This window comes from Borostomias antarcticus (assembly GCF_949987555.1).
Source record: "Borostomias antarcticus genome assembly, chromosome: 21".
In the NCBI taxonomy this organism is placed as follows: Eukaryota; Metazoa; Chordata; class Actinopteri; order Stomiiformes; family Stomiidae; genus Borostomias; species Borostomias antarcticus.
In genome coordinates this window covers 9882680-10011844 of record NC_140254.1, presented here as the reverse complement: position 1 = coordinate 10011844, position 129165 = coordinate 9882680, and the positions used below count along the sequence as shown (strand labels likewise).

The window sequence follows — 129165 nt, the reverse complement described above, 5'->3', positions numbered from 1 at the left end:
ATATTTGTCTAACGGCTAAGAACATTTATAGAGCAATCAATTACATTAAATTACATTTTCAGCGCAAGAAAGGCTAAGAGCATCAGGTCCAGGCCTAAGCCGGATGTGGACTGATGTGTGTCTGTGTGTGTGTGTTAACTAAATACTACAACATCCACAGCTGTCACGGGGGTATCTATCGAACTCAGGGTGGTCTGTGGGCGACAGTGGAGCATCCGCAAATGAGGGGATGTGACACCCGAACACCCTGGTGTCTATTAGGCCTATCAATTGAACATTTTGTTGGTTTTATCTCCCAGCAGATTCCTTATTGTGGGAGACATTGGGATATCTTTATTGCACTTAATGAGATTAAATCCAGAGGGATGCGATTGCAAATTGGCCAATTTAACTAAAGAACTTAGATCATACAAATTGTCAATGTCTATTATGTTACTCCATCGCCAGATTTATTTGAGGAACGAAGACAGTTTTCGAACGATGAAAGCCTTTCTCCGAGGTGGCGTTCGGAAGCTGTCTTTACTTCGATGAGTAATAAAAACAAATCTGTTGATACAAACCGAGTGGAAAAAAATGTGAATGAGAAATGAATGGTTCCTGACATTGCGTGAGCAAGAGATCTGTATCACACCGGGGGCGGCTGTAGCTCAGTTGGTAGAGCGGGTCGTTCAATGATCGAAGGGTCAGTGGTTCGAATCCCAGCTCTGACTGTCCACATGTCGAAATGTCCTTGAGCAAGACACCTAACCCCAAATTGCTCCCAATGAGCAGGTTAGCACCTTGCATGGCAGCTACTGTGAATGTGTGTGTGAATGAGAGGCCATTGTAAGCGCTTTGAGTGCCGCTAAGGTGGAAAAGCGCTATATAAGTGTAGTCCATTTACCATTTACATCCTGGCCACCCACCACACATCCGTGTAGCCCACTGTAACATGTGCCCATAATAATTATCCACTATAATAAAGCGTAACTGAACTATTATAACAATATACATTGTTCAAATAGTTCAGTTAGCCTACGCTTTATAGTGGATAATAATTTTTGACATCAGTGTACAAATATCTTGTCGCTTGCCGATGATATCCAGACTTTTGAGAACGAGTCTTGAATTGACATATGTGACCTAAAGGGAAGTGCATAGGGCAGGCAATGAAATTTGTTCAAAACTATCAGAAGGACATCTGTATGCTCATCAGCCATAAAGCCAGGCTGGACCTGGCCTGGTTTTTGCCAGGCTGTCACTGTCAGGTTAAGCCCCTCCCCTGTTAGCATAGCGGTGGTGCTAGGCTAGCAGTAGCAGACGACTCTGTAGCTCTGTTTCCATAAACCGTGGACTAGCTAGCGTGCTAGCTGGTGACTGGCGTTTAGAAAGAATGGCAACGGACTGGCAAGCACTAGCTTCGGAGCAAGCTGAATTGATATCCAGCCGTCTCCGAGAGCTACTATCCTCCGGACAGGGGTATATGAGATCGCAGTTCGGGGTTGAATTGGGTCTGAGGCCTGAGCTCTACCCGTCCTGGGCTGTCCTCTCCCTGGGGGTGCTGGTCCTGCTGGTCCTGCTGGGGGTGCTGGTCCTGGCCTGGGCCGCGGTCTGTGGCGGTGGGAGAAAACGGAGCTCGTCTGCCACTCCAGACAGCGGTGGTGGTGAACCTCTGAGGGCTCCGGTGACCAAGGCTTTTAAACCCGAGGAACAGAAGAAGAAGAACAAAAAGAAATCGGTTAAGGTACTGTTATCTAGTTTGCTAGCAACCTTAGCCTGGAGCCGCTAGATGACTATCGCTAGCTGTTGACAAATGAAGTCGTGGCATCTAACGTTAGCTAGGCTAGCTAGCTTTTGTGTAGGCAGCTGGCTATATACAGTAGGTAGCCATGCCTAGCTAATTAGCTAGCCAGGCTAACTATTCAACAAACTAGCTAAGCTAACGAGCTAGCTATCTCTACTACTTTAATTCCTAGCCACCAGATCTGTTTGCCATTGACGTTGTGATTCAAATCATGATTTTAGCATTAGCTAGCTGGGTTAAGTAGCTAATGTTCCACCTCCATGTAATCAACTTCAGATTGTCGGCATACATATGGAGAAGGGGTTGAATACAAAATATGAGTCGTTTTAAGTTAGCTAACTTAGCCAAACTTGGTGTCAACCATAATGTATGCAATACACTTGCACAGCCCTGACAGCAATTTCCTTGTCTCTCTGGCCATAGAAGACTCAATCCAATGGACACACTTTACCAGAGCCGCAAGAGGAAGTGAGAGCTAGTGAAGAAATCCCCAAACCGTCCCCACCACAGGCCCCAGAGATCAAAAACGAGAAGGTATGTAAAGTTAGCTGGTACCTTTAGAAAGAAAGAACAGGAAGCAATCGAGTGTGATTACTTTTTGTGGATTTAATCCAAAATGATCGAAATTATCCATGGCTAAAACGTTGAGCTCCAGCTCAGTCCTCCACATAAAGTAATAATCACACCAGAGAGCTATCACCCATCACAATCTGGCACAATGGATACAGTTTGAAGACCTTATTTTACTCAGTTTAAGTGACCTAGCTGCCTTGCAACTCTTGGATGTGGATGGGGTTTTAGTCAGGCTTTTTTTTATGTAAGCAAACTGAGTATTTTAATTTGTTGAAATGTTGTATCCTGCACTTACATAGGTGAAGAAAACCAAGAAAAAACTCAAACCAGAAGTGAAGTCAGGCCAGAGTGTTTCTGCAGCTGATGGAAAGGAGCCTGATGATGGTAGGTGCTGCTCAACATATTCATGCAGTAACTTCACAGGAAAAAGCAATACACTTTTAAACAATGTCTAAAACATATTGATTTGTTGACATGTAGAAAGAAACCGCTGGTGTCTTCATTGTATGGTGTTAAACGTCTTATAAAGCCCGTAGCTTTGGCACATTGTTCGTGGTTCTCAGTAATTTATTAGAATGAATGTATTTCAAAATGCATTGGACATTTTGGTCACCTGTTAGACTGTATGATTTGTCTGTGCTTCTAAGTCGCATTCATGTTTCAGCAACCTGAGTTTTTTATTAACCATTATTTACACAGGTAAATCAATTAAGAACAACCTCGTATTCACAATGACGACATGTGCAAAAGAGTACAGGAGAAAAACAAAATACTTCAAATGCAGTCAAAATCTTTGCAGTCTGGCAGGGGAGAAACAATGTGCAATCTTCAGTTAGAATCTCACAAAGTCTGTGTTCAGAGGCATCCATGGATATAAAGGCTTCCAGTTTCAGCGTCTTGTAGGGTGTTCCACTGGGAATGGCCAGATGTATAGGCATTTGATCTCGGGTGTTTTTTGCTATCGGTTGGGAATCTTAACAAAGAGCTGAGGTAAAGGGTTTTTGTATGAACATGTGATTGGTTTGGTCATTGAGCGGTCAGGGAGGGCCAGTCGAGAGATGAATATAGGTTGCCTAACATGGGTGTTGAAAGGAGAATTTGTGATCAGGCGTATAGCGGAGTGTGGTGAATTTACTTAGTTGGCATTATAATATTTACACGTTTAAGGCCCTTGCATAAGGCTACAATGGCATTCTTGAGGGAATTAATGTAGTCTGTCTGTCACTCAAACTGGCCTGCAGCTATAGCAAGCACGCCTATTCCTGAGGGAACTGGGAGAGAGGCTGTAGGACATGGCACATGGCCTGGTTCACCTAGATCCAATGGAATGTAGGTTTTGTTAGCCAACATGGTTGAGGGAGTGGCACCAATTGTTGATCCAAGTCTTTTTTAGTTGTATAAAAAAGTATTTATTTGAACTTGATGGCATTAGACAGTCTTACAAGAGCACAGAATGCTGCCTAACCACAGTGTCTAAATGTACATAATTGTCATTTTAGCCTTTTACAAACTGAACTAAACTTAACACTTGAATAATATAATACACTGTTTTAGGGCTGCATGATTATGACCAAAAAATAATTGTGATTATTTGCTTCAAAATGGTAATTGCAATTAATAATTGTGATTAATATTTAATATATAATATTAATATATAATAACCAAAATGCTCCCAAATCACGGACGTTGATCCCTTTCTTGCTACTAACTCACTGACCTTGTTTTCGCAAATTTTTTCACTACTCACGGCTGCGGGTACTCTTGTGACACTTGTCTTGACCTACTGCTATCTAAATTGCTGTGCAGTGCACTCAGCGGAAACGCATGTGATTGGTCAGACAGCATAAGAGCCTGTGATTTGACCGTGTAGTCCTAGCACACTCAATTAAAAATTATTAATCACATTAATTGCGGCCTTTTGCGATTAGTTAATCGCGGAGGTCATAATCGCGATTTCGATTAATTCACGATTAATTGTGCAGCCCTACACTGTTTTAAACATATCAGCCCATTAAAGACTCGTCTTATCCGGTCCTTTCCCTCAGGAGCCTGGGAGACCAAGGTGAGTAACCGGGAGAAGAGGCAGCAGCGCAGGAAGGACAAGGCTCCAGATGGCTCTGGAAGCCCAGGGGGGGCGGAGCCTCCCAGCTACCAGGGAAACCCACCCGCCGTCTCCGCCCCCGTCCCCCCCAGGAAGACCAGAGGTATGACATCATCAGAGAAGTCGATTCTCGAAAGCATTCCTCCCTCTCCTCCCTCTCAAAGCACACCGGAGGACGGCGTTTTGAAGTTCAGAGTTAACGCTCAAACACTATCTTCACTTCAGCATCTTATGTAGAGCCCCTGCATGCAAGGACCGCTGGGAAGGGAGATGCTGTCGTTGCACCAGGTAAAGACATCCATCCATGTTACAGTAGGGTCTGAAGAAGAGAGTGGTTGTCATTTGATATCATTCTAGAAACTACCCACCATTATCGCCTCTGGGCATTACACAGTGTCTGTCCTTCTCGCAACTGACTGGCGTAGCAGCACCGTGTCCTGTTGAGCTGATGACCAACAGAGATCTCCCTCTCCGTCTCCTTAGTGGCCTCCAGCTGGAGAGACGAGCCCTCTGTGAACGGCGGAGGGTGGGCCAACGTACCCATGAAACTCCCCGCCCAGATGAGCGCTCTGGAGGGGGACAAGTGGCCGGCCATGCCCACGGCCCCCCGTCACAGGAACCCGGAGCCCCAGACCTGGGGCCCGGAGACGGAAGGTACCGGGGCTGATCCAAAGACATCTTCAGATAGTTTCACATACTTGAGGCGTGTTTCATTGAACTTGTTTGAAGAATGAAGTTGGCAGGGTTTGTATGTTTGAGAATCTATTGAATCCATTGCCGCCGGATAAGGTAAACCATGCATCTACTGTACGAACACTGGCCGTTAGACAGATGTTTAACATTACAGCAGAATCCTCACTACAGCCTGCAGCCCAAAAAACACTTTGATTTGCGTTTGTTTTACATCAATGTACGAAAACCTTCGATGTACGAGAAGCCTTCATTGTGTGATCTATGCAGGTCACACAATATAGGATACAGATTATCTCACTCAAAAAAGGAGTGGAGTACTTCCTCTATATCCACATTTCTGCTGTTTTATCTCATACCCTTCTAAAGAAAGGGTCTGTGTTCTGAGGCTAGGTCCTGTCTCACAACAACATGAAAGGAACTGTGCTACAATTCTGAGGAGCAGTCTGGGTTAACCATAGAAATGGAATTCCAATTGTATGGGTTTATACAATTGCTTTGCCTTTATAAAGTCTTTGCTATTAAATGTTACCTCAAATATCAAAGGTGATCATCGGATTACACAACATATTAATGGTATATAACTTGTATTTCAGGGACATGGAGTGGCATTGATGGCAGGATCAAAACTGAAATCAACTCTGTGACCTTCTCTCTTCTTGGAATGAATACAACAGGTGAACAAAATCACTGATAAGTGATGTGTAAGGCCCAATTCCACCAACCCTCATGCCCTGCTCCTTGTTTGAACTGTTGATCTGAGTAGGCTGGTACAGTATGATCAAGATAAGGGTTTTTCCAGCATAGAGGATTTTTTGGCGCCCCCCCCCCCCCCCCCCCCCCCCCCCCCGCCAAAGAGATGTTAGCCAGAGCCAAAGGAAAATCACCAGTGCCAAAATGCTAAAAATTTAGAATAAAAATATAAATTCAAATCCTCTCCAAATGTTGTTTGATAGCTTGTTTCAAGTGCAGCCCATCCCTCTTTCTTGCTTTGTCCATAGTTTGGACCACTAGTAATCATATCCATTTTGTGTCATGTCGGGAGATTTCCCATGATTGTGAGAAGTGAGCTCAGTCAGAACGACAGTGAGGAATATAGGCCTATACCGGTAGGCTACTTGGCATAAAACTGAGGTTTCCCCCAAATAAATTGTGTGCGCATCACCCCCCCAAAGACCCATCCTGAGCCAGGAAAAATCCTGAAGATGGCAAAGACTTGACCGTCTCCCTGTCTGTCTCTGTCGTTCCAGCTGGGGAGCCCCGGTCACGTCCTTCCACTGACCTGCCCACCCCCCCCGTGGAGGACGACGTGTGGTCTGGATTCAGTACGCATGCCCATTTCTTTGTTCTTTTTACACCAAAGGGGGCTGTAGAGTTGTATTTCAGTCTTGTGTACATATATTTTACAGCGCATGTTTTAGTAGGGGTCTGACATGGGCTACTTCCCGTCAAAGTCATGAAGATGGTCACACTCCAAATGTCTTTTCAGTCCCAGAGTACTGTCTCACGTACCCTACAGGTATGCCAGACCGTACTCTGCTTGGTTCGGGGTCATGAATGTTTTGTAATTAATATCCAACATTGGTATTGAGATGAAAGCAGCTGTGGGGGCCTCTGTGGCTCAGGAGGTTGAGCGGGTCGTCAAATGGCCGCAGGGTCGTCGGTTCGATCCCCGGCTCCTCCTGTCCACATGTCCCCGTGTCCTTGAGCAAGACACTGAACCCAAGACGCCTTGCGTGGCAGCTGGCCGCCATTGTATGTGAATGAGAGGTCATTGTAAAGCGCTTTGGATAGAAGCGCTATATAAGTGCAGACTATTTACCAGTTGCCAATACCGTGACATGATTGTGTTAGTATTGATCTGTAACTGGTGTGTGGTGACATGCTGTTGTGTTGTGGTCAGATGGGATCAGTGTAGCGGACCCCAGCTCTGACTGGAACGCCCCTACGGAGCTGTGGGGGAACTATGAGGAGCCCCCTGTGGTCGAGGCCCCGGCCCCCCCCTCCCAGGAGACACCCGCCCCCCATACCACCAAGGTCTGTCCTCCTACAGCTGGACGAACAAGACGTGCTCCACCTGTGTCCTTGTGATCATTTGACTATCCTGTCCAACCATCCATCCATCCGTCCCATGGATTTATCTACTGTCATCCACCCACACAATGGGACAGCTGAATGAAAGGGTGGACAGATTATAAAGTGAATACATGGGTTGTTCATTTTCAAGAGCTGTCGGGGCCGAACTTTGCTAGTTAGTTTAGTTGGGCTCTGTTCTGCCCCGGACCCGTGAGAACCGTTACCATCTGTCTTTCCACCGTCGGGCCACTAACAGTATGGAGGAGGGTTTGGTTTATTTTGGATGATTTCTGGGTTTTCTTTTTATGCGCCTACATGAGCGCACAAACCGGTTTCTCTACATAACCAAACAGACGTTAGCTTGTTTAAGTTAGCTTACTGGTGCTCGAGCCAAGAGACTGACGTGTATTGCAACCTATCAGTGAATAGTATAGGTCTATTAAGCCTGCCTAATCAAACGGTTCTGCTTCACTGAGTACGGTTGTCTAACCGGGCCTTGGGAATCGTGCTGGGAACGGTTTATAAACGTTCCGGATCCAACCGTTTCCAGGTGGAAAGACCCTCGGAACCGTTACCTTGCGTGCTCAGAACCGTTCAGCCCGACAGTGGAAAGACAGCTAAGGATATGGAAACATGGATTGTCTGTTTCCCAGTGGGCATTGAAGAGGTGTTAAATCAGGTTCTTGGTCCTGTTGTGGTTGTCTCCCAGGTGTCAGACGAGGAGAAGGAGGATGCCTCCGGCGGGGGAGCGGCCAAATCAAAGAAGAAGAAGAAAAAGAAGAAGAAAACGGAGGATGAGGGCACTCCGGCCCAGGTAGGAACCAACCAAACCAGAGGGAGAGTGGAAGATCTCTGTGATCATCATACCGCCATTTTACATCCCTCCATTCATTCTAAAGCCATGCATTACCAAAACAACTATGTACAAAAAATAAATGGACAAATCTATTTTAAGGTCTTTCCTTTATTTGACCCCTGCTTGTGTAGCCAACCCCCGAGAGCTCAGTCCCTCCTGTGGCCAACACATTGCCCAAGGCCCAGCCAAGAGAAGAGCGCCCCCCAGTGGTGACCGCCTCAAAGCAGATGACCGCCACACCATCCTCTGAGAGTAAGACACAAGGGCGGAGTTCAAACCACTGGCTGAGCTCTTTCCTCTACACTGCATTCATTAAGTATTCAGACCCCTTCACTTGTTACATTACAGCTTCTAAAATGGATTCAGGGTCCAACAATAAGGACTGGCCGGCAGACCGCCCAGGGCATGTAAAACGCCATGTCAGGCGAATAAATCAGGCAACTCACTTGCCCCGTTGGACAAGTAGTAAAAATAAATGTCATTTTTATCAGTTTTCCCAATTTTTATAATTTCTATTCGATCATTGTTGTATCATAGCTAATGTTCTCTCTGGCACATATTAGCCCCCTCCCCTAGCACTCGTCGTTGGCCAGTCAAGAGCTGAGTAGGCTAGTAGTGGGACGCGTGGCTGTCAGTCGGACGCTTTTCAAATGGCAGAGGGTAAAGACCAGACGCATGAGCTCAAGTGCAAGTGAGCGCTTCAATCGTCTTGGACGAAGGAGTTTAGCTGGGTGTCGTTAGAGGATGTGGGCAAAACTCCGACTACGTTTTGCGCAGTTTGCCGAATAAAGTTTGAGAGCAAAGAGAATAAAACGGTCGTTTTTCAAAGGCACTTCAATTTTATCGTTGGACCCTGGGATTCAGTTGTTTAATTTCTCTTCAGTCTACAGTCAATACCCCAAAAGGACAAAACCGACACAGGCCTTTTGAATTTTTGGCAAATTTATTTAAAGAAAATACAACAAAGTGAAATATTATATTTACATAAGTATCAGACAGTATTTGGGGAATTTCTCCCATTGTTCTCTGCAGATCCTCTCAAGCACTGATCTTAAATGGGATATTTAAGTTTTTGTTTTTTTTATTAATTTGCAAAAATGTCTAAACCTGTTTCCTTATGGTGTATTGTCTAGATTGATGAGAAAATGAATTTAATCCATTTTAGAATAAGCCTGTAATGTAACAAAGTGTGGAAAAGGTGAAGGGGTCTGAATATTTTCTGAATGCGCTGTACACACACACACACACCCACACACATCTAAGAACTGGACATTTATAATAGTGAATAACTGATCAGAAGCATGTCAACTCCCCACTTTTCAAAAACATACACTACACATTTTAAGCACTACCGTATGTTTTTGTAATGTAATAAGAGGTAGGTAGGTTCCATCTTCAGCTTCAATAGTTTTGATGGACATACAATGTATATGTCAAAAAGATGACAATTCAATTCTAATCTTTTCTGATTTCTCAGTAGAAAAGTCTGACCAGACCTCTCCTCTAATGTCTCTGTAGAAAAGTCTGACCAGACCTCTCCTCTAATGTCTCTGTAGAAAAGTCTGACCAGACCTCGGAGGCTCCAAAACCAGCCCAGAAGAAGAAGGTCCGGAGAGAGACATGAAGTCAGAACCACAGCTCAAATTAATCATATGCAAAAGGATTGTTCAGTGTGTTAAATGCAATAATTACCGGGTACAGATTTTTTTAAGGATAAGTTTATTGTACTTTTCCTATATCCAAAAAGAAACAGAATTGAAAACTTAACAGTGACTGGCTTGGCACACAAGAGAACAGGTGTGATCCTATGAACTGAGTTAACTGAAGTGCACTATACGCTACGCTGCAACCAAACGGTGTTTCAGGCCAGGTTGACTTGCAGTAAGGGGTACATGTTTATATGTGATTATTTTCCAGTTGCATCAAAAGTACTTTTTGAAGGTATACGTTTATGAAATAACCCAAATGTAGAAATGCGTTTTTACGAAATATCAATGGTTTCGAGATTACGTTTACTTTTTTTTTTTTGTCTCTGTTGTGGCACTTTGGCATCGGTGGATTGTACACAACTACCGGTATGTTGCGGTTACTGATAGAGTGGTTCATGTTTGCATGTCAGCGCTGATCCTGGGTCAGTGTTACTCACTCCGCTCCAATGACAAGGCTCAGGATTTTGGGATGATAAAACTGATCCTAGATGTACAATGTGAGGCAACTAAACCTTTTTTTTTTACTAAAATGTGGCAGTAACTCTTATCAGCCACAGGGAGGCACTGTAATTGATGAGTTGTGAAGTACTCTAATGACACCACTAGGGGCATTAGTTGGGTCTACTAGTATTCTCTCAGTGCGTTGTATCATTCTGAGCATATTTTCCTCACTGATGTTTGTGTCCATTGACCCTCAAAGTAGAGATATTCTGGTCCTATTGCACTCTGCTGTTAAGATAATTTCTTAAAATGTTTCTTCCAACCTCGGTGGTAGGAAAAGCCATGCCATATGTACAGATTCAAAGGGCTTTTTCTAATGTTGAATTCTCTGTGATTGCACTGTGCAAAGCTGTGTCGAGTCCCTTGATGTTTTCATTCGTTTTTAAGACCATATTGCGGATTGTGAACGTTTAATTCCTGGTTTGTGACTTTAGTGATGGAAGTCGATGTGATTTAAAGTGGAGGTACTGAGGAGGAGTCCAGAGCAGCTTTAATTCCATGTCGGTCATTTTAACAGTATATCAGGAATTGAATTATATTGCCTTAACCTGTAGTAAATTTACATTTTTTTATAGTAACTGCAAGTTTGATCCATGTCCGAAATGAATTTAACTCTTGCATGACTTTGATAACCATACTCCTATACGCTGATTTAAAAAAAGGAAAAAAAGGGGGGATGGGGGGCGACGTCTTGTTGGAGCTCCTGTAGGACCTCTCAGTGTGTATACAGACTTTACTGAGGGGTGGCAAAGTGAGCTTGAGCATATTGGCTTAAATCAGACCTGGGCCCAAATACTATTTGAAATCCTTTCCATTACTTTAGCGCTTTCTTGAGTGCCTGTATTGTCAAGTGGGCGCAGTTTGCATTTTTGGGAACAGCCAATTGGTTGTATTGTACCAGGCAAGAACAGTCAAGCACATGTGAGCACGAATAGTATTTGGACCCATGTCTACCCATGTCTGAAGCATATGCTTCAGCAGAAATAGAAAGGACTGCATCTTTACGGTAGACCTTGAGAGTGTAAAGAGCCTTAGTGCATCAAGATGTTGGTCTGTGGTGGTGCAGTATTTTTGCCCATAGATCTTGGTAGACTAGATAAGTCGTTATGGAGATGTTCTGGTGTAGCTGCAGAAATACATGTCTTTGTAATTAATGGTTATTAAGATGACTCAATCAATGTATTTATACTTGTCCTTAGAATATGATTTTGAGAATGATTTTGTTTATTGAAGAATTGAAATGATATTTCTGTTCATTGAAATTTGATGAAAAATAAATAAATAAAAAAGAAATGTATTATGATTGTAGCTAGTTCACATATACTTATTATAGTGATAGCTATGCATAGTATGCTTGCAGTTTTGTTATAACATGTGCATGACATATTAATGCATATCTGCACTTAAATCTTATCCTGTACATATGTAGCATTTATGGTCTTCACAGCAGTAACAATGTCATGTCTTTCTATTCCCAGTAGAAGATAATCCCAGTCTAGGGACGGAGCCAGTCCAGTCCCAGTAGAAGCTAATCCCAGTCCAGTCCCCCAGACCCGTCCTTCCTGGCCCTCAGTGTGGCGTTTTCCTTTAGGATGTGTAGAAGATTTTTAACTGATCTAGTCAAAAAGGATTTGCCAAGATTCGCTCAAACAGGTTAAGTCTGGTTTATTGAGAAAACATACGAGCGCAAGGACTTCAGAGGAAACGCACGTGAGTGGTTCATCCAACAGAAGTGCCCCAGTCTGGTCTTGCGCGGCCTTATATTCAAGCAATACACAGATATGACGCTTCCAGGGATGTGATTGGCTAACCCATTGTGCACGTCATATTAAATGGCAGGCATCATCAACAGTGGTCGAGAATACAGACATGTGACATGAGAAAAGGCGGTAATTCTTGCAAGGGCCAATGGGACAAAGGATGGTTATTCTGGAGCAGACAACGTCTAGGTGTGTTGACCTCCTGGAGGTCATCCTGTCATAAATTAGACTAGCACAGCTATGTGAAAGGTTGAGGGAGGTGGTGAGGTGGTGAAACTACAATTTCTATGACAGATGTCACTTCAACCCTCTACTCGTGCATTCACGCTGCAGCACACTTCAGAGGGAGAACATGCTTCGCCCTACTCACTAGTCTATTTTTCACTCTGGCCGCAGTGGGCTTTTGTGAATGGGTGACAGACATCATGACAGCGTTTTATGGACGGGGCTTGGTTAAACTGCTCATCACTGCCGATCAACATGATTTAAAACGGTTAGAAAGGCATTGCAGCTGGACTGTGTTTATGATCGAGGCCAGCTCAAATGTAATGCCTTGATCATTGGGTTATGAGGACAAGCAGCCTTCACCAATCTTGTCCGATCTCATTGAGGATGGATGAGTGAGGGACTATGGTCTTGTATTCCAACCAAACAGGCAATAAGTAGGCCTACTACCCCATGAGCCACACTGACCCTGAGGGCACATGTAGCGGAAGTGGTAAGTGGAGTAGCTGGTGAAAATCACTCCTCAAAGCAGCGCTGACAGCTCCTCCAAGGGGGACGTCCCTATTGGCGCAACTGTCAGCGCTCCTGGGTTCTAATCCCACCCTGGGCATGCCAAAACAGACAGTTACATTGGTGCCGTGACCCAGATATCCAGTGGTGTGGGGTGAGAGTAGCTGGTGAAACTCACTTCTCATAGGAGCGCTGACATGAGTGCGCACGACTCTGCTACATTGATTTGTGTGAATGGTGCTATAGAAATAAAATTACATTGAATTGAAGGCTACAATAATGATAATAAATCCAATTTGTTAAGCGCATTTGTACAACCCAAAGAGAGAAAAGAGGATCTTAAAAAAAAAAAAAAAATCAACACAAGGTCTTTAAATGCCACCAGTCTGAACAGTTGTGTTTTAAACCTTTTATTACCCGAAGTGTGGGGTAAAATGTCAATGATGTTCTTCACTCTCGGGGGAGCGTTTGGTCTTTTATGGTAGAGAGTTGGAAGCCTTGTTATGGGCGATCTTGCACTTGCAATGACGGGAATGACGAATGACTGGGTTTGGTCACGTGTTCCCGGGATTAACGTTTAGCTGTTCGAACGGTGGACAACGGGAAGCCTACGGTGCAAATCCGAATTAACAGTCAACGAATGTGGCGGTCCTGATAACGACGAGGACTCCACCGATTCACCGAATCCATTTAGGAAAGTAGCCTATATCATTTATTTCAGAGGCATACATGAACTAGTCTCACTGAATGGACAATGATTTCCCCGTGGGATCGGTGGTACTCGATCAGCTGCTGCCTTTGCTGCCATGTTCGGACAGGCACCATTATCCTGGGCATATGGTACATGGTAAGAGACATTATAGCCTATATGGTAGGCCTACATGGCAGACATTACATCTATTCAGATAACTTTTTAGAAGGAAGGCATTTTATTATGCATGTTTATTAAACGGCGCTCTGAAACACTCGGTTCTGATTGGACAATCGACACATTCTAGGGTCAATTATTTCTCACTACCGGAACAGCTGATCGCTGCTATAGGCCGATAACGCTGTTCCACTGTCGAAAGAAAGTTTAACGTTGCTACCATAAAACCAGGAACACAGAGGAGATCAATTCGGCTGTCAGCTTCACAGTTCCCAACGTCTCATATAGCCTGTCAAGTTTCACAATTAATGGAAACGTACTGTTAGGCTATAATAAAATTGCACATCTAGCTAGGCCTAGGATTTATTAGGATGGATTAAATCATATTTAGCAAATGCCTATTAGGCTAATAGCCTTTTTGTTTTCATTCTTGATTGGCCATTTTGGGATGTCCTGGCTATAAAATATGTCACAATGTAGGCCTATCTGCGGCTGTCCGGTTTGATTTAAAGGCTATTTGAAACAGTAACGAGCAGTCATATTTTTTAATGTAAATTGAAAACAAATCAGTCAATTGCATGACATCGACCTGCTGTTACTTGTCAAAATATCTTGTGCTATATTTTGCTGGCGTCTGTTTCTAGACACGGGAAGCCTCGTAGATCTTAAAAATAGGGCTATTTAGTTAGGTAAATCCTTGACCTTTGGATTGCCCGAGTTCCCATCTATTTTTGACTACCTGATGTGACGTCGGGGCAGCGACAAAAACCTCAAATCCAACGACCGATTACAATAAAAACGGACTATGCCTCAGATTAAATGCAAATAACGTCTAAACGGGAATGGCGATATGTATTTTTCTATTGCCACTGGTACTAAGACTAATTTATGGACTTTCAGCAGTCTATGAAGGAGATGTCCAACAATTCAGCGGTCAAGACGATCCTGTCACATTTTTGTGCATGGCTGTAAGCCTTCGCACCTAGGGTTATCACTCCCTCCCTCCCTCCGTTGAATGTTGACCTGCATTTCTCTGTTGGCACCACAAGAGGCAGTAGTCCCGGCACATCAAAATCAAGAAGGACACCAAAATCAATCTGCTGATCTCCACTGCACAAGTAGAGTAGCGGTGAAAGCATTGGACTCCCACTCAAGGCCCTGGTGGGGATAACTTTATGGGAGTATACCCCAAACCTCCACATGTTCATCCTTTTACTCTGACCTTTACCCTTGCCTTATAGATCTGATCCTGTCCCAACCCCAACCCTTATTCTAACCTAAACCCACACTAGGGACTGGAAGAAGGACACCAAAACCAACCTGCTGATATCAGCTACACAAGTAGAGTAGTGGTGAGAGCATAGGACTCCCACCCAGGAGACCGGGGTTCAAGGCCCCGGTGGGGATGATTTTATGGGACTATACCCCAAACCTCCACACCTTCATCCTTTCACTCCAATGTTTTTATCCCTTACCTTTGTCCAGAAACAGAAGTTGAAGCAATTGCAGCAAAATAGCTAACGTTACAGGAATCATCAGTGTAACTTCTTTAGCCACTGACCGCTACCATTAATGTTATGGAAGCTGCTGCTAGTTGTTGTGAGCTCATGAGCTTACTGGTTATCTCGCTCTCATTGTGCTGGATTAGCATTGGAAGCATTGGAACTGATGTGTCCAGGCAACAAGACCTATCTTAAGTTATCAGACATTATTTCATGTCATTTCAATTCACAGCTATTTCAGTGGCATGACTAGCTTCCGTCCTACCAGTCCTGAACAGAAACAAGCCAGCCACGCACATAAGCCAGTCTGGACCTGGCCTGGTTGTGTATTGAGCCCAACTCCTCTTTATTTCTCTCAACTGAAATAACATAACATTTCAAGCGCTACTGCCCCAGTCATCTTGATCTCTGCCAAGATATTTAGTTTTTTGTTTAGTTGATCATATTGTTGTCTCTTTGAACATAGCCAGGTGAGTTTCTGAATAACTCCCTATGATTGATATTATGGTATGTTTTTTGTTTTCGACAGCTCATCAATGCAGTGGTTCTACTCATACTCCTGTCTGCTCTCAATGACCCAGTGCAGTACCACTACCGCCTCACTAGCGCTGAGCTGGGCACAGACTTTGATGTCATGGATGATGCAAGTAAGGATGGTTGTCTCACTCTATTGTAAGACCTTTTATTTAGTCTTTTAATATGTGTATCATTTTATATTAGCTACTTTTGTAAATTCTGCAATCTTTTTCAGTGTAGACTGCGATTGTGAATTAAATAAACTCAAACTTCAAACATCTACGACATTGGAATGGATCTGCAAAACTGTATTATAATTCATCTTTCTATGCAACAGTTCAGCCTCTGCAGGCAGACTGAGCAGATATCCATACATGGAAATGAGTTGTTGAAAATGTGCAAACTCTCATTTGGGATTACAACCTGTGTGACTGGGGCAGTTGACATTAACATTTACTCAGTGTTCATTTACCCTTCATGTTCTTCAGGAGTCAGTTTTGGGGAAACCCCCTCAAGTCTAATTTCCCTTAGAGGATCAATAAAGTGTTAGCTTCCTAAATACCTACCCAATCCCCTTTGACTAGGAATAGGTCAACCAGTCCTCCTACTGTATACCCGATCACTTTACATTCCCAACTACGACTCCCAGAATGCCCCATTCATCAGACATAATGTATTGTAACTCGTTGTCCATACATAATCGAGCTGGACAGTGTATATATTTCCAGCACCTCCCTCTGGAAACTGCTCATCCTCATCATCACCTCCTCCTCACCACAGGCGCTGACACTGCTGATTAAAACGGACTGTTCTAATTCCAGGGGATTAAAAAAATGCCATCTTGGCTGCCCTGCTATTGGCCAACCCCTACACTGCCGCTGACGCAGTGCCAGGGGCCCGGGGATGAGTGGGTGGATGACGGGGAGGAGGAGGGTGTAGGAATGCTTATGAGACATAATGCCTCGGTTTTAAAATAGGTACAGGCGTCTGAGTACAGAGTTCAGGGTAGTCCCACAGTGGTGTGGGAGGAGAGGAGGAGAGTGAAGTGCTGTAGTACTTGTATACTGCCTCATGTATTGTCAAAGCCGCTCTGTGAACGCGTATCGGTGAAAAGCGCTTTTCAGACAGCTCTATCTCAAGAAGTATAAATGTCACACCGTAGGAATCATGGGAACCAGATTAACATTTTGAGATATAATATGTCCATGTAGCTTAAAAACTGTAGCAGTGGCGACAAGTTAGAAAACGGGTATTCGAAATTAGCAACCAGAGTGGAGCAGCATTCGTTTCAATGGTGAACATGGTTGTGAATGGTGACCCCGGGGTGAATAGACAGGGTTGAGATTTTTATGGTTGAAATGCTCGGTTGAAAATGGCAGTGAGAAATGACAAGGGTTTCTCACCCTGGGGCGAGCGCATTCTGAAATGACTATGTCTAAATTCTCAACCTGTGTTGAAAATATGCAGTGAGAAATGGTCACTCTAACCCCGGGGTAAGTCAGCCCAGAACATTTAGAGCGTTGTATTTCACAGTGCAAGTGTGAAAACACGCAGGGTTGAACTCAAGGCTGAGCCAACTCCAAGTTTGCCCTGGCTTGACTCTCCAGGGTTGAAATCACCAGTGTGAATGAACCTTAAAACCTAGAACATTCTATCATTTGAATCGGGCAAAAACTGAATAAAACCGCTCCTCCTACAGTTTTTGAGCTACAGTACACCATCGCAGCACAGATGCATCTTACGTTGGTCAAGATATCCCACAATCCCATGTGCCCGCTCCAATTTTCCAACAAGTATAATAACAATGGAGAGCAATTTTGTCTGCATGACTGTTAATATGTCACTTTAAATTAAGTTTTAAGTTTGAATGCTTTTTCAGGCGAGAAAGTAACCATATAGATTACCCAAATTTGGCCACTTTATCAAAATACCCCGTTTAAATAGGCGCTATCTAGGCCTGCGTCTGTTTTCTACTTCTGTAGCTAGGCTAATGTTAGCTAGCTGGTTGGCGACCTTTTTAACTGCAGGGTTCAACAAAAATAACGGAACAAATCAACAAGTTGTAAAATGGGTGATTTGGGGGGCAATATCTTTAGCTAGCTACGTAGTTAAAGTAACTAGTTAACTATATTGTTGTCTTAGCAGTTGGTAAAAAACAGGATTAAAAAAACGAACGTGTTCCATCTGCCGCCAAGTTACTGGGACAGTCATGACTGGATGGCGACAGGCATTGAAATAGACGTATCAAACATTTACAAAAACATTTTTAAACATTTATTTGGGAACACATTAGCTGGCCAGCATAAATACCAGTTTGATGGCTTTTTTGTTTTGACAACTTATAAGTTGATGTTGCAAAGCAAACTAGCCTAGCCTCCAGAATGATTTTTTTTAGTGATCCCCCAACAGGTATTTTGGCGACATATGACATCATGACGTTGTTAAGCATTGCTGTCTTGGAAGTCCATTTCAATCTAGACAGGCAAGTTCATACAAAAACACTGTTCAACCCAGACTCCTTTACATATAACTTCAGACAAAAACACTTCAATCCAGACTCCTTTACATATAACTTCAGACAAAAACACTGCTCAATCCAGACTCCAGCTGCGGCATTTATACTTCTTGAGATAGAGCTGTCTCCAGCCGGCCATGCTTTCCTCATATAGAATGAATGGTACTTAGGAGAGAAGGAAATCCATGCTCCACAGTACACACATGGTGGAATGTTCAGAACACTCTCAGCAGTTGGTCATTTAAAATGCATACACATTTTATGTTTCATTTAAATCTTGACTGCTTTTGACTCCCAGAGAAAATCAGCGAGGATCCTCACTTGCTCATAAATGTGGATGTCTGTGGATGGGGATGTCTGTGGATGACTACAGACAAATATGAATGAAATTCAGGATGAAAGAACCATCAATACCTGATTCAGAAGAGGTTGTTCATAAAACGGCACCACTTCACCACCTGGGTGTGATTTTTTTATAACATTGTAACATTCAGGATGTTTGGTGTGATGTTTTATGGTGTTATGTGAATAATTAATAAAAGCCAGCTTGTGAAATAGTACATTTGATTATAATTGTTTTTTGTAGTAGTGACAATATAGCTGGAAAGTAAGGCAGATAGGAGTCCTTTTTAACCATTTCTCTTTTTTACACGTACATTCTTGTCGTTTTCTGTCTCTTTTTTTCCTCAGATATGTGTATAGCCACAGCAATATCCCTGCTCATGATCCTCATATGTGGTATGGCAACGTATGGTGCTTACAAGGTAAGGAAACACAAAAACACACAAACAATGAATATAAAATGCACTTAATGTTGACCTTCGTTGAACTGTACCAATTTTACATTTTCAAAACACTTAGAAGTATTTACATGTATCTTTTATTCTCTCTTCAGCAACATGCAGCCTGGATCATTCCATTTTTCTGCTACCAAATTTTCGACTTTGCCCTTAACACCTTGGTAGCCATTAGTGTGATGGTTTACCCCAACACTGTCCAGGACTACGTCCAGCAGCTGGTGAGAGGACACTCAACATTCATAGAGCTAGAATTATATATGTTCCATATTTTACCCCTTGCCTATGCTAGCTATAGACTTAGCCACTTCACACCACACTCTCGTCTCAGTCTGAGAGGATGGGATAGGTGTCAGCTAAACCAGGCAGGTTGGGGCTCTAACGTGTTGCTTATCCCAACCATAATCTCCTTTCATTCACATAAGCTACAGCTACATACTACAAACTACAGCAGATTATAGTCAACTCCATCCATTTACTGTACTGAAAAGTACTGAAACAAATATTTGTGATGCCTAATCTCTCTCTCTCTCTCTCTCTCTCTCTCTCTCTCTCACACACACACACACACATGCACACACAGCCAGGGACGTTCCCTTACAAAGAGGACCTCATGTCCACCAACAGCATGTGCCTAGTCTTTGCAGTGCTGCTTTTCGTGGGCTGCATCCTCTCCTTCAAGGTAAGGCTGGCTCACTGGAAGCATCCATCCTCCCCTGGTAACCTGCTATTCTAACAGGGTTCGCTGCGTTGCTGGTTTCCACCCTCACTTGTTCCACGCTGGGTTTGATCTCCGGTCCTCTGACTTACAAACACACGTGACCATGAACACCGATTTAGCCAGCTACGCCACCAAAAAGCAAGCTAGCAATTTGGTGGCGCGAGTGGGCAGTATTTATATTGAGGAGAGAGTTTAACCAGTTCAACTTGGTTAGACAATCCAGAGCCATATATTTAGCCTTAGCACTGAGCCGTACTGTAGTTAGCCTTGACATTGAGCACAGGAATTAGACTGGTCTGCAACCCAGAACCAAATCTTGTGTACGAGGTCTGTCAAGGAGAGAGGGGGGTAGAGGGGCACTAGTTCAGTGTCCATGTCTCTTGGATGGGTTCTAAGTTGGCTTATGCTACAGCTCCATTGAGTTTCATGAAAATCGCTCGTGTAGTTTTTGTGTAATCCTGCTATGTGACGAACGAACAAACGCACAAACAAACAAAATAACACATGACTGAAAATATACCCTCCGCCAGCAGTCCCTGGGCAGAACCACAGATAAACCGGCTCGACAATTTGTACCATTCTATTACATGGAGCACAAACTGCCTGAATGTGCTCTCTCTCTCTCTACAAACAAAATGGCTGTTTGCAGAGACTTAATCCTGTGTGTTTATACTGAAAAGCACAATAAACAATTTAAAATAATACACTAGCGTTCAACTGAATGGATAAATAGATGCTAAATTGTCCTCTACACGATATAACTATAGCTAAGATATAGCTAAATGGAGTACACGTTGTCCATGAAATAAATAAATAACCACTGGTTCAACTACTAGTATTTAGAGGAACTAACAGGAGCTGTTAATGGTTAGCTAATGGCTAATACTGGAAGAAGGCCATGTCAAAATGTTACCTACTGTACATAATGTAGTACCGGTGTTTACAGTCCTGTAGTAAAGTTTCGCTCCGCCGCCCTATTTCACAGAGGAAATAGGTCCCCGCAAACCAAAGGATTCAACGACAGTTTGACTCTTTTTTTTTTTTAATGATGGCATAAATACTCAAATGAACTTTGGGTGCACTGTGTAGTGTTTAAGTGAGTTTGGTAGCACACACATACTATTGCATCGTCCTAGCGTTGGCGAGATGTGAACGTCCAAACAAGCGACAGCATGGAATCAGTTGAAAATGATATCAATCAACAACATAATGGGCAAGTCGGAAATAAGGCCGTATGTCCAAAATTCCAGACTATCCCTTTAACTCTGAGTCCCTTTTCATGAGGCAGGCTCACCAGATGGTGAAGGGATTGGCAGGCTAGGTGGCCACTGCCAACTCACAGACAATGAACTGCCTGTTCCACTGCCAAACCTGACCCAACTAACCTAGCTTAACATGCTACAAGAGGAAGGCATTACAGCCACATAGGCTAGCATACTATTAAACCAGTAACGGAGAAAGCACCAGAGGTACAGTAGCTGATGGCCTCATGACACTTCAAATACTCTGTGTGAAGAATATAATATGACATATATAAATATATATAATATATTTCTGTAACTGTACTTTGCAATTGAATCCCATTCACTGTTGGGCTGTACAATGTACGATTTTGGGAACACGAGGAGTCGTGCTCTGAGATTTCTGATCACTTTCCTGTTGTTCTATTTCTTGACTTTGCTGTTAAGCCTCCACTCGCACGTCGCAAAATAAAAACAAAGATACTAAATGAAGTAACCATTCGACGTCTGAATGAAGACTTGCAGGCCATAGCATGGAACAAAATATATGCCTGTATCTATGCTGATGCTGCATTTGTCACTCTAACTAAAGAAATCACTAAGTCCATTCAACGGACCATTCCTGAGAAGAATGTCATATGCAGCACAAACACTCAAATCCCATGGCTCACTAAGGGCATATTAAAATCGATTAAGCACAAAAATCAACTATATAAATGCTACATAAAAAAAACAAATTCCAATAATAAAAAATAAATACTCTAATTACAGAAATAAACTCACACACATTATTAGGAAAAGTAAGAGTAATTACTATGCAGAACTTATAAAAGCATCACAGGGAGATTGTAAGAAATCTTGGAGAGTATTAAATAAGGTTTTGAATAGGGACCAAAAACCACCTGTGCTCCCTGACAACCATAACACAAGTAATGCCACCAGTAACGTCAGTCTTGCTGATAAATTTAATAATTATTTTGTCTCCTGTTGAATATGGTTGATTTTCAGAGAAGTGCCTTTTAATATGATCCTGTTCTATCCTGTCCTGTCCTAATTATGATGATTGACCTCTGAGTATGGCTGTCGGCTTGAGTTTTCGGTAAGAAACGGTGTCCCTCTTCCATAGACTTATGAGATAAAGACATTCCATGGCTGGTACACTCTGTGCCAAACACCATTGTTGTGGTTAGAGATAAAGGCCTGGGCGCCGAGGCGGCGTAGGTTAACGTGACAAAACAAGGCCACAGAAGAGACCAGAGAGACAGTCTTATCAGAGAAGAGGCGAGGGAGGGGGGACACTCAAACCACATAAGACCAATAATTTGATTTGGGTCCAGACAGCATACAGAGAGGTCAACTGTACATTAGGCCATGCCATCGTCTTTTGTATGTCAAACCTTCTATATATTTGGAGATTGGGGGTCCGTCTTTTATTGAAATCAAAACACAACGCAGAGCTAATCAAGGACAATAATAAAAGACAACGAGAATCATCACTCCATTGGAGAAAACTTGGCTAACAAAATCTCCCAACCTCAGGATGCTTCTTTTAAACAGTACCTAATAAGTAACTATCTGAACTCTTTCTTTATGAAGCCGACTGATCAAGATGAAGTTTGCAAAATCATCATGAATATGAACAGCTCGAATTCAGCCGGAGCTGATGAAATCTCCAGTAAAATTCTCAAAAGCATCATTAATGTAATAGCTGAACCTCTTACATACTGTATTAATTTATCTCTACTTTCTGGAACAGTACCCCAAACAGCAAAAGTAGCACGAGTTACACCAATCTTCAAATCAGATGATAAAATTGATTTGAACAACTATCGTCCAATCTCCATCCTGCCTACTCTCTCCAAGGTTCTTGAAAGAGTAGTTTACAATAGACTTATTAGTTATCTGGACAAGCTAAACATCCTAGTCCCATCCCAGTATGGCTTCAGGAAAAACAATACTACTGATATGGCAATATTGGATCTAACTGAACAAATCAATGATGCAATAAAAAAGGTGACTATGGTATTGGCTTTTTTTTTACTTATCTAAGGCATTTGACACCATTGAGCTTGACATTCTTGTTAATACGTTGCAACACTATGGCATCAGAGGCCTAGCGTTAGACTGGTTCAGAAGCTATCTATCTGGAAGATATCAATATGTCTATGTAAATGACCATAAATCATCCTATAAATCCATCAATCATGGGGTCCCCCAGGGTTCCATTTTAGGGCCGGTTCTCTTCATCTTATATATAAATTATATTGTTGACTCCACATCTGTACTACATCAAGTATTATTTGCTGATGATGCACATCTGTTTTTTTCCCCCATATGGATCTACAGTAACAACACTTGAACAAATCACAAACAATGAGCTAGTGAAAATAGATATCTGGTTCAGGTGCAACAATCTCTCTCTTAACGTCAGCAAAACAAATTACATAGTCTTTTGTTTAAATCAAAAAATCAAAAAAAAAAAATCTGTCTCACCATAAATGGACAGAGTATCAAGAGTCAGCTCTACAGAGTCAGGGATCATCATTGATGAATTTCTGAACTTTAAATGTCATATCGATGCCTTAACAAAAAAAACAAATATACTGCTGTTTTTTAGTTGTTGTTTTTTTTTTTAAGTTGAGACACTTCCTTCCACTCTCTGCACTTCTCACTTTATATAAAACTTTATTTGAGCCTCACTTACATTACTGTAATATCATATGGTGTAACACATTTCCAACCTATTTACAAAAACTAAAGACTCTCCAAAAGAAAGTCATACGTGCCATATCATGGTCTGAATAGGGTTAGGGTTATAACTCTCCAACCAAAACACTTCTACCGCTACAATCTGCTGAGGCTTGCTGAGTACAACCATTATCAAAATGCTTGCATAATGTACCAGATTGCTCATAAACTAAACCATAAATTATGTGACCTCATTCCAGTCTTCTTTCTTCACCATACCTATAGCACTAGAAATAAGACCCTAATCACAGGGAAAAAAGGAAATTAAAATGTACCTGTTTCAGTATTGTATACAGAGAGAGAGTCTAAAAATGTCACATTATATCTCAATCTTTAAGAAAAAACTGAAAACACAACTTCTATCAACTTATATCCACTGATTATATCAAGAATCTTGTTCATATCGTCCTGTATTGTCTGTTATATGTCTGTTATGTGTCTGTTATATATGTTGTTGAACACTGCTGTTGACTATTGCCACTGTGTTTGTGGGAGACTGGGCCACCTACTAAAAGCTTTAAATCGCTTCCTTGGGGTGACCCTTTCATACGTCCATGTACTGTACAAATTCATAGAGTATGCTCCATGATGATGTATGAATAAACCAAACCAAACCAAACACGAAGCATGACTCTTGAAAATGGAACCAATGGATGATGCGATAATTAATTGATGTCATGAAAGGTAATTGGTGGGTTTCCCCCACAGGCCTACCTGATTGGCTGCGTGTGGAACTGCTACAGATATGTGAGTGGACGAGGCACCACGGAGATCCTGGTTTACGTCACAACAAACGACACCGCGGTAAGTCACTTCCTACAGGGCAAACGCACACGCACATGCGTGAGTGCACGCACGCACACACACACACACACACACACACACACATGACGGATAGCTTAGAACAGTTTTGTTATAATGGTATTGTAAACAAGTACAAAGTAGTCATCATATTCATCATCCAGTTGGTCCCAGTAGATTGACTCACCGTCCGTGGATTGTCATTGGTGCACTGGGCTTGTGTGTCTGACCTGTGATTGGATCAGCATGGTTGGCTCAGTGTACCCAGCTGGTCCTCTTTACCATCGAGTCAGCGTTTCCTCGAAGGCATTATCCCAGGACACTATCCGTTTGTCCCCCTGTCACTCTGTCTTTGTCCTACCTACGGTACGGTCTGTACCTTAATCCACGGCGGTGTGCCTACTACAGTAAACCCCATCTCTTTCTCACGTTGTACAGTCATGTCTGTCTACCTGTCTGTCTGTCTACCTGTCTGTCTGTACAGATACAGTCACTCATACTGCCTGTCTTGAACTGAGGAAGACAAGTCATGATTAATGCAATGTTAAATGCCATATTGACTTCAAACAAATTGTCATATTGAGTGGAAGTAAGCTTACTATAAGGTTTTATATTGATAAACAATTGGATGAATACTATAGTATTCATATCTAATCAATTACAATAAATATATTTGTTCCTAATAGCTTATCTGGCTAAAAAGGATAAAATGGTTTGTGAATATGAAAGTTAAAATCTAAATTCAATGATTGGTGAAGTGACCATTAGTAGTTCATTATGTTCATGTAAAGATCTCTGGCTCTTGGTCCAGACAGCACATGTGTAATAGCTAGGTACAATATGTGACGTGTACCAGTAGTTATATCAAAGACAGACTTGCACATCATCCCATTCCATCTGAGCCCATATGAATAGAGCATGTTATCTTGTTATACAGTTTGGCCGGCCGTCTGGTTAAATGGGTTTCAGCGAAGACCTCTGAACATTAAGTACCGAGCTGCTTATCTGTCGGGTTTTTTATATTAATGATATCAAAGCAGAGCCCCCGCCCCCATTTTTTTCTCCCAGCGCGTTACGCAACAGTTCGTGCTTCTCCACCTCATTTCAAATCTTTTCAGTGATGCGTTCAGGCCTCCTAGACTCAACTAGGGAATTCTACCCCCCTGGAGGTCATTCTCTCTCTCGCTCTCTCTCTCTTTCTCCCTCCCTCCCGAAATAGCAGTGGTTTTCTAACAGCTTTTCAGAGCATGCACCTTTGACTTGAATTAGCCTCTCTTTAAGAGCACCAGGAATTGGCAGATGCTCACATGCAGCAGCTAGCCACACCTAATGAGGGCAATGATGGAGAGAGGGAGAGAGAGAGAGAGAGGGAGAGAGGGAGGGCGAAAGAGACTGATAAAGCCCTAAGCAGTGGATATATTTGACCATACTGTCACAAACACACACACACACACACACACACACACACACACCGTGACTAAGTACACAGTAACCCGACATGCAATCTTGTGTTGTGTTGCAGGTCCTGCTGCCCCCCTATGAAGAGGTGGTCGCCATTCCACCCAAACAGCCCCCTCCCCAGTATGTGGAAGCATGAGACACTCCTCCTACAGAAGTGCCCCTCCCCCCTTCTACCTAATCTCGCCACCCATAACCCCGCCCACTGGCACCCAGTATTGTTGACAGGATGGAGGTTTCCCTGAGTAACTGGTTTCAGGTTAGTTGTAGCATTGTCCCCCAACAATAGATAAAGTTAGCGTTGAGGGGATGGCAAACTGACCCGAGATCAGTAATCTCGGACAACTCCAGGGGGCAAGAAACATGGTAATTTATCGAAGGGCACTTTTTAAACATGACCAATTCCCTGGTACTCATTGAATGTGATGTCGGGGGTATTTTTGTATGAGTTTTTGTATAACCAAGTACAGTGAGGGAGTAGTCTTGGTGATATAGGCCACTGTAAACACTCTCATCTCTGTCACTTTGGACTATGTCCCATAAGAAAACTGAGGGTCTTAAAAAGAGTGTCTTGGCCAGTAACAGCAACTATATGTCTTCTATGAATTCCTTTTGTATCCATGTACCACTACATCAAAAACCAACCAACCATCACCCAATCTGTCTCTACTATCCATTCCATTCTGCCCTGTTTTCTTTCCATTCTGTACAAGGTCTCAAGTGACTTCAGTTACACCTGTTATTTTATGCAATCAAGCACGTATCACAAATGTAAACATGCACACACAGTCAGTCACACACACACACACAGACATACACCACTAGGCTATACAGATATACTACATTTGTAATTTGTGTGTGAGAATGTCTTCATTTAATAATTTATCCATCTTGTGTTATGTTGATTTGAGTAGTAGTTGCAAACCATCAGAATTTACAATATTATGGGTCTGTTTTTTTTACATCAAGTACTGTATAAACTATCTTTTTAGCGGAGCTAACTTAGCTGGTCTGAGGGCATTATCACCTAGGAAGACATGAGGTTTTGTGTGTGTAGGGTTGCAAAATTCCGGGAATATTCAATGTTGGAAACTTTCCATGCGAATTAATGGGAATTTATGGGAATTAACTGGGAATTTTGGGGTTATTTATACCAACTGTATTTACCTTGTCATAAACATACATAAATATAAACATTTTGCTTTGTAGCAGACATGCAGGCAAACATTTCTAGTTTAAAAATGTGTTTTGCTTAATCTATTTGTGAGTATAACTTTAATGGATTCTGCAGCCCTCTTAGTGTGCAGGATGCTGGGAATTAGCTGTGCATGTGATGGAAGAATGCACTGCACATGTGATGGAGGAATGCACAAAACAGGGTTGAAATTCAACTGAATTTGTTTTAAATCAGGTTGTTTTAACCAATATCATGCTGCAAGATCTAGAATTGCATTTTATGTTTTTTTCCTGACTAGGCTACATTTAAGTTCCCTGCTATTGGGGTCTGTGGTGGTGTAGCGGTCTAATGCATTGTGTTCCAGTGCAGCTGCCCACCGGGAACCGCTGGTCTCGCCAGATCCGAGTATGGCCGGATCCTAGAGGGAGGGGCCTATTGGGCGACCGCTCCCCAAGGATGGTTAGTTTAATCTCAGCTTGAGAGTTCGTCACACAACAGCAACCCTGTCCGGTGTTGGGATTACGGTTGCGAGCAGAGATAGTCAAGAAGTTGTCTCTCCCTTTCGCATTTCTGACCGGCCGGGTTGTGTGACAAATCCTCGTCACCCAACCCCCTACAGTTAGTAGGGGGTAATTGAACACTAGGTCAGGGTAAATTGGTTACCAAATTGGATGAAAATGGGATAAAATCCTAAAATAAGTATATAAAATAAAATAAAATAAAATGTGGAAAAAAAGCTGTTACAAAAAAGATCAAAATTTCCAAAATTCCCAAGCTTTACTTCACATGGTAAATTTCAGGGAAGTTTCTGGAAATTTACTGGAAATTTACCACCCCTTTGCAACCCTGTGTGTGATCTTACTGTTTCCCCTACGTTCATTGTATGCAGATACATGTTTTGCACATGCACTAATATCATTTTGATATAGTTTCTGTCACCGTTTTTCACAATGGGACAATAATGTTAAATCCTTAAAGTAGTACAGAAATACAACACTGATTTACAGCTTGTTTCAGTAAGGCACTATTCTGCCTACACTAATTGTGCATTATGGCAAGACTAGAATAACTTGATAATAGAATAGAGTAATTTGTCAAGTAAGATGTATACAATCCCATGCTATCCCTCCATACTTCGTGTATCAATAGATCTAAATACATATATTTTCCTTTTTATCAGTCACAAGCTATGCAAGGCTCCATTCAACAATTCATGATACACACAAACGTGATTAAATAATAGCTTTGGTTTGGTGTGGCATCTGTTTTATTATAGAATTGCATTATGCTCATTGTGCTGGAATTATGACCACTACAACTGAAAATGTCAAACTGTAGACAAACTGCACTTTAAAAACCATGAGATCATTATAACAGCTGTTGGGCGACTATTCTGGTTTAGTTTAAATCTACTGTATACTGTAATAGTAAATAAGAAATGGAAAGGATAAGAAATGTATTTTTTGAACAAATTCTTATTGTATGGCTGTGACTGAAAAATACACTATGGGCTTCCCTTTACTGTAGTTGATTGGGAGCCTGTTTCCAGTCTAGTGAGAGTTGATTGGGAGCCTGTTACCAGTCTAGTGAGAGTTGATTGGGAGCCTGTTTCCAGTCTAGTGAGAGTTGATTGGGAGCCTGTTTCCAGTCTAGTGAGAGTTGATTGGGAGCCTGTTTCCAGTCTAGTGAGAGTTGATTGGGAGCCTGTTTCCAGTCTAGTGAGAGTTGATTGGGAGCCTGTTTCCAGTCTAGTGAGAGTTGATTGGGAGCCTGTTTCCAGTCTAGTGAGAGTTGATTGGGAGCCTGTTTCCAGTCTAGTGAGAGTTGATTGGGAGCCTGTTTCCAGTCTAGTGAGAAGTGAATGGGTTGTTAATCAGCATCATCTCACCCTTTCCCTCACACATCTTGTTGGATCTGTATTGGCTCCCATCTTCAATTCTGAATAATAAAATAGCCTACTACATATGATATGGGGACCATTGGTCATTTTTTTGTTCATAATACCATTAATTTTCATGAATCACACTCTTAAATATAGCCCTGGCCAGGACAACACATCAGCCATTATACGGTAGCATCATACAATCATGTAGCCTAAACATCACAATATATTCAAATCATCATTTGAATATAACATTACGATCACACACGTACAATATAACCATCACAACCAGCTTCCTGTGCAATCAATGAAGCTCATTCTCAATATCAGGACTGTGCCAGGATGTCATGGAAGGGACTGACTGCACATTGGATCTTATGGGCTGTAACTTTCCATGCGCCCTACTTGTGTGGATGGTGATTTGAGCGGAGGGGAGGGTAAAGCTGCGTTGCACGTCACGTGCCAAGCTACCCTCTGTGGACCGACAATCCCTCGCCCGGGCAGGACAGGCGGATCAGAGAGGATTTATTCAGCTATAGCGCCTCTGCAAATGTCTGTATTACCTTGGTCTGAAAGAACGGCACACATTCACCTACTTTCAACCACGCCTGACAGGACATATCTAGGTCATCCGTGTCGCGGTCCTGTCTCTGCTACACACATGGATGTATTTAGGTTACACATCACTGACATGCATCAGGCTTGCCGTCGGTGGAGTGAAAAGGTGCTTCGGTAAAAAAAAAAACTTTGTCTTGATGATTAATGTTCAAAATCTAGTCTCAGATAATACATCAATATTGTTGAAAGGGTATTAAAGGGTAGCCTACCATTTAGGCCGGCACAATGTGAAGATGGTAATCGGGGTAGGCTAAAAATGAACAAGTGAGTTTTTCCCATGTGGAACATTTATCTCTGTTCCCATAAGCCTTTGCTTGTAAATATGTTGCCCTGAGAGTTCAAAACATTTGAGATCAATAATGTCACTGTATACGTGCGCAACAGAGCCTGTAGCTTATAGTAAAATGCTGGGCTAGTAAAAAATCAATACCAAACATACAACAACCAACATTGCTCAGGCCTAATAATAGGCCCTTATGCTGTTTTCATGGAAAATGGGTTCAGAGTGGATAGCAGCATATTCTATCAACACCGAAACCAACACTGCATTCCCCAGTCCTGGTAAAAGTGAGATGACATTCCCCACATGTACGAATTGGATGATTTCAACTGATTTAATTTGAAAGTTATGGGTAAAGTAGGGAAAATGACACTAAGAGTTTGCATCTTTCTCCCACGGTTGGTTTGCAGAAAGCATTTAATACTGTTTAAGTGGCAAAACCTCAGTTCCTTCCCTTGTGGGACCAATGAGGTGTTAAATAAATAACACATCATTAAACATTAAATAGAACCTCATTGAGTCCCACAGAGGAAGAAACAGAGGTTTTGCCATTTTAACAGGATTAAATGTGGATGATTTCTGCAAACCACGTGTCCCATTTTCAGAGAATAGTGAATAACATTATTCACTATTCTCACTGTTGAATGGCACGACGTTGACATAGAAAGTATGGGACCAATCGGACCAGAAGATCAATGTTTTGAGGCGACTTCACGACTTGTCCCTTTATGTGACGTCATGCTCTGTGGCTGTCTGGTACATTCATTGGGTCACAGTAGTAGGACATCCGGGTTCCAGTGGAGCCAAAGTACTGCCTACAATCTAGTAGCCTACCGTAATCTTGAGGGTGAAATCCCAATTCACATCCATCTAGGGCCTAGATGGAGGTGAATTGGGATTTCACCCTCAAGATTACAGTCTCACTTCTAACCATGTTGAATTTACAAGTTGAGCTTCTATTGTGCCCTTAAGCAAGGCGTTTAATCCCTTCACCTCTCGTCTAGGCAGTAGGCCTACTGTAGCTTCATTGGCATTGTCCAACAGCCACAAAGCATTAATATTATTGCTTACTTTGTGACATGTTTCTATCCTTCTTTTAAATGCTAATAAAACCACCCATATACTATTATTTGAATGCTGTTCGACTCAACACATCAGTCACTTGCTGTTCTAGTGTGCAATTCATGCCATTCCATTCTTATTTCTTAACTCGATGGTTCTGAATCCTCGTTCACACTGCCAGGTTGAAGCGACTGAAATCCGATTTAGGACTGAAATCTGATTTCCTCTGTATCTGAGGTCAGATAGAATGTGATATTTGAAGCCACATTCCAAAACACATTCAGATATGGTTGAGGTTTGATTCAAATCTCATTCCTGGGGAACTTGAGGCTGAATGGTCAAATTCAATTCATGGGCCTGAAACGCTTTTTCTGTCCCAGCGATGACATCACTTGCCCCGCCGAATCTGTCGGCAAAAGCTAAACCATAGAACCACATGACTCGCTCTAGTCGAGGTAGAAGATGAGTAAATAACCGAGCGCATACCAGAATAGGCCTTTTTCACAGCAGCCATTTTGACATGCCAAAAGGTCCACACAGGTGATTAATAACATGACATCCATTTAGGCCAGGGCCCTGATGTTGTAGCCTCATGAGACAATGTGAGATCACTAGACCAGGATAGTCTCTCAAGACTAGAGTCTCACGAGACCAGGGGCCTCATTTATCAAAGAGCGTGTAAATTCAGGTGTAAAAGAGGGCGTACGACGAAAACGCGGAAAATGCGAAATGTAGCGTACGACGAGAATATTTACACGCTTTTCGGATCTATCAAAAAAGTCGTACGCCATTTCCTGCACGAGAAATCCGAGACTGGCGGGGAAGAGAGCGTACGCGCACGCGCCCCGTGTTCCGCCCTCTCCACGCCCAAATCCAACCATATATGGTCAAAACTATGACAGCGCACAACGTGGATACCCCGGAAGGAACCGACATAATATAGCGTGGAGCATTAGGACAGACAAAGACGTTTATGGAAAAACGCGGAAAGAAGAGAAACTTTTCGGAGACGGAGGTGCATGTGCTTGTTGGTGAGGTCCACGCGAGGAAAGAAAATCATCTTCGGAAGGTAAGCTATTTGTACGAGCCTACATTTGTCTGATTGCTCCTAGTTTAGGTAGCCTACTGTACGTTTCGTGCATCCTGTATGTGGCGTAGGCTACACGGACATGCTGTATTATGTGGCTGTGAGGAAAGCAAACATTCCACACATTCTGTGGTAGGCTATGATTGATTTAGGACCAAAAACAGGGAACGATAACACAGATGACCACTTCATAATGTTAGACCACATGAAACATTTTCCCCTCTGGGAAATTTAGACTCTCATCTAAATCACCCGGTAAATCACACTTAAGCATTTATTTGGCTGCCAACAGAAAAACATATCAATCGAATATGGCTACACAATAAAATGTTTAATGCATAATCAAGTTAACAGACAAACTCAAAGAAAATGACTGAAATTGTTTCTCCAGACTCTGACGTGGGGTGGGACTCAGAGGAGGGGGAGTCTGCAGTGGTCCTTGACCTGACGGTCGTGCCCCCGCCGGTTGCAGCCTCTACATCCAGCGCCACGACCTCCAGTGCCTCCACCTCCAGCGCACCGGCCTCCACCTCCAGTGCCATCTCCAGCGCCTCCGTCTCCACCGCCCACGCCTCCACCTCCGGCTGGCAGCGTCCCTGCCTCAAGGGTCCCTGAGGGCTGGGCTTCCTATCAGACGCTGTGCTGGAGGCTCATGACCCTAGAGGCCCAGAGGGAAATGGCAGAAGGGATTGGGGCAGTTGTGGGGCAGTTGTGCAGCAGTTGGTGGAGGTCACCACACTACACCACCAGAGCCAACAGGACATCCTCACTGCACTTCATTCCCTCACACATGCTGTCACGGACCTCACACTGTCACTCACTACCACACTCACGGACCTCACACAGTCACTCACTACCACACTCACGGACCTCACACATTCACTCACAAACGCACTCACACACCTCACACAGTCACCCACCAACAGACAATAAAATGGTAGAAATGTGAACCTTACTTGTTTGTGTCTTCATAGCTGGCGCATGACCTCAGTGTGGGCCCTTTGGCCCCGCTGGTAAACCTCATGACGGGGAGGGGGCTGAGGGCTTGGGTCCTCATTTTGTGATGGGGTCTTGACTGGTTCTCATTCTTATCAGCTTTGAATATACATCTTGGCAAACATAACAGAATGATGTACAAGGAGGGGACAGATACCTAGTGAAAGTACTATTGGTTGCTAGTAAAAAGACAATAATGAGGGCTTGGTATAAGGTGGAACCCCCAACCAAGGAGCAGTGGTGGGTGTTGTGGAGGAGATTTATGAGATTTATTTATGCATTGAGGATGCAGGAAGGAAAGTTTGAAGGGAGATGGGAAAATGGATGGATTATAGAAGGAAGTGTGATGATACCACTAATATTAAAATTGTCATATTTGAGTAAGAAAAAAAAAGCTGCATGGATGGAAGTACCCATAAGCTGTTATTGTAAGTTTTTATGTTTTATTGTATTGTCGTTGTATGGATGGAAAATGCTAATAAAGATTAAAGTAAATAAGACAAAGAATATGTATCTTGGCTATGCACACACCAACAAGCCAGCCGTCACGTGCAGCGCCTGCCTCCAGTCTAGCCCCTACCCTGCTGTGCGCCAGGATGAATGAGTCATGCGTGGAGCCAGGCCACCGTGCCACTACACTTGTGATGAGCATGTCGGCGTCACATATGATTTGGGTATTTATAGTGTGCACATTTTAGCGATTCACATAGACGTATTCATTCACTGATGGTGCCCTTATGTGGGTGCAGTCGCCATCGCCGTCACCTCTTTGGAGTTCTATCTCGGCCAGTAGGCCGAGTAGCGCCGGATTCATTTAGGCTCGCATTACGCACAGGAGGACTGTCATTTATATGCTTACCAAACAGCAAACAGGTCCACATGATCACATATTACTGACAATCTAATTGGTCAATTATTGCCGTTTGATGGCATTAGGTGTGTGACATATAGCGCGGAAAGGTTTGGGACAGCGCATAGGTTCAGTTTGGGGAACAAATCCATATCGGACCATGAATGAGCCGGTTAGAGGACACGTCTAATCTTGCATTGCGATATATGTTGGTGCTGAATTGGGCTATTAGCCTACATGATTGTGCGTTCATGAACTGTCGCTCTTATTCTCTCCGTCAAACATAGTAATTCACCGACGCACCACCTGCGTCGCCAGTTCCCCGTGTTCAAAAAGGGCGTAGAACACCGTGTAAATCGGTAGGACAAGTTGAGAGGTGTCCTACAAAAGCGCGTAGAAAGGCGACTAAATTTTCGCCCTTTCGGCTTGATAAATCGCAATGTGGGGGGGGGGGGGCAAATGGCGTACGCCTGAAATCGCGGAAAAGACCGTGTAAAAGAAGGCGTACCTCAATGATAAATGAGGCCCCAGGAGTCTCACAAGGCTATTGTTGTGCATCTGGGCTCACTGGAATGGCCAATACAAATACAACGGCATGCTGATATTTGGTGAGGTCAACCTTTTCTGCTCCCCTTTGAAGGCTAGATTGAGATGTGAGAGACGACAGGGCTACAACTAACATAGCCATTGCAGTCTAAATGCTCAGAAATCCCATTTAATCACTTGTAAGTGCTCATGCTGTTTGAAGTCAGAATTACAAAGCCGATTTGAACAATAAGGCCTGCAATAGTAGCCATGGCCTTCCACAGAGCATAGTACACCTAAGGATGCGTGTCGGGGATAACCTTCACATCGCAAAGATCCTAATACCATCGCATTTGCTCCTAATACAAATCATACAGGCTGGTCTTTGCATGTGGCACTAAAAGTAGTCAAGAGCAAGGTGCATCGATGTACTAATAACATTACAAAAGATCTGTGTTTACATAATTTTGATATATGAGGTTAAGACATATAAAATGTTGTAATCCAACTATATAAGAAATGTCTCTGAATTCCATTTCAAACCGTTAGAACTCGATGAGGCCTAAATTAATATACATTCAGCTACTGAACAAGATGAAGCACAAAGTAATGCATTCTGATATTTGACCCGAATTCCAATAATTTAATCCAACTTCCAGAGGCTACATGAAAAGATACATCAGCACAGCGCCAGAATCTGTAGCACTCAAACCACTGAACAGACCAGAGCATTGGGATAACTTCCACCAACTTTATTTATAACAATGTGAGGAACAATGTCTCTACTTCTCCCCCTGCTGTTGATCTGGCATACTCCTGATGATGTCTGAATCACCTGTGGAGAGAGACGACAAGGTTGAGCACTTCTAATGAGCACTAAAAGCAAGGAGAGACTAAAATTTAGCTCCCAGTATTCAGTTGAGGTTTCAGGCCATGTCACCAACCGACCAATCAGAACTGGCCACACCCTGATCAACTCAGTTTAGTGCTTTTGATTGCCTTTTTATACTCTAGTGAATCAGTAGTCCTGAAATAATCCCATTTATTTATCCTACAAGTGCAAAACTAACACGCAGTTTAAGTGGACATGGGTAATTTTCAGCCACTAATACCGATTGTTTCTCAAGAGTTGCATGCATTCTATACATCAGTTGCAACAGAACTAGTGGATACATCACAAATTTCTGTACTTAAACTGTAAAAATGTTGAGGTATTCTGATTGCTGCGTTTACTCAATTTGTTAACATGGAAACTATATTGACAGGGAGCCAAGAATGACAGGACTCTTTTTCCCAGACAATAGAATGCTTGTCTAATGAGACAACATGTTTACATTCTAGGAAGTGATGCATCCACTTGTGTATGCTGTTACAGGGATTTCCAAAACATGCGTTCCCATGTTGGTTACGTCCACAAACTACCACACCCGAGCCAACTTGACAAATCAGGGGCTCCATCATCTATGTAAATCAGGTGCGTTACAGCTGGAATAGAACTTTCATATGGAAAAATGGGAGTGCTGCTGGAACAGTTTAGGGGACACTATCAAAGGAAATGACACTCTCAACCACACTAACCAGGGTCAATGATGGCCAGTGTGCACACCCGGAAGTATTTCCCACAGGCGGTGCCCAGCTCAATGTTGTTGCCACTGTAGTGGTGGACGCCTGTCTTGGCCAACATGGCATAGTACTCAATCTCAGATTTCCTAGGAGAAAAGGAAGTGGCAGTTTTGGTCAAATGTACAACATGAAAATCAAGTAGGTATCAAAATGGCAAGCTTTCAGTTTCTCCTTTACATTTAACTTATTTGTCCAATAAGTCAATTAAGAAAAGAGGTGTGGACCTGATCAGTTGCTGATGTGTGTGGGGTGAATCCCCTGAATGCAATATGTATGCTAAAGGCCAACAGTATGAATGCTGAGGCTTTGAAAGCCATCTTCATAGCCATGTTACCTGAGCGCGGGGCAGTTGTTGGCCAGGATGACCAGCTTTGCTTTGCCTTGGCGGATCATCTTCTGGGACTGCTTGTATCCCAGCACGTATTTACCACTCTTCATCACCAGCTGGAGACGGGAGTTGATGGACTCCAGAGACTTTTTCTGAAACACACACAAGTAATAACAGTCCACAATCAAACTGATTCTAACGTTCCCAACCGTAGTCCAGTCCACATATAGCATGCAGTCTACCAACAGTAGCGGCATATCCATCCATCCAACCAACCACACGACATGCCATCAGACATTGGACTAACAGTTAGTGACAGATGCTGATGTATAGCAGGTTTGAAAGTCTCTCTCTCAGTTCCTGCGTTAACTAACGCTGCCGCACCTGGGTTTGATGCACGTCTTAAGTGTCCCCAGAAAGACAAGTAGGTAGAAAAGAAGTCTGATCACATCGACATAAAGGTAGATAGCTAACGTTAGCTGGTAACGTTAGTTGTGGTTAGAACACTCTCGTTAAACCAGCTAGCTATCTTAGCAAGCCGACGGCGCATTAAGTTATACAAGTTTGCGATGCAACAAACTAACTCGACCTAAAAAGACAGAAAGTAACCCGATTACATTTATACAAGCAAATGGAAGTCCAGTCAATCGTTGACATTATCCCGTGGAAAATGTCTTAATATGCTGTGGATGCAACTAGCTAGCTAGCAGGCCCGATTAGCAACACGAATCCACGTGAAGCAGAGCCCACCAGGCGTGTTTCGAAGGAGCAACACTCACCGTCTTTTTTGCGGCCACCATTGTTGCGGTTTAGTCCGAATTGGCCAACCTGAACACGAAAGGAGAGAAGGGAAGATCTATATTTAATGCCAATATGACACAAATGCGACAACTAATAGAATCGTGGATATTTTAATAATACAACACGGAGCACATCTTACAGTGAGTTTACTCCAATATGGCCTCGGAGAGAAAGGAAGTCCCATCGTGCATTGCGTCCTGATTGCTGGCTCTAGTGTGGAATTGTGGGCCTGTTGCGACGTGAGCTGCGCAAATGTGTTGATCTGTATAACATACAGTCCTATCAATGCCTGTTCATAGGCTAGTTGACATAATTTGGAGGTTAGATCATTTGCGCAGGTAGCGATTTCAGAACAATTTCTCAAAATACGTCATGTTATCGCGAGAGGAAAAACTGTGCAGATGAAAAAAAATCAACAGATCTGGGAATAGCCTACAGGTACTGTACAAATAAAACATATTCAGGTCAAATGACAAATCACATCTATATGCTGATTTGCAATATATTACAGCTCAGATTTAAACACATGTAGGTAATCTAGGCTATGTAATGCAACAAATCGTAGTTTAAAGGTGCAATTGTCAAGATTTCAATGTAGATTAATGCTAAAAATAAAAAATACATCCATAAGGCTTTCAGAACGGTGAGGAATAAAAGTATTGCCCCCCCCCATTTTTTAACTATGAATTTGTCATTTAAAAATAATTGACGGGTCCGACAAACATTTTGTTTCACCTCTGTAATGTCTGAGGTTTGGTTCCCACTTCTAGTGAGGCTTGTGAGCTAGCCTCGCGTCACCAGGCTCTCCTCTTCTATAGAGTGCTTAAGCAGAAGCAGGAATAGAAAACTGCCATGGGACCTTAAATCAGCAAAAACATGAATGGTAGGCCTAGTGAATGGTGTACGAAAAAAAGAAAAAAGTGATCCGATTGAATTCTGTCATGATCATCACATATGATGTTTGTCAATTTAAAACATACATTTTACTAATCTCAGTTAAATTGCAAGTGAGCTAATATTAGCTAGCTGACATTACATGGTTTACATTGTTTAACACTCACCAAAACCTTGTAAAGCCGATCTCGGATGCCAGCTCTTGCAGAACTGACTAAGTCTCCTTTCGCATTCCTTCAGCTCTCAACATGGACTGACTAATAGTGATTTTCACCTCTTTAAAGGAATAGTAAAGGGAAAATGCATGTTTAGCCCTGTTTTAGGGTTACTTGTGATCATATACAATGATTCAGATCAAAACGTTGACAAAACTAGCACTTTTTTGTCTGATAATTGCTCTACCAACGTTTTGGTCATACAACGGATGTGGATGGGCATCTTGAAAAATCTTTCAAAAACATGTTAAACTCTTGATTTCAAAGACAAGAAACTCACCTAGGTGTTAGTTGGTGTTCTGGCATATAATTCGCCATAAAGTAGCTCATCTGGAAAGGCTTTTAAAAAATATTTAGCATCGAACTATTTAGTCGCAGCACATACGTGTGTAAACTTCCGCTTTAACTGATTCCGATATTGCGCAATGCCTTGATCTTGTGGTAGGCGACGTCCGTGGATTCCGACGTCCGTGGATTCCGGCTCAGCTTCCTTATTTGAAAAGCTAGCCGCAACAACAAGACAGGCTCGTGCAAAGCATTTGTTTGGGATCTCTACAATGACACACTATTCGCCTTATTCACCTCAGCTGCCATATTGGTCAGTCTGACGTAATGAGGGGTGCGGATGCGGAAGTGCCCGTTGCCTTCAATGTTAAAAGTTTGCTGTAAAAACACCACTTCAAGAACCAAAATAGTCAAAATAACAGGCTAAATACACTATCGGGGTTAGAAACTCATCATTACCAGACTCTGATTGTTTTTCACTGCCGTTGCCGGTGCCGGTACAACACAAACTTTCCTCTTTGGTGGGCATCTGTCAGCAATGTTTGCAAGCACACCACCAAACACCCGTGGTTCGTGGTATAGCGACAGCTTCATCAACCGTCTCTGGCTCTGCGGTTCGGCGAGCCTCCATCTCTTCCATTTGCTGTAGTTCCTCCTCACTATATTCAGGCTCGAAACGATAAGCGCTGCCGTCAAAGTCTAATTCCTCGCGATCAAATTCATACTCTTCAAGATCAGCCATTTTGATAAGCGTATTCTGAACTGTAGCCTAGGGCTTCCTTGTCTGTGAGCGAAAGAGTAGCGTGAGCAGTGAGCAAACTAGCTAGCCTAGCTAACATAAACTTGATCTACACATCTACAACAGTCGCGTCAATACAAGTCAATGGATTTCATAAAATGATCAATAAAACCCTACAGGATTCATACTTTGCGGCGAATTTGATGTCAGAACACCAACGGACACCAATTATACCCTCGGTGAGCTTCTTGTCTTTGAAATCGAGGGTTTAACATGTTTTTGAATTATTTTTCAAGATGCCCATCCACATCCATTGTATGAACAAAATGGTGGTAGATCAATTATCAACTTTCTCGAATATGCTAGTTTTGTCAAAGTTTTGATCTGATTCATTGTATATGATCATAAGTAACCTTAAAACAGGGCTAAACATGCATTTTCCCTTTACTATTCCTTTAAATAATTTATAACACGTTCTGGAATAACTGCTTTACAGTTTTATGACAAACTGTGACTTTCTTGGCTTGCAAAATTATGTTTTAAATGGACAAACATCATATGTGTATGGTCATGGCACAATTCAAAAAAGATCAAGAAATTATTTGTTTATTGCCATTGATTACCGTACATATATATTTTTTGAATTAAGGTCCCAGGGGACAGCTCTTCATGCTCCCGCTTAGCCACTCTTAGCTTGGTTTACGGTCGAGAGCCCGCTGGTATCCTGTCACACAAATGCCGAATCGAGGAGCATAGTCTCGCCAGTCGCTACAATTAGAATAAAACATGGACATACCAAATGAAGTAGCCTATTCCAGAAGAGGTTCTTAACGCATTGCATCGTAGGTTTATGGGTAGGCCTGTTTTTGGACAGGGGGATCCGCCAGAAACAACAACTGCAAAGCAAATAGGCCACAGGCTACTCGTGAGCTAATAGTATTACAACAGTCAGGAAGCAGAGTGATCAGGAATCCAAATACTATTGGCTCACAAGTGTTGGTAGAGTTTGTTTTTTGGAAGACTGATAGGCGGAACCTATAATTTTTCGACATTTGTGCCTCTGTACTGGTACCCAAATTACACTGCACATGCTGACGACATGCATCATGGGTCTTTGCTCTAGGGACTACCCCTCTAGTAATGTTCTCTTGCTTGTGTGTGTGCGTGTTTGAATGAAATACGTATTATTCATGTTCTGACTTGGTGTGTGTGTGCGTGTGTCTGATATATAGTAGTCTATATGGAGTGGGGAGGGGGGGGGGTAACCCAATTGAATTGTATAACCTCACTCCACGAGTAGCCTATAATAAATAAGGTCCATCTGTACAGCGAATATATCGCTTTTTGGTGGTGTGGCTGGTTAGAACGGTGTGTCTCGCGGGAGGCCTGTGTTCAGGAGTGCACTAAAAATACACAACGCAGGCGAGTTGAAAGCGGTCACAAGTGCATGATAAAGGGTTTATTAACCTTTAAGGCACTGTTCTCACTTTAGATCCAGTTCCCGCAAAATGCATAGCGACGTGCATAAAACTACTAGAACTAGTGTTCCTAAGCAGTTTATAAACTTAACAAGTTTCTAATAAATATCAATAAATGTATAGGCTAATTAACGGCAAATCATATATATAAGAAACTAATAAACGTTGTTAAGCAGTTTATAAACTGTTAACAAGTTTCTTATAAATGTCGTATAATCTAACAATAAACACATTTATATATTCTATTGTAATTACTTCGGTATGGTGGTACTCGGGGAGCCAATAGGCCTATTTTCCGAGGTAGGCTACAGAGCGCATCGGTGAGTGGGCAAACCCCGCGCGAGGTTGCAGAGCGCACACACTGAATAATGTAGTTTAGTTCTCTGACAACCTGGAACCCGCTCTGGTGCAGCATCGCCACCAGACAACCTGCTGCAGTGAACCGCCGCCCGGTGGATTTAAAACAAGAGCCATGCGCGAATGATTATATCACTGGCAATAGTAGGCTACACGCACTATACAGCCAGGACCAACTTTTTTAATTTTCAGAGACGGTGTCTATATGCACGTCATCAGTGCAACGGACGCCTTCATTTCGCTCTAGATTTCCACCTTTCACTTCTCTATGTGCGAAAGACAGAATGGGATGTTCCACGAGTACCCAAACTACGGCGCAGGACACTTCCAGACCAAGCCTAAAACCAGAGGAAAGTAATGGCGCGAGCACTACAGGTAAGTTCAAGTAGCCTATGGCCAGGCTATAGCTTACACATTAAGTAGAATTATTGTGACAGAGAGGAAGTTATTGCATTGTTTTGGGACTCTTGCTGTAGACACGGCACGTGCAGTGACGGCGTAAGACATGGTCATGCAGATGAAATTGAATGAACTAATATTTTACTGTCAATCTCCTTTCACTCACACCCTGTAGGACAATTCATTTGGGACTCCATGCGTGGAAAAGATATAATAACACAAATCACAAGGTGACATAAAATAGAGGATATTCTGTCTAGTGAGACAGAGGTAGGCCTACACATTTATGGAAGCATGCAGTGGTGTCCTTGTTCTCGATACATTGCCCCTGTTCCTGTCCTGGCCTGGGAGGCCCAGTGACATGACACTAACAGGGGATACGATGACATCTTTGGTTTCAAAATGGAAATTGAGAACCTGAGGTGGTTGCTTACCTTCCTTGTCCCAGGTCAGAAATGCTCATGGTACCATGCAAATGCTGTGTATAGTTTAGTTCGGACCAGGGCGACAGGTTCTAGCGGGGAAGGACTGCACTTGACTGTGTATCTGCTGTGTGCTGCTGAAAAGATGCTTGGAAATGTAGGCTATGCTGTACTGCAACAATGTCATACAGTTAGCTACTGGTCAGAGGGGCATATTTGAATGGGACTGCTACTGTAAGTAATTAGGCTACCGTTAGTGGATCATGATGCTGCATTTTGGAGACCTGGCAACTTCAAAAACCACTTTGAAGCACCCAGATGTGCTATATTTTTTCAGGCATTTGCATTATCTGCCTTCAGGCATTTGCATTATCTGCCTTTTATCCATGACCAGTTAGTATCCTTGACCTGGATTAGCATACTCTGAACAGTCATGTCTCCTTGACAGGTCACGGGTGTTGCTACATCTTATCAGCTTGTTCTGTGTCAGATGAAAATGTGGCAGGGACTTTTCCTTAATTTTGCATTTGTTCCAAGTTCCAACACTCAAAGGGCCATTTAGGTATTTAGCATTATAAGCCTTAGGATATTTACGATCATACAACGGTTCATATCAACATTTTGACGAATTTGGCTAATTTTCACAGCTAAGTACACAAAGATACCCACTACGCCATAAAAAAAAAACTCGAGATTCGCTGGTGCAAGTGGGTAGATTTTATACTGAGCAGTGATCACTAATGTTTTCTAGCATCACTCTGGATGGTGTGGTAATAGCTTCTACCTCTCACTTGGATGGTGTGGTAATAGCTTCTACCTCTCACTCTGGATGGTGTGGTAATAGCTTCTACCTCTCACTTTGGTAAATGCCTCCATTGCATTTTCTCTCAGTCTTATTCTATCAACCAAGAATGGTTGCATTTTGAAAGAAAGACAAATATGGTATTGATGGTTCCAGCTACAGTACAGGCTGTGTGTTCCGTTCCCTCGCTAAACATGCTAGTGTGACAGGTGTCACTGCGCCGCTCATCGGTATAGCATCCACCCTCACTTTGCCTACACTTTTCCCACACTGGGTTCGAACTCAGATCCTCTGACTTATGAATACATGTGACCATCAACACCTCTACCACCTATGCCACCAAAAAGATAGCGATTTGATGGTGCGTCATTTCAACTTGGTTACACTATAGCAACCTCCTACCTTTTATGATTGTGGTGTGGGAATTAAACTGTCTCTGATATGGACCATTGTATATGGCCGTACAGAGCCTAACCTTATCACAGGGCTTATGATGCTAAATACCAAACGAGGAACAGGAACATATCAATGGTCATATCCCGGTGCATGCCTTCTTGTTCTGGAAACTAGCTTGGAAGTTAATGTGTTCTGTGAAAGAGATCTGTTTTTCTATGATCATTAACTGTGTCCGTTGTTTCTTCAGTTCAGTGTTAACTGAGGTCAAGTGCTATGTTGCTCACAACCTTCACCTAATATTCCCACCTCAGGGCTCCAGAATAACCTTTTTCACTGGAGGCACAACATGCATGGCGCCACATTTTTCAGCTAGTGGCACCAGCATAATACTTTTGTGGCTACAAATTTTGTTGCGGTGTTTCCAATTAACTTTTTTCATACTGGTGTGGCCAGATATTTCTATAGATTTGCTTTGATATCAAAGTAGCCTATGTCAACTGTTTATGAGCAGAGATACGGTGCAAAAGTCACTTTCAATAACTAAATACACACAGCTAGATCAATCGGAGCACATTCCTTAATAACCTAACAGAACCAAAATTATTGGCCCAAACAGTTAAACCACTCTCCCAAATTGTATCAGAGAAATTGTATCATACAACAGGCCTTTGTTTAGCATTGTATTACCACTGCTCCAGGGTTCTGTTTTCAGTGGTGTGTTGGTTAGTTGGTTGGGTGGTTGGTTAGTTAATTATTTTGCAGGATTACGCAAAACGACCAGACCGATTTTCATGAAATTCAGTGGAGGGGTGTAGCATGGGCCAACCTAGAACCCAGTAAATTGTGGAGCGGATCTGAATCATGGGGCGGGTCCACGAGTCACCCAAACACGGACAGTCTTTCACCTACATTCATTTTTTGGATTTAGGCTCAGGATTGAAAAAATCCCCCCATTCATTGTCAATGGGGAAGCTGATGGGGGCTGAAACAGCCATATCTCGACATGAGGTCACAGAAACATGGGGTTTAGACCAATACCAAACATGTCCTGCTCGCGCACACAGAGCCATGAAATGCATTCATGGGCGGATGTCTGTGCTCTCTGAGCACCATTTCTAGTTTTCTTATACTTCTATTTCATATTCTAAGACTAGTGCAGGGGCTGTTGGGGGCCTAGGCATGTTCCACAGAAGACAGGTTGTCTTATACTAATAAGCTAACCCATAGCAATGGAATGAGGTGCAAGTATAAAAATGAGTACATGAAAATGCATTTTTAATGACATGGCCCCTTTAAGACAGTTGAGACAGAATAAAGAGGCAAGAATAACATCCCCCGATACACAGCATACACACAAACAAACAAGAATAACAACCCCCCATACACAGACATACACACAAACAAACAAGAATAACACCCCCCCATACACAGACATACACACAAACAAACAAGAATAACCCCCCCCCCCCCCCCATACACAGGCATACACACAAACAAACAAACAAACAAACAAACAAACAGACAACAAATACACAGATGGGTTACTTTTAGCAAATAAAACTGTTGACTTTTGTTTCCAGGTGAAACAGGTTACCAACAAAACTATGACAGGGTAAAATAAATGCATGGTAGTCTTAATAAATAAATTGTAGTTATAGCTGGATAAAAACACAATGCACCCAATACTGCTATTTGAGTCACAGTTTTCAAAATAGTCGCTCTCTGGAGCCCAGCCCGAACCTTTCCTTCAATCACAAAGTCAAACCATGCAGCAGACAGAGGTGCATTCAGAGGTGGTCACTGTTGCTACTACTGTACTTCAGCCAGGGTGACTACGGAGAAATGTAATACTAGCAAGCCTGCCACCACTCTAAGGCCACAGCTCTCTCACAGTTAAATAATGAAGTCGTCAGAGTGTGAACTCTGTCGGTGCAGCCATCCCCCCTCTGCTCCCTTGTACGCTGGTGTTTGACTTTAGTCACCATTCAGAACCATCCCTGTCACCTGAGAGCACTCGTCATTGTTTGGTGTCGTCAAGCGGCAAAGCGTGGGCTTGTTTGGTCATTTCTAGCCTACTTAAACTTGACTCAATACAACCCTGTCTAGTCACGTGTAAAAAAAAAACTACGACGTAGAAACCGTACAAAGTTATAATAACAATGGATGCTTTTGCTGCTGTTAAGACTAACTTTGGTCCTCTATCTTATAAATGTGGCCCGTGTGTTCAGTGGTGAGGTACACCTTCAGGCGCTTGTATCAGATGTGTGTCAAGGTACAAGCGCTTAGACAATATAGCAGTGTAGCAGTATCTTTTATCAATCAATCAATCAAAGCTTTATTTGTATAGCACATTTCATACCCAGAGGCAACACAATGCGCTTTACAGAGAACAAGGGAGGTGGGCATACGACCCACTCTCTACATATTCCAGTATTATCAATCTGTTTCACACAAAGTATCTGTCACGACGTGTGTGTATTTGTGGCAGGTGCAGCTAAAGCTGAAGACAGTGAGACCATTCCAGACCAGACCAAACCAGAGGCCGGGGAAGCGAAGGCCACCCCAGCAGCTGCTGCTGCTGCCGTAAAGGAGGAGGCGAAACCAGCAGAAGCGCCCGCCGACCCTGCCGCCCCGTCGCTGAGCCCCGCCCCTGCAGCAGACGCCTCCGGTGAGGCAAAGTCTGAGGTTGACACCCCTGCAGCTGCATCCTCTCCAGAGCCGGCACCTGTAGCTGAGGTCCCAGGTAGGTTGCAGTGAAGACAAGAAAGGGTTCAACCCTATAATATGATACCTCCATGAGTTCAAATAAGGTAAAATGCTGTAACCTTCAGATAATTATTGGAAAATGTTGTTTCTCTTAGAAATGACTGGATTAACCTCAACCCTAGAGGCCATAACAAACGGTCTATTGTCCTTCTGCACTATTTCCATTGCAAATGAGTGACACACCCGTCTCATATGTACAGTACCATGGTTGTCCGGAGAACTCTGTGACACACACCACTTGTGAATGTGTCATAACATTGATAAGCACAGAAAACCTGCTAGCCTTCACAATAGGATTTAGTTGTAGAAATGACAGGCATGGCTGATGATAATAATTAAATGGCCTTGTCAGAACACAATGTTCATGTGGGCTTCACTGGCCAACAGTAACCTGAGAAGCATCCCACTTAGTATAGCCCAGGTGAGTTCCTGTCTCTCTCCGGTCTCTCCCGGGCCTCCTAGTCTAATTACCCCTCCTGTTACCAGGGGTATCCAACACACAGACAACTTTCTAATGAACACTCCTGGGCAGATGTTGACTTGTGACTAAAAACAGATTTAACGCACTGATCAGTCAGCCGGACAATAGAACGCTACTGTATTCAGTAGGTAGGTCACGTTGGCTAGTGTTCTCCTTGGTAGCAGGAGCTCTCAAGACGATTTTGTTGGCTTGTATTGTGAATGTCAGTCATGGTAGCTTTGACCAACACATTTATTTATCCTTTATTTAGACAGGGAAAAATGTTTAGACCTGGGTGCCTTTTAAATACCTGCAAATTTACAGAAATAAATTGCAAAATGAAATACATTTAAAAATAAAAAAAACACACGAAAGTAAAAACAACAATAAGGTGGTAACATTACAATGGGGAAGTTGAAAACAGCGACATTATTCAGAAAGTAGTCCAGACATCATCCTCTGCAAATGGCCCACAGGGACTAGGTACTCTAGCCTCAGGTTGACCTGAAGACCATGCCAAGAGGAAGCCTCTCCCTCTAAAACAAAGGTTGCTGGGGTAACATAACATCAACTAATCCAGGGGGATAGTCCAGAAAGGCTTAGTGAAAACTCTTGAGTTTGCTAACCCTGAGATGAGGGAAACTCTGGGTTTTCCGTTCCAGAAAGAGGGGTAGGCTAACTCAAACTAGAGAAAGACAGGTAACGCAAACTCATGGGGGCTGGTGGGTAGCCCGGAGAGGAGTACACTGCACCTGACTGGCTATGACCAAAAGGGGCGGAGCCTCGCCACCACGCCACTATTCACGCCACGGACACCACAAGCCAGACCTTGAGTGGACTAGAGACACATGGTCTTCACCGGTGGGTGCATAGAGATTGCCCAGAGGTCATTGCACTGCCCCCGACCAGCTCTGACCTGAGGGGGCGGAGTCTCGCCACCACGCCACTATCCACGCCACGGAACCCACAACTCAGCCCCTGAGTGGGCTAAAGGTCTTCACCAGTGGGGCGGCCCAGAGAGGCATACACTGTCCCCGACCGGCTCTGACGTGAGGGGGCGGAGTCTCGCCACCACACCGCCTCCACACCACTGTCCACGCCACGGAACTCCACAATTCTATATAAATAAAGTTGACCTTGACCTTGTCCACGTGTGGAAGGTTGTTTCTACATAGGTCATACAAAAAGACGCCCGAGGGATCGCCCCGCTGAGCATAATTAGAACGAGGAATCACCAGTACCCTGTGGTCAGACCCAGCAAAGGCCACAATGCTGACCATGAAATAATACATCCTTCCTTCACGCTTTCATCCACACCCAGCCTGTGTGATATCACTCATCTTTTAAGTCCAAACATACTGCCATAGAACACTGAACAGCATAATCATTATGAAGTTGATTTACGTAAGAACACCTGATGCAAATATCTGGCCGTTCAATCTGTTTGCCGGATGCAAAGAGCCTGAGCCTGTTACAGTATATGACTGTGACGTCATAAAGGAAAACTAAGCCAAGCCTTGAACACTAGTGTCAACAAACACATTCCTAATACCCGCTCCAGCTCACCATCCAGGCAGCATGGCCACTATACCATACATCCACAGCAGAGGATGTACTTCCTGAGGCACCTGAAGAAATTCGGTCTACTCATGTACTCTTCTACACCTCCATCATCGAGTCCATCCTCACCTCCTCCATCACTATCTGGTACTCCGCCGCTACAGCCAAGGACAGGGCCAGACTGCAACCTGCCCTCCCTCCTGGTCCAACCTGCCCTTCCTCCTGGTCCAACCTGCCCTCCCTCCTGGTCCAACCTGCCCTCCCTCCTGGTCCAACCTGCCCTCCCTCCTGGTCCAACCTGCCCTCCCTCCTGGTCCAACCTGCCCTCCCTCCTGGCCCAACCTGCCCTCCCTCCTGGCCCAACCTGCCCTCCCTCCTGGCCCAACCTGCCCTCCCTCCTGGCCCAACCTGCCCTCCCTCCTAGTCCTGCACAACTCCAGGACCCTGAAGCGGGCCAGGCAGATGGTGGCTGACCCCTCCCACCCCGGCCATATTCTCTTTGTGCCGCTCCCCTCAGGCCTGCCCCTACCTCACTCTCTTTCTGATGCTGATTCATTTGTCTATGACACTATTGTAGACATTGGGTCACATAGGTATTGTATCTCCCTGGTTTTGTTGCACGCTACAGAGACAGGTTCTTCCCCACGGCCATCAGCCTCTTCAACAAGGCTTGTGTCCCCCTCTGACCCCCCCCCCAACCCCCACCCGACCCCCCGGCCCACCAGAGACTCCACCGTTGAGAGACACTCACACATGACCTGAATGCATGTATAGGACGCACCGCACTCACACATCACGCCACAAACACACACACACACCCACTCACCTACACATTACGCTCTGTATACTCACTGTATATACACTGACTGCACTACTTTTCGTACGTTGTTCTTGTCTTTCGCTTTTTTTTTTTGCACCAGCTTTTTGTACTCGCCCTTTACACTGTCCTGTCTTTGCCCTGTCCTGTCCAGTTCCTGCACCCTGTCCAATGTTGTCTAAATGTCATGCTCCTTGCCAGAAAGCAAATTCCTTGCACGTTGTAAAACTACATGCCAATAAATGGTTTCTGTTGCTGATTAAATTGTGTATGACACTATTGTAGACATTGGGTCAAATAGGTATTGTAGCTACCTGGTTTTGTTGACACATGATGGGGTCTCACATTCTTGTTGTGATGTACTGGGGTTTATATGTTGGTAGCAGTGTCAGTGTGAAGCCTCAGAGATAGTAGAACAGAACCCTAAAGTCGCCTGTTTCGGGGGAGCTGTATGATGTCATGCCTGTCAAGCCCACTGCTATTTGACAGCCAGTGATGACTGGGCTGCCAGACATACCTTGTTTTAGCAGCAGGTAAAGAAACAGATCAAGTGACCAGTGGTATTAGGGCTGTGAACATAAGACAAGTTCTGTAGTCCATTGATTTCAACAATGGATACTCTAAAGATACGTTCAACGACAAAAGATGTTGTCTACCTGTGGCGGTGAGGGGCGCTGTGAGATACGATGCAAACCGATGCGTCTCCCTAATTCTTTCTCTTCTACTTTTCTGTCTGTTCCTCTCATTCCTGAAAAGCAGCAAGTCCTGAGACCACAGCCACCCAATCAGAGCCCAGGACAGAGGAGACCACAGCCACCCAATCAGAGCCCAAGACAGAGGAGACCCCAGGTGAGTCATAAGACCTTCCTAGTAGCCTTGTGTCACACACAGTTCCCCTAGAAGCGCTAATGCAGTATTTCATTTCAATAACATTTAAAATAAATAAAAGTCTGCTAAATGACTGTAATGTAAATGTAATGTAATGTAATGTAAAATGCAATGTAATATTTGTTGATACTAATGTTGTTTTCCCCATCAAACTTTTCAGCCTCCCAGTGAGTGAAACTAAATTGATTCATACCAACTATTATGGATGAAGAGTTGTGACGGTGTGTGGAAGGTTGGGAGATAAAGAGAGAGAATGCACACCCAACATTTCCCTGTTGCCATGATGCAGACCTGCCGGTCACTCAGACCGGGGTCAGGCAGTCCTCCCTGTGCCTTGTGTTTGTTGGAGGGACGCTGTGGGCAGATTTCTATTTACAGTTCAGGTGTTTCAAAAGTTACATATTCATAGAGATGGAATTTCAACCACTTATTTTGCACTCGCATTTCTGGTTTTGGATAGGCAAGGGCAGGAGGTGCTAGGGGCAGAGGGCTAGGGTTAGGCTAGAGGTGTGTGTGGAGGTGCTAGGGGCAGAGGGCTAGGGTTAGGCTAGAGGTGTGTGTGGAGGTGCTAGGGGCAGAGGGCTAGGGTTAGGCTAGAGGTGTGTGTGGAGGTGCTAGGGGCAGAGGGCTAGGGTTAGGCTAGAGGTGTGTGTGGAGGTGCTAGGGGCAGAGGGCTTGGGTTAGGCTAGAGGTGTGTGTGGAGGTGCTAGGGGCAGAGGGCTAGGGTTAGGCTAGAGGTGTGTGTGGAAGTGCAGTTGGTGTGTGAGTCCATTCTGCACACGCACATACTGTAGCGCAGAGGTCATGGCCACTCTAGCAGCCATCCGTGTGGAGAGTTACTTTAACACGCCTGATACCCTACAGCTTTCATGTAATCACTGTATCTTGGTAGTTCTCTAAACTGCCAAGGGACATTATTATGTACCAAATTATTTTGCCTTCTTCAATGTACAACCTATGCAATTGAATGCATTTCAGTAAATAAAAAATCCCCATGATGAGTAGTTAAGTATAATAAAACAATTCCAGATTTTTGCAGCACCAGAGCACTTGTTATGCAGGAAGAGTGTAACTTTTCAAACACCCAAGCTGTGGCAGCCTACTGCATATAGATGTTTTCTCTGCATGTAGATTTGTTTATGATAATTATATATTTACTTGAGATCAATCTAAAGGCTTGACATTTACATAAAATCTCAGTTCCTGGTGTATGTATATTCTGCAGCCTTTGTAACAGCGGTGGGACTAACACTGATTTTTCTTCTGATACATTGGGAATCAAGCTTACATTCCCAAACTCAGTCTATCTCTATTATGTGAGAACCGTGAAGCAGTAAAATGTAAGAAAGTTGCACGCTCAAATGTTCTGCTCTGTGATTTTAATAGAGCAGCGTTTGGACAGAGTACTGTCAGGGGGTAGATACCGTAGGCGTGGCCCTATCTAGGCGTGGCCCTATCTAGGCGTGGCCCTATCTAGGAGTGGCCCTATCTAGGCGTGGCCCTATCTAGGAGTGGCCCTATCTAGGCGTGGCCCCGTTTCTCAGGAAACATCCTGACCAAGGCTCGGGCCGAAACGTTGCTCTATTAAAATCCCAGCAGAAGAGAACATTTGAGCGTGCGACTTTCTTATTTTTTACTGTTGATGTTCCATTAGTCGGCACCTCTGAGAAGTTTAGGATGTGCTCCACTCTGTATGTACAGAGAACCGAGAAGCCAAAGAAATATTGGATCTGATCTTCTATATGTCACTGGCTTTGACACCATGTTAAAAAGGTGATGAATGAGAGAGTTGAATTTGGACTGAACACACAGATGATTACTCAAGGTTGCAAGTAAAGTGTGACTTGTTTAATCTAGTCAATGTATTTCCACGGAACATTTACTATGATTAAAAAGTTATCAACACTTGTGTAGAAAATAGGGTAGATGGCAACTAGTAAACCTGTTAATCCCCTTGTGTTGCAAACATTACATCTGAAGGAGGAAAATGTACTTGAACTTTAAAAACTTTAATGTTCATACAATGTTTTGGATGTATATTGTCTGGGCTCGTAATAAATGTAAATGAACATCACACACTCTCAGAGAATTCTCTAGTGTTTTCATTGGTGTGTAAGTTAGCACTTTCTCCAAGGATTATCTGGATACATGAGTTTTACCTGAAGGTTAGTCTACAGTTTATTGGTGCTGGAAGTGGAGTCAGAGAGGGGTCCCAACACTGCGACAGCCTCTATCTCAACCAGACCGCCCTTATAGAGAGGGAGGGGACATAATCAGCATGGATGAGGGTTATTAAGCACTATTATAAGACTGTGAATACAGGGGCGGGGATCTTGGGTGGGTCAGGGGAGACATGTCCCCCCCAATATTTGAGATCATTAAAATTGTCTCGCCCCAATATTTAGATTGGGGTAGTGGCATTCAAATGACCATACAGCCATACAGGGGAAGATGTACCCCCCAAAAAATACTCTTGAAAAATTTCAATGTAAATGTCCCCCCCAAAGTTGGATACAGATCCCCGCCACTGTGTGAATATGTATAAACTGTATGAGTGTGTTTGATTGTTTGTTTGTTTAAATGCTTACTCTTGGCAGGGCAGCGACCTGGTAGGCAGCTCTTGCAGGGAAATTTTTGCAGAAAACTAAAAGGGAAAAACAAGTTGATTAACAACAGGATCTCAAAATCCATCTGACACAGCCAAAGCGCCCAATATTCAAATGGGAGCCAAGTCTATCGTCTAAAGTCGATACTGCCAGGTACCCGACAGCAATGAGAGACAGTATGCTTGAGTGAACACTGACATTGTATCTTTAATTTCAATAATGTGGGATCATCATAATATATTTATCAGTGCTTCAAAATTAGGCTTGCTGTACATCTTGTCCATCCTGGTATAGTAGCTGGTTCATGGACAGTGTCCCAGACTATACCTGTGTGTGTGTGTGTGTGTGTGTGTGTGTATGTGTGTGTGTGTGTGTGTGTGTGTGTGTCAGAGAGAGTTGGTTTGGATGGAGGGGCGAGACTTGTTAGACATGCAGGCGGTTGAGGGAGAGGGCTGGGTTGAGTTTCAGCATACCTGCCGTGTCCATTTACACAATCACTGAGGGTTCAATTACAGCTGGGGCATTGTGCGATAAAGGAGGAAATACCTATATACCTCCAAGCCTGGGAGAGTGTGTGTTCTGACTAAGAACTATGGGAAACATACAAACAAAACACAACAGACACATGACCTCCATAGACTGATGAAACTGGACCTAATTTCACACGGATGCCTTTGAGGACAGGATGACTTTGAGGACAGACTTTCTTCGACTAATTTGATTCACTTTTTAATGTTCTGTTTGATAATTTTGTATAGTAGCCTAAGTAACCTAAATTAACTTTGAAGAGAGTTGTTGAAACAATATTGTCTTTGCAGGCATGTTTCCTAAATTTATGTTGTCCAAATTACTCTCAGGAAAATGGTAATAGGTTTAAGTGACAAAGAGTTGTGGCAGGTGGTGCTGACGGGTTGTATGGCGCCCTCGTGTGGAGAGTGTGAGACATCAACAGCAGGATTAAGCATAGACCATTCAAAGCGTACACTGCTTGTAGATATCATTGACGCTGGTGAAGTCATTCATGTCCGCTAGCAACACAGTTGTCTTGACGACTGAAAAAGACAAGCACAGTCCGTTACAAGAATACTGTTGTGTGTCTAATAGCAAATACGAAACACAATTCACTAGAGCAGATTCAACTTGGCACTCAGGTGAGAACAAGGTAATAGGAGTCTTTCAGTTGCTCTTGGGGTTTGGGAGGGAAACTTCAATGCAAAAACAGCAGCTCCCCAGGCAATCAAAAACAGAAGGCGAGGAAGGTAGGAGAAAAAAACTTTATTTAATCATCTTGGGCTAAAAATATTAAAAACCAACATGTTTCGACCGCACTGGTCTTCTTCAGGGCAGAAAAGAAGTTCTCTGCCCTGAAGAAGACCAGTGCGGTCAAAACATGTTGGTTTTTAGATTTTTAGATGATTAAATAAAGGTTTTTTCTCCTACCTTCCTCGCCTTCTGTTTTTGAGTGCCTGGGGAGCTGCTGTTTTTGCACAAAACACAATTCATTCATTTTGTGATATCAACATCCATCTCACCGTTGTCATAGCTGCAGCCTGTAGTTTTCAATATCTCTCCCATGTTGATGAGGGCCTGTTGAAGAGGGAGATGAGAAAGAGAGGGAAATATGAAGACTATAAAAACACGTACTGGATGCCCCTGGATGGGAGTGGATTGCAGTGCTGTGAGGGTGTGGGGAACATGACCTAGCCTGGCTGCATGGCCTGGCCCGGCCCGGCTGGCACGTTGCTCACTTGTTTGGTCTGGGCCTGTACTCCTCCCTCCACCAGCTGACCAGAGGCAGTGTCCAATCCCAGCTGACCAGAAATGTACATGGTACGATCCACCACCACGGCCTGACTGAATCACAGAGACACATACACACACGCGCACGCACACGCACACACACACACACACACACACACACACACACACACACACACACACAGGCTGCACATGTTTTATCCGTTACACACACAATGTAACCAAATGTGAACAAGTGAATGGACACTGGATAACAATCAAAACAGATATTGAATAAAAAAAATTATCAGTGACTTGAATTAGATCTTAATGTAGGTCTATACAAATAGACTATAGATCCCAAATAGTTTTCTATTATTCAAAGTTTAGCTCTTCCAATATCAGGCTGATTTTAATGTAAACATGTTTTATTTCACACAGTGAAACCCCTATGGGAACCTTAGAGGTGGACTGTGTGGTGTGTGTGCACATTGAACCACTTTACTATCTCTACTAGCCTCGTGAGACTACCCTGATTTTGTGAGCTCACATTCTGTTTCTCTCTCAAATCAGTCTGGTTACTCTCCATAGAGATCCATTTGTGCCAGATCAGAAAAAGATCTAGCCAATCAGTGTTCTATGAGGAAATACTAATAGTTACTCTGGGTATAGGTGTGACGACAGCAAGGAGTGGTTTAAGTTGCGTGTGATAGATGGTGATAGACAATCACCTGCCAATTTTTGAAAGTGCCTGCCCTTTTCCAAACAGTTTCCAATGGAGAGTTCCCACCTGGCACATCAGGTTAACATCTCTACACATACCAGAGTAACTCCACCTCCTACAGCCTATTGGCTAAAATGGTAACACCCCTCATATGCATTAGGACAACCAACCTTCATCAATGATGGCAGCCATCTCAAGTGTGCATGCCAAGAATTAATGAATGAACTAAAAACAATGTTTCTCAAATTCGTTTCTCAACGAATGACTATAAATCAAGTGTTTTGTAGTTGTTTATATGGGCCGTGTTAATGGTCTAAGAACAGTTTAATCGCAGTAAGGCCAACATTCAAAGTTCAGAGTCCCAATAGTCTGTCGGCCATGCAAACGTACAGAGTTCAAATGCAACATTTGACAGTACTCAAAGTAATATTGTAACTTGAAAACAATCTGGAGTATTGTGCCTACCTGTAGATGCCTTGCCTGACCGGGGCGTTTGGTGTGTAGGGGATGTGTCGGTGAATGGAGGCCATCTCGACTACTCAGTCAGTGATCGGTAACTCAAAGACTCACCGTCCCACCAGGAAAACCCTTGACCCAACAAACACTAGCCTGCTGTAAACTTTTGAGTTCATGCACCTGTGTTAAGTCCACTGACTGGCACGCCCCCTCAACAAATATCTGCGTTATATATCTATATTCTTTCACCTGTCCCTGCACCTGCACAATATCACTATATATGACAGTCACAAATAACCAATTAGCCTACTGTACTTTAATTTGTTTGTTGCAATAAAATATGAAGTGCTCCCTTCTCCATATTTTCGGGTTTTCACCAAGGTCCAACTGTTGTGGAAGCTGAAGATGTGTTGATGATTTACAAGACTTGTTTCTGGTACATTTTTAAGCGGTATGTGAAGTGTCTGTCCGCGAGTGTGTGTCATGGGTGTATCCGTTCATAGCATGAGATTTAGACCAATCGGGAGTAGCCAATGCCGTTGCACACCCGTAGAGGGCAGTAGAGATTGCTCATAAACCAGCGCTTACTTCACCACCTGGGTGATGTGTTCCTCAGCGGACCGGTGCTGCATGGAGAAGCGGAGAAGGAGCAATCAGCACCCGTCCACTGAATAGACATTCACCGTCAAGACCCACATTTAATTACAACAGCCTATGGGATTTTCACAGGTTGAACAACACTGTAGGCTATAGTTTCCAGAAGAATAGACTTGTTAGCATCCAAGACAAACATACGAAGATGACAAGCCAGATTGGGCCAATCGATTTTTTTTGTCCATGGTGAAAATAGGGATGCGTATACTACGGAAGAGCATTAGGGCCAACAACTGAGTTTATTATTTTTTTAAGCTTCTGAGTTTAAAGTCAGAATTTCTGAGAAAAAAGTCAGAAATAGCTGTATCTGGTGGCTGTGTGCCTTTTGATGGGCTTCACACATGATATAGATTTATGGCACATTCTGTCGTGTAAATGCAAAATACTTCATAAGACCTGCACGAGACCCCTGGCCACGCAGAATCAAGCACTTGAATCAAGGTCACTGAAGAAAGCACACATTTCCTTCAGAACACGTATCTTTTCTAGTTAAAACTTTATTTCTTACACCTTCCAAAATCTTATAAAACAGTGGCAACAATCGTACATAATAAGTTAGTTATCATCATAAGGTTACATTCCACTCACCTGTGTCATTATAAGCTGAGTACATACTAGTGTAAATACATGGGATAAATGAAACACTGTAAAAACAGGATCGTTTTTTCTGTAAGTGGAACAAGAAATCTATGTAATATGCTTCACAAGAGTAGTGCTGTTGTACAAAGTGAATAGTTAAAATTGAGAAACAGTGTCCAAAATGACAAATATTACATTTTGTCATTCCCACAACAAAGAAATAAACATTTTAAATGAACATGCATAGTCAAATATAAATTGACACAATAGAAGCCTAAAAAATAGAGATACTTTATCTCAAATAGGTAGGTGGAGAATTTTCTTCTGTATTCATTCTTAAGTAGTGTTGTGTCCTGGGCTGTAATATCCACAGCCAAATTCATTCTCTTGCTCAGCCATGACATCACGAATTACCTCCTGTTGTAAATGCAAATGTACTACAGTAGCCTATATTATACTTTTGTGACTGAATGAATAAAACGTAAATTGTTTCTGTTGGCTTGAATGTGTCAGAAAGAACAGAAGATCCTACTGGGTCAATCAAACAATACATATTGTATAACACCAGCCAGCAGGGGGAGACAGAGAGCATGATGTAAAACTGACTATTTTAGGATAGATATCCTGAAGGTCTCCAGTCACTTTCATTTGGTAACCTTTTACTAGTTATAATCATGACTGTTACAGTGACGTCAAATAATTAATATTGACACAATCACAACTTGGTGTACACGCTTATTTGAGCCCTCGTGTGTGAAGTTCAACACCACAGCATAAATGATCAACATCATAAAACATGAAGGCGTTAACAGTGTCGCACCCATTTGAAGTTACGTTCAAGAGCTTCTGGTGCTAGCTCTGGTGCTAGCTCTGGTGTTAGCTCTGGTGTTAGCTCTGGTGCTAGCTCTAGCACTAGCTCTGGTGTTAGCTCTGGCGCTAGCACCATATGATAATGGAGGCTTCATAATCAGCTTCATAATCAGAAGCTTCCTGTCTAGCATGGTCCCAGACTGACTACCATGGGAGCGCCTCAGTTCTGTCATACCCCTCAGACACACTGCTGATGAAGCATGAAGACCACATGATGGTTGACGTGCTAAATCATGTCATGACGAGGCACTAAAAGTACATGGAGAATAAAACCTGAATTTGGGGAAATGTAGAGTAACACAGAAGACGACAAAAGAAAAGCCAACAGTAGCTACACAAGGAAAAAGATACTCAAAATGAACTGACTTTAACTTCACGGTCCAACTGGAGTCGGGCAGTATCCATCCATCCATGGTTTCAGTCAGTTAGAACTCGCTCACCTCAGATACTCACGTTGCTTTTTGAACATTCCGTTTCCGTGGCGTTAAGGCATCCACGTCACGGCGTCTTTGGTCGTGGACGATTCTCCACAGCTTTTGTGAAACATTTCCATCGCGATTAAGTCTTAGAAAGACCACAGGCTAGACACTGACAACTCTCCTGTATCCTTGTTGCTAGTTTGGTGGAATGTAGGCTACAAAACATTTCTTATTGGTTGATGGGGACTTCCGAAGAGGTGGGGGTCAGAATGGCAGAGTAAGAGACAAAATGGAGGAACATTATTGAACTATGACCTGTGGCCGCCGGCCCTCGGTCAGATCTTAGCGATCGGCAGCAGGGCGGAGACAGAGCAGGACGCCTGCCGGTGGGATGGGAGCTCAGAAGTTCTGCTGTCGTCGTTTCTTGGCGTCCATGGCGTCCAGGATGGGCTGTCTCTTGGCGGTGTAGCGCTGCCTCAGTTCCTCAATCTCCCGCTCCATCATGGGGTCCAGAGCGGTCAGACGCATCTGGAGCTCCTCCAAGTCCAGGTTCTTCAGCTGCTTACGCACACAACACGCACGCACGCACGCACACACACATGCACACACACACGCACACACACACAGACGTGGGGACGCACGTTAGCTTACACATGCAAAGACATGGGGATGCATGTTAGGGTGTTCATGTTAGGGTCACAGGTGTTCATGTTAGGGTCATAGGTGCTCATGTTAGGGTCATAGGTGCTCATGTTAGGGTCAGAGGTGTTCATGTTAGGGTCAGAGGTGTTCATGTTAGGGTCAGAGGTGTTCATGTTAGGGTCATAGGTGTTCATGTTAGGGTCAGAAGTGTTCATGTTAGGGTCAGAGGTGTTCATGTTAGGGTCAGAGCTGTTCATGTTAGGGTCATAGGTGTTCATGTTAGGGTCATAGGTGTTCATGTTAGGGTCATAGGTGTTCATGTTAGGGTCAGAGGTGTTCATGTTAGGGTCATAGGTGTTCATGTGCACACAGACTCAGCCATGCTGGAGAGACGCGCGCAGACAGGTTGCAACAGCCAACGCTCAACGCAGAGTATCTCCAGTCAGAGAAGGAGAAGAGAGAGTAACAGTGTTCAGTCAGAGAAGGAGAAGAGAGAGTAACAGTGTTCAGTCAGAGAAGGAGAAGAGAGAGTAACAGAGTATCTCCAGTCAGAGAAGGAGGAGAGAGAGTAACAGTGTTCAGTCAGAGAATGAGAAGAGAGAGTAACAGTGTTCAGTCAGAGAAGGAGAAGAGAGAGTAACAGTGTTCAGTCAGAGGAGGAGAGAGAGTAACAGTGTTCAGTCAGAGAAGGAGGAGAGAGAGTAACAGTGTTCAGTCAGAGAAGGAGAAGAGAGAGTAACAGTGTTCAGTCAGAGGAGGAGAGAGTAACAGTGTTCAGTCAGAGAAGGAGGAGAGAGAGTAACAGTGTTCAGTCAGAGAAGGAGGAGAGAGAGTAACAGAGTATCTCCAGTCAGAGAAGGAGGAGAGAGAGTAACAGTGTTCAGTCAGAGAAGGAGGAGAGAGAGTAACAGTGTTCAGTCAGAGAAGGAGGAGAGAGAGTAACAGAGTATCTCCAGTCAGAGAAGGAGGAGAGAGAGTAACAGTGTTCAGTCAGAGAAGGAGGAGAGAGTAACAGTGTTCAGTCAGAGAAGGAGGAGAGAGAGTAACAGAGTATCTCCAGTCAGAGAAGGAGGAGAGAGAGTAATGGTAACTCACAAAGTCGAAGTCTCCGTCCTGCGGAACCTTCCAGTTGTCGGGGAAGACGTTCTTGGCGATGTGGTAGGGTTCCTGGGGCCGGTTGTGGTTGTAGCTCTCCCGCTCCTGGGCCTTGTTGGAGTCCTGCTTGTCGAAGTAGTCCATGAAGGACGGACGCAGGGGCTGCTGGGGCGTGGCGTGTCCTGGAACAACCAAAACACCGGTCACTCTACGATCTGGAGAGGCATGCCGACGGACACGGAGCCACATGACGGTGGGGGAAGATTAGCCTGGCTTCGCCCGACCCAACTCCAAAAAATGCGAGGGGTCTGGAAATCCTAAGTTTTCGATTTCCAACAGGGGCGTTATCAACAGTCAGACCAAAACGCCTCTAGAGGCAACTGGATAGACATTCGACCAATCAGAACAAAGAAATGTGGGTGGGTCATGGTATCATCATACGGTACAAATGGGTAGTCGTATAAAACCCACCCTGTATGGCGTGACGTGATCAGGCTGGCGATGCCAGGTGAGGGGAAGATGAGTTGACGTGTTTCAGGAAGAGACCATTAAGATGGTTATTAGACCCCATCATATAGACTCCTATGGGGGATGTTATTGGCTTGGACTGGTGTTACACAAGACTAATAATATGGATATTTAAATCCATATTATAAATGATAAATAAATACATTTATTAAAAATAATAAATATGTCAGGGTTACGGGGTCTCTCTAAATTGGATATATTGTGGAGAGGGATCTGGGTCCAGTTGGGATTGAAACTATGACGCAAGGTCATACTGTACGTTATGTGGATAACAGGCCATGTGTGTCGTGACAGTGAGCCTGTAATACAGCTCCAGATAGCGCCAGGCACCAAAGCAAATCCCTAGTATGTGTAAAAACCACCATGCTTAATAAAACTGATTTGGATAAAGGGCTGGGATTTGATTTGGGCGGAGAGAGTGGAGGGTCAAGACGTTTGGAACCCAGCGGGCCCAGTCACTCACTCCTCATGGAGCCGATGTCCTCGTCGTCGTCCTCGTCGTCGCTGTTGATGACCATGGTGCCCAGGTGGGACTCCAGCATGGTGCTGCCGTGCTCGATCATGGTCTGGGCGCCGTCGCTCATGGTGCTGGTGGCGCGCATGGTGCCCGCGCCTTCCGACGCAGACTTCACCATGGTGTGGGAGTCCACCTCCACCTCGTCCTCCTGGAGGTCAGCAGTTACAGGGGACACTTCATCGAGGGAGTATTGCTTATAGCCGTTTATACTAGTACTAATACACTATACTAATACCCACTAACTAACCATAATCCTAATCCTAATCAACGAAAGCCCTCTAAACTCAGTTGAGATTTAATCTAGCAGGAAGGCATTCAATCTAACAGAAAGTGAGGTACACATGCAGACACGGTGCGCGTGTCCCAGTGTGTATGGAAGCTGTGGGACATGCAGACACGGTGCGCGTGTCCCCGTGCGTATGGAAGCCGTGGGACATGGCCGACCACACGTACAGAGTTGTCGTCCGTCTCGTCCAGCTCTCTCTGCTGCTCCAGCTGTCTCTTGGCCTTCATCTCCATGGCCTCGGTGATCAGGTCCCTCAGGATGGTCACCAGCTTGGCGTTGGTGATGAACGGATGCTGGGAGGGAACAGGGAGGTATTGTTATACCTGTTTAATATAACAAAATTGATGAATGAGCTCCCCTCGGGGGTCAGACATAATAACGGGCGACCCTGATATAAGTGTATAAGGTGGTGGGTGGTGTTAGAATATTATGTACTGTAGATCTTTGGTTTTGTTTACTGTATTGTACTGGGTTGTGTATTTATAGTATTGCACTGGACTGCACTTGCACTGCGTTGTTGCACTGAGACGAATGTCTGTAACTACCTGTAACTACCTCAATCAGTTAGTGTGTGTGTTATATGTACTGTTTTTTGTATCTTGTGTGTTGTCTTTTGTATTCTTGTACTGCAGCTTTTAGCCTTTTTGACTCCAAGACAAATTTCTCCTTCGGGAGACAAAGCCGAACCTTGAACCTTATTGTGTGTGTGTGTGTGTGTGTGTGTGTGTGTGTGTGTGTGTGTGTGTGTGTGTGTGTGTGTGTGTGAAAATCGGTGAGAGAGAAAGAGAGAGAGAGAGAGGCTGAAGTCACACCTGTAGGAGCTGAGTGGCCGTGGCTCTCTGTTCTGGGTTCTTCACCAGACATTTCTTCACAAAGTCTGTGAAGTGGTCGGTCCAGAGCTCGGGCTTCCTGAACGTGGGAGGGGGGTTGGTAGGGATCATGAAGATGGCCTGAAGGGAGGGGAGGATACAGAAGAGGGAGAGAAATGAGTGGGTGAGGTCGACATTCAACCACTAGAGAGAGAGAGAGAGAGAGAGAGAGAGAGAGAGAGAGAGAGAAACGGAGAGGAGACAGAGCTTTGAAGAGGAGCTCTATTCTTAGCCTGGCTTCACCAGACCCAATTCGCAAAACTGCGAAGGGTCTGGAAATTCATACTGTAGCTGCTTTCCGATTCCCAAGGGGCGTTACCAACAGGCGTAGATCAAAAAGCCTCTGGACGCAATTGGATAGACCTGCAACCAATCAGCGAAAATGCCTCTACGGCGCTCCTCTGTTCCGTCATCTTATTAAACCCACCCCATATTAGATAAACGGTTGTGATTGTCACGAACAAATTTCTGTTCGAACGGTTGGAATGTGAGCTTGTGAGATCAAGCTGGCGACGCCAGGCTACTTTATTCTCTCTAAAAAATAAATTTACTCCCAACAGTCCAGACTCAGCATAGGTTCTAAAAATAATGACTTAATTACTGGACCTTGAAGGGTCTCTTTAGAACCTATGCTTAGTCTGTGGACTGTTGGGAGTAAATTCTTGTGTGCATGCATATCATGTCACATATATGTATATTTGTGGAGAGCCACAACAGAGCTACAGTATCCTGGTAAGAGGCCTGTGTTTCACTTCCTGCAAAAGTCTCATGATTATTTGACTAAAAAACCCATCCATGTGAAACATGAGCCCTGCCCAGCCTGGCACTCCCTCTCACGGGTGGATTTTAAAGGGATAGTTAGTAATTTTGGACATAGAGCTTCATTTAGGGCGTGTGTTTTTGACTGATTGAGATTAGTCATTATGTTGTTGATTGATTGAGATCATTTTCAGCTGCTTCTGTGATGTCCTTCATGTGGGCGTACACGTTGCTAATGCTAGCGCAACACTTAGGGCGTATTCACATCAAAAGCAAAAGTGATACATCGTTTCATTTCTCAGCTACTGCGGTTCGCTTTCACACAGCACTTTCTTTACTCTGGTCCAAATGCAGCACCACAAGTCACATGAAAAGGCTCAGTGCTGTCATTGGTAAATATCTTTCTGGGGGCGGGTGCAAGAGCGTCATGAAAAACTCCCAGGAAGAACGAATTTATAATGTGCACAATGGAGACAACAAATACGTGTGTTGTTCCTTACGCTGGTAATTGCTTTCTATATCGTTTGCATATATCACTCTCTGTTATGGTCATCCTCAACCCCCAATGCACAGCTCGGCTGACTACGGGAGCCTTTTTAGGTCAAACGTGGCGTGCACAAGGTAGCTTTCACACCATAACTGGTGCGCACAAGAATTCGGTTGAAGCCGCTCCGAGACCACCCCTTCTGGAGGGTCTCGGTGCGGCTGTTTTGGTGCGCACCTGAGTGCGATTGCTGTGTTCACACAGGCCTAAACGAAGCGCTCTCGGGCCCAAAGCTGGTTTTGTGCGCACTAACTAGTGTCTGTGTGAATATACCCTTAAACACTCCACAGTTCACCCACAGCAAACAAAAAACGAGGACAGTCTGTCAGGGTTCGTCTGAGAGTTTATACCATCATTTTGAAGTCAAACTATCGGTGAATCGTTCACTTTTTCTCTGTGGAAGTATGGCGTGACCTTTAAGTTGTAATTAAGTCCAAAATTCTGAGCTATAGGTACCCCTTTAAGGTGGTATGGTTGTACAACTGTAATGGCACCCACACTAGGGATGTTAATAGTTAATCGACTATCGATTTATTGCCGATAAGAATTTACTCAAGTGAGATTTGGTTACTCGATTAATTGCTTGTTAATGGAACAGAATTTTTTTTAGGGGAACGAACGTCATCAACGGGAGTTGCGTGAAATGTAATCATGATTTAGGGTCTGACTGCACATGAGGGGGCCCCGCCATGTAGTGAAGGCTAACTGGGATGCCGGGAAATCTCAACGACACAGAGGAAGACGACAAAAAAATGAAACGAGCAAAGCGCAGTCCAGCGCGGGACGTTCTTATCAATTAATCGACTATCGTTTGTTAAGGTTAACAGTTATCGATTAATGAAATTGCTTGAAATGTGCAACCCTAACCCACACCAAACCACCTGTTATTTGTTCAGCATAGCTCTGACCCAGAGCTAACAGAAACCACCCAACCGCTAATCAGGCCCGTATCTATGGAGACGATGCCCCGCCCCTCCCCAGACCTCCCGTCCCTGAGGACACCAGCCCAGACTCACCCTCATGGGGTGGATGTCGGCGTAGGGCGGCTTGCCCTCGGCCATCTCTATGGACGTGATGCCCAGGGACCAGATGTCAGCCACACAGTTGTAACCGATCTCCTGGATCACCTCGGGGGCCATCCAGAAGGGCGTACCGATCACCGTGTTCCTCTTGGCCATGGTGTCCTTCACAGCGGGGAAGACAAAACACTCACAATCAGCCCCATGTGCCACTCAGTCTGATCCAGCTATTATTCTGTCTACCCTCAGTAGACATCTGGCAACATCCCTGCACAGTACATCTGACTGAAGTCAGTATAGTTAAACAGATAACAGACTTGTAACTCATAACAATTGATTGATTGCTCTTCAACTTACCCAACACTGTTCAACACTGACACCAAAGTACAGCTTTTAGTAACAAAAAACCCCCAAGCATATTCGCCTGATGAGAGTTAATATGTTGAGTGAATGTGAGCGGGAGAGTACACACCGTTAGCTGTCCAGCCACCCCAAAGTCGGCCAGTTTCGCGTGTCCCTCCGTGTTGAGCAGGATGTTGCCTGCCTTGATGTCCCGGTGGATCTTCCTCATGAAGTGGAGGTACTCCAGACCCTTCAGGGTCGACTTGAGGATGGTGGCGATCTCGTCCTCCGTCAGCTTCACAACAAAGGATCAGAGCAGAAGAGGGCGCTTGTGATCGGTGAGAATAAATGATCGGATGCACGCATTTTACTACTGGTGAGATAAAGTGGTAGGATTGGCTTGGCTCTGCCCGATTTAGATACCTACTGTCTTATTGCGCAGTCTGATGATGTCAGAGACCGAGCCAGCTCCGCAGTACTCCATGACGATCCACAGGTCTGTGTTCTTAAAGTAGCTGCCGTAATACTTCACCACGTAGGGGCTGGACGAGCAGAGTGGGAAATACACATCAACATGGCACATATTTAATGTAGGACTTTCTACAGTGCAAACATCTGTTGACAGACAAACTTTAAAGAAAATCTCTCCTCTTCCCTCCCTCCTCTCCCATCTTTGCTGGACCCTCCCCGTGCCCTCTTCCCTCGTACCCCCCCCCCCCCCCCCCCGTCTTCTTCTCTCCCCTCCATACCTGTCACACTGTTGCATGATGGAGATCTCTTTGATGATCTCCTGCAGGTCAGATTCCACGGGAACCTGCTTGATGGCCACCACCTGCCCCGACTCCTTGTGGATGGCTTTGAACACACTGCCATAGGAGCTAGAAGCAGAATGAGGAATTGGTGGAACGCTATAGACATGGCTGAAATAGTGTAATGCTTGTGAAACCTTCGTATACATTGGTGTGTATCCTGTTATGCACTGTGTGTATATATAGATGTATATACAGATGCTGGTTGCCCTATGACCGGCACGGTCTGTTTTAATATCTGTGTTGCTTATGTGGCTCTGCGTGCTTCTAGCCCTTTTCTGCCTCCCCTCTCCCTACTGCCTCTCCCTCCTTTTTCCTACCCAGGTCCAGTAGAGGCCCCACTGTCACCTGCAGACCACCCGGAGTCCGACAGAAACACCTGCGTCTGCTGTAGATGTCCAGTACAGCCACTAACCCTGCCTTCCTCCCTCCTCCTAGTGTCTCTCCCTCTTATACTCCTCACAGGTCCTGAGGACACCTCCCTGTCTCCTCCCTAGTGTCTCTCCCTCTTATACTCCTCACAGGTCCTGTGGACACCTCCCTGTCTCCTCCCTAGTGTCTCTCCCTCTTATACTCCTCACAGGTCCTGAGGACACCTCCCTGTCTCCTCCCTAGTGTCTCTCCCTCTTATACTCCTCACAGGTCCTGAGGACACCTCCCTGTCTCCTCCTTAGTGTCTCTCCCTCTTATACTCCTCACAGGTCCTGAGGACGCCTCCCTGTCTCCTGCAGGCCACCCTGTTCCTTCCCCCTCTGTGTCGCCAGCTGTCCCTATCCAGCCAACCCCTCCCCTTTTCACTCTTGGCTCTCTGCTTTCTGTCTCCCCACCACTGCTTTGCGACTACACCTAGTTTACTCTACATTCTCCATGAGCCTATTCTGCTAAGTGCTTTGTTATATGATTCACTTAAATATCATATTATAGACTACAGGGATAGCTAACACATAATGGCCTACCATGTAGGCAACTTTTCTGTAACTATTTGTATACTCTCCTGATAGTCTTGTCTCTTGTCTCTCCTATGAAGTATTTATCCCATGTTTATTGCTCTAGAAATGTTCTTAGCCAATAGACAAACACTTTCCAGGAGCTTGCGTGATCGTCTCGTTGAGAGAGGTCAGGGAAGAATTTTTAAAGCCAACAATTCAACCAACATATTTTACAGTGGGTGGATATCTATCAGCAATGGGGATCTGACCAGGCCACACCACTACTGTACATGTATGTAGTGTATAAAGTGTAAGTAATGGTATACAAGATATCATTCATAATTAAATTTCATCATGTAAGGAAAGGAGTTTCAGTCTCACCCTTCTCCAAGTTTTTCCAAGACATCAAAAACTTCCTCTGGCTGTTTTGTTAAACTGTCTTCACTCAGTTTCTTCAATTTGCTGTGAAAGAGCAGACATATTCAGTAATAATATAAATTAGTTGTGTATGCTTAACAATGTTAACAATGTTTTCAATTTACAGGGAGGGACCATGGTAGACAAAAGGTTATGTTTTTTAGTGACCGACAATAGAGATTGACTTTAGAGCAGTTGTGTGACAAATGCAGTAATGTTTAGCTACGATTTAATTACTGTAAACTAGTAACTTAGCTATATTATGATTTTCTAACGTGAATGAACAGTGGCAATATAAGATAGCTAATGTTGGCTAGCTAGGTTAACGTGTAGATTGAATGTTAGAGGTAGCTAACAGGCTAGCTAACATGTTAGCTAATTCTGATGTAGCTGGCTAGCATAGCTAGTTGAGTTTTCAATAGCTAGCTAGCTTAGTTAGCCGATCGCTAGCTAGCTAATACTAATTAGTCAGCTATGTGTGTGATAGTTTAGCAATCGGATCTAAATGGTCACGCACCTTTTGGGCGCTGTGGGCTCCATGGCTTAAAACTCCGGGATATCACTTAAAAGTTTACAACTGTTGAAAATGCCCGATTCGACCAGTCTAATAGTTATGATATTTTCATGGTCGGGCCTGTCGTTGTGCTGCCAGCTGGATCTTCTTCCTCTGTGTTTGTGTGCAGCTCGCTGACTTTCCATTCATAGACAAACAGCGCCCCCCACTGACCTGGAGCTGCGCCGTCGTTCTATTAATACATCCATGGTCAAAACCCATGGAGCTACAATTTCTTTCTTTTTTTTTAGAGCAAACAAAAACGTGTTGAGAGGTGCAGTAAATACTGGCAAACAGACTGGGGCTATAAATTCACTGTAAAAAAAAACAACACAAAAGTGTATCGATATGGTAGAGAAATGAGTGGACCAATAGCAATGCAGGATTCAGGAACCAATCACAAGTCAGTTTGTTGAGACGTCCAGGGTTGTAGCTACGCATGTGAGCAGCTCTCTCTGGGATGAAAGAACAAAACAAACGTCTTTAGCTGGAAAGTATCTGAACTTGTAAGTGATGTTGCCAATATTTAACTACTGTTTATTTGTACAAATATGGATTATGTGCCATTTAGTTACCTATATAGAGGAAAGGGTTCCGTTAACACCTTTCTAAGGCGACAACGTCACGATTTTTACCACATAAATGACAAAATGTGACCAAACCAGACGACGTTTGGCAATAACAATGTAGCTTAATTTGTAGCTCAAAATGTCCATTAAACAATTCCTGCTTTTAAATCTACCGGCGTTATGTCGGTTTTAAACTGGGTTGCTAATTTTGACGATAGCGCTAACAATTCTCCCTGAATCGTAAGGCTTCCGTTAGCGCCCTGCAGGGTGCCTTCAGCCCATACATGTATTAACATCCCCGACTAACGTTGCAAAACGTTTATTGAAACGTAAATACATAACCTACGCTCAGTTCTCCAGACTGATCACTCGAACTGACTGTAGTTGGACAACTTGTCTTGCACTAATATTGTGTTGACTGCTGTAGTGTGCTGGTCATGTTAAATAGAAATACACATTCGTTTGGGCATCATGTCTTGCTAATGCAATCAACACATTGCCTAAAGTTCAAACTTCGCCTAACTGTCTTTTTGCCTACCGCAGACAGCTCATGAGTTAAAACGGCTCATGCCTTGCTTAGCCTAAACTCAGCCTGTAGCATTGTATTTTGTAGGATAGGTTACCTTAACCATTTACAACAACAAAAAAAGAAATTAAAACATGACTGTCCTCCTCATTAACATAGGGTATGGCTATCTTAACATTTTGGCACTGGATCGCCTTTGATTGCCTGTGTTCTCTTCTTTCAAACCCGAGTTGGTCAATTATTTATTTTACATTACTGTCATTTAGCAGACACTTTTATTCAAAGCAACTTACAATAATTGCATTTAACATAGGTAATCAGTGAGTGTACTACTACTCGCCAGAACATAAAAGTTCATATCCTTTCTAAGCAAGTGACTACGATCATAATCTAGTGCTAAAGCCAAAGTACAGCAAGAGTAGCAAAATATAAATACAAAAGGTGCTTTATTTACAGTTTCATTTTATGCTTAGTGTAGCCTAGGCTATACGGGTCAAAATAATTATGAAAATTGTTTTGATTTTGTTATCAATATGATGAGTCAGACAGATTTAGCTCATGCAGGGACTGCAGCTTGCAAAACACGCCTAGTCTATGCCTGTATGCCTAGTACAAGACATGCGTTTAAAAATGAATGATACTAATAGCCCCTATAGAACATTACTCTCCGATCTCAGGCCGGCATCGGCGAGACATACTCTGTGTGCTGTCTGGGGTCACTTACTTTATGGCCAGTTAGGATTGAATGGTGGTTTGTTGACTACTGCTGTAAATCAGTTAACAATCTCTCATGGTTTGTTCTAGAATCGAGCATGGATCCTCAAAAAGATGTTCAACCCCCCAAGCAACAGCCCATGATCTACATCTGTGGAGGTAATGTGTGCTGTTCTGATGTGTGGTTTCCTGGACACAGATCAAGCTACATCCTGGTCCAGAAATGACATATTAGCGGAAGACCTCCATTAAGGGTGCTGTGTACCGTATCCAGGAACAGGCGTGAACGTAAACTACGAAACTGACCTTTAATGTGTTGCACAGCTGTGATTATGTTATTTTGGACTGAGATAGTGCTTTGATCTGCACTTAAATTACTAGGCACAATCTGGGTATGTAATACTATCCTAACTGATGCTAAGTCACTGATCATCATAGTAAAAACATTTTTTTGTCCCCAACAGAATGCCATACAGAGAATGAAATCAAGGCTCGTGATCCGATCCGATGCAGAGAGTGTGGATACAGAATCATGTATAAGAAGAGAACAAAACGATGTATCCTTTGTAACAGATCTGAGTATGGTATTTTCCAGTCAGCTGATAGGAACATTTGAATGAACTGTTCAGATGATGATGAATCACAACTTAAATGTGAAGCATTGCTTTAGCGAAGCAGCTAATGCTAACGCTGGTGGCTCCGATAGCAGGCTAAAGATGCAGGTAACACTCATTATTGTTATTATAAATAAGTAGTGTTTCCCCTACTACCCCGTCCCCCCCAATGGGACCTCACGCCCCTCCTGAAAGACCCCCCCAAAATTACTGCCAACAATCACAGACTTTTAGATCGCTAACGTTTTTAGTATACGTCAGTGGAGTTTAACATAGCGAAAATTAGCTTTGCGATTAGTGGACCTTTTCTGACTGGGAGTGAGAGATGATGAAAGAAAATATTTTCTGTTGATGTAGCTAGTTACATAAGTAATGTAGCCATAGTTTATGTCTTCTGATGTTAGTAACTGTTAATGTTAACAGTTACTGTTAACTGTTCTTACTGTAGGGAAGGGGTGCCCACACTTTTTTGGCTTGTGAGCTACTCATAAAGTGACCAGCTCATCAAGATCTACCACCCCACACGCCCCCGGACCCCCACCCTTCAGTCACTTGTCAGTTAACATTGGCTAGGTTTTTATTCACGTGTCATTACAGTCATGTCTTATCTTAAAAAAGAATCCCCATTGCTGAAAACCTATTAAAAAAAACAACATACAACCAAAATAACAACATATGGCTACTGTTTCAAAATCAAAGAATATTAATCAAGCTACCAATTACTTCACACTGGAAGTGGAACGCTAACTTTGTTGAATGCTGTATATGGCTTAGACAATCTTAACAGGTAACAGTCAGCTAGTTGTCAGAACAGAGTGTCTACTTAAATGACGCAATCAAACAGCACAATACATTCTGCTGACTTGCACTTAAATGATCAGCCAGGGTTGCATAATCCGGACTTTTTTAAAGTTTTCGACTATCAGCTACACATACACACAAGCCTAAACAATGATGAAATCAGCCCACACATGATTAAATCATTAAAATATATGCTTAAACAATGATGAAATCAGCCCACACATGATTAAATCATTAAAATATATGCTTAAACAATGATGAAATCAGCCCACACATGATTAAATTATTAAAATACTCAGATAAACGGCAGTCCAAAAGGACAAGGATTACACACTTGTAATCTACAAAGGAGCAGGAGGAAAAAGTTGCTCATTTGGACAACAAGAGAGGCGATGTGACTGCTTGCCTCCACACACGCAACTTCAACACGTGTCATCATGTTGATTTTCTTAGGGCTTTTCTTTTGAATGGCTCGAGATCTACCAGCATAGAGATCTACCAGCATAGAGATCTACCAGCATAGAGATCTACCAGCATAGGGATCTACCAGCATAGGGATCTACCAGCATAGAGATCTACCAGCATAGAGATCTACCAGCATAGAGATCTACCAGCATAGAGATCTACCAGCATAGCTTCTGCGACCTACTGGTCGATCGTGATCGACGTATTGGGCACCAGTGCTGTAGGGAGATGACCACAGCCCTTAACCCCAGTTCCCACCCTCCTTCCAGAGGCACATTATCAAGCACCCTCACACCTGCTTGGCATGTAGTTGAAAAGAGAAACATCATAGCTGAGCTTGCCAATGTGTCAAAAGCAGCCATAACCAGTGATGAAGTATCACATAGGATCACTATATTACAGTGACAGTCCACTATGTAAATGAAGGCCAACTGAGACAGAAAGTCCCATCGACCCAGGCAGTGTATATGAGTCCTAAAGTGGTAGAGTAAGTATCTTATCGATAAGCAGTATCAGTATCGATACCGGTATCGATAAAATCCTAACAATACCCATCCCTAATCACAACAATTCTTTCAGAGGGGTGTGAGAGCATTTCTCATATGGCCTCCATCTTTGTCTATTAGACTATTGTCCCTTTTAACAACCCTCCAGATGGCCTGGCCTAGGGGTTTTCAGCCATGACCCTCGCTCTGTGGTATCTCACTCACAAGTCAGCTATTGATCTGCCAGAGGGGCCTGTCTCTTTGGTTATCCCTTCAGGTATTGGTTAAGAGTTTTACATATTTGTGTTTAGGATGTGTCCAGCACAGCATAAATGGCGATGCTCTGATCTTTCTGATCACGTTTGTGGAGAACATTTGACTAAACAGCACACGCTGTTAGGCTATGGTTAGTCCTGCATAGCCAGACATCCTTTTCCTCAGAGAAACGCCGCTAGGCGCTAGTGCGTTTCTGCAGTAACTGCACTTATGGTTGTGTTTATCCTACTAACGTTAATGTTACTGCTCGTTGCTTCGTGAGAATGTTTTGCCGGCAACGCATCAACTACAGGAACCAGTCAGGAGCTGCGTCCCCACTGGGGGACAGCAGTTAAAACGCAGTCCCTGATTGGCCCACTATTTTGTAATTTCTTTAAAACGTTCTTGGCCAGCTAGAAGTCCAGACTGTACTGCGAAAACCGTCTTCTAGGCTGTTTCTACCTGTGTCCTCCAGGCTGTCTCATGTCCTCCAGACTGTCTCATGTCCTCCAGGCTGTCTCATGTCCTCCAGGCTGTCTCACGTCCTCCAGGCTGTTTCATGTCCTCCAGGCTGTCTCATGTCCTCCAGGCTGTTTCATGTCCTCCAGGCTGTCTCATGTCCTCCAGGCTGTCTCATGTCCTCCAGGCTGTCTCACGTCCTCTAGGCTGTCTCATGTCCTCCAGGCTGTCTCACGTCCTCCAGGCTGTCTCATGTCCTCCAGGCTGTCATGTCCTCCAGGCTGTCTCATGTCCTCCAGGCTGTCTCATGTCCTCCAGGCTGTCTCATGTCCTCCAGGCTGTTTCATGTCCTCCAGGCTGTTTCATGTCCTCCAGGCTGTCTCACGTCCTCCAGGCTGTCTCATGTCCTCCAGGCTGTTTCATGTCCTCTAGACTGTTTCATGTCCTCTAGACTGTCTCATGTCCTCTAGACTGTCTCATGTCCTCCAGGCTGTTTCATGTCCTCCAGGCTGTTTCATGTCCTCCAGGCTGTCTCACGTCCTCCAGGCTGTCTCATGTCCTCCAGGCTGTTTCATGTCCTCTAGACTGTTTCATGTCCTCTAGACTGTCTCATGTCCTCTAGACTGTCTCATGTCCTCCAGGCTGTCTCATGTCCTCCAGGCTGTCTCACGTCCTCCAGGCTGTCTCATGTCCTCCAGGCTGTCTCACGTCCTCCAGGCTGTTTCATGTCCTCTAGGCTGTCTCATGTCCTCCAGGCTGTCATGTCCTCCAGGCTGTCTCATGTCCTCCAGGCTGTCTCATGTCCTCCAGACTGTTTCATGTCCTCCAGGCTGTCTCATGTCCTCCAGGCTGTCTCACGTCCTCCAGGCTGTCTCACGTCCTCCAGGCTGTCTCACGTCCTCCAGGCTGTTTCACGTCCTCCAGGCTGTCTCATGTCCTCCAGGCTGTCTCATGTCCTCCAGGCTGTCTCATGTCCTCCAGGCTGTCTCATGTCCTCCAGGCTGTCTCATGTCCTCCAGGCTGTCTCATGTCCTCCAGGCTGTCTCATGTCCTCTAGGCTGTCTCATGTCCTCCAGGCTGTCTCATGTCCTCCAGGCTGTCTCATGTCCTCCTGGCTGTCTCATGTCCTCCAGGCTGTCTCTGCCTGTGTGTTTGTACAGGTTGTTCCTTGTTGAATTCCTTAACTTCCTCCCTCCAGTGGTTGTGTTCGACGCCCGTTGAAGGGGAGGACTGTGATATGGACGAGACACATTTTCTTATTTACTGTTATTTTTGTAGTAAATTACAATGTAAATAAATTGGAATGCAACTCCATTAGCATTTGTTTTACACCATGTTCAGTTAACTTCTTATTACCTTTCACCTTTTTCTATTACCATTACCTTTTTAAGTGGCTTGACAAACAGTGAAGATGTAGGCTATGATAACTCTGTAATTGAGGACAGATGGATTATTCTAAACTTAATTTAGACTCATCTGTGATTTATTTGTATTGGTCTATAATTGTTAAATTCCATGTTCCTGTTTACATTGCTAAGCCTGTAGATAAATTGGAAGGGATTAATTCTGATTATGTTAATATGCACTGTGTTCCGTTTGGCTTGCCAGTCTACCCATTACCATACCTCTTTCCAAAAAGTTACACTTTAGGCATCTTGAAACATTATGAAGTGTACTGTGCATATATTATTAGCAGAGGACCAATTCAATAGTGAGGAGATATGAGATGGTTGATCACCAACAATGGCCTACCTTGTACTGTATATGAACAGATGCCAGACAGATTCCATCTCTCCACCCAGCCTTGTTGTAAAGGTGGTGGTGAGTGCCGTAGCTCTCTCCAGTAATGAACCTGAGGGCAGAGTCGTATACAGAATCTAAGGATTTAAGAACAGAAGGTCTGTAGTAGTGTGCCTGTAGATGACATCTCTGTAATCCAAGACAGATAGAAAAACTGCTTCAATAACCCTCTTTCTACTAAACATTGGGATCAGTAGATCTAATTCACAGGTCTAAAAACAAACTGACTGTTCAGGCATGGCATTGCTGTTTATCTCAAAATCCCCTCAAAATGTCCCAAGCCAAAGTAATGAATACACATTACATGCTCTCTGACATCACAAACCTGCCTATTGTGCTCTGTTCAAAAGATGGCAAAAGATGACTGAATTTACTGCTAGAATTGTGTGGTATAGACAAAACACTTTACATGTAGAACAGATAGAAATGTGTGGTATAGCACACGACACGTAGAACAGGGAATCTCATCAGCTCTCTACGTCACTTTTCTGTCTGCAGCACCGTAAATGTTTCAGCTCATTGAACACACCCCAGTCCAGGCCGATCCAACATAGCTCTCCTGTCTCTGCAGCACTGCAGTGCAACAAGGCCTCCCCCTCTGTGATGTCACAGTGACACCTCTGAGCCGGAAGGGGGCGGAGCTAGAACACGCGTCTTCCAGCCAGTCAGGCTTCAGCTCCAGAGGGGAGAGGGAGGAGGGGGATGGGAGTGAAGGAGAGGAGCTTTTGATACACCACACCGCAGTGAGTGGTGCAGCTATGGGTAACGTACAGGAGAGGCCCCCGGGCCGAGTAGACGGGCGGGGGGCTACCGCCGAGCAGGGCACCCCAGGGAACAGCAGGCGGGGTACGGGGGGCAGCAGAGAGAAGCCCCGGGCGCAGAGACCTCCGGAGAAAGGGCCGGTGGTGGCCAACGGGACCCAGGGGGAGGAGAGCCAAGCCGGGGGACAGACGGGTCGGGGCGGCCCCTCTGGAACCGCTGTGGACACCAGCCACCTGGACGCTCCCGCAGGGGCCCTGCCGCCCCCCCTGGCCCGTCTCAAGAACGAGGGGAACCAGCTCTTCAAACACGGGCAGTTTGGAGAGGCTCTGGAGAAATACAGCCTGGCCATCGATGGATGTGCTGACGCAGGTGAACTAAAACCACTGAGCAGCTTTTCCATCTTTGATGCGTTTCAGAATTGGGAACAGTCTCAGGCAATCATTACCTCATGAATGTCATATCGATTTATATGATGTATCCATGTGATATATCAATTTCCAGCCTTTGAGCACAATATCATATGAAGTTCCACTTTCCAGCAGTTTAGGAAAGGTTCCCTTGCTACCAATACCTCTGCTTGTTTTTATAGGGAAAGACCTTCAGTAATTTATTGATAATACATTATTTGTGCTTAATGAATTGGAGTAGAAAGGTCAGGACTGAGATAGAAAGATCCAGTTAATTCTAGAGGCTTTGTGACAGGGAAACTAAAGAGGTATCAACATACAGGTTCACCTGTAGTGTCGCTGGGCCCAAGTCTAGAGGGTCAGTTTCCATAATGGCCGCTGCCTACCGTGTGATATAGCCTCCTGGTTATAGATATCTTTGTTTTGACTGGACTCCATAATGTTATTTCATCAGGTCATTGACCTCATCCCCAATCTTTACAGCAGAAGAAGACGACCATTGTGTCCTAATTCTCTCTTTTCCCTGGTGTGCACTTATGCACTAGCCCACAGGGGTTTAGAATAATTGATGCTAGAGCCTGTTCTCATGGCATAGTTCACGTGACCCAGACACAGGCATTGGTAAGACGGACAGAACTGCTTCAGTGTGCTGTGGGGTGATTGATGATCTGGCAGGTCTAACCCAGCATCCCATGAGGAAGCTGTTCTTCCAAATGGACTGACCACCTCACTGCAGTCCCATATGGTCACTCAGCAAAACTGCTATGTAACCTGTGACTATTTTAGATTTCAATCTCCACTTTTCACATGTATCGACTACATACAGTAGCAGGACCTTGTTGATGATCCACTACAAGTAGGCCTACTACTAGGCCTACGCTACCAACCTGCCCACTTAAACTTCAATCCTCTGCAACTCCAATGACATGAAATCAGTGGTTTGTCTAGTTAGTTCTAGATCTATAAACTAGCTGAACAGCTGTGTTCCTGCGTGTAGGAGTTGACAGCCCAGAGGACCTGTGTATCCTGTACTCCAACAGAGCTGCCTGCTTCCTGAAGGATGGCAACAGCACCAGCTGCATCCAGGATTGTACCAGGTGAGTTCTGTCCAGGATTGTACCAGGTGAGTTCTGTCCAGGATTGTACCAGGTGAGTTCTGTCCAGGATTGTACCAGGTGAGTTCTGTAGTGACCGTGCAACTGGCTACCAGAAGAGTGAGTGGTCAGGCTAGGTCAGCCTCTACGGTCGAGCCCTCTCCCCTCTAGACAGCACAACACTTGAAGTATTTAGACGCCACCCACTCTGTTCTAGACAAGCTGGGACTAGGATGTCTACAGGGGTTGATTTGGGGTCCAGAGTGTGTGTTCCAGGCTGCTTAACTTAAGCCATATTCATGACAGGAGAGGGATTTCCACTTCATATTAGAAACATCACACATTCACATAGTGTGATTGTCATAGCACTGGTCTTAACACACGTCAGCAGGCTTAGTGCTGTTTGTGGAGACGTTGGTCTACTAGGAAGTGGCAACCTTGTTTAACATAAACAAAGTAGGTGTAAGTGTGTGGGTACTACGTAAGTGAGTGGAGAGAGAGAAGGTTTCAGTATGTGATAAAGAAAATTGTCCTTTTTTGCATTTCGTTTTAGGTGTTGCACTTTGTCTTAATGCTTTTAATGTCTCATGTAAAGCACTTTGAATTGCCTTGTTGCTGAAATGTGCTATACAAATAAACTTGCCTTGCCTAATAAAACATACCTTACTGGGTATGTGGAATACTGTGGGTACTGGCTATGGGGGATTCTCTTCCCCCCTGACGAACGATATGACCAACAGCAAGGTGACTCTCTCTGACACTTTCCTTCCCTACCCCATCTCTCCCTCTCTTTTACCCCTCTCTCTCTACCTCTATACACCTTTCTCCCTCTCCTGTCCCATCCCTCTCCTACCCACGTCATCCCTCTCTCTCTCTCTCTCCCTCCTTCATGATCCTATTATTCACCCCAGGGCCCTTGAGCTGCAACCCTTCTCTCTGAAGGCTCTGCTACGCAGGGCCATGGCTTATGAGTCACTGGAACGCTACCGCAAAGCCTATGTGGATTACAAGACCGTGCTGCAGGTCGATGTCGGGGCACAAGCCGCCCATGACGGTGTCCACAGGTGAGCTGCCCACACCCGTCATAATCAGCCTTTTTAACGGGGATCGCAGCACTGGCGAGATGGAGGGGGGGGGGGGGGGGGAGGGTATCATTAAACATTGATTTTCTCTCGCGGAAGCACGAACGTGTCATTTGTCCGCCTGTTTGTGTACGCGTGCGTGTTCTAGGATCACTAAGATGCTGATGGATGAGGACGGTCCGGGGTGGAGAGAGAAGCTTCCAGAGATCCCGCTGGTCCCTCTGTCGGCCCGGCAGCACCGCAGAGAGACGCCCGCGAGCGTCGAGCTGGCCCAGGCCCGCGCCGTGCAGGCGCAAGGTCAGCCCACGCACTTCCTGGTTTGAGTGGCACGCGGTGACATGGTTGAATACAGCACTTCCTATCAACCTGATCTCATTTGATGTCTCGTACTCGCGCACGTCGTTGCACACGTAGGCGCACACTCAACACGCGCACGTGCACAGTCTCTCACACAAACACACACACTCTCCATTTTATGCCAGTTGCCTACTGTCTCACATGTACTGTAGTTGTGATTCTGCAATTATGGGCACTCAAGACACAGAGTTAGTGATTTAAGTGGGTCAGAGTATCTGGCTGAATGTTGCGTAGCATAGCGTCCAGTTCTGACGTCACGGTGTCTCCAGAGTGGATGAATAATGCAGAGCGTAACCGGACCCCCTCAGACCAGGGCTCCTGTAATGGAACAAGCCTGCTCATGTTTCCTACTGGCTGGAGACAGGACCCTGGTGGAGGGAGGCCCCGCATGATGAAACAAACCCACACACACACACACACACACACTTACACACAGCTTATCAACTTATCTCTGAGTAGTGCACTGCTGCTGAGCCCATAGACTGTTAACACAGTTATAACACAGTTATAGCAGTCCCTACCTGCAGATAAGGAGATTGTAAACTATCAACTATCAAACCTTATCAAGATCTTGGCCCTGAGCCAGAGTCAGAATCCCCCCCTTGTCCGTTATTGTGTATTGTAGGTTGGGCTGTTTATGTAAAAAAGAGTAACAGATAGTAACAGTTGTAGACCAGCGTAACACTGGGGAAAGATGAGGGTTTAGAAAGGGGGGTGGTGGTGGGAACCAGCTGGTTGGTTTTTTGGTTCTCTTCCAAGGGGGACAAACCCATCTGGGGATTATTCGGAAGAGAGGACACTCTTCGTATCTCTGATGGGATGTTTGTGAGTTTCTGAGTTAATTGACTTGTCTGTCTGTTCCTTGTGGTCATTGAACTACATTCTCTGCATTTACAGAGAGGACAGCCCAGTTCATAAAGGATTCTGACCGTTTAGTTCACTCATTACTTATTGATTGATGATTGATTTATACACCAACTCATTAGGTAGGTAAAAAAGTAGCACATAGAGTACATAAAAACAACCTGCTGTGACATAGAGTAAATAAAAACAACCTGCTGTCACATAGCTGCAGTAAAAAAAAGAAAGATGTTTTGCTCTGTTACAAGTTCCCATTCATTCTTCTCCCTTTTTAGCCAAAAAACAAGACGCCCGTTTCACGTCGCTCAAACAGGAAGGGAACGACCTGGTGAGGCGAGGTCACTTCCAGGAGGCGCTGGGGAAATACAGCGAGTGTCTTCAGATCAAGCCCAACGAATGTTCCATTTACACCAACAGGTACTGTAGGAGCATAGCCCAACTGTAGGAGCATAGCCTATACTTGGTCTCCCCCCAGACTCAAATATTACGAATAATTATTGTGCTCTACACAATAGAGTCCGTGCCACTTTGCCACCCAAGCTGGTGTTCTGAGGGCGTATCAACAGGTCAAAATTGAAAGAGTGACAGGTCGCAGCAGCAAATGAGAGACGCTAGCCCAGGTTAGATGGGCGGGGCATATCTATGCGTGGGAACGCCTGATTGCGAAAGTCGTTACTGATTGGTGTCGCTGGCGCTACCAATGAGTTGCCAGGACTTGAACACCAGATTTTTACATGAAGTGTCCCAGACCCATAGAGAGATCTGCAGCATGCAGTAACGTCGTTAGCGTAGCTTACGTAGTGTATCAGCGAAAGAACTCTCATGGGTCTGGCGTTGAGACTAACCTATACTCCTAAAGGAATTCCCTCTGTACCCAAGCAAACCAACCCACATGCTTTGCCATCGTACTCAATGACACTGTGTCAGTTACTTTGTGGGAGTGGGGAAAGGTTTACCCTATGAAAGCGTCATTTATGCAAGCATACTCTATACTTCTGAGGTAACAGTAGAGGGTAGTGTGACTCCAGGTAAAGAAGCAATCCTCCCTCTCCAAAAAGAGGACTTAAGGAATCAAAGAAAGAGTTCACCTAAGAGCTTTTGACCTCCAGTCCTGGTCTTGTCCCTCAGAGCCATCTGCTACCTGAGACTGGAGCGCTGTGACGAGGCCCGACAGGACTGTGACTCCGCCCTCCTGCTGGAGCCCGGCAACAAGAAGGCCTTCTACCGACGGGCACTGGCCCATAAGGGCTTAAAGGTACCGCTGGTTTTTGTTTGTGTGTTCGTGCGTCCATGTTTACATACATACAACATCCTTATCTTCTCTTTTTTACCTTTATGTGTGCCTCTGATTCTCCTTGCACGTGTCTGTAACATCAGCCATCCCTCCATCTGTGTGCACGTGTGTGTTGATGCGCACGTGTGTGTTGATGCGCACGTGTGTGTTGATGCGCACGTGTGTGTTACTGCGCAGGACTACCTGGCGGCCAGCAGTGACCTTCAGGAGGTGTTACAGCTGGACCCCAACGTCCAGGAAGCAGAGCAGGAGCTGGAGGTGGTGACTGGCCTGCTCAGACAGAGCCTGATGGACACACACACACCCAGGGTAGGAGAGTGTGTCTCTACACACACACACACACACACACACACACAGAGACACACGGATGCACACACACGCACACATGGACAAACACACCCACCCAGGGTAGGAGTGTGTGTCTCTACACACACACACACACACACACACACACAGATGTACGTTGACTACATGAATCAGAGCAAGATTATACCAACATTTGAAAGTGCTATCCGTGGAGCACATTAGTCAGTGAAGATCATCAGTAGTGAAGCCCTGATGTTTCTCATGTTCAAATGCACTTCTGTTCCTTCTGCCAGGTTTGATGACAGACAGCTGAAGGCTCTGGGAGACGCCAGGAGGATGAGGAGGAGGATGAGGAGGAGGAGGAGGAGGAGGAGGAGGAGGAGGAGGAGGAGGAGGAGGAGGAGGAGGAGGAGGAGGGAGCACAGAGAAAAGGAGCAGGGGAGAGAATGGACACTAGGGCAATGGTCACAGAGAAGGACTATGACACAGAATGGACACTATGCCCTGGGCCGTAGTCACAGAGAAGGGCTCTCTTCCACACTCATCCCCCAGCGGCCACCACCTGTCCTGGGCAAAGATGACATTGTCTTCATGGACATTGTCTTCATGGACTAGCTCTCGCTCTGCTTTTTAAGAGAAACTCAAAAGCATTTTTGAGAATGCAATAGCCAAATGTTTGTCCATACGTTTCCAAAGAGAAACAGCTACAGTACATACCGTAACACACGTTCCTCCCTCAGAAAACTAGGCAGCTTAACTTGCAGTATGGTCAGAAACCCTGGTGTGTAAGAACAAAAAAAAACGAAGCTACAAGCTAATAATTTACTTCCTGATGCTTCTGAGTGTTATGGTTGGGAAATGCAATCAGCATATGTGCAGCAGAAAGGATGCAGAGAGAGAGAGAGAGAGAGAGAGAGAGAGAGAGAGAGAGAGAGAGAGAGAGAGAGAGAACGAGGTGTGCCTTATTGAGATTCAAACTCAATCACATATTTGGTGAAGATACTTAAATTGTGGATTGCAGAGGAAAACATATATAAGCTGTAAGCTACTGATTGCAGTATATCATAGGTATTTGACATGGAGAAACATTTTCATCACCCATATAATATTTACATTTAAATTATTTCGGATTCCACATATCCAGAGCAATTTAAAATCAGTGCACTAGATTTGATTGTAGACTTTTAAAACCCAAAGAGCAAGATCTTCAAGTTCACAGACGTGGTGGGACTCCATCGATGACCTTTGACACTGGAGTGGAGTTCAGATGATCTCAGTGTGAGTGTCTGATCATCATCATGTACTCTATGATTCTTGTCTCCAACTCAGGTTCAATCTTGAACGAGAACAAGATGATTGTATGGTCAATGTACATTTGTACAATATTTATTTTGATTTGCATGTTTTCAGACATGTTTTTGCAAAATAGTCTTAAAACATTGCCTAGTGGATATCATCTGCCAAGGCAGACTCTTAAGATCTCCTAATTCTTTATTTTTAGATCATGGATCTGCAGCAATCTGCATGTGAATGTAAATAATTTCCTTAATTATTGTGGACGGTTTGCTTTGACCACTTGTCTGAGGGTCGGGATGGGGTTCGTTTTATGATAAACTGAAATAAAGTGAAATTCTGCTTTGTACTGTTTGTATGCACCATGTCATTATACTGAAACATGAATTCAACTTTGAGAATAGGACTACATTTATATCAATTTAAACAGGTGCACAGTAAACATGTCCCCCACCAAAGATGTTTCGCCCCCTTGTGTTAATGAAGCAGGATGCAGCAATGGAAGCCTGTAAAAATGTCTGATTCATTTGCAGCTTTGTTCTGCTGGTAATACTGTGATCAGATGGGTGGGTTGGCTCCGCAAGCTCTCCTATATGATGATGACATCAACACCAGGCTAATAGACAGACAATTCATTACAGACAGAGAAGCAAGGCAGACTTGCTCTGATTGATTCTGATAACTTTGTGGTGGCCAGGGCTTTTGCCCTACCTTGGGTGCGCCCCTTGTCTGTACCACTGAATGAATGCTAGCTGCCTAGCGTGTAGAAACAGCTCGTCCTGCTAGCATCCAGTTTTTGCAGGACAGGGTGCATGTGTAACCAAGTTGAATTGGTTAAACTGACTCCTCAGTATAAATACAATCTCGCCCATCCACGCCATCGAATCACTTGCTTTTCGGTGGAGTAGCTGGATAAAGAGATGTGTACGGACCAAGGTTATTATAGTTAACGAAAACTAACAAAAAAACGAAAACAAGGTGTGAAAAAACATTTTAGTTAACTGAAATAAAAATAAAAACTAGGGTTTACAAAAAAAAACGATAACTAACTAAAACTGTATTGTGTGTTTACAAAACTAACTAAAATAAACAAAAACTGTAGATAAAATGTCCTTAGTTTTAGTCTTTTTCATTTCATACGTAAGCCTAGTATTTCGGGTGGATATGAAATCTATCCTCCATGTTCTTTAGCTGTGCTCCTGCGCAGAAGTAACCTGACGTGCGCCAGATGGTTTGTTTTGCACTAGCAAAAAAAAAAACTAGCAAATCTGCTTTAAAAACTAATTAAAACTAAACTGAAATTGAACACAAAAAGTTAAAACGATATAAAAATAAAAACTAATGAAAAAAGCAAAACTATTATAACCCTGGTACGTAGTGTAATGTGTGTAATGTGTGAGGGAAAGTCTGAGGTCAAACCCAGTGTGGGCAAGTGAAGGAGGAAGCGAAGCACAAGTGAACCCTGTGACAGTGGTGCCGTGACCCAGATACAGTTGGGCTGAGCTTGACCAGCTCAGGTCGCTGTGGTGTGTGGAATGAGTTTAGAGGGTGAGTGTAACTGAGATTGGTTAAATTCCGCCCATACGTGCCATTGAATCACTAGCTTTTCAGTGGCGTAGCTGACTCAGGCGGTGTTTGTCATTGGCAAGTGGAAGTGGAACCTGTGTCATATGGTCATGTAGTAGCCTATGGACTTTTTTAATACAGTGTTGACCACACTGACACCGGTGAAGTTCAATTCGGAAGATTTTCTTCTTTTGAAAAAGTTTATTTTTCATGAACAGCAGACAGAGCTTTAAAACATTACACATTCTAATTTTCGTAAAGTCATAAAAGTGAACCACATACCTTGATAGGGGTGTTCATGTAAAATTATTTAACAAAGAGAAAAATGTTTAGAACCGGAATCCTTATTTGGGCAGCTGGAGTGTGACGTCTGACTTTAGTACTCTGCTGTGGTCACAAACTCAGACTGTACATCCTTGATGACACAAAGTGGAGTTCATTCATTCATTCAAAAAAGTTATTTTATTTTTTAGATATGCATTTACACGCATATTATAAATCAAAAAATTAGGTAACAAAAATACAAATAACATAAGCTCATCCTGCGCATGTTAGAAATTGGGCCTGGCACTAGTCTAGAATCACAGAAATTTAGGAAAAGGGGATCGAAACAAATTAACAAACAAAAAAAAGAAAACTGCAGCTTGTTTTGTTTCTTTATTCCAGAGTTGCTTATTAAGCAGCACCACAGTTACAGCTAAATGACCTGGGATCAAATTATGCAGAACATCCATATAATCACTGAGCTGGTCAGATCCCTCACCTGTAATGAGCTTTAGCCAACCCCTCTGACCACCATCAGTCTGGCCTGCCTTACCTGGCTGTATCACTGCATTCTTTATGTTTTTATCATGTATCACTGCATTATGTTTTTGTTATTTCAGTCTTCCCCTTCCCCTCTATTCCTTCCCCTCTGTTCCTTCCCCTCTGTTCCTTCCCCTCTGTTCCCCCAAACAGCTGGGCAGTTCAAATAAGGGGCGGGGCCTTTAACCTGTCAATACATATCTACTCTGGCTATGAGGTGGCAAAAGAGGCATTCAGTTAGAGATGTGGATCCACCAGGCTGCAGCAGTGAGCATGGACTCAGTACGAGGGTAAAGGAACTGGAGTAGAACAGTGCAAACAGCTGTCGCCCTCTCAGGCTTTGGCTACATTAAGAAAATGTTCTCAAAAGGTTACTGGTAAGCTGGGTAAGACCCAGAGACGTATGCATAGAGCGCTCTGCCAATGAGGTTTAATCCCAAGAATGTCATCATGATGCCTTCAAACTGACACTGAAAATCCACAGCCGTGGTTTTAACCTCTCGGGCAATAAGCTCTTTCCTACTCTTCATCACCATGGAGCTGACCTGGATTGAACCGTTTGGAGCCCAGGTCTTTCCTATGGTTCTTACCAGGCCAGTTCCAGTGTGGAACAATTACGTTGGATGCATAACCAGGAAAGTCCAGTGCAGTAAGGCTCTGCTCATTAATGTGAAAAGGGTAAATGTGTTTCTGATAAGTCCTTTATGGAAATCTTTCTCATGAGGTCATTGACCTCCTCGGGAGAAGGGCTGAGACATCGTTCTCTCTGTCTATAGAGGACGATGTCATCAAGAGCTTAAAACCACAGCAGCTTGAGTGCAGTCTTTAGCAGGCAATATCAGGTGGCATGTTGGTTAGCGTTAGCATCTTCACACAATGTTGGGTTAGCATCAGGCTAGTCTGGCTCAATGGATTTAGGTTTTTGACATAATACTCTCATTGGCTGCTCCATTCTGGCAGCGCCAATCAGATTCAATCCTCCGACACTATCTTTTTTTTTTTAAGACACAGGATGAGGAAACAAAAGAAACAAGCTTATTTTCAAAAGGCACCATGAATACAACGTAGGTACAAAAATTATGAATTGCATCGATCACCTGCCAGGTGTTTGAAACAACCTGAATATAATTATAGCCACAGCCCCTTTTATACGCCACTTTCATACAAGATTATCATATTTCAGATTAACAGCGGCCCAGTTTACCTTCATCAGACACTTTCCATAGAGCTTATTCATCAAACTCTTCAGCCCACGACTACCGTAGGCTTCATCTTGGTCTTGGAAACATACCCTTGGGTCTCTAAGTCCAAGAATATTGCAACTTTTCTCTTTATATCTATTCAGGATTGATCCGTCTTGGGCGGTGAAAGGTTTGGTTGATTCTCCTTCCTCTACCAGTGACCATGAATCCCAAATCAACAAAGCACTTGTGTAGATCAGAGAAAGTAGGATAGGTTTAAGCAAATCACAGTAGTGTCAACTTGCCCATTGATTATCTTAAATCTACAGAACGATTTTTAAAGGTTAGTGGTCGATCTGAGACATGTTAAGATAGACCTAACACTAAGCGCACTGTGTTGCCTCTGTGAATGAAATGTGCTATATAAATAAAGTTTGATTTGATTTGATAACAGAGGCTTGGACCCAACAAAGGGCTTCTGACACTTTAAACCAGTTTTCCCAAAATGAAAAAAGAAAAAAAAAAGATAACGTACATAGAACAATCATATCTTCAGCAAAGTAATAATCATTTAGAGAGAAATTCATCATGGAAAATAGAAGGATAACTACTGACTGGTCCCGCTTAGCTTTCTGACAGGTTTAACTTCAGATCCTCTATTCAGTCATCCCCATCATAAAGTTCACTGGAGGAGACGATTTACAGTTCCTCAGTTTGGACCTTATGCCCCAAGGCCTTTTGAGAAGGAAGCAAGGACAAACTATTGAGATTCACCCCAAGAGTGGATGGGTGGCACAGTGGTGGACCACAGTGATATCACAGACATACACCAGTGTTTGTCATGTCTCTCCTATGATGTTTTTAGCCTTTCTTACTCTGTAAATGTAATTTAATGTCATTTATTGCTTTATAAATGTTCTTAGCCGTTAGACAAACATATTCCAGGAGCTTGCTCGATCGCCTTGTTGAGAGGGGACAGGGAAGAATTTTTACAGCTCACTTTTCTGGCCCCCGGGTGATACTGGTTTTTTGCTTCCCTCTGGAATATGTAGGGGTGGGACCTATGCCCACCTCCCTTGTTCTCTGTAAAGCGCATTGTGTTGCCTCTGTGTATGAAATGCGCTGTACAAATAAAGCTTTGATTGATTGACCACAATTCCTAAAGCCCACAAACATCTAGCGCCCTCAACCTAGATCCTTGATACTTGTGTAGATCTGAAGGGTAACTGGACAGGTTTCAGCCATATGATAGAAAGCTCTAACTGGGCATCTGGTTGGAATTTAATCTTCAAAGATGTAATCAAGTGTCTGGAGGTTGATTTGGAATTCAGGGTATCATGCAGTTTTGTTTTAAGAGTCTCAATAATAGGACTTTCCTAAATAGATTGTCTCGCTTTCTCTCTCTTTCTCCACCGAAGATCATCACAATATCTGTAGAGGCTAACAGTATGCTGCTACAACCCCATACTGCTAATCATTCTTTACACCTGTCCACATACATTCAACTCTTAACATCCATAGGGGTCTTGTTGCTACAGCTAGTCTTTTAACCGATGACCTTAGACACCAGAACCTCCTCACTTAGCTAGTTCCACCTGCTTAGGAGCACGATCAGCCAATCAGCTCCAACAACCATCCTTGGCGCGTCTCTCCTATTCGCCCATCTTGTTTTGTCCTCTACCCTGTCTGTCACAACATAGACTTTCCCTTTTTCCCCCCACAACATTCCAGTCTCCACAGCCGACAAACATCACCCCCACCACCAACCTCCTCCATGCAGCCAGCGTGCCTTGCGCCATTCAGAGACCCTTAGATGGTGGGTTTAAAGTTAGCTGTGAGGGCTAGCATCGAGGTTATCCGTTTGCATTAGCGCCTTTGCCCAGGGCCAGACCAGTAGTGAAGTGACTCTAGATGTCAGTTTGAATACATCCACTCCTGGCTGGGCTGAGAGGCTGCTGATGGACCCCAGACACTGTGGTCTTGCTGTTGTTGTTATTGTTCTCCTTCAGGTCCTCCTCCTCCACAGCCACGGAGTCCAGCGGCTCGCCGAGCCGGATTAACCCAACGTTCTCCTCAGCGATGTAGAGGAGGGCCCCGCTAGCCCTCTCTGGGGAGCCAGGGGGCGAGGAGGACGTGGAGTGGGGGCTGCCGGTCAGGCTGGGGCAGTTGTCCAGTGCGTCACGCTCCACTTCAGGCTGGGGGGCGGCCGCGGTGTCAGAGGGGGCGATAGGGGGGCGGGGGAGCGGCTCTAGGCTGGCGCAGGCGGGGAGCGGCGGGTGGCGGGGCGTCTCGTGGTCGGAGCAGCTGAACTCCGACAGGTGGCTGCAGTGGGAGTCGGCCACCGACGGCAGGCTGCCGCTCAGTGAGGGCGAGTCGAACTCGCTGGAGTTGGTGCTGCGCTGCTCCAGCAGCCGGGCGTCCATGTCCTCCCGGGTCTCGTTGATCTTGGTCCCGCCCCTGGCTCCGCCCCCGCCCTTCTTCTGCAGCTTCCCCTTGCTCTTCCTGCCCCCCGAGGAGGAGGAGGCGGAGGGCTCCCTGGCCCAGCGGCAGCGGCTCCCGTGGGGGCAGCCCGAGGGGCAGGTGGTGGCGGCGGGGCCCCCGCCTCGCCCGTTGCTGCTGCTGTCCTCCAGGCTGCTGCTGGTGCTGTGGTGGCGCAGCTTCCTCTGCTGCTTAGACTCCGCCTCCGCCTGCACCTCCACGCCACTGCAATGACACGACGACAACGCTCTACCATTAACACCTTAACTGCACGGTTACTGACTACCAAAATCGGCCATTATCTCAAAAAGCACATTTATCCTAAAATGATGAGAGAAGATAAGATATAGCTTTAATAATCCCCAGGAGGAGAAATTTGGGCATTAAAACAGAACAGCAGAAAAACTGAGAAACAGAACAGAACAGTAAAGTCATAAAACAACAAAATGTGAATACATAAGATTACTATAAATAAGTGCTATAAAAATGGCAAATAAATACATCTCTTGATATACGCGTGGAGCTGAGATAGAGACAGAATACCTAAGCACTAATTCAATCCAACACTTTGCTGTAGTACAGTAAACGCTAGCGTGTGCTATGCTAACCTATCTAGGGGCATGTAGGCGTTGAGGATGGACCCAGCCATGGCTCTGGTGCTGGCGTTGTCACTGATCGTCCCCAGACTGACGGTGGCCGACTCTCCGCTCAGACTACAGCGCTCCTTCTGAACGTCCGCCTGGACCTCCAACCTAACGACCGCACACACAAACATTAGGTTTACTGTATATAGACAGCTGGACCTCCAACCTAAACAATTAGACATACTATATGCCAACAGTCAAGAGGAGGACATCATTGGATTCTTCTTGGGTCTACAGAGTCCACCAATGTGCTTTTGAGCAGTTTTCAGTCGATTAGCGTCGTTCAGGACTGAGAATAACCGCCCATTCACCACCATTCCGATGGGACTTCCCCATTCTCTATGGCGCCTGGTTCAGATACCCGTCTCTGGGATTCTGGGGGCGGTGATGGGCATACGATGGACTAAATGGCCAATTACTGACTGCTCCCACGGGTATGAGAACTTGTACATGGTTAAACAAACGCTCAAGGATACACCACTCCCTCTCCAAGTCCTCACAACAGTGGACATCAGCCTGCTTGCAACCTATTGACATTTGATAGGAGAACGTCGGACGAAGACTAGGCTAGATCTAAGACACCATGTTCCTGTCCTTTACCTAGTAGTAGTACATGAGGTAACTTGCTAAAGACCCCCCCCCCCCCCCTTACCTGTTGTAACAGTTGACGCCGGCGCTCCCGGACAGGCTGCCTGTGATGCTGGTCCCAGCCAGCGCCATGGTGCTGGCGTTCTCGCTCAGGTTGTCACGCATGGCGCCCATGTGCTCCATGTGGCTGCCGCTGGCGCTCAGGCTGCCCGTCAGGCCGCTCACGCTGCCCTCGCCCAGGCTGGGGTTGTGTCTGGTCTCCGCCACCGAGGTGGTGTCTATGGGAGGGGGGGAGGGGTGGACAGACAGAGGGTGTGGGAGGAGAGAGAGATGGAGGGGGGGGGGGGGTCGGGGATAAAAGAGAGAGCAGATGGTGAGTGGGGAAGAAAATGTGACGGTAAAGAGAAGTGGAGAGAAGGGAGACGAGTGGAAAACCAGCAGAGGATTAATGAGAGACGCCGAAAACCAGGATGCAGCGGCCCTGCTTGGGTCAACCTGGAGAGGGGAACTGATCAGTCACTCATTTGAAGAGCGAGACATCTTTTATTAGCATCCCCATTACTGAAGTCCAGAGACAGCTAGTCTTCCTAGGGACCAAGCACACAGCACAAATACAGCACTAACATTACAGACAGTGGAAAATAAACATTTAAAACAAGCAAAAATGTCTTTCTTATGCACTATTGATACAGTTGAATCTAGCCCTATTTTGCACAAGTTGTAATTTTGCCAAATCCCTTTTAGAGCCTTTTTAGGAAAAGTGGTTTGGACAGGGTGTTCCTGATTGGATAGGGTGTTCCTGATTGGACAGGGTATTCAGGATAACTGCTACTGACCGGTTGCGGCAGCTCCACTCCCCTCGTTCATGTCGTTCTCGTCGTCAAACTCGATGCGCACCCCTTTGCCGTTGCCAGCGGAGACGCCACACCCACCGCTGCGGCACAGCGAGATGGGCACCACGCCGTACACGTACGCCAGCATGATGGGCACACCCACGCCTGTGGATGGACGGACACGCACACGGACGCAGACCACTCAACAATACCACCTACAAGAGAAGCTAATGGAGATCAAACACTAACTCTAAAACATGTTGGATTAGGAATTTTCAGAACCAAGAAAGGAGAAGAAAAGAGGCCCAAACCGCCTGTAGGGACTTACCGACAGTGACTGCTGCCACCACTGGGGACACGATCACAGACAAGGTCACACCGCCAGCTATCACCAGGTTCCTCTTGTGTTTGGAGATATCCTTGCCTTCATAGCGATTATGAATCTTTGGAGAGGGCATCAATTCAGGTGAGAATTACACTCAGACTAAATAAACCCATCCTTAGATTTATGTTCCAGTACTTATGGTTGCCTGTGAAATTTACATTGAAAACCTTTTTAATTTGTGAGTAAAAAAAAAGTGTCGATACATGAATTACTTTTTTGTTTTCAAAACTTCAAACTTTACTTTTTTAACATGTGGTACTCAAGTCACAACATGGTAAATAAGAAAGTTGTTGGAAAGTGTATTTTGTCACTTTTGAGGGAGCTAGGTATAAAGCACTCCTAGTGATTGCGGCTAAGCTAGGCTAAGAGTGTGGGTCTCAATGCTGACTACTGCACGCACAGAGAAGAGAAGGGTCTGGATCTTCTTGTCTGACTCTGGGGAAGATGGCAAATAAGCTAATTTCCCCAAAACCTAGCCTGTTCCTTTAAAGACACAGGTGGGCCCACAATAAAGCAAGATTTAAAGAAACATATACTTAAACTTGAAGATATATTGGCAGCGACTTATAATTAGACATTTCCTATCAGGAGGAGAGAGAGATGGGGGGGGGGGGGGGTGCCCAACATTCCTGCTGGCTCCTACACAGTGAGATATGGTTGTATTTCAAAGTCTCAACAGGAGATTAACCTGCTCAGCTGGTACCAAATCAGGTATGTCAACAAGTCTTCTGACATTTGAGTCACTCAGCAACCTGCTTTTCGTTTGACAGCCGAAATCCTTCGGTCTGTGTTTTGAAACACTTTTATCTATCCATGTTGCTTTCACATAAAGAATAGTGTCCCACAGTAACACAAACGACATGATTAAAAGCTTCTGAATTGATTAGAGCTCTTAGCTCTCCATTCCTATAGGTGGCGCTCACCTTCCTGCCCACGTACACAGGAATACCGATGATCATGGCGGGGATGGCGATGCCGGCGATGAGGGCGATGCCGACGGGGGCGCCCACCAGCGTGCCCAGCTGCCATAGGATCTTCTTCTTCCTGCTCCACGGCTTCTTCCCCCAGAACGTGCAGCCTGAGGGGCTAGAGGGGGAGAGGGTCAGGACTGGGGTGTGTTCAGGGAGGGGGGGGGGGGGGTTCAGGACTGGGGTGTGTTCAGGGAGGGGGAGAGGGTCAGGACTGGGGTGTGTTCAGGGAGGGGGAGAGGGTCAGGACTGGGGTGTGTTCAGGGAGGGGGAGAGGGTCAGGACTGGGGTGTGTTCAGGGAGGGGGAGAGGGTCAGGACTGGGGTGTGTTCAGGGAGGGGGGGGGGGGGGAGGGTCAGGACTGGGGTGTGTTCAGGGAGGGTGTTCAGGGGGGTCTCGGTCCAGGCCTGGCTGGTTAGAGCTCTCCTTCATACAGTACGCGTGTGGATGTGTGTGTTGGTGCGAGCGCAATTGTTCCACGTGCGTATCTAGTATTTCACGTGATAGGCAGTGCGACAAGCCTCCTCCCATCCGTGTGTGTGTGTGTGTGTGCGTGCGTCTCACCTCAGGTAGTGCAGGTCAGAGATCTCCTTCATGCAGAGCCAGCAGAACTCGCAGCCGCACACGGCGCAGGTCATGTGATTACAGCTGCCGTCGTTCATCTTGATGATGTAGGCGGCACAGCGCGGGCAGGGCTTGATGTCATCAGCTGGTAGTGGCCGGGGGGGGAGGGTAACAGAATGCAGAGATGAGATACCAGGACTAGAAAGGCAGGCTGAATCACATGTGGTCTGCCTGTTATGTGTAAAGTGTGAGAGAGAGCATGCCTTTATTCTGTACTCTGCTTCTGTATTACTGTTAATGTTTGTAAGCAGGGCGCATCTGTAAAAGAGACCTGGGCTGCGTTCCGAATCGCATACTTCTACTTCTTACTACCAGTACCTACTACAGCTGCCCTTAGAAAGTACGTACTTTGCAAGCAGTAGGCATCCAATTGGGACATACTACCTTGTCATAACATTGCGCCTTGAAATTAGCCCACATCCGTCGCTGTCCATAACGCGACATTCGTCTACAGCTGTCACGACTCACATGTGACGCACATTTCCGCTGCGCACAGGATTGTGGGTCAGAATAGCCAGAAAAGCCTGCTGGCTTGCATACTGCAAAATACGACCGGATGTAGTAGGTCATCCTGGTATTTTTGCCATACTGCATGTGGCATACTATGTATTGGGACATACTACATTCTGTTTTGGCTTACTATATAGTAGGGTAGTAGGCGATTCGGAACCCAGCCCTGGTCTCAGTATGTTCTTCCCTGTCTAAAGGAAGGAAGGAAGGAAGGAAGGCAGGAAGGCATCCATCCATCCATCCGACACTTTTATCGAAAGCGATTTACAGATTTATCTACCTTTGTCAGCGTATCAGCGTGCTTTAGTATGGAGTATTTAACCAGATTGTGGTTGGATTGTGTGTGTGTGTGTGCGCGTCTCACCTGCAGCGCCGCTCTCCTGGCTGTAGCTGAGCGAGGAGGTCCTGAAGGCGCGTAGTCTCAGGCTCTGGGCCCTCTGCTGGCGCGCTGCGTCGCAGGTCTGGTTGGGGTGCCACAGCTGCTTACAGTGGTAGCAGAACTCCGTCCCACAGCCCTCCCGGCCGCACGTGATCTTGGGACAGCTGGCGCAGCCGAAGGCGATGACCGCATACCTGCAAACAAGGGGGGCAGAGACCAAAGAGTTAAAGGGTTACTGGGACCGTGAAGAGGTACACCGAGGACTATTGTTTATCTATAGTAGGAAGTGAAGATGGAAACTGAGGACTTGTTTATCTATAGTATGAAGTGAGATCCTTCACATGCCCACCTAGTCACTGACACACCACCACACAGTGCATAAGCACACACTTCACCCACACGTCACCAGCTTAACAAGCACCAGTCATCATGAATACCCTGTCCAACCTACATTAACAGAGATCAAGTAACATCTTAGATCTGTGGTTGTTGAGCCCGTGAATTGTGACGTTAACGCCACTCAAGACTGGTGCAGTCCGCACACAGGGAGCTGGAGGCACAGTCACACCTCTGGAGACAGCTGGCCTGGAGGCACAGTCACACCTCTGGAGACAGCTGGCAGGCCTGGAGTGGCTGTGGCACTCTACCTCTCCACTATTCCATCTGCATAATTATCTTACAGTAACGCGGGAAGGCAGAGAGCCTAATGGCCCACCATTTTCCCGCTTGCTAATAACCTGAGCTAATAAGCAGCCCTGCCTGCAGACCATTATCAAAACCATAAAACAGGCTAATTGAGTTTGGCAAATAAAAACCCAGAGGCCCAAATTATTTCCATTCAAATTAAATTATAACCACAGAAAAATGCCTCCAATAAATGCAAAATGGATAGTGATATTTTTGTACATTTGCCAACATGCACAGCAGGAGCCCAAGTTTCTAGGGCAGAGATCTTTGTTGGACAATGTTGATTCAACTGAACTGCTAATGTAATAACAGAGAAAGAGCCTAAAATCACCTGGGTTCTGAGGAAACCTATAAACAGCCAGACCCCCCAATCTGACTCTTACCTCCAGCTACCCTTGCTAGTGTTGCCATAGAAACATGGCAAACGCACAGTTTGAAAGATGGACACAAACATGGATGATTACGCACACACTTGCGTCCAGCCCATCTGGTACAGGCTAGCATCCATCCACTACCAAACTCACTTGAACACTCCACACTACAGCTAAAGCAACTCAAATATGAGGACAGTCTGTTGTTGGTTAATTTGAGTGTTTATGCCATCAAAGCGCAGTCCGGCGCAGGACGTTCTTATCAATTAATCGACTATCGTTTGTTAAGGTTAACAGTTATCGATTAATGAAATTCCTTGAAATTTGCAACCCTACTACCTAATGTAGTGTCTGTATTTACATTCATAGGTAATGTGAAGTATCACTCTGCCTTCCTACTTCCACAGAGAAAATAGGTAATTACGTAAAGGATTCAATGATAGTTTGACTTCCAATATGATGGTATAAACACTCCCCCAGACTAAATGCTTTGGGTGCACTGTGGAGTGTTTTAGTGACTTTGGTAGTGGATGCTAGCTTGTACCATTGCATTGCGCTAGCATTAGCAAAACGTGAAGGCCGCTGAAAATGATCTCAATCAACAATATAGTGGCCAAGTCGTAAATGAGGCCCTATGTCCAAAATTCCAGACTATCCCTTTCACGTGAAGAACTGCAAGCTGCACAATGCATATCTCAGCATTTAGCTCAGCCAATCCGCTTTACATGTCGGACTCTCACCCGCAGTCGGGGGCGGGGCACCAGCGGCAGTCGGGGTCGGCGACCAGCCAGCGCCGCAGCACGAACTCCTCGTACTTGTCCATGAGGGCGCGCTCGCCCAGGATCATCCTGATGTCGTGGGGGTTGAAGCGCTCCGAGCACTCCGGGCAGCTGATGTTGACGCGGCTCTCGGAGATCTCTATGCGGAGGTACTGGCGCAGGCAGTCGGCGCACGAGCGGTGGTGGCACGTCATGATGTCGGGGAAGTTGTCGCGCGCGTGGCGCAGCAGGCACAGCGGGCACTCCAGCAGCTCGTCCACCGAGGACGACGCGGAGGCGGAGGAAGACGCGGAGGCCGCGCCCGGCGCTGGGTGGGCGGAGCTCTTGTCGCGGCCCGTCTCGGGGGGGAGAGCGCTCTCCACGCTGACGATCCCTTCGCCTCCTCCGCCGCCGCCGCCCTGGGAGGCTCGCGACTTGCGCTTGGGGTCGCGCTCGGGGCGACGCCGACGCCCAAAGAGCGTGTGGAGAGAGAGGCGTCGCTTCTTGGGCATCTTCCTGATGGAGGGTAGGCTGATGGAGGAGGCTGCTGAGTGAAGGTCACGCTCTGAGCCACCATGGTGATGCTGCTGGAGGCTCATCTCACTGGAGGGGGTGGAACTGTTGCCCGGGGGGGTAGGGGGGGCGCCGGCATCAACGGATGGGGCCCAGGTGGACAGAGGGGTTGATGGGGACGTGGGCAGCTGTAAAGGTTTTAAGACATGGCGGGTTTCTGGTCTTTGCGTTTCAGAGTCTTGCCTGGTGGATCTGGTCAAGCCTGGCTCTGAGGTCATAAGCAGACAGCAATCTGTGGGTGAGGGAAGAGAGGAAGGAGTGAGGGACTGAATTCAAAGTGAGATCACAGCTTTTTGGGGTATGCGTACGCCTCCCTCTCCCCTATAACACACATTTCCCCATATGATGCCTATGAAATGTAGTCACCCCTTGGACTTTCACATTTCATTGTTACATGGTATCACAAATGATTTAATGTAGTTTTTTTTTTGCCACTGATAAGTTTAAGTAATCTATTGTTTTTTTTAAATACAATTTTAAATTCAAATGGAATGGTGATTTGGATAATGCCCCTAGAGGACACTGATTTAAGGACTAGCCGTTGAGGATGACACGGTTGTTTATTTCATCACAGCTACTGTGCAGAGCAGGGAGACGGCTATGGCAACTAATGATGCATCTAAACTATGTTCTCCCACACATGGAAACTGTTGACTTGGAAACTCACACACACCATAACAAGACAGCGATGTGCCAGCCTAACCTTGTGCACAGTTTTAGTCATAGTGAGTGAGAGGAAATTTTAACAGGGCTGAGGAGCAATTAGAACGACCACAAGACGATGTGAAATTACAATGACGTGTGTAATTAAACTGGTCTGCACTACAGACTGGCACACAGGAGAGAGAAAGAGAGAGAGAGAGAGAGAATGATAGAGGGAGTTTCTGTGGGATTGTTGTTACTAGTGAATGCTACTGCTGCTGAGCTGTGTATGCGTTTGTGTGCACATAAGAGACTGTGCCCTCTACTCTGGCGAATACACCGCAGCTCACAAGTTGGGATGCATCTCTCCATCTAACTTTTTAGGCTAAAAGAGGCTCGTTCAGAAAAGGGACAAGAAGAAGGAGCCAAACTGTACAGCAGCCCTCGCTCCCAATCACCTCAACGTAAGAGGAAATGTCAATTCACACGTCAATCCACACAGTCATGACGTGTGTGTGTGTGTGTGTATGCGCTGTGTAGCTAATAGCTATGATGTGTGGTTCTGGTTTACTCCCCAGCACCTCTTGACTGCCACACCTCTTACTGGGAATACACTTACAGGTGACTAATCTAACCAGTTCAGTGAGGCCATCCCCCACCCAAGAGGCATGTCATCAGTGTACAGTTGTCTATAGAGACAGCATAGGCCCATCATATATTTTATTGGGTCTAAAATGTAAACATTTAAATTCAAATGTAAGAAGTGAATTAAAATATCAGTGAATAAAATTGTTAAAAAGAATCTCAAAAAGAATCGTTTTTACCTTTCTGTAGGACAAAAAATATGTCTAATGAAAATTACTGTTTATTTAAAAACATAAATGTTATTAATGGTAAACATAAAAAGCCCATGCAATAAAATGGTATGAAAGTCTACTGTCAGGGCTCAAAATTAACCTTTTTACTTGGTAGCACTGGTGGTTAGGATTAGGAGCACTCATAAAAATGTAAGGTGCACCAACAATAGGCCTATTGGTAATAGATTTGTTGTATTATAGCTAAGCATGGGCCGGTTTATAAATTGAGATTTATGATAACACATTTTAGTTATTATTGTGTACACACACACAAAATGTTGGCCATTTTATTTTTTATTAATCAAGGCACTGACTATAATATAGGTTGTCAGGCTAAACATGTAGGCTACTGTAGACTTACAGTTTTATGTCAATCAATGGAGAAGTGGCTCACACTCCCATAGAGGAAGCTCTGTCTGTGTTCGATCATTTGAGCTCACGAACGACACCGCGTGAGTGTGTAACTAGCCAATACAGAGAAAGGGACGCCCGAAATGGGAAAAAGGTTGCAACAGAACTACCATTTACACGTGCACAAATGCTCCCAATTATATTTCCATAATGGATCTGCTCAATGCATTCTACAGGGTGTGTGAACAAGCACCAAAAGAGCTAAGTAAACACCCCAAGCTCTGAACTCTGTGGATTCAGAAAGTAGACTATACTTTTACTGAGAGACAATGGGAAAAAATGAATTGTGGCGAGCGCCCCCCGGTGGTGGGCTCTGGACGAACATACGAACACATGCATGCACTAGCGTAAAGCACATACGCCAAACGCACTAACGTAGGGATCAAATTAATATTCACCCCCTCAATTTCTCCCCCCCCCACAATTCAAGAGCATCACACACACAAGCGCTCTCTCACACACAAACTTAATTATTATTACCATGGCAGTAGGTAGCCTAGTGGTTGGAGCATCCAAACAGTGACTGAAATGCCAGGCCACTTCACCAGTGATTTCCCCATCAATCTTTACCCATCACTGTGCCCTTATCCCCAACACTAGCTCATGATTTTAAGTCAATTTGGATAAAAGCATATCTGCCAATTGAAATGTAAACTAGAAATGGTGTTTGGGAACACAGACCACCCATGTATGCATTTCGTGGCTCTGTGCGCATACACATTTGTTAGGTCAAGAGCTTTATGCCAGTCCAAACGCCGTGTCTCTGTGGCCTTCTTACATCAAGACATGGCTGTTTCAGGACCCCCCGTTGACAATGAAAGGGAGGAATTTTTAAAACAATTTATGGGGGTGAATTCAGTCAGTTCAGTCTGTTTTCTAATGTTAGTAACTATAGGTCTGGTATTTTTCTGTAATCCTGCTAAAAAATAAATAGGCCAATAAATAAATACACACCACCGAAAACATTTCGGCGCTTTCGCTGGGGCGGAGGTAATGATCATGTTCTTCTCACCGTCGTTCCAATTGAACACATCACAAGAATTCTTCAGGGCAAAACAGGAGACTGAAAGCTTTTCTGTCACTAGACCTGGGACGGGTTGGGGCAGATTTCTATCAGCTGGAAACCAAAATAACCCTGTAGCTTAATCAAACTGTATTTAGACAGTCAACAGCTGACTGAACTAGAGAGAGAGGAGGAGGAGGATCACGGAGAGGGGTGAACATCGTAGAACGGCCTCAACAACGGCCTTAACAACGGCCGGTCCATTCAACTATTTACTAAACACACTGATCTATGACCATGAGGGCAAGGTACTTTTCCACACAGTCGGCCATCTCTGTCTATCACATGACATTGGTTGGTGCAATAGTTATTTTGTTTTTTGTAATTAATTTTGAATTTACATTTATCATCAAACAAATATTTCCATGAGATCTATTTAGATATGTGTACCTTGTATCTGTTCATGTTTGGTGCAATAGTTAGGCTATAACTTATCTGAAGGTCCAAGCAAAGAGTAGCCCAAGTGAAAAACAAAACAATAAAACAATAGCCTATTGAGTTCTATGCATCAAAGTCGGAGGACTTAACACAGCTCGTAAAATTATTGAAGGATAGCCAGCTTAAACGTCTCAATTTAACATTCCACTAAGACAGCGGCCTAGACGATATAGCAGGGAGGTCTAACGACGAGATGTTGCTAACAACAACAGACATTGAGTTTGAATCCATGTGATTTATCATCAACTGTGAGCCAAATCTCTTGACACTGAGGGGCCTGTGTGTCGTCTCTCTCCAGGCCTTTCACCCTCCCCAGCGGGGGAGCAGGAAGAAGGAACCATATCAATAGGGGATTCAGGGCCTGTTCCGCTAGAAGCTACCATGCAAGACCGAACACCAGCTGCCATTCATATCTCACTGTTGGGCTTATGGCCGGGAGGAATCAGCTACCCACTGGCATAGCTAACACTTTGATTAGATTTGGATGGTGCCCTAACTAATGATTTGAAGACTCTAACTGAAATGAAATCATATTGCTCCAGCAACCAGACCTGAAACCAGATGCCTAGATTTCGTTTCTGTAGCCTTCATATGGCTATGTAACAGGTTGTGCTTGAAGCCCGTTCTACAGTATGCCTGTGTCTGGGAGACTATTGCTAACTTTGGTTGATGCTGGACAGTATTTAACATGAGTTTTTCAGAGCGCGGTAATCAAACACGGTTTTAATGAGAGTTAAAGTATCAAATTCAAGAACCGGAATCCAAACATGTCCAATGATGCCCAGCCCTAAGCACCAGTAACCAAAGCCTATAAACAAATACAGCAGAGCTGAGTTCTCATTCGCAGTCCTCTCTTACAGGAAAGGGTTAGGGAGATGGGGAGTGGACAGGTCCGCAGTTAAGAGCCATATAACTGACACAAACACTTGAAAACAGGTGAGGCATTCATTGTCAATTGGAGAGCAACAAGAGGGGCTATGCAAACACTGAGACGCCCTGTACATAATCAATCCCTTATGGTGAAATACACCAAGTACACTATAGGTGACATACACTAGGTTGAAATACACAGAGCAGAGTAGTTTTCTATCCATCTAATGAGCCTAGCTGGTGGGGGCTAAGGCTTGTTTCAGGCAGACAGTCAGCAGTATACCGACTGACTTCCTTCCACAGAGGCTTTGAACTTGAATGCGAGTCTCAGAGTTTCCAGGACTTTGAGCTAGAGGGGCTGCTAAGATGATTGACACAACGTAAAAAAGCCAAGCCCTCAGTGTGCTCGCATATAAAACAAGCATAAGAACTTTACAACTGAAGGCTACTTCACACGCAGTGGGGTAGAGTAAACAGCTGTGAACACATGTATGCTGAGGTAGAGGTCCAACTAATTCCTTATACACTATCAGGTAACAGTGTAGGCTAACATGCAAAGCAAAGTTCCAGATTGAATCATTGAGTTCTCTGTTCATTATTACATTTCCTATCTGTGCTTAATGACAGCAGCTGATGACCGTAGGGCTGACGGGTCGACTGTACGCATGTCCACAATTGACATGCAGAACAAACCCATGGGCACCGTAGTTCTGCAAAATTCTGGCCATTTCATCCTGCAGCTTCTGGGCCCTTGGTGAGACAAGCCTCTCTTCAGTACACATCGTAGGGCTGAGATCAGTCGAGTTAAACCATTTAATAAGCCATACTGTAGCAAGGTGGGTCATTGCCAATTAATTCTTCCAGAAACATTTGAAGGAGAATTTTAGCATGTTCAATGAGGTTTCAAACATCTTACACAAACATATAGACTGCATAGACTTTAAGCCTTCAAATCACCTCGTGCCAACCAATATAACACACCCACACACACACACACACACACAAACACACACACACACACACACACCTCCTCAATCAGATACAAGACAATTTTTCTATGAGCCGAAGACCAGCTTCAGAGTCTGCTTTTATGACTTTAGGACAAGCCTACACCAACAAACAGCAGCCAACAGCTACGGTCAGCTGGAGTCCACATGGAAAAGAGAAAACTTCACGTCCATATCCTCTAGTCTATACCATTAACGGTGAGAAGTACAGCTTACCCAACCACAAATGATATGTAGAGGGAAAAATGCAGGAATGGTACTGGAAGGAAGGAATCTGACCAGAGATTCACTCCTCCTGTATAAAGCACCCAGTGTTCCTCGTACTGGACGTTGGGGAAAATAAACTCAAGATTCAGTTTCATGACCCTTGAAAGGAAAGCATTACACAATGTACCGTCCAACTAGATACAGCGAACACTGCTCACTTCGTCAAGATAAAATACTTCTAGCTTCTTCTACCAATCTAGCTAGCTAGCGTAACTTGTGTGTATACACCGTATTTTGTGCGCACACAATATTAATTAGACTATCCATACCTAGCTAGCTAACGTTAAGGGAGCTGATATAGACCTCTCATGTTCAAACTTTGCAGCTAGTTAACGTTAGCTAGCCATTAATGTGCTGAAGTGTCACCTGAAGCCACCTAGCTAGCTAACTTGATCTCTTTCCAAATAAGAAAAGGCTAGTGTGCCAACTTGTTGGATGAGAAATCCTGGAAAAGCAGTTTAGCTGGCTAGCTAGCTGATACATGTTTACATATAATTGCAAAACGTTAGCTAGCACACAAACCATTGCAAAACGTCTAGCTAGCTAGTACTAGCTAGCAATCACAGTTAGCCCACTAACATTTCTTTTCCAGCTTTAACGATTTTAAATGGTAAGTTAGAAGATGTACGTTGAATATACGATCTCTCTACTCTGGACTAGAGGACTGACGTTTTGTTTCGCTGTAACTAGCTAGTTACAGCAAATTTCTGTTTCTGTGGCTACCATAACAAATTGAATATGACGAGTATGTTGCTCTCATATCGATAACATCGAGCCTGGTTGGTAATATTATTATTATTACCCATTAGCTTGACACCTAACGACAACAAAGCAGGGACTGATGCAAGGAAGTTGTGACCTCGCTATGACTAGCTAGCTAGGTAGCTGTTACTTCTTATCTGCCCAAACGTATCGTTAAAATGACCACATTAGTTCTGTGTTCACTGTATAATCTATAATATACAGCTAAGCTTTCACTGTCGTACAATGTCAAGTAACGTTAACAAAAAATATATATTTCAGAACACATTGCTTGTTAAAACTTAGCTGGGTCGGCTAACGTTACCTCTCGGCTCCTTGGCTGCCCGTCCCGTCTGGTTGAACCACCGCCTTGTGGAGGGAGTACATGGTTGAGAAGCTTCAGGGCATGCGCGCGCATCCAAGGGTTAATGATTACAGAGCAAGCACCCAACTGTCTCCAAGGATGAAGCAGCTCTTTTCGGCAGGGTCACTATGAATGAGCTTGCTGGGGATTTTTGACCTGGTTTCTTTCTCTTCCGTTTCTGCAGTATCCCACATCTACATGCTTTGGGAATTAAATGAGTCATTCACAAGACGCTTTTATCTAAAGTGACTTAGGCTACAGGTAGTCAGTATACTACTAATCGCTAGAACTCAATTTAATTCATTTAGTAGGGACAGTATACATTGAACATTTTAAAACAAAAATCTAAATGCACAATTGCAGCCAATAGGCTGATTTACATTGGTAGTAAATCAGTGCATCTTCATTCTAGAGCTTAAAGGAGTAGTAAAGGGGAAATCATGTTGGTAGTAAATCAGTGCATCTTCATTCTAGAACTTATAGTAAAGGGAAAATCATGTTCAGCCCTGTTTTAAAGGAGAATGCTCGTTTTTGACAACCTGGACCTTATTTACGGCATATTATAAGACGTTTGACTCACCTCAGATAACTTTGGTGTAATTCGGAGGCCTGTAGAAGAAATGTAAAATCCAGCGCGAGCCAAGTATATCCATGTAATGGCGGCGGACGGGGCACTGAGAATTCAGCTTCTAAAAAATCTATTTTCTGCTGCGAAACGGTTGTTTTCATCAATCTGTCTTTATGAATCGCTAGTTGTGCTTACAGAGAGCGAGGGCTTGTTGTGGTTTTCACATGCCTCTGTAATATGATCTTTAGAAACGTCTTTAGAAACAAAATAGCTTCCCCACTTGCTCCAGCACGCATGCGCACAGCGCGCAGACTGGCTATTCTCCGTCTGTAGGCTACACTCACGGCTCACATTCTCTACGCTACGATCGGCGTCCATCATATTCTAAGTCATCTTCTATATCCTCAAAATCTAATAAATATTCAGGCCTATTGCACACAATATTCCAGGCACCAACAAGCCGATCGTAGAGTAGAGAATGTGAGCCGTGAGTAGCCTACAGACGTAACAGAGAATAGCCAGTCTCCGTGCTGTGCGCATGCGTGCTGTAGCAAGTGGTCGGCAATGTTTGCAAGCACACCACTAAACCTTAAAGATAAGTAACCTTAAAACAGGGCTAAACATAATTTTCCCTTTTCCCTTTACTACTCCTTTAATCTAGTGCTTAAATCAAAGTGCAAAAGCAGCAAAATACAATAGGTGCTAAATGGGAAGGGTCCGGGTAGTACTTCTTGAAGAGGTGGGTTTTGAGCCTGTGGCTCAAGATGTGGAACGACTCTGGGGGAGACGAGGCATCTCCCTGAGGTAGCAGTGTAGCGTTCGGGCGGGGTGTAGGGCTTGACCATGGCCTGGAGGTAGGAGGGAGCTGTTCCTTTCATTGCCTGGTAGGCCAATACCAATGTAAGCCACTACAGGGACTGTAGAGGATTAATTGGAACACGTACTGAATACTATACTTACAAGTGGAGTCTCCCCTTCACTGGGACAGACTTCTCTTCTGTTGATAAGTCTGTGAAACAACCCACCATGGTTGAAAGATAAACCTCCGCTCCGCCTTGATATAATTATGCCCCCCCCCCCCTGCAAAAATCATTGTGGGACTAGGTTAGAGGCAGGGATCCTGGGGGATCAGGGGGGAACATGTCCCCCCCCCCCAATATTTAGATTGGGGTAGTGGCATTCAAATGACCATACAGCCATGTAGAAAGATGTCCCCCCCCCAAAAAAAAATACTCTTGCAAAATTTCAATGTAAATGTCCACCCCAAGTTGGATACAGATCCCCACCACTGGTTAGAGGGGAACATTTATTTGAATAAGTAAATGTCAGGTAGATATGGAACCAAAGAAACTTTGGATTCCTACACAGCACCATTTAGCCAATATTCATCAGTTGCTGTTTAGCACATTGACTCTAGCTCCCCCAGTGGGCAGATGCCATCTTTATCCAGTGATGCAGTCGGCTTCATGTGGGAAACCATCAAGGGGCCATGAAGGCACATCGGCGATAGGTTGATCAGGTTGATCAGTCCATCAAAGGGTCCATTTTGAACCAGTCTATGACCTCATCCATGACCTCTTGAGAATAATGAAGTGAGGCGAGAAACATGTATTTATCAGTTTTATTCAAGCAAGCAAAGGTCAAGATACATTTCACAATGCCGTTTCACAATGTCAGGTTTTCATCTCTCCTTCCTTCACAACCCAAACATTTTTACATTTAAAATGAATAAAATGCAAGAAAGGAATGCTTTCAGTAATTCCATTTTGTGGAATAATCCATTTAAAACCCCAGGCTCAATCTTTTTTTATTTTCACTTTTTTTTTTCAATTTTTCATTTATAAACAAGACCTAGTGTTCTCTTTCTCTAGGCCTGGCCTTACCCAAGTTCTTTCTTTTTTTATAACATGTTGTTTTATTTACTTTTGCATTGTTTTGTGTGTTTTAGCATTTTTCAATGTTTAATTTTTTCATCGGTGAAGCAAGAGTCAAGGTTCCCCATCCCTGTGGACCCAAAGGAGAAAGATGGTCAGTGCCATTACCTTCAGAGGCGAAAGGAACTGATGCTCAATGAAGTAGGGTAGGGTTACTGGATTGAGGACCTACCTTGGCTTAGACGCTTGGGACACCAGCAGAGTTGGTCACAGTCTTTTGGGCGGTCTCCTTGGCTTGATGGGCCTGGAGCACAGCCACTGCCTCATCCACCTTCAACAATAAACAATGTTAACATTAGAATCGGCACCCAAAATCTGCTCAAGACCTTTCTTTCAACATGAAACTACGGCTGGCCAGAGTAATCCACTATTCGTTCGGTAGGTTGGTATTCAGAGCTGAATTCAGTATTCAGAGCTTCGTTTAGATTGTTTTTTGCAACAAAACTTTGCAATAGTAGGTCAAGCTACAATAGTATTGATATCAGGGCCGATACTGCGCTCATGTACTCGTAAGAATGTCCCGATACTCCAAACCGAAACCAACGTCGTCATAACGTTACACTGAGTGACTTGCGAAAGTGCAACTGAACAGAAGCAGATGTTAAAAATGGAATTGGCATGATTGAAAAGTTGCTTGCGTTTCCTCCCTCACAGCAAAAGACTGTCTCATTCTCTTAGACTCAGAGCAGGCTTCTTGTGCAATACTGGCTCCGAGAGCAAGGGAGAGACGGATATCGATCTCTTCTGATAATTAGGAATAGAAAAAACCCTTTTGGCAGAAAACCCTTGCGAACACGGAGAGGACATACAAACTCTGCACAGAAAGGCCCGGAGACCTTCTTGCTGTGAGGCGACAGTACTAGGTACTACGCCACAGTGCTGCACATGAGCAATTTTGGGGTTTAGCGTCTTGCTCAAGGACACTTCAGCACAATGGTGGGAGCTGGGATTGAACTGGGGACCTTGTGATCCCCAGCTGGCCTCTCTACCTCCCGAGCTACATGCCGTTGGGGAGAAGACTTTTAGATGGGTGAATTGAGATGTATCCTGGCCAGTGGTTTAATGCTTTTTGCTGTCATTTTGGCATAATGATTATGTTACTGTAAGCCCCACAGCTAAGCAAGTGGGCGTTTGTGCTGTGAAATGATGTGGCAACCGGCTATTATGAAAACTCGTAAGTGGCATCGTTGTGGCATCGTTGAGGCCTGAATCATGCTTCGCAGGATTTGCGCACGTGCAGTTTGTGGTTGGGGACTGCTGATCTAGACTATGCAATGCTGCCACGAAGGGATTGAGAACAAATACTCAGGTATTCGTTCGGAAACCAGAGTATTAAGTAAAAATGGTGTTTGGGACAACCTTCCTTGAAACTTGTTTGGGGGAGCATACAGAGCCAGAGCTCTGCCTGCAGCACTGACCTTAGAGCGGAGAGACTCGGGGGACTCCAGCATGTGGAGGAGCTCAGAGTTGTCGATCTCCAGCAGCATGCCGGTGATCTTGCCGGCCAGGCTGGGATGCATGTTCTGGATGAGAGGGAACAGGCGCTCACCTGGGGGAGAAAGAGGAAATGATAGGGTGGTTAGTGTACCGTTTCCGCTGGGAAGGTTTTGCCTCGTCAAAATCCTTGCCGCCACACCATTTGACAAAAAATAATAGTCTTAAATTGTAAACCCAACTATTTCTGCCTAAATGTGCTTTCAAATCCACACTTTATTCCACATTATTTTCAGTAGGAGGCTACACCGTGCTGGCTCCTTTCTCACTCCTCTGAAAGACGTGAAGGTTTTTTTTTCCTTCAGCAAGCGAGATAACGTTGCAACAAGAAGATGGGTAGTGACGCTTCAAATTTTACAAAAATAGTGATAACCAGTGTTTGAAATGGTCCAAAATAAATGCCAGTGCATATTCCTCAAAATACATAGGCTACTGTTTAAAATAGATAAATGTTGGTAATCAAGTGCCAGTACTCATAGCTACAATTAACTGCCAACAGCTCCTGTCCATCAAGCACTGGCGTCAACTAGTCTGATAATTTGCTGATAATCTTAAATTTTCCAGATCGACATCCAACGATATTTGAAGAGAAAGGAGAATGATGAGCAGGTTATTGCCAGCTAACCATGATTCGAACGGGGGAGATTCAGGTTATAGCAAGCAGCAAGTAACAGTTTGATTCATTTGCCCTTGGAGAGGACACAGGCAACACCGTAACAATGTCAATAAAGTGCTTTCATAACTCAATTGAGAGGGGAGGACAATTAACCAGAGTAGTTGACGTACCCAGCATCTGCTTCTGTTCCTGTGGTGGAGCGGCAGCCAGCATGGAGGCGGTCAGAGGTTCCTGGCCCTGCACGTGGACAGCAGGCTGGAGGACAAAAGGACAGGCTTAGGCACGTGCGCACACACACACAGAACAGCAGTGCTGAGAATATGGCGAGATGGCAGCACACTGCTCTGCCTTCAGCAGTCTTCAAATTGGCCATACCTGTTGCATAGTCACCTGGGGCTGGGCGTTCATGTGCTGCTGGGGGTTGCGGACACCAGCGGCGTACTTGTACTGGGGCATTCCACGCACAGGGGCAGCAGCAGCAGTGGCTACGGCGGTGGGACGAGGGCCCATGGCCTGGGCAGCTGGAGGGAGGGCAGAGGTCAATCAGACATCCATTGTAATGCTCACAAACAGTTATAGTTACCTGATAATGGGTCACAACAAAGGCCATTACAGTTTTCCAGAAGACAGGAAAGGCCAGGCAACGGTGCGCCAGGTGTGTGGAGGCTACTCACGCAGACGCTGAGTGGACATCATGCGGGGCACCTGGGAGGTGGGTCTCATGGAGCCGTACGTCTGAGGGCGTGGAACGGAGGGACGCATGGCGCCTGGCATGTTCTGGAAATCTACACACACATAGGAAGACCGTTTTACTTCATGTCAATGTAACCGAAAAACATGTCTCTGGTATGGGATCAATATCAAGAAATAATAACATTGTTTCTTTTCCTTGTCAGGGAGTCATTTTCTTGTTTGTAAATGCTTTCATTAAGTATACTGTATAACAAACTTTGCGCATTCTGTATATTGGACTTTGTATGCAATTAAGTTATACAAGTGTTTCCATTTTATGCATTTAATTGTATTTAAATAAATATATTTAACTTCATTGTATTCCAGTTAAAATATAATTTGCCAGATATAGCAAATATCATTGATATAGCCGTTTTCGCAAAGATCTTGAAAGAGGTCAGAGGTGAGGAGAGAAGGACTCACGCTGAGGGCGGACCCCCTGGGTGGCCCAGCGGGGGCTGGGTCTCAGCTGGGCCATCTGGCCGGTCGGATAGTACGCAGCCCGGTTCTGAGCCTGGAGGAGGATAGGACAAGCTTGAGAACATCCATAACACACAATCCACACCCAATACAGTATAATCAGCACCAATAATCCAACACAAAAGGCCCATTAACTGATCAGCTTTCTATTACTTGTGTCAAATAAAGCGATGTGGTCAGGGCGGGTCTAGGTCTGTGGGGTGGATCTTCAGACTAGAATCTGTCCATCTATAGATCCCCATCTCAGAGGGAGGAAGGCCAGCCTCATAAGAACTCTACCTGGGGAGAGAAGGCACTCTAGGGAACCAGCAGTCACTGCCGTAGGCCTGCAGTAGTATGAAGTAGCTAGTATCTCGTAGGGCTGTCAATCTTCCTCTATAATCTAGTATTAGAAATTGAATGCTTTACTTTTAATATTCAAATTTTTAATGCTCAAATTTAGTCCATTAGTATGTACTATAGGCTAATGCAAAATGCCTACACTATCAGCGTGTGGTTATGTGCAATCCAACCACGTTAGGCACCTTGCCCACTGCACACCGACACAATATGAAACTTTTAGAAGGAACGTTTAGAATTACGCGTAGGATTAAGGGATAGCAAGCTGGAGTGTAACGCCAACTGTCAATTTGTCTGTAGTACATATTTATCCCCAGCGTCCACTCAGCAGGGACGTGGGGCCCATGAACTACAGTGTCGCTGTGGCAGCCATTTTGGCCAGTGCTCTCCACAGAGGAGGAGGCACTGAATTTGACAAGGCTGCAGAGCCTGCATCTGTGTCGAGACTATATGCTATAGTTGGAGCATTTGGGACCGAGCTCTTACCTGGGGAATGGCAGCCATGAAGTAGCCAGAGGGAGGGGCGGGCTGGTAGGGGTTGATGACGGGGTTGGGCACGGCGCGCACGCTGGCCATGCGTTGCATGTACTGGTTGGTGAGGTGGGCCTGGCGCTCCTCCTTGCGCTGGGCCAGGGCCACGTACAGCGGCTTGGTGGCCACGATACGGCCGTTCATCTCCGTCACGGCTTTCGTGGCCTCCTCCGGGGACGAGAAACACACGAACCCGAAGCCCTTGCTGCGGCCGCCTTCCATCATGACCTTGGCGCTCGTGATCGTCCCGAAGGGGGTGAACTCCTTGCGGAGGCGCTCGTCGTCAAGACCGTCGTCAAGGTTTTTGACATAGAGGTTGACCCCCTGTAGGAAACAGAACAGGCAACTTTGGAGTCAGATTGTATACATGGAACAAAACGGACCACTGTATGAGGACCAGAGTGTGTGAGCGAAGCAGACTGCACTCCAATTCCACTCGTGCTGCTCGCACCACCAGTTTGCAGCAAGCCCGATCCAGAAGGCACCGGTGTAGCTTATGCATTTTCTGTCAGAAAACTAGATAGTGGAGTTCCTAGTGGAGTTCCAAGTATGTCTTTATGATTTTCCTTCAGAGTCCAACTAAGGGTTGAATGTCATAGTAGGCAGGACTATTTTAATTTCACTTGGCCTAGTCATGTTTTATACCTACTGTCTGAGTCTTTGAATGTGAACTTCGTTAATTAAAAAAAATAAAAAAAGTTTCAACGAATAACCTAAGGATCTGTTTCTATTATCCCACTTAAAATAACAATTAGACTAGGCCTACAATTTACAGAATCTACCGGGCAACAAGCTCCGTATAGGGCTATCATCACGCATGACCATGGATACATCTATTTCATTTTAAACTTGGGATGAATTATGATAAGAGCCAGATAATGACGGCCTACGAAATGTTGAATTGCTTGGGAGGAGACCGCGGTGGATGTCACGGTCAGATTATGAATGAAATTAATTCGTAGTCAGGCCTACAGTGTAGGCATGTTTTCTATAGCCTAAACCATCTGAATTGGATGCATTTAGTTAATGTCCTCGGTGTGTGTGTGTGTGTGAAAGAGATGTAGGCTAGTGTGTCTCGTTGTGAAGGGGCCATATCAAAATGCCTGTACACTTGAGAAATGGGAGAGTATGATGTTTTTTTACCAACATGGAGTGATATATGAGTGGATGAGGTGAGTGATGAGCGAGCGACGAGTGGAATTCAGGGAGTCTTGAGCACAAGAGTAGTGAAATTATAGCCCTGTGAGCGTGGAGCAGGATTTTTTAAATCGCTCTACTCCGCCCAAGTGCTCTGATGAGGTTCAATTTCTTTTCCATCGTCAATTTGTCTGTAATACATATTTATCCCCAGCGTCCACTCAGCAGGGACGTGGGGCCCATGAACTACAGTGTCACTGTGGCAGCCATTTTGGCCAGTGCTCTCCACAGAGGAGGAGGCACTGAATTTGACAAGGCTGCAGAGCCGGAGATGGTTAAGTGCAGAGCAAAGGGTCCAATCAGTGACCTGGTAGCGGGTCATGCGGTCCTGTTTCATCTGCTCGAACTTGCGCTTGAGTTCGGTCTGTCGCTCCATCTTCTTTTGGGCGCGGCCCACATAGATCAGCTTCCCGTTGAACTCCTTCCCATTCATCTCGTCAACAGCCTGGAGAAAAAAAAAAAACTTTTTGTCAACATGAGCTCTAGGAAAATGTTTACGAAACATCACTAGTATGACGGTTCAGTCCATTATTCAAAGCTTGTTGGCAATCACCTTCTGGGCATCCTCATGGCGCTCAAAGCTGACAAAGCCAAAGCCTCGGGACTTGCCGCCATCATCCGTCATGACACGAATGCTCATGGCATTGCCTAGGTGAGAGGGCAGGACACCGTTTAGTAACCAATATTTGCTTAACAACTTAAAGCGTCACCGTCAGTGCAACTCTTTCCTATATATGGGAAGTACGACGGCAAAACTCAAGCGATGTCACTGGACATTTGCACTTTGAAGTTTTGCAGCTGTATCTCACATATATAGGAAACAGCTACATGGACGCCGATATTAAAAAGGCATGCATAGAATTTAAGCATTTAATCCAAACAATATCAACTGAAACAAGTGACTGTGCATTTAAAGCCAACGCCCATCTTTGTTGGTTTGCTTACCGTATTGGCTGAAGACCTCCCTCAGCTTTTCCTCATCCATATCCTCACCAAAGTTCTTGATGTAAACGTTTGTGAACTCCTTGGCGCGGGCCCCCAGCTCTGCCTCACGTTCTTTGCGGGATTTGAAACGGCCTACAAAACTGCAAAGACGGGGAATACTTAATACCTGTACCTGGTAACTACTCATGATTTTCGTTATGATAAAATCTAATGCCTGCAGTAGTAAATGTAAGGGAGAAAATCTGTATAGGGATGTGTCCAACCAAAACAAAACCAAGGTCGGCATCAATGCAAGTTTAACAACCCCAAAACACAAGTGAATGCGTATTAGTCTTTTTAAAAATGTCAGAGATTAATGTAAGTTTTGCACACTTACACTTTCCTGTCATTGAGCAACATGCCGTTCATTTTCTCAATGGCCCTCTCTGCAGCCTCTTGAGTCTCAAAGTGCACAAAGCCGTAGCCCTTTGAGCCATTCTCATCACACACCACCTTGAGGAGAAGACATCAGTGGAAGTAAGCTACACAGACAGACATGCAATACCAGACTTGCTTACCTGGCCCAGCGTTGCTCACACATTTGCGGTCCAAGCATTACCATTAAGCTACACCCAACTCAATCCATGATATCACTTATGTGGGCTATTGTAGCAAATGTGTGAACACCACTTGAGATCAACCCTGTGCATGCACCATGCCACTACATGTCTAATGCAACACTAATGCACCCCCCCCACCCACACACACACACACACACACACACAGCTGCACTTACTTTGCAAGAGAGGATGTTGCCAAAGGCAGAGAAGGTGTCGTACAAGGCCTTGTTATCGATGGACTTGTCCAAGTTCTTAATGAAGATGTTTCCTACCCCGCTCTTGCGCAAGGAAGGGTCACGCTGGGACCACATGATGCGGACTGGTCGGCCCTTGATCACGTCAAAATTCATGGTGTCTAGAGCACGCTCAGCTGGCAGAGGAGGGGGTAGAGGGTTAGACATGGTGAGACAGGGCTTCAGTGATATTATTAGGACTGGAAGGTTTGGGCCACTGTGTGCATTCTAAATTAGTTGTCTAATTCAATAACATATGCGAAATCGTGAGATACGTGTATATATTTCAGTGTGGTATTAACTTCTGTAGCCTGAACCGATTTCAGACAGACTATAAGGGTACTGCAGACCACGCCTGGGTGTATGATCCACTGTCCCCAGCATCACAATATTATCTTGACAAACATGCGAGGCCACACCCAAGACACGGGCAGCCTGAATTTGCCATTAGGCCCATCATTTGAGTTTCCCTTCACTTACGTTTGTGGGATGAGGGATCTATGGGGTGAGGCCCGATATTAGGCAGCATTTGATTCACCTGGCATTTCCTCGCAACAGGGACCACATGGTTGTGAACGACCAAATTGTAATTGACTTGTAAGAATGTGGCAGTTTTTGAACTAGGCTAGCTAGCTAAATTAAGGTCCTTGAGGACCACGCCATTTGCCAGGGAACTAGATCGTAAGTTTCTACTAGCATGTGACGGGAGGTTCGAATGGGGGGCCAGTCACGTGGAGAAGCAGCGTAGTTAGCCAGTTAGCGTAGTTAGCCAGCTAGCCTAGCTAGCTAAAGTTAGCTGCGTCCACAAGCTACTAGTAAAGCACCATAGTTTTGAAGTAAAAAGGCATTAGTAAGAAAGATAGCCACGTTAGCTAGGAACTTACCGTCAGCTGGCTGCTGGAAGTTGACATAGGCGTATCCGAGGGAGCGCCTAGTGATCATGTCCCTGCAGACACGGATGGAGAGAATAGCGCCAGCAGGGCTGAACTTCTCGTAGAGCATGGCCTCCGTCACGTCCTGATGCAGGTCTCCCACGTACAGGGACGCCATCGGATAACTAGGAGCACTAGGATTCATTCTTGATGTCTGGTTAGAGACGTTAACTAGTTGCTGACAACCGAGGGAACGAAAGCCGACAAGACGTTTTCAATTGGAAGTGTGCGTTTTAAATTTCAAAATGGGTTGTAAGGTTAGGCTACGTCGTTACCAAGTTAGCTCGGGCCGATTTAGAAGGAGGTTAAAATTCAGTTAAATACTCGAATGTAAAATACTTTGCCAACTGGGCGATGAATCGTTTCAAACACTGTGGCCTGTATTAGGCTATTCGTTTAAAAACGGCTCGTCAACGGTGAAAATGCCTAAAATGTTAAATAAAACAACGTCGGCCTTGCTTGATTTAGCTAACTTGTTAGCCTAGCTTAATGCTAGCAACACTTGTCGGTTTTTAAAATTAAAAAAAGTCGTTCGTTTCGTCCCTTCTTGTACCGTCCAGTCTTCGAATGGCTGCTCCGGCTTCACCGATTTTATTACAAAAAGAAAATGATTTTTTAGCGTTTTTGCGGGTTTTTTGTTTTTTTTGTTTTTTTTTTGTTTTTTTTTATAGAATGTGTGCCGAGCAAGCTCAGAGCCACACACGCATTCACACAGCACTGACAGCCGGGGTTTAGGGGAAGTCGAGAGAGGCAGTGTGGTGGTATTTATACCTTTAAATACGTCACTGAAATTGACCATTCGCCGTCCAGCTTAGAAATAGGAGGCGTTTTCAGACTGCGGCTTCTCAACATGTTTGACGTTGATTGGTGTAAAAACATGACTTCGCAACACGTTTGACGTTGATTGGTGTAAAAACATTACTGATCCAGTATTCAACCTTCAAGTAGTCTCGCGATCATGCTCGCGATGCTAGACTTTTGAAATCTAGTTGAGCACAGTATTTAGAGACATGAGTCCAACATTCAATATTGTATTATAAACTGTATCATGAAAAGTAATAAAGTAAAGTTACAGTTTGCCCCAGAATGCACACTACAGGCAAAGATGATGGAGGAACCATAACTGCATCCGGTACAAGCTTTGTTTTATGTGTGCATGAACATGACAGTTTAGGGTTTTGAAAATGTGGTCACCCTAGACCGATTATCATGAAACTCTGTGGAAGGGTGTAGCGTGGGCCAATTTAGAACCCTTTTTTTTGGGTAGATCCAAATGGGGTGGGTCCATGAGCCACCCAAACATGGCTGGCCATTCATCTCGTTCTCATTCATTTTTTTGGACTTGGGTTCCGGAGCGAAAAATCCCCCCCATTCATTATCAATTGGGGGTGGGGGGGGTTTGGAACAGCCATATCGCAACATGGGGAGGTCACAGAGACACTGTGGCCACGGTTTGGACTGCCATCAAAATCTTGATCTAACGAGTGCAGCCATGACGCCCAACGTGCGCGTGCACAGAGCCATGAAATGCATTCATGGGTGGAGGTCTGCTCTCTGAGCACCATTTTTAGATAAGTCAGTCAAGCAAATTGAATTCATACAATCCCACAATGCACCATTTAAAATGTCTACCAAAACAGAAAATACTCACAATATATTATTTCTGATATGGCTTGATGATGTCTCCTCTCACGCATCATGATATGGGCTTGATGTTTAGCTGGCTCCATTTACCATATACTGTATTGTACTATAGTATTATACTGTATAACTACGTAAAGGGCTAGATGCCACATAACCTCGCTTTGTTTGATTGATTAGCCATTGTTTATGTATAAAGTAGGCTAGGCCTATAAAAAATATTTGTTGCACTAATCACTTATGAATAGGTGTAGGCTATTAGGCATATGCACAAATAGTATAAAATAAGATAAGACTTTATTGATCCCCCCAGAGGGAAATTTGGCATTTCAGCAGATGGTTGGAAAGGAGAGAAACACTAGATACAGAGTAACAAAAAAGAAAGATGCTATATTTAAAAAAAAGCAATATCAGGGACTATGCATCCATATGTACAGTAACTGTGCAGTATATAATAGAATAAGATACATATACCAGCATACATTCAGTCTATAAATATATATATAACTATACAAGTATATAGGTCTGGGAGTACACAATATATATGTACAAGATATGTATGTACCTGCACACAGTCTGTATAAATATATAAACTATACAAGTATATAAGTCAGGGGGTATACATATATATACACATACATACATACATACATACATACATACATACATACATACATACATACATACATACATACATACATACATACATACATACATACATACATACATACATACATACATACATATGTGCACACCTCTATAACACATGGAACGCTCAGACACGGTTGTATAGTCTGATGGCTGCTGGCACAAAGGAACGTCTGAACCGCTCTGCATTGCACCTGGGTGGGATGAGCCTGTGGCTGAAGGTGCTCCCCATATGTCACAGCTCGTCATAGAGGGGATGGGAGGGGTTTTCTAGGATAGACTTCAGTTTGTCCCTCATCCTCCTCTCTGCCATAGACTCCAGGCTGTCCAGTTGTTGTCCCATGACAGAGACAGCCCTCCTCACCAGCTTGTTCAGCTTGTTTGACTCCCCCGACTTGATGCTGCCTCCCCAGCAGACAACAGCAAAGAACAGTGCTCTGGCTACAACAGACAGGTAGAACCTCCTCAGTCGAAGGACCTGAGCCTCCTGAGGAAGAACAGTCTGCTTTGTCCTTTCCTGTAGAGGGCCTCAGTGTTGTCAGTCCAGTCCAGTTTGGGTTAAATGCCACTGAATTAACTAGCAATCATTCTAATGAATATTTACTCACAAATAAAATACTTATGTAATGAAATGTGTCTAAGATCATTACAGACATAGTGGGGCCAACCGTTGCAGTTGTGCAACTGGATGAAGGAAATGTCACTATTGTGACCAGGCTGGTACCAGACTGGTGCAGTGAGCAGCTGTTAGTTACTGTAGCTATTTTGTGTGCGTGGATGTTTGTGTAGAGGTCTTAGCTGGTCTCCCCTTTTCCCTGGGGATGCCACATACTATAGTCCATGTTCCAGATTTGAAGAGGTGCCTGAAGGTGCCTGCCCTTTTGTGCTGAAGTCATGCTGAATCAGCAAGCCAGCTTTGTAGTATCACCCACTGGTCTTCTCTGTCCTGTTTTATTGCCAGTAAGCGCTACATCAAGCAATCAATCAATCAATCACCACACATCAGCTATATGAAGGGGGAGGGGGGATAGCACACATCATCCACTACCAATGTGAAGCACCCACCAGGGTAAGCTTCAGCTCAGCTATCAGTAGATGCTAAATCAATCACCACCAGGGTGAAGCGCAACTATCAGTAGATGCTAAATCAATCACCACCAGGGTGAAGCGCAACCATCAGTAGATGCTAAATCAATCACCACAGGTAACAATACAGTAGAGAGATATGATATGCCAGTAGATATTTGGGCTTCTGATATTCTTGAAGAGGTCTGACCAACCAGGGAGAACAGCCTCCTGAATCTTGAAAAATGCCCCAGAATCTAGAAACAAAGAATGTAAATACAATATGCATTACCAGGAGCCCGACTGGTGGTGATATTCCAATAGGATTATGCCCTTGTAGATCTGGAGATTATCCCTACGATAAGTATGTCATTTTAGTGCTAAAAAGACAAAATCCGTTTAGTTACATCATGTGATAAAGGTCCACCAGAAATGAATTAAGCCATCATGGATTAATTGATCTTTTATGGGGCTCAAATGATTCATGTCCTGCAGACACCTGTGTAGTTTTAATCACTTCCGGCAGCAGTCAGAAGTCATTTGTAACAAAATGCGAAATTCAAGTCGCTCAAACGTGGGGCGAAATGCTGTTATATGTTAGCCCATTTTTCACTCACTTACTTGGTTTCGGGTAGAGCGCTTCAATACCAGAGTAACGGGACATTGACTCCCGTGGTAACCGTCACGCGCCCCCCAGAGGGACATTTTGGGCATTACCTTTGTGACAAGAAACCCCATTCACTGCCGTTATGTCTAGCACGCACAAGCTTGAAAGTTGATGAAAACGGCCGTGTTTTTACCTTTAGATGTCTTGGTCATATTAAGTCATGCTTATAATTTGTTTATTTCAAAATATAGAGTATCATTATGGTAGACAACTGTTTTTAGAATCTGACAAGTTATTGATAAAATGGCCTACTAGTTGTAGATATGATCATGTGAAATAAATAAGGCATTAATAAGTCTTTATTATGGATAATAAACAGCTAATGCACTAATATGCATGTAATAAGCACTGCAGCAGCTAGTTAGTGTTAATAAGTGTAAGTGAAGTGTTACAGTAAGGGCAACAACATTATATTACACTCAACCTAATATAATAAGGTACATACAGTAGCATAATTATAATAAAGTCAATGTTACATTGTTTTCAAATAACTTGATAGACCATTGAACACATTTCTGGAAATACTTTAGAAAATACTGTACAATTATGAAAAAGAGAAGCTTCTGATCTGTGATTGAAATATTTTATTAATGACTGTTTTCAGTTATTGCATTGTCAAAACACTGAGCTCAATTTGTCAAAACACTGAGCTCTTTGACTACAACATGACTAGAATGGACATATCAAATCATTGTGTTAACATGTTAAGCAGGGGACATAAGCGCTCCTTTTTATTTACATTAGGTATCCAAAGAGTCGCTGTCTTGAAAAGAAAATGCCGAGCAGCACAATGAGGATCAAAGACAGTTTTGATTCCGTTTCACTATGTATTGTTGGCCATAAATTACACTGACAAGTTTCAAGCCTTTGTCAAAAGCATGTCTTTGGGTGTAGGGTGCGGCCTAATATAGATGAAATAAGTGACAGATGTTACCTATCACAAGTAAGAGGCAAGTACTTTGCTAGTCTAATTGCAAATGCTCCAAACTCCAGAATTTTATTCAGGACCATCAATTCTGTTGTTTGCCCTCAATTTGATCCTGGATAGCAACTCTCAATTTCAAAGACAAAAAATTCAGTTGTTAGTTGACATTGTGACATATAATTCACCATAAAGTAAGATTCTAGTTCATCTGGAAAGGCTTTTTAAAATATTTAGCATAGAACTATTTAGTCGCAGCACATACGTGTAAACTTCCACAAACTAAGTAGCCTAGCAACATAAACAATAACAATAGCTACCGTAAGTAGTTCCGCTTCTTGAATCCCCTCTGCGGATTGATCTACACATGTACAATGGTCGCATCAATACAAGTCAATGGATTTCATAAAATGATCAATAAAACCCTACAGGATTCATACTTTGCAGCGAATTTGATGTCAGAACACCAACGGACAACAATTACCCCCTCGGTGAGCTTCTTGTCTTTGAAATCGCGAGTTTAACATGTTTTTGAATGATTTTTCAAGGTGCCCACCCACATCCATTGTATGACAGTGGTAGAGCAATTATCAACTTTCTCAAAAGTGCTAGTTTTTCAACGTTTTTATCTGAACCATTGTATATGATCATAAGTAACCTTAAAACAGGGATAAACATGCATTTTCCCTTTACTACTCCATTAGTAGGCTACTTTAGTGTTAAGTGCTTCTTAACTCGTTCGGGAGACCCAGCCATTGCATGTTATTTCTGCTTATGAGATTTAAATGTTTGAACGAGAATGTTTTGTAGGGGATTTTCCATGTGTATTTGAACCGTCTTTAACACAGGACATCTGTTAACTTTTAGACATTCAACATGAACTCAACATACAGTAAGAGGAAAAGTATAGTTTCAGTTTAGACAGATTCAAATACAAACTCTCCATACTTGAAAAAGGTCACCAATGAGGAAAAAGCAGATATTAAACAAAGTAAACCTTTATTAAAATGTTATATTACAACCTTGGGACATGGATGATTTCATTCCAAGTGTACAAATGTTGATGACATGTTACAGAAGATGTTCAAACAGAAAACAAGCAGTTTAGCTTGGAAATGGCTGCTTGATTGAACATTTCAATGACTCAATATCAATCATTGATTAGATAAATGACAAAGCTAAAGTAAAAGATTATACTATATTTACCCAATATCCAAATGTAACTGAGACATGACACAATCATTACAATCGGCTATTTTATTTGACCCAACATCCATAAATAAATGTAAGGACAATGAGCTGCTTCATTCATTTCTATTCAATTCACAAGGAAAACCTTAAATTAGAATGAGAGATTACGCAACATCTACAATACCCCCCCCCCCCCCCCCCCAACAAACAAACAAAAAAACTTTAAACCCAGCTGAATCCTTGATTTAACAACCCACAGTACATGTTTAGTTCATTCCAAAGAAAGCATGTGAGAGGGTAGACAGGGGTGCATTCAGTGAGGCAAGATGTTCAGAACATTGCCGACAGAAATATGATGTATTGAGCCGACACAATGCCCTATCTAGATAAGACAGTATGTTCCACAAAACAGCTGAACAGGCCCCAGAATGTCAGTTAAACTAGTAGTGTATCCTCAGGGCAGCATCAGATCTGTTCTGAGAAAGCATACAGTATGAATATGGGATGTAGCCTGCATTGATCAAGGATTGTAGGGTCTTCGGTGGCCCTGAAAACACATCCAATCCCTTGCCCATACCTCTTGTAAACTTGTGCAGATAGGATTGCATGGGTGTAAGCAATGTGTCGAAAAAAGGCAACCCTGCCTATCAGGGCAAGATGGAGCGGAACCATCATATTGCTCACACCCATCAAATCCTCCCAGATCCATAAAATGACATAGAGGAGGCTGCAGGTTTGGTTTGAGACTCAGGGTGTGAATCCAATTCTTCTGCCACTCACGCCTCCACACCCTCCAGCTCTGGAGGCAGGGGGGACTTGGGATGCTTGCTCTCAAAATGCTGCTTGAAGGTCTTTGGGTCCGGCATCTGTGACTATTAAGAGGGGATACAAAACAATTGTCAATCACCGCATCGCACACATAGGAGAATTACTACAAAAGTACTAATGCCATACTGAGATGCTAATTCTGGTAGTACCACAACGGGGCTGTGCCAGGAAAGAGCTTTTCAGAAGAAGTCAAACCTTCCCATTCCCACTCTTGCAGCAATTAAAGACGTTTTTGGAAATATAAAAAAAAGTTCCAAAGGGCCCGAGGATATAGTTGGGAAGAGAATATACCCACATACAGTATATTTAGGAATGAACTGTACATTTTTGGGCAGCTAAAGGGGGACAAATAAGGAAGCCCTTGAGGATGTCTTACACACAGACGCAGAATCATCAATGTAGGATAATCTCCGAACTACGTTCAGCCAAAATGCTTAACGCTGGATATAACCCGTTGATTCGGACTTTGAGGTAATATGCATGGATTACTTTGAAATAATACGCATGGCTTATGAAAAGTAAGAGTTGAGATGATTCTTATCAAAGCAGACTTGTACAAGTCTGTTCATCTGGAGGACCCTGCCCAAGGGAGTGTTCCCAATAACATTCTAGCACAAAAACCTTCCTCCCAATGACCACTCTGTCCTGGCCCCGCAGTGGTGGAATGAACTGCACACCCAAGTCAGGACAGCAGAGTCGCTGCCTCGCAGCCCATCTTTCACCGCAGGCTCAAACCTCTTCAAGTAGTACTACCATGATCCTCCCTCCTAAGCATCTACCATGATCCTCCCTTCTAAGCGTCTACTCATATTTTGCTACTCTTGCACTTTGACTTTAGTACTAGATTATGCTCTTAGTCACTAAAAAGGAGATGCACTCGTGAGTTCTGACGAGTAGAAGCACACTGACTACCTATATTAAATGCAATTAGTTGATTGTCTGCTAAATGACTGTAATGTAAGTTGATTGAGCCCTGGTCTTACAGAGGAACTCACCCTACAGATGAGGCAGGTGAACACTAGGGCTGCCTTGGCAGCAGTCTTCTGGTCGTGTCCCTTGGCCTTCTTAGCCTCAGCCTGCTTCTTTGCATTTTTCTGCTGGGACTGGAGCTTCTGATGACCACGTGCCATAGCTGGTTGACTATTGAACAGGGGACAAGGAAAAAGTTTGCATACAAATAAGCACGATGGGATTTAGCTCATTTTGTCATCCAACATTAAAGTTCTGCTTAAGAAATATAATATTTCTAGTTAGGTCCACACGATATCTGGTTAATTGGAAAGCGAGTTGTTGCAAACTTAACAGTGAGTTAAAATGAGGCCAACCATATGCCAGCTTGGTCCGTGGTGAAGTTAACAAGATAGCCTGGTAACATGTAGATACATGTCACGGATAACAGGGTGTGCTTAACTGCAACTTGACGTAACGTACTGTACTTAATTCTACGATGGCTAATATGACATCCAGCTAGCTAGCCAGTAACGTATGATCTGATGGAAATACACGGCCAGAGCGCATTGATTGACGGAAAACCACGATAAATATAACTAGCTACCGTTAGTTAACGTTAGCCAGCACTAAGTAACGTTACCGTCACACATGCAAGGGGACATTCTTCATGGAATTAGTTAGCACTAGCTACGTTAAGCGCTAGCTAGCTAAGTTAGTCTTAACACTTCCTACTAACGTGTTAGCTTGCCGATTTGTGGTTACATAAATAACTTTAACCATTTAGGATGAAACAATTACTATAGTTGGCCAGCTAGGCTAGCTGTTCGCAATCAGCTGTCAGTTCCTCTTATGACCACAGTTAACGTTAGCTATTAGTCAACATGCTAGCTAGCCTAAGCCATATGGCAGAGCCTTGCCAGTATCCAACTTAACGCTACGTTCTGTAATTTAAATATGATCGATTATGTATTTATGTAGTTGAACATGGCTACGGGTAACCATACATTACCTAGAAAATGTTAATGTGACGTTTTTCAGCTCCAAGGCTTCACGTAATTTCTTCGAGTTGTGCTCAAACCTTCAACTCTCAGTTATTGCTAGCTAATTGTGATTAGCCTGGCTGGCTAGCCTAGCACATGAACGCTTGGGACTTATGAGTCATGCACTATGAAAACATCGCCCCCCAGTGGCGGAGTTTGCACATGTCGCTCCTTGGCTGTGAAGGAGAATGAGCAGCATGGAGGTGAGCTACACTGAAATTAGTCTCGCAGAGCCAGACCTACCAGGCCTACCTCCACACTTGGTTCACGCTGTGCCAGTACTGGAGAAACGTCTGGCTGCACTCATTACCATTCGGAGATACCCCGTAGCCCCCGCTAGCTCGGAGGTTGTTGTTGTTTCACATAGGGTGAGTTCAATAAGAAGACGATGTGCACCATTTTGCTACGGTTTCCGGGTCGAACTGTGTCCTCGAAACGGTGTGCAACAGGGGTGAGTTCATTCTGAAAACTGTGCACCGTTTTGCTACGGTTTTCAGGTTGAATTACATGTTTGTGTGAATTAATGTGAATGACCTACCCCTGCACATTCGACAGGCTTCATCACCGTCCATTTTTAAAACTAGTCTTAAAGTCGCACTGAAACGGACGTTTGAGATCATCTATGTCCGTAGTTTGATGTATTTCCGACGCAAACAAGCTATGAGGGTGGGACATATGTTTAGAGGAATTTGATTGGAACATTGATAAGTGGACGGGTTTTAAGAACTTTAGACAGATTCGATAGAAGGATAGCGTTGATTGACGGGTGGATGTCGTGAGATTATTGGCCTAAAATCTACGATACCTGTTGGTGCTTTGCATTGTCACCTCACAGGAAGAAGGTCCTGGGTTCGATTCCCGCTTGGGATGCTGTCAACACTGGGGATGTTCTCCCCGGGGTGGTCAGGTACTCAGGTGGGATATCTCCCAGGGTGGTCAGGTACTCAGGTGGGGTATCTCCCCAGGGTGGTCAGGTACTCAGGTGGGGTATCTCCCTGGCCTCTTTCTGTGTGGAGTTTGCCTGTTCTCCTTGTGTTCACAAGGGCTTCCTCCCAAGAACCCCAATATAAATCAAATCAAACTTTATTTATATATATATATATATATATATATATATATATATATATATATATATATATATAAACATGCAGACGAACAGATCGCTCTTCTCCCTGATCAGGACTTGGACTCCCCGGGTGCCACTGATGAGGCTGCCTGCTGCCCCTGGAGGAGGACAGCATGGGTCAAATGCAAAGGACATCCCACCGATGACTGCTGAAGATGCGTGTGTGTGTTGTGTGTACTGTGTCACCGTCCATTCACATGTGGGTTTGTGTGTGTCATTTGCCGTGTGGCTAATAAAAGCCCCTCGAGTTCCTGTAATTATTCATTATTACCCTCAATGTCCTGTAATTATAGTTACATAAAGAGCTAGGATGTTTATTCAAGGATGTTTATTTGTCCAGATCCAGGCGCCATGCATGTACAATGAAATGCCCAAGTGGGTAGAGTGAGAAGGGCCAGGCTGCAGGCCTGGATACAGCCCTGGTATCACGTGGCGTCACAGAGTACTCACCACGCAGACGCCGTCTAGGCTGCTGATGATTTTCATGTAGTCCACATACAGAAGTTTGTTTTATGAATTTACTGTAACATTACACAGATTGTGATTTCATGAGTTTACATATAAACTTTATATTAAGATACAGTATCAGATAGACAATGTACTGTTCTGCACTAATGGTTCGCTGTATATTCTCATTTAATACATAGCCAGATTACATACAGATGTTGGATGCTGGATAAATCAACAGTAGATGGCGTTGCAAGTACTGTGTAATGTCATGTGATACCAGGGTCGTGAAACTGCAGGCGTGTACCTGCAAGGGCTCCAGGCCTGCAGCTGCCCCCTATTGAGTACAGTGAACAGCAGTGGCCAGAGGTCCTATGGGCTAAGATAGGAGTAAATAGGACTGCACTATTGTTGTGTTGGAGAAAGTTCATCACAGGACTTGTGATGTTTGGCAAACCAATGGTAGAGTACGATTATTGCCATAGTAACAAGTCGGGTGTAAAGGTTATCAGTATTTCAGCCTTTTACTCAATTCTGTGATGACAAAAGTATTCAGAGAATATAAAACAACAGGTTTTGATATTACTTACCATTCTTAGATCACAATCAAAACACACATTTCAAAGGAAAAATATGATTGTGTGACATAATATTTGCCCCCAACATCACTAGGGGGCAGAGAAGCCATGACAATTTAAACAATGCTTGAGACAGTGAGACAAGCAGGAATGACTAGTTATTTACCAGTGAAGTTGAGTTGATATGTATGTTCTTTGAAATTGCCAATTAACTACATAACACAAGTTTATTAAAGACAAGTGATTGATACACAATATACTTATATATTTGATTCAAGCATATTTTATGAATAAAGACAATACAACACTATACACTCGTTTTATGTGTCATGTAAGGTTATCAAAAATCATCCATGTTACAGTATCATGACTTAATAATTAAAATCTCTTAAGGGGACCATGAATCTTTTGTACTAAACACAGAGTAGTTGTGTTACGTGCTTATAAAAAATATCTTACTCTTTACCCTATAAATGGAGATGCAACCCTCCCACCCCTCAAGTATAGCACAGAGTTTAGAATACCAAGAGGGGACACTCCATTGATTCTGCTATGTGACATCTACTCCCAGCTGTTGAGCCGGGCCGCCACCATTTTGGACTGAAAGTTGATTGCGCAACCTGTGCTGTGTTTTTGAATTCTAGTTGTCTGTGTCATACACTCACCTTTTCATGTTAAAGGAGAATGCCCTTTTTCGACAACCTTGACCTTATTTACGGCATATTATAAGATGTTTGACTCACCGAGATAACTTTGGTGTAATTCGGAGGCCTGTAGAAGAAATTTAAAATCCAGCGCGAGCCAAGTATATCCATGTAATGGCGGCGGACGGGGCACCGAGAATGCAGCTTCTAAAAAATTTATTTTCTGCCGCGAAACGGTTGTTTTCATCAATCTTTTTTTAGTTTTTCTAGTTGTGCTTCCATAAAGCGAGGGCTTGTTGTAGTTTTCACATGCCTCTGTAATATGATCTCCGTCTGTACTAGGCTACACTTGTGACTCACATTCTCTACGCTACGATTGGGGGGGGGGGGGTTCGTTTCCCCCCCAAAGTGGACCGTATCATTTTGATTTGTTGATGGGGGGAGGGGGGGGCTTTTGTCTTAAATTCTGGACCTTTGGTCGTGAGGGGGGTTCGTTCGATCCACCCGATCCCCCCCCTGGCTACGGGCCTGTGAATACCTAGTCCTGTATGAGCAAATTCTGTCATTGTCTGTGTTTAAATGGATGTCATTGAAGACCTTAACAAGAGCAGTCTCGGTGCTGTGGTGATGCTGTGGTGAGTCTCGGTGCTGTTCAAACACTCAAATGACAAAAATACATGGAGCTACTACAACAGGCTGTCACTAACACAGTGCTCTCAGTTCCCACAACTAGAGCAATCAGCAGTTTCTCTAGTTTCACCTGTCAGAGTCCAGTGTTATTATCCAGCGTGTCTTCTACATGCTGACTCAAGGCAGCATAGTCCTTTTTATACTTCACGCTTCTAGAGAAGAGAAATCAGAATAACTGGATCTTGCATTATTTTAATCATATGTGCATCACTACTCCATCTAGCCACAGAAACTAAGCCCATGTGTATCAACAACACCATGCAGGAGAAACTTCATGGCCATCTACCTGCGATTTTCCGTGGATATGATCACAAACAATATTTCCTTGAATCAACAAATCGTTCTATATTAACAGCCAAGATAGAATAGGCCTACATCTTTATTTATAGAAATTACAAGGTGATGGCACAGCTCTCAAATACCACACAGACAGGCTGTGACTGGCACAGTGTGCATTGCCTGATTGCATTAAATTAATAAAAAGGGGACCTACACAGCTCCATGTGAATGGCTGGGCTTTGGACATGATGTCGTCACACTTCTCCGCAGGTCTGATGCTCCCATCAGCAGTCTCATGCTGCTGCCAGGGCCCTGGAGAAATCAGGAAAGAAAATACATTAGCTAGCACAGTCAGTCAGAAGAGGCAGTACAAAAATCCACACCCAGCTAGTGTGCCAGCCAATGTGGAATGGGACTGAAGGTTCTAACTATAGTTAGCTAGCCAGGTAGAGAACAGCCAGACCAGCTAACTAGCTAACTGACAGACTTAATTCGGGTACAGTATAAAAGCATGTTTGAGGCTGGTTGCATGGTTTATCTAGCTACAAGACTGTCAATGAACACAGCTGGAGCGCCCTCTTCAGGCTGTTCCCCAAAAATCACTTAAGTGTCTCCTCTTTGTATTCTATCCTCTTTGTGTAGCATGCCTTGATGAGCTCATACTCCCATCACAAAGACAGTCTGTGATGGCCTATGACTTGACTTTGTTGACATAATTCCTAGGATCTGTCAATATGTGGCCATCCTATTATATGGAATAAGATAGTATTGTACAGTACAGAATAGTGTAGTTTGGTGAGTATGATGTGAGTACTGTAATATAGTGTTGTAATAGGAAGTCCATTGAGGAGGTGATTGTATTCAACATGGCAAAACAGCCCTGTGAATTTTTATTTTTTATTTTTTATTCTTATTCAATATGTTGTTATTATTGTGCATTATATATTTTTAAGATTGAAAAAGGTCTTGACTAAAGTACTGAAAAGTATTGCTGTAGCTCCGCCCAATAGGGATACATAACACATCAGCAAATAAACACCTCCCCTGATCATTTATTACATTATAGTCAGTTAACCAATCATTGTCAGTGTTCATATAAGCGATGCCACAACGTAACAGTAACCCTTGGTATTTGACTACATTCAGCAGGTATGAAAATGAGTGCACGGTTCCACTTCGCTTCCAGCTACTAAGAAGACAACCTATCAGAGGCAAAGATCAGCTGATTATTCAGTCTTATGGACATGGAATCATTGTGTCATGAAACAGTTCCATTTTGATGTGGTTCAGAATGTCATATATGGCTTGGTTTACATAACACTGAGATTACATTAATAAACACAATAGATATATGTCCCAAGTCTATCATTAATATTTTATTTACATCCAATGTTAAGCAAAGTAACCAAATACAGTTCCATCATTTCCGAGTCACTGAACAAAACAATGTGATATTTCCAAACACAGACTTTGACCTCTTTTCCTACATGGGTACCACACCTCTTATGAGTAAATGCCTCAAGCTGATGCAGTACAAAGACCTGCTCCCCATTCACAAACACCCAGCGTCCTTTCAAAGTGGGTAGGGGACTCCAGTTAGCCTGGCTTGTTTCATATGTGGCGTGTGTGCGTGTATGTAATGGCTTGGCAGAAAAAGACTGCAAATGAAGAATTCCTAATATCCCTCCAAAATTATAAGCATTCATTAATACTAACATGAGAATGTGAGCAAATGTGATATTCACTGGTACAGTAGTAGGGGTGTTATGCCCTTTCATGGGAGAAATTTTATCATTGTGAGAAAAGTCTCCAGCCAGAGGCTTGTATTATGTTACCCTTCTTTTCACATCATAAGAAAGAAAGAGAATCCTTACAGTCTTTTGTGAAAAGGGGAAATTTCTCTCAAGAGAGAAGGACACGATTATGCTTAGAGAGGGGAAAAAAACTCCCTTGACTAAAGACGCCCCTTGTGACAAAGGCCACACATCACCTAGGCTCAGCTCCTTCCAGTTCCTCTGTGGCAGGCGACCCTGCTGGCTGGCCTGGGTGGAGTTGTCCAGCCTTAGGGCCTGTGAAAGGAAATCTTCCAGGTGTCAGCTATTCAATAGTGGTTGAGAATATTATCCATCCGTCCATTGTCTGTGGGGAACAGCAGGGTTTGCGACAGACAGCCTGAGATGTTCCCATTTGGCTCCTCTTCCTTCTCCAGAGGGGCTTTCAACTTAAAGCAATAACTTTTGGTTCAATCCCACCAATCTATTCTATTTTCAGTCAATCATGTTGTTTTGGAAACATCACTCACAGAGTCATAAGATCACTTTTCTGAAGTTTCTATTCACATTACTTTTCAGTAAGCAATGTTAAATAATGTTCTTTATTATATTAAATTATTATTAATTAGATTATATATTATTATCTATATCTATAATATAATCTCTATTTCAGCATCAAAGAAGATTATCTCTTTTACTCCACTTTAGTTTCTTAATCTTGAACTTGCCCTTCAACCCCATTGGACAGAATGAAGCAGAGGGTTATGGTTAGAGTACAGTGTTGGTTTGACGGTCAGCAGTCAAATTCATGCATCACTTATAAAGTGGGTTGAAGGAAGAGGAAGTTATTCTGGTCTTCCCTGTCAGCCACTTCCTCCACACCAAACTGACATTATAATACCCCCCCCCCCTCCAACCCCCTTCCCCTTCATTTCTAAACCGGCAGGTCTGTCCGTCCACTTCTGCGGACCCAGTTCCACTAGACATCCCATAATGCTGCCTGACAAGTTTGGTGGACAAGCTGGCTGTGACAGTCAGGGCAACAACACTGCCAGTGTTCACCTCCCTTCCTATCGTCGCGGCCTCACGTGGCTCCCTGTCAGCGATACCGCTCTCAGAGACGCCGCTATCCGAAGGTGACATCAGGGTTGAGGTCACGCGTGAGTGCAGTCGGACCAGCTACACCCATGGCTGGTGAAACACAGGGGTTGGATTGTGGAGGCGTTGACAGGTGGCTAGCTAGTGACTCTCTCCTCATTGAACAGGCTTAGCAGCCTGGTGGAGTCTGCAGGACTGGTTTTCGGGCTGGAGGTGCGTTCTGCAGCACAGCAGCGGTTCTCTTTGAGTCGGCTGCTCTGCATTCCTCTGCCTCCCGGTCGAATAGCGGTTTACCTGCCAGACAGGAACACGCAGGTATCCCAGCCAAGTCCAGACAGGCCCCATCTCCCCTCTAGAAATACCAGGTATAGAGGATACAACTTTAACCTCTCGACACACGCACGCACACACACACACACACACACACACACACACACGCACACACGCACACACACACACACACACACACACACACACACACACACACACACACACACACACACAGTGTGTTGTAATGGAATTCTGGATATAAGTGAGGGTCGCCCTGCAAATATGTGTCATGTCCATGCATGTTAGTGGTATGTTTAACATGTTAGAATCTCAGCTGTTAGAAGAGAATGGCTACTATCACATGGATAGGCTACTACCACATGAATAGGCTATTACCACATGCATAGGCTATTACCACATGCATAGGCTATTACCACATGCATAGGCTACTACCACATGTCATGCATTCCAGTGACCAGAAGTAATGCTGAGTATAGGCAAGATAAATACAGGTACCGATGAATATGGCTGAGCTGTTATGCTTGTTATTATTCCTGGATATTATCTATGTCATCAACAGTGGATAGTAAGATGTTATCCAGTACAATCAAGTATTGTTGATGTACCTTGATTTGCAAATATGGGAAACCAATGATTATGTCACAATCCTCTCTCTCCCTCTCTCTCTCTCTCTCTCTCTCTCTCCCTCTGTCTCTCTCTCTCTTGCGGTTTTGCAGCATTAACCATAATCTGCTGGGACTTGTGTTGGGTAAAATGTGTCTTGCATGTTCTGTGCAAGAGGACCCACCTGTATTTATCTAGCAACTCCATTTACACACATAGCATTGAATAGCCCAGGTGTTCTCCTAAACAAATTAGAGAAGGGAGGATAGTGATCATTAGCAAAACACACACACACACACACACACACACACACAATACTCAGGCATTGTTTAAAAGCCTGTCTGTTCAAACGAATCTAGAACAAGACATTTGTTTGTATTTCAAAATAAGCAGTCTTAGTGTAACAAAGCAAATATAAATGTCTGTCACTAAGGGAACAATACCTTTACATTAACTTTAATAATACTAGCCTACATGTTTGGGTGAATTGGGGGAATTAATCAGGGGTCTTCACTTGAATTCAGGGTCTTCTGGACAAGTGGGGTGTGTCTCCTCCAGATTGTCATCTTTAGCTACTGTCCTATTAAATACCAAAGAAGAAGACACGCTGATAACATCTGGGGTGGGGGTTGCCATTACACCAATAGTTTGATCAATCTGGCCCCATGGTTGCACACATACACACACAGACACACACAGACACACACACACACACACACACACACACACACATGCATTCAGAAGGTGATGGCGGGGTCCATGGCTCTGGCTGTGGTGACAGTTCGACTCATTAAACCAAAGAGCACTAATGTACTATCTTGCAAGAATATATAAATTGTGGTTACATTATAAAATTAATTTTCTCAGGGAAATGCATCTTATACCTGGCCATGAGTTATTTTGTAAGGGAACATCATCA

At 44.3% G+C, this 129165-nt stretch overlaps 11 protein-coding genes across 14 annotated transcripts; 5 read left to right on the top strand and 6 right to left on the bottom strand.

The window, feature by feature from the left end:
• The first annotated feature begins 1287 nt into the window (after positions 1 to 1287).
• mtdha (metadherin a) lies at positions 1288 to 11496 on the top strand. Its single transcript, XM_084455175.1, has 12 exons — positions 1288 to 1723; positions 2207 to 2317; positions 2656 to 2740; positions 4402 to 4560; positions 4683 to 4745; positions 4941 to 5111; positions 5744 to 5824; positions 6398 to 6472; positions 7051 to 7184; positions 7933 to 8037; positions 8211 to 8331; positions 9636 to 11496. The coding sequence occupies exons 1-12, from the start codon at positions 1373 to 1375 to the stop codon at positions 9701 to 9703; spliced, it is 1524 nt and encodes a 507-aa protein (XP_084311301.1). The 5' UTR covers positions 1288 to 1372; the 3' UTR covers positions 9704 to 11496.
• A 1915-nt stretch (positions 11497 to 13411) lies between these two features.
• laptm4b (lysosomal protein transmembrane 4 beta) lies at positions 13412 to 28759 on the top strand. Its single transcript, XM_084455181.1, has 7 exons — positions 13412 to 13631; positions 15684 to 15801; positions 18876 to 18949; positions 19081 to 19203; positions 19566 to 19664; positions 24401 to 24496; positions 26016 to 28759. The coding sequence occupies exons 1-7, from the start codon at positions 13539 to 13541 to the stop codon at positions 26088 to 26090; spliced, it is 678 nt and encodes a 225-aa protein (XP_084311307.1). The 5' UTR covers positions 13412 to 13538; the 3' UTR covers positions 26091 to 28759.
• Positions 28760 to 35165: 6406 nt separating this feature from the next.
• Positions 35166 to 37387, bottom strand: rpl30 (ribosomal protein L30). The gene is made up of 5 exons (XM_084455186.1): positions 37320 to 37387; positions 37159 to 37207; positions 36386 to 36531; positions 36007 to 36137; positions 35166 to 35263 (listed from the first exon to the last, which is right to left on the bottom strand). Exons 2-5 carry the CDS (start codon positions 37177 to 37179, stop codon positions 35211 to 35213), a joined length of 351 nt encoding a protein of 116 aa, XP_084311312.1. The 5' UTR covers positions 37180 to 37207; positions 37320 to 37387; the 3' UTR covers positions 35166 to 35210.
• A 3811-nt stretch (positions 37388 to 41198) lies between these two features.
• Positions 41199 to 50087, top strand: LOC311323049 (uncharacterized protein). Of its 2 annotated transcripts, none has more exons than XM_084455183.1 (3): positions 41199 to 41523; positions 45656 to 45910; positions 49530 to 50087. In XM_084455183.1, exons 1-3 carry the CDS (start codon positions 41433 to 41435, stop codon positions 49628 to 49630), a joined length of 447 nt encoding a protein of 148 aa, XP_084311309.1. In that variant the 5' UTR covers positions 41199 to 41432; the 3' UTR covers positions 49631 to 50087. The 2 variants fall into 2 exon arrangements, with proteins under 2 accessions (XP_084311309.1, XP_084311308.1); XM_084455182.1 differs by lacking the exon at positions 41199 to 41523 and having other exon boundaries at positions 45372 to 45910; positions 49530 to 49619; positions 49819 to 50087.
• Positions 50088 to 51491: 1404 nt separating this feature from the next.
• rida (reactive intermediate imine deaminase A) lies at positions 51492 to 55345 on the bottom strand. The gene is made up of 6 exons (XM_084455184.1): positions 55191 to 55345; positions 54013 to 54118; positions 53797 to 53851; positions 53248 to 53316; positions 52247 to 52302; positions 51492 to 51907 (listed from the first exon to the last, which is right to left on the bottom strand). Exons 1-6 carry the CDS (start codon positions 55253 to 55255, stop codon positions 51830 to 51832), a joined length of 429 nt encoding a protein of 142 aa, XP_084311310.1. The 5' UTR covers positions 55256 to 55345; the 3' UTR covers positions 51492 to 51829.
• Positions 55346 to 56372: 1027 nt separating this feature from the next.
• stk3 (serine/threonine kinase 3) lies at positions 56373 to 67117 on the bottom strand. The gene is made up of 11 exons (XM_084455176.1): positions 66977 to 67117; positions 66424 to 66504; positions 65054 to 65182; positions 64732 to 64846; positions 64435 to 64599; positions 63960 to 64127; positions 61584 to 61721; positions 60939 to 61064; positions 60432 to 60633; positions 59441 to 59622; positions 56373 to 58261 (listed from the first exon to the last, which is right to left on the bottom strand). Exons 1-11 carry the CDS (start codon positions 66997 to 66999, stop codon positions 58103 to 58105), a joined length of 1488 nt encoding a protein of 495 aa, XP_084311302.1. The 5' UTR covers positions 67000 to 67117; the 3' UTR covers positions 56373 to 58102.
• Positions 67118 to 67419: 302 nt separating this feature from the next.
• polr2k (RNA polymerase II, I and III subunit K) lies at positions 67420 to 73226 on the top strand. Its single transcript, XM_084455187.1, has 4 exons — positions 67420 to 67518; positions 68912 to 68980; positions 69286 to 69378; positions 73099 to 73226. The coding sequence occupies exons 2-4, from the start codon at positions 68920 to 68922 to the stop codon at positions 73119 to 73121; spliced, it is 177 nt and encodes a 58-aa protein (XP_084311313.1). The 5' UTR covers positions 67420 to 67518; positions 68912 to 68919; the 3' UTR covers positions 73122 to 73226.
• A 1232-nt stretch (positions 73227 to 74458) lies between these two features.
• On the top strand, positions 74459 to 80478 carry spag1a (sperm associated antigen 1a; the record flags this gene model as incomplete). The annotated part of the gene is made up of 8 exons (XM_084454921.1): positions 74459 to 74831; positions 75867 to 75966; positions 76875 to 77027; positions 77194 to 77342; positions 78539 to 78680; positions 79392 to 79518; positions 79735 to 79866; positions 80416 to 80478. The coding sequence occupies 8 exons, from the start codon at positions 74459 to 74461 to the stop codon at positions 80476 to 80478; spliced, it is 1239 nt and encodes a 412-aa protein (XP_084311047.1).
• A 2615-nt stretch (positions 80479 to 83093) lies between these two features.
• Positions 83094 to 94688, bottom strand: rnf19a (ring finger protein 19A, RBR E3 ubiquitin protein ligase). The gene is made up of 9 exons (XM_084455174.1): positions 93915 to 94688; positions 92102 to 92310; positions 91168 to 91312; positions 90559 to 90721; positions 89579 to 89693; positions 89254 to 89415; positions 88482 to 88695; positions 87794 to 87937; positions 83094 to 87410 (listed from the first exon to the last, which is right to left on the bottom strand). The coding sequence occupies exons 1-9, from the start codon at positions 94529 to 94531 to the stop codon at positions 86615 to 86617; spliced, it is 2565 nt and encodes an 854-aa protein (XP_084311300.1). The 5' UTR covers positions 94532 to 94688; the 3' UTR covers positions 83094 to 86614.
• An 8784-nt stretch (positions 94689 to 103472) lies between these two features.
• Positions 103473 to 112489, bottom strand: pabpc1b (poly A binding protein, cytoplasmic 1 b). 2 transcript variants are annotated; one of them, XM_084455283.1, is made up of 14 exons: positions 111718 to 112489; positions 110777 to 110970; positions 110378 to 110493; positions 110002 to 110141; positions 109610 to 109704; positions 109364 to 109501; positions 107815 to 108183; positions 106933 to 107023; positions 106452 to 106562; positions 106153 to 106298; positions 105948 to 106032; positions 105086 to 105216; positions 103840 to 103938; positions 103473 to 103737 (listed from the first exon to the last, which is right to left on the bottom strand). In XM_084455283.1, the coding sequence occupies exons 1-13, from the start codon at positions 111908 to 111910 to the stop codon at positions 103846 to 103848; spliced, it is 1902 nt and encodes a 633-aa protein (XP_084311409.1). In that variant the 5' UTR covers positions 111911 to 112489; the 3' UTR covers positions 103473 to 103737; positions 103840 to 103845. The 2 variants fall into 2 exon arrangements, with proteins under 2 accessions (XP_084311409.1, XP_084311410.1); XM_084455284.1 differs by having other exon boundaries at positions 106168 to 106298.
• A 5196-nt stretch (positions 112490 to 117685) lies between these two features.
• On the bottom strand, positions 117686 to 121004 carry znf706 (zinc finger protein 706). Of its 2 annotated transcripts, none has more exons than XM_084454877.1 (3): positions 120688 to 121004; positions 119723 to 119867; positions 117686 to 118771 (listed from the first exon to the last, which is right to left on the bottom strand). In XM_084454877.1, the coding sequence occupies exons 2-3, from the start codon at positions 119855 to 119857 to the stop codon at positions 118676 to 118678; spliced, it is 231 nt and encodes a 76-aa protein (XP_084311003.1). In that variant the 5' UTR covers positions 119858 to 119867; positions 120688 to 121004; the 3' UTR covers positions 117686 to 118675. The 2 variants fall into 2 exon arrangements, with proteins under 2 accessions (XP_084311003.1, XP_084311002.1); XM_084454876.1 differs by lacking the exon at positions 120688 to 121004 and adding an exon at positions 120053 to 120415.
• Positions 121005 to 129165: the final 8161 nt, after the last annotated feature.

Coding starts and splice junctions, on each gene's coding strand:
- mtdha (XM_084455175.1), top strand. CDS start 1,373: ATGGCAACGGACTGGCAAGCACTAGCTTCGGAGCAAGCTGAATTGATA. Junction 5,112..5,743: donor CTGGGGCCCGGAGACGGAAG/GTACCGGGGCTG, acceptor CTTGTATTTCAG/GGACATGGAGTGGCATTGAT. Junction 8,038..8,210: donor ATGAGGGCACTCCGGCCCAG/GTAGGAACCAAC, acceptor CTGCTTGTGTAG/CCAACCCCCGAGAGCTCAGT.
- laptm4b (XM_084455181.1), top strand. CDS start 13,539: ATGATTTCCCCGTGGGATCGGTGGTACTCGATCAGCTGCTGCCTTTGC. Junction 18,950..19,080: donor CAACGTATGGTGCTTACAAG/GTAAGGAAACAC, acceptor TTCTCTCTTCAG/CAACATGCAGCCTGGATCAT. Junction 19,665..24,400: donor GCTGCATCCTCTCCTTCAAG/GTAAGGCTGGCT, acceptor TTTCCCCCACAG/GCCTACCTGATTGGCTGCGT.
- rpl30 (XM_084455186.1), bottom strand. CDS start 37,179: ATGGTGGCCGCAAAAAAGACG. Junction 36,138..36,385: donor AACAACTGCCCCGCGCTCAG/GTAACATGGCTA, acceptor CTTTTCTCCTAG/GAAATCTGAGATTGAGTACT. Junction 35,264..36,006: donor ACTGGCCATCATTGACCCTG/GTTAGTGTGGTT, acceptor CTCTCTCCACAG/GTGATTCAGACATCATCAGG.
- LOC311323049 (XM_084455182.1), top strand. CDS start 45,541: ATGCGCTTTACAGAGAACAAGGGAGGTGGGCATACGACCCACTCTCTA. Junction 45,911..49,529: donor ACCTGTAGCTGAGGTCCCAG/GTAGGTTGCAGT, acceptor CCTGAAAAGCAG/CAAGTCCTGAGACCACAGCC.
- rida (XM_084455184.1), bottom strand. CDS start 55,255: ATGGCCTCCATTCACCGACACATCCCCTACACACCAAACGCCCCGGTC. Junction 54,119..55,190: donor GTCAGGCAAGGCATCTACAG/GTAGGCACAATA, acceptor TCTGTGATTCAG/TCAGGCCGTGGTGGTGGATC. Junction 52,303..53,247: donor CAATGATATCTACAAGCAGT/GTACGCTTTGAA, acceptor TTTCCCTTTTAG/TTTTCTGCAAAAATTTCCCT.
- stk3 (XM_084455176.1), bottom strand. CDS start 66,999: ATGGAGCCCACAGCGCCCAAAAG. Junction 61,065..61,583: donor CGGCCACTCAGCTCCTACAG/GTGTGACTTCAG, acceptor GTTCCCTCCCAG/CATCCGTTCATCACCAACGC. Junction 59,623..60,431: donor GGACATCGGCTCCATGAGGA/GTGAGTGACTGG, acceptor TGGTTGTTCCAG/GACACGCCACGCCCCAGCAG.
- polr2k (XM_084455187.1), top strand. CDS start 68,920: ATGGATCCTCAAAAAGATGTTCAACCCCCCAAGCAACAGCCCATGATC. Junction 68,981..69,285: donor CATGATCTACATCTGTGGAG/GTAATGTGTGCT, acceptor TGTCCCCAACAG/AATGCCATACAGAGAATGAA. Junction 69,379..73,098: donor TAAGAAGAGAACAAAACGAT/GTATCCTTTGTA, acceptor TCCTCCCTCCAG/TGGTTGTGTTCGACGCCCGT.
- rnf19a (XM_084455174.1), bottom strand. CDS start 94,531: ATGAGCCTCCAGCAGCATCACCATGGTGGCTCAGAGCGTGACCTTCAC. Junction 91,313..92,101: donor CCAGGAGAGCGGCGCTGCAG/GTGAGACGCGCA, acceptor GGCCACTACCAG/CTGATGACATCAAGCCCTGC. Junction 88,696..89,253: donor GAGTGGAGCTGCCGCAACCG/GTCAGTAGCAGT, acceptor CCCCTCCCATAG/ACACCACCTCGGTGGCGGAG.
- pabpc1b (XM_084455283.1), bottom strand. CDS start 111,910: ATGAATCCTAGTGCTCCTAGTTATCCGATGGCGTCCCTGTACGTGGGA. Junction 109,705..110,001: donor GGAGGTCTTCAGCCAATACG/GTAAGCAAACCA, acceptor CCTCTCACCTAG/GCAATGCCATGAGCATTCGT. Junction 106,033..106,152: donor CCCAGGTGACTATGCAACAG/GTATGGCCAATT, acceptor TTTGTCCTCCAG/CCTGCTGTCCACGTGCAGGG.
- znf706 (XM_084454876.1), bottom strand. CDS start 120,102: ATGTTACCAGGCTATCTTGTTAACTTCACCACGGACCAAGCTGGCATA. Junction 119,868..120,052: donor ACGGACCAAGCTGGCATATG/GTTGGCCTCATT, acceptor CCTGTTCAATAG/TCAACCAGCTATGGCACGTG. Junction 118,772..119,722: donor TCACCTGCCTCATCTGTAGG/GTGAGTTCCTCT, acceptor CCCTCTTAATAG/TCACAGATGCCGGACCCAAA.